This window comes from Emydura macquarii, unplaced genomic scaffold (genome assembly GCF_026122565.2).
Source record: "Emydura macquarii macquarii isolate MOO-44397 ecotype Brisbane River unplaced genomic scaffold, CSIRO-AGI_Emac_v2 contig_2362, whole genome shotgun sequence".
NCBI lineage: Eukaryota > Metazoa > Chordata > Testudines > Chelidae > Emydura > Emydura macquarii.
Window position 1 is genome coordinate 3,757,925 of NW_027132499.1, and position 136,197 is coordinate 3,894,121.

The 136,197-nt window shown below is 40.9% G+C and overlaps 2 protein-coding genes and 1 long non-coding RNA gene across 9 annotated transcripts; 2 read left to right on the forward strand and 1 right to left on the reverse strand.

Moving 5' to 3' along the window:
* Positions 1 to 5,276: 5,276 nt before the first annotated feature.
* On the forward strand, positions 5,277 to 15,369 carry LOC137161618 (paired immunoglobulin-like type 2 receptor alpha). 2 transcript variants are annotated; one of them, XM_067560993.1, is made up of 4 exons: positions 5,277 to 5,387; positions 8,945 to 9,304; positions 10,471 to 10,574; positions 13,905 to 15,369. In XM_067560993.1, the coding sequence occupies exons 1-4, from the start codon at positions 5,336 to 5,338 to the stop codon at positions 14,079 to 14,081; spliced, it is 693 nt and encodes a 230-aa protein (XP_067417094.1). In that variant the 5' UTR covers positions 5,277 to 5,335; the 3' UTR covers positions 14,082 to 15,369. The 2 variants fall into 2 exon arrangements, with proteins under 2 accessions (XP_067417094.1, XP_067417095.1); XM_067560994.1 differs by lacking the exon at positions 13,905 to 15,369 and adding an exon at positions 11,445 to 11,488.
* Positions 15,370 to 25,393: 10,024 nt separating this feature from the next.
* PNPLA4 (patatin like phospholipase domain containing 4) lies at positions 25,394 to 65,640 on the reverse strand. 6 transcript variants are annotated; one of them, XM_067561003.1, is made up of 10 exons: positions 65,219 to 65,640; positions 63,579 to 63,797; positions 61,857 to 62,202; positions 60,765 to 60,882; positions 51,149 to 51,333; positions 45,541 to 45,635; positions 45,230 to 45,365; positions 37,366 to 37,431; positions 32,489 to 32,641; positions 25,394 to 26,223 (listed from the first exon to the last, which is right to left on the reverse strand). In XM_067561003.1, the coding sequence occupies exons 3-10, from the start codon at positions 62,013 to 62,015 to the stop codon at positions 26,092 to 26,094; spliced, it is 1,044 nt and encodes a 347-aa protein (XP_067417104.1). In that variant the 5' UTR covers positions 62,016 to 62,202; positions 63,579 to 63,797; positions 65,219 to 65,640; the 3' UTR covers positions 25,394 to 26,091. The 6 variants fall into 6 exon arrangements, with proteins under 6 accessions (XP_067417104.1, XP_067417105.1, XP_067417107.1 ...); XM_067561004.1 differs by lacking the exon at positions 63,579 to 63,797; XM_067561006.1 differs by lacking the exon at positions 32,489 to 32,641.
* A 41,546-nt stretch (positions 65,641 to 107,186) lies between these two features.
* On the forward strand, positions 107,187 to 126,353 carry LOC137161620 (uncharacterized). Its single transcript, XR_010922142.1, has 3 exons — positions 107,187 to 107,261; positions 125,289 to 125,401; positions 126,053 to 126,353. It is a non-coding gene; the product is annotated as an uncharacterized lncRNA (long non-coding RNA).
* The last annotated feature ends 9,844 nt before the right edge of the window (positions 126,354 to 136,197 follow it).

Here is a 136,197-nt window from a genome sequence, read left to right on the forward strand (position 1 = left end):
AAAGGAGGAAAAAGTCTTTGACTTACAGGAAGCCTCAGGCAAATCAAGAAATATGGTTCTTTTTTTCAACTCCTGGAAATGCATTTAGGGATCTCCGACACATTGAAAAACCAGTTCTGATAACCCAGATTTTTACTGGGCAATTCAAAATTCAGAAGCAAAACAATATCAGAGTGACTATTATGACTCCATCTTTCATGATCAGTCATGAGTCCACATTCATTGACTCAGCCTCATTATTCCCGAAAGCTTTAGCTACTCATGGACAGAACAAATGAGTGTTTGCTTTAATCTCCTGAACCTAACCACCATGCTCTCTCCTTCTCTTTCAAACTCTCCCTAAAAACTCCTTTGAATTAGTTTTCTGCTTTTAATTGTCTGCTGCTGTGGATGCAAGGCAATTTCAAAGGTTATCAATGCTCATGGTCTGATTTTTTTAAAGACATGGATCATCTGCATTTCCCATTGACTTTAATGGGACTTATGGGTGCTCAACATCTTTGAAAATCAGGCCATCTGTCTTCTCCAATGGCCTGAAAACCAATAATTTTTACTGAAATCCAAGATAATATTTTAGCCCACAATCTGCACCTTAGACCCATTCCTCTTGGGCTTGTGGAAGAACTAGGTTCATTGTCGGTGAAGACCGTTAATACCTGGCTATATGGAGGGTGGTTTTTTGCTTCCATAAAAGAAGCAGTTGTTTGGACATGTCTCAATAATTAACACTTAGGTGCAGTCCACAGACAGCACCTGTTGTGTACATTTCCTTTTGGTAACAGATCAAGAAAATATTTGTATGCTCTTATTGTTGCATCGTTAGATACTTTGGATAGCATTGATCACAATCGATTGCTGACTTGGCCACAGACCCCAGGGCAGGTGGGGGGGAAATAAGTATGAAATCACACAAGAGCACCCCTATCTTGGGGAGGTCCCAAAAAGTAGTTTTAAGCAATTGCTCTTCAGCCTGAAGGATTGTCTCATGTAAGGTTCTGCAGCACATCTATTTGTCCAGCTTCTTGTTTGAAGTATATATCGGCTCACTAGGAGGGTTAGCTGCTTCAGTTATCCCTCAGCACTAGGGCCCAATTGCCTTTCCATATTTTCCACCACATGTGGTGCTTTTTGCTTGTTTCCCCAAACCAGGAATGATTAAACACCACACAAAGAATCTGTTCATACCTTTAGTAAGAACACCAATTATTTGGTTGCACTGGCAGTCTTTAGCAAATCCCAAAATAAAACAGTTTGGCATTAGAGATGAGTGGATTGTTTTCGGCAAATAGTAAATCCACTGAAAAAAAACATTTTTCAGGGCACCAATACTATTTGCAAATTTGGTGAGTAGTTTTGGCTGAAAAATTGCTGTTGAGATGAAATGTTTCAACTTTTTGGTTTGAAATGGTATTTTGTTTCCAAATTCAGTTAATAAAAAAAAGAGAGAGAAAAGACTCTCCTCCCCAAACTATAAAACCATTTCGGGTGAAACAAAACATCTTGTTCAACCCAAAATGATTGGTTTGTTTCAGTGAGAAAAAACAACAGAAACAATTCAGGTTTGGTTCAAAGCAATTTAATTTTATTTTTCAGTTCAGCTCACACCTGTTCTCAAAGAGACCAGCTCAGAACCAGGCTGGCTGGCCCAAGGTTCCCTCCCCCGATGGGGTAGACCACTCTGTTACAGTTTTGTCTAATTCTATTTCAAAGTAAAAGTACACTTTTATGCAATGCCATTTTAATGGTTCCTATAGTATGCTATAAATTAGTTCTTTTGTAATTAGTCATATTTGAGCTCTTCATTATTCTAGATCCTTCTTCATGCTTCTATGGCCAGAAGATTTATGCAGCCCTTGATTTAGCAATGTACTTAAGTATGTGTTAAATACAATTGGCTTCAATGGAACATAAAGTCATTTTTGAAGCGGTTGGCAGAATAGTAACAGACTTAAGCACATGGTTAACATTAAGCATGAACTTAAGTGCTTTGCTGAACTGAGGTCTTGAGACTGTGGCAGAATTTACCAACAGTGGAAAAACAACCCTTTCACCATTTTTTCAGAACTTCACCTGAGGTTCCTTTTGTCTCTATCAGTTCTGAGAGAGTTTAGACATTTTTTAACTGTCTTACTTATTAAAGACATATGATTTTCCTAACATACACATTTCCTAACATTTTAGTTGCTATACCAGTAGGGAACCTTTTCTGTTCTCTGATTGGTCTCTCAGCTATCTTAAGTCAATTCACTGCTTACAGCCTGCCCCACTACATCTCTTCACAAAAATTCCTAATGGGTGTTTACCATAGGCAGGAAAGCTTAAAAATGTTTTAAGTATCTGTTGATTAAAACAGGTAAAAGTCAAATTTACCCCAAACTCAGTATTTAACAGGGAGTATTTAATTAGGGAGTCAGATAAACTGCAATATAACTTTGTCCCTTTCTGTTAACTGGATCTTTTTGAAAAATTCTATTTTCTTTGCCATAATACTGAATTCTTACTGATGTGCCTGTGTGAATCCCCAAGCCAGCTACATTAAACTACTATTATCTCTTGACTTTAATCTGTGGTCTCTGAATCAGATGTTTCTTATTCAAATTTGCTTCTCCCAGGGCTTTTATCATGGCTGTTCGAAATGTTATAGATCAAAATGGAGCGTTATCTGGGGATTTAAGAGCTAGAAAGTTTAGCTTACAAATATTTTTTTCACTTCCTTTTCTTGTTTTTCTCTTTAAACTGATGATTATCAAATACAATTAGCAGCACTTTCATCCTGAATATATTCCAGTTCTAAAAAAATAAAACAAATCTGTTTTGTTGAGAATGAATTAGACTCTTTGAAACTGCGGCCTAACTATAATAACAAACCACCTTTCTATCTTCTCTCCCGTTTTCTCTCTATATATATCCTTAAAGAAACACTGAGATTCTCTCTTGCTCCTCTGTCTCCAACCTCATGAGTATTACTTCTTTAGTTCAAGTGGTAAGGGCTACTTCAGGTATGTCTAGCCTAGAGTTTTTGCCCATTTTAACTTGAGTTAATTGTTGCCTGTTAACTCAAGTTAGCCAACTGGCTTGTAAATGCTAGTCTAGGCGATCCACAAACATTTGTTCTGGGACATACATTTGAACTAAAGGAGAAACTGCATTAGCTGAAACCAGTGCTCATGATTGATCATTTCCTAGGCATTATCTTTCCAGCAAAGACAAATGAAGTCCCTTTGAAGCATTTCAGTGCCACTTTTTAATTGTCTAGTTGGACTAATATTGAACAGAACAAAGCACTTCTGTCATCAGGGACAGATGATATCGATGTCCACTGGCCCAGATAGTCAGACTGAGACCAGTGATTAAATTAAGTTGGCCTGCACTGCATTACAGGGGTAGTTCCATTTGTAGACCAGGCCATAGGCCAGGCCGAGAGCAATAGTTTGATAACTAAAATCTAAACCACTATCTGAGACCTTCACTATAAAAATGACCTAATACACTGAAATCTAACAAGAAAGAGCAACAGTGATAGCTTAACATCCTGATGTTTATTCTGCTGTCACTTAGACATCCTAGCATCCTGGGCTTCTAGGGCTGTAATTGTGTTTACAAATGCATGGGAAACATCCTGCTTTAATATTCTGTAACACCTTGGAGTGTTGTTCCTCAGCACTTATGTATAAGAGTTCCAGAGGGGTAGCCAAGTTAGTCTGTATACAGCAAAAACAATGAGAGTTCTGTAGCACTTTAAAGACTAACAAATTTAACTTCAGCAGGCATAAGCTTTCGTGGGCTTCAGCCCACTTCCTCAGATGCAGTTGGTAGAACTTATGTACGTTTGTTTGGGAACATCCTGAGGCCCTTTTGCTATAACATGTAAGCCTTTGATGCCTGTCAAGAATGCATTTGTTGTGTAAATCAAGAAACATCCATTGTAAATTGATCTCTGATAATAAATGGCAGTGGAACCCATATTGATGGTTAATGCTACCCTGGTATCTGTTTTCTTTCTAAGATCGTAGCATGTAGTATTTGGTGGGTATGTGATCCCAATTAGTGAATTTGAAAATGTTCTGTTAGAAGTAAAAAGTTAGTTTGTGTGATTGAGGAGTGAATGCAGTTTAAGTTTGTAGGAAATAAAGAGATGGAGGGGCAGCAACCCCATGGCAGCAGGAGGGACGGAAGGTGCTTCATTTAAAAAATCTTTTACAACCCAGATGGCTGTAGAATGCAAACCAAAATAACCCCAGAACACAAAGGAGTTAACACCCAAGGATAGGAACAAGACAAAATGTGAAACAGGAACGGAAGGATAACAGAAAGCTGTCATGTTTGCAACATCAAGAGTAATTGATAATCACATCAAACACAGAGACAGTGTGACATGGTGAAATCTATAGACCCAAAGGGGCATGGATTACTATAAAGATGTGGCGAAAAGATGAGGACTTTGGGTTCATCCTGCGAACTCCAAGAAGCATCATGTCGTGACCGACAGAGACCGGCTCCATCCTCGTGCCTGATCCACCTGGCCAGTGGTTTGGCTCGAGCAGCACAAAGGCTGGTAATTATATCCCTCCTGCAGTACTGTGTGTGTGTAGGCAATAGCTTTTTGGAATCTCTGTATTCACAATAAATGTGGTGTATTGCCTTACCCCTTTTTCCACTCCCCCCCTACCCTGAATAAGATCAGGCTGTTTATTTCATTTATAAGTGTAATACATTTGGTGGTGGTTTTTAGTGCTGCCTCAGATGTATTAGCCATGAAAATCTGCTCCCTCTCCTTAAGGATTCTATCTTTCATCTAGTCCATAGTTACTGGGACAGACTGGGGGACGAACAGAGGGATGGCATACTGCAATACCCATGTGAATCAGGAATAAAACTTTTCATTTTCCTGTTGAACTACCAACCAAAGAAAAATTCTGAGGGGAAAGAACCCCAGCCCTAAGGGAATATGATTCAGAGCAGTACAGTGAACAGATAACCTGTTACATAGATGAGAAAATACAGTAACAACATCCAGAGGCAGTGCTAGCCCACAGGGGGCTCTAAGCAGGAATATTTTTCCCCACCCATCACATAATAAAAAGCGAGTAAGTGGCCCCCTTGAGCTGATTGGGGTGCTAAGCAGTTGCTTAGTCTGCATATATGTTGCACCAGCTTTGACATCACAGGAAGGAAAAGGGTTAGAAGTAATGAACCACAAAATCTCCCTCCCAGAAAAATAGTAAACTCTCCTAAACATGTTGTTAATCTTTATTATCTCGCAAATTGCTGACAACTGCAGCATCAAGTGTTTCAAATGACATTTTAAGACAGCCACATTAAGAATCTGAAGAAAATGAAGTCACTTGTTATATTGGTTATGATTTCTTATTTTATTCAACTCACAGGTAAGAAATTTTTCTGAAGTCTTCATGCTGCAAATTGATTATTGCAGGAAGTGTTAATTCTTAAAGCAATAAAAATAACATGGAACTGTCAATTTTTGACTTTTAAATAAATATTTTTATTTAGCGTTATAGCTATCAAAGAATTGCTGTTTTATGGAGGAAAACACAACAAATTAAAAAACAGCTTAAAAAGGCACAGAACATAAAACTTAGAATTAATTTGATTAAACACATTAAAAATAAAGATTGTTTTTGTACTGTCCCTAATTTTATATTTTAGCTAATCTGCTACCATATCAATTTTTATTTTTATTTATAACTAAATCCAATTCAACAGCGCATCACCGAGTAACTTATGAGATGACTGATCCAAATTTAATATAGTCTTCAAACAACTGTTATATTTATCTTAATTTATTAGTGCACATTCAAAATGCCTTACAAGATTTTCCACACACGAACCATTTATTTTACTTTACTAACTGAATTAACCTGAAATGGATTAGTGATGATTTTAGAATATCCTTATCAATTGTATGTATTCATTTCTGAAGATAACTTATGCATTTCTTCTTTAAACAAGGGGAGGGGAAGATGGGGAGGCACCACATCTATTCTTCTGGATTTTTTTCCATTTTAAATATTTAATGCAAGTTTTACTACATTAGACTTCACGAAAGAGCACCAAGTCTCTTTCAAGTACAGCACAGCAGATGTTATCCCTTTCACAGATATATATTTCTTAAAATAAATGGGTGTATTCATGTGACAAATTCTCCAAATAAAACTGCCATCTGCAAATAGTCATTACCAGCTTTAAACATGTCAGCCATTTTCATTTGTTTTGTTACATTTTTAAAGCGTATTTCCATTGTGATTAGGAAAGATGGGATTTCTGCAGGTTTTCCTTATTTTTGGAGTCAATATATAAATGCAAGTCTAAAACTAAAGGATGAATCTTATTTAATTCTAAAACAATAAGATAGCAATATGCATGATGTGAATTTAGCAACATTTCCAGAGAGAGAACACTTACTTAGGGCCAGAACCTCTAATTCAGTTGAGCTCCAGTCAACATACCTGAGGTGGAGGAAGGAGACATAGGTGGCTGTCACTTGTCCCAATCCTGGAAGTTGTCAAGGATCCATTTGTCACTCAGAACAAGTCCTGAGGCAGTCTTACACTGACCAAGGATTGACTAAACACAGTACACTCCAGCTATGTCCCTTACAACATTTGACACACCCCGGCATTCTTCTTATGCTGAAGGAAAGCAATTGCAGGTGGTATAGTCTGCTATGTTGACTATGTTATCCAAGAATTCCCCTATGCAAGAAGAATCTCAATTACCCTGGTTAGGGTAGCTTTCTGGGTGGTTTGCATTGCTTGACAGCAAATAGCTATTTGAGATAGTAAGATATGTATGTGCTGTAACTTATACATAACAATCTTACTTTAATTCATATTTAAGTCTAGGCATTTTAGTTGTTTGAGACACAATATATAGGCATTTCAAATGTATTCACTCTGTATTTTACTACAGTATTGTTTGTTTATGCACAAGATAACTTAATGAAAGCAACCATTATCTGGCACCATCTGTGCACTTGTGTTGTGTGTGCACACACAACTCTAAGGAAGCACCCATACAATATAAGGCTTTATTACAGGCTGATTTAACAGGGTTAACAAAAAATTAAGACTGCTGGATGTGATATCATGAAGCACTGAAAATGAAAAATGGTAATGACTACTACCAACATTGTCTAGATGATAGCAATAAGAAGAGTTCATTACTTAACCAGAAAGTCTGCATTCCCATTTTAATTAATTTTATGAAAAAAATATAGAAAATGTTATTAGGAAAACACAGACCAGCACAAATACTACTGCAATTTGTAAGATAATTCTACAATAAATATTTATTGTGTACTATATCTAATCATGTGTTTCTTATTTTCCAGTAGCACTTTCTAAGAGAGAGGGTGGGAGATTCTGGCCCTCAACAAATAAGATCATTATGTTTTGATAATTGTGTATTAAGATAAACAATGGGTTTTTTGGTTTCACCCACCTCTTTTATGTCATCTTGGCTTTCTTTTTAACATATACAAACAGTCTGATTATAATTGGAATATTTCTTAAGTCTGAATCACATTCTCAGAGTGTGGAAAGTAGATTTTTCATACTGTTTTTCTCAATTGAATAAAATTATCAGTGACATGTCTGTCCCAAATTGCAAACCAAAATTACGATACCTTCAATGGCTACTTTGAGGTAAAATTATGTAATTAAAAACGATAGCTTATGAAATGTACATCTCAAGGTTGCACAGTGGTTTGCTTAAAGACATTCTCTTATTGTGTCAGGGCTTTTTCTCATTTTATCAGCAACTTAGTACTTTAATGTCATCCTTTATGCATTTTCATATAAATACTAACACAATTTAAATACTGGTGTCTATCAAACTGCTTTCAGCAGCTAATCCTCCAAATACTATTATATACTGTAGCTGACAAGCTTTTTACTTACATGTGAGTTAGAAATTCTTGCATATGTAGTGAAAAAACACCAGTTATATATAGTAATCACATATTTTGTGTGTGTGTGTGTATACGCATACATGAACACATGCTTTAGTAGTGCTGGGTGAAATTTTTAAACAATTTTTTGTTGGTGAAATATGTAGATTTGAGACAAACAAAACAGTTTGTGAATTTGTTTTAATTTCAGCAATTATTTTGGCAAAATAAAAAAAGCAAACCAATAAATAAACAAAATATATTTCAAATTTGTTTCAAAATACCTTTTGTTTAGAAATTATCTTTAATTTTATTTTAAAATATTCTTAAAAGGAAAAACCCTCGAAATAAAAAAAAAAACATTTTGTCTAAAAATGTTATTTATTTATTTATTAGAATTGCTAGTGAACCAAAAAAAAGCTATTATTTGCCCAGCTCCACAGTATAGTACTTTTTAAAAAATGATGTACTCAGAAATGGGTTCAGGTCATAAAAGCTTGGATCCGAACATCCCAAGGCTTGGCTATATCCTGATCTATACTTTTGTTCCAGACCATTATAGAGAATGGGGCCAGCTATGTAATTCTGATCTGGATCCAAACTTCATCCAGGTTTGAGAATGTTCAGTTTTTAAAGTTTTAGGTCAATTTCATCTCTACTTATTCCATGTAGTTACCATTCCTTGGACTTGATGTTCTTAGAAGTCCAAAGTCCTCAATGTAAGTACTATACACTGAAGAAATTTTCTGTATAGCTTGTAAGTTCTTCACTGATTTTGATCTGAACACTGTACATGAAAGTCTGGTCCCATTGAAGCCAAAGGCAAAATTCCCATCAATAGGGCTAGGATTTCACCCAGTATGTTCATGGCTGGAGCTTTTCTGTAACTGTAGGAGTCTATAATACACATTTGTTGAGCTGTCTGAGATTCTACTCTCACTTACATTTTTTAAAATAGTCCCAAAATGGTTTCTGTGTGTGCCCCTGTAAAGAGTATAACAACTCATATGCAAGCACTTTATTTCCATCTTACAGTTACCAATGGATCAGAACTTTCAGTTCTACAGTATCCCCAGGACATCAACGTGTCTCTTGATTCAACCATTTTGATACTGTGTGAATTTGACTATCCAGATAAAACCCCAGTTGACACAGAGGTGTACTGGAGGAAAGGCCCTACCTGTAATCAGCCTGGGCTCCAGCCAAGCACAAGTACCTCTCGTTTTCAAAAGTCACAGGTGACAATTAAAACAAACGGGTCCAAAAGATATTCAATCTTACGACTGGAGAACATTCAGCTGAAAGACACTGACATGTATTTCTGTGACGTAAGTCTAACTGAGCCACCGCCAGTGAGGCGCAAATGTGGAAGTGGCAGCAGACTGACAGTACAAGGTAAGGAACTTTTGCAAGTAACAGAAATAGATTTGATGTATACAGAGATGAGCTAAATTGACTCTCCGGTTATACTGCTTCCTCTCCCACAGTCCCAAAAAATTGTTGTTTTACTTGCATGTGATTCAAAATCAGGGGAAGAGTGGAAGAAGATGGCTGGAGTTCCATGTACATGTGTGGAACAATGACACAAATAGCAATGCATTCCAAGATTTACAATAGACTATTTGTTGGGGTTTTTTTTTGCCACCCTCCTGCCCTCACCCATAGACTCATAGATTTCAAGGCCAGAAGGAACCATTGTAATCATCTAATCTGACCTCCTGCACATTGCAGGCTACAGAACCTTGCCCACCCACTCCTGTAATAGACCCATAACCTCTGGCTGGGTTACTGAAGTCCTCAAATCATGGTTTAAAGACTTCAAGTCTCAGAGATTCCACCATTTAATCTAGTTTAAACCTGTAAGTGAGCCGCGACCCATGAACTCCTTACATTTCTTACTTACTTTTATAGTAAATATATATCAATGATAACCCAATATAATTTGTGTGTGTTTCAAGAGGTTGACTCTGCAGTGTCAAGGTGTGTGGGGAGTGAAAGTTTATTTGCTTTAGTTTGTAATAAAATTTTCAATGCTTTGTGACACCTGCCTGATTGACTTCCATGATCCTCCTAGGATCCACGATCCATCTGTTGAGAAATGCTGTCTTAGACAACAAGGATCCTTCACCACCTACATTCTCTAAGCAAATCTGATTGGAGAGTAGGTTAGCTGATGCAGGGACAACTGCCAAATACTTGATTCCCCACTATATTCAACAAACGATCCAATTGCATTTTGCTGAGGCCCCATCAGCTTTCAATGGCTACTGAAACTAATTTTCTTGAATAGCAGAGAACCATTAACCTATGATTTCTGTTTTAGAAAAGCAGATGTCTGAAATTAAAAGTAGCAATGGCCATGTAAGTGGGTTCTTTTCTTTATGATAGCTGTGTCCAGAAGAGGCTCAAACCCTTAGCCTGAAAAATTAGTGAAAGAAAATGTGATAAATATCAATAGTAAGACAACTGTGACCAAGCCCTTCTAATCTATCACATAAAAAGCTCATCTGAAAAGCAATTTTTGGTTTTTAGATACTTAAATTTCCCTTTCTTTATTTCAGAGTCCATATGCAGTAGCAATATCGGGCCTGATATAACTTGGTGGGTGTGGTTCTTTCTTCTTGGATGTAGTATCTGTGTCTCCAATATTATCATATCTTTCTGTGTAAGTAACCATTTAAAAATAAGTATTAGAACATTAAATATGATCCCGAGATATTTCTGATGGAAAGGGATGGTTGAGTATGTGACAAACTTGGACATAGACATGTATAACAGCACTCCTTAATTTTCAGCAGGTGAAGGGCTACAAGTAGAACTCAGATTCCTTGCCCACAACATGGGTGATTGGAGGAGGGACTTGAGCATGTCTCTAAAAATAATGGGGTGTTGTTACCACCTACCCTGTTACTTTGGATGTCTTTAGGCTGTGCAGCTTTGGCTCAAGCCTTGATACCAGTAGCATCCCCACAGCATAAAGGTCTCAACCTGAGCTTCCACCAACCCAGTTACTCCTTATAGGGTGATCCTAACAACCCTTCTGGCCCTGAGTCTCCCCAAAACTGTCTCATCTGCAGTGTCCAGTCTCTCTTACTGAACACACAAAGAGGTGACACCAAGTTCGCTGGCCCCACAGAGCCAGTACACACAACAGCTTGTTAGCTTGGCTGAGGTGATACACTTTACCTTACTACATAGCACTGAGATGGTAACAGTCAGAATGAGTTTATTAACAAAGAACATAGATTTAAATGATTTCAAGCAAGAGTGAAAAAGATATGAAAAGGTTATAAACAAAACTAACACACTTTCTAGTGCCTAAAACGTAATTCTAGCAAGATCTAGCATTCTCCAGCTAGATTACCCATCTTTCACACCTACAAAATACTGGCTTGCCCTGCTCCCTATCTGCAAGGAAGCAGCTTCTGCTCGGTGATTTTGGCCCTGACCCTTGTTCCTTGGAGAGCTCTGCAGCTGCTGGTCTCCCTGGTGAGACATGAAACTATTCATTTTAATTCTGCTTCTCTCTTCCCAGCTCATCCTGTTTGCAGTCACATGACCTCTCTAGACAATACCATTAACAGAATGCTGGTCCTTAAAGATGCAGAATGTGGAGCAGGGATGTACTGGACCTATACCTGCCCTAAAAGGGCCTACACAAGCAGTGATATTTCTTGACAGTACAGCATCTTTCTTTTCAAGGCTGGCTAAGGGTATACTAGTAGATGTTCAATGACTAAACTTTACAGCAAAAAGTCAAAAGAGCACCTTATACTTCCCAAACAACTCCCCTATCCCAAACACCCATGTGAAAAGAAGGCTTGTGTAACAATTTTGAAGGTCAACAAAAGCCATTCTGGACAACAAGGCAACAAGTTCAGAATTTTAGAGGCTGTTATGGACAACAGCCTCCCAGCAGCTCCCTCTCTTTTATATTGAGGGAACGCCAGCTTCAGCATCTCTACTCTCCTCAACTGTAGGAGTATTATGTGAAGAAAAAAGTCTCAAATAGGCAGGTCCCAATTTAAATGTTGGGGCCACTTTTATTCACAACAGCCCTATCTTTCACCTGTTCAATCTGTGCTGTTTGAAGAGAATCCAAGAGAGGTCCCTGACTCGGCAATGTTGCAACAAACCTGTTCTGCTGCTACCATTCATTGCTCAGCTGCATGAAATCCATAGTTACTGATATGGATCAGAAAGAGTGGCAGTCACAAGAGAAAAGCCATAGATTTTTATCTAATCCACCACCTAAACAGATTAGTTTTTAAAACACTTTTTATTGGTTGCTGTTACTATCAAACCACAATAACAGAATGTAACCAAAACAATTTTTAAATGTCACCCAGCTAACATCTGTGGCAGAAGAGATGTGTGTGCTCCATAGCATTAGGCAGGTACAAGCCACCAAAAGCAGCTTCACATTTGAATTTATAAAATAAATCAGCATAAACACTCCTAAATTCAGTGATGACATCACTGGCTGAAGCAAATCATTATATGAGTGTAAGGAGAGAAGAAAATAGTCAGCTGGAGAAGGTATTTACAACTTGTAAAAGTAATTTCTTTACCTGAATGGTAGGTTTCCTACGTCATGCCATGGAAATGTATGTCTATTGTGTCAGAATAAGAAAATAGGCTATTAAAAAGGATTAGTTTAGGGAAATGGATGACCCAAAGTTGGTAATAGAATAAGGTGCTTTTTTCCTTCCTGTCACTGTTGCAAATCTAACTCTAGCCCTGATCAGTAATGACCAGGTCATTTGGATAACTTCTATAGAATGAGTGGCCTGGGCTGGTTCTAGGGGTCAGTGACCAAGGCAGTCACCCTGGGCACCAATTTCCAGGGAGCATCATATCATCGTGCCACTCAATTTTGTTTCTTTCCTCCGCTGTGATTGGCTGGCTTTTTTCCTGTGCTGATTGGTCAGCTGTGTGTGGCATGCAGTTGGGTTTGTTTGTGGGTTATTTGGCTCAGCCACTTGGGGGGGGCAGGGCAGGGAAGGGGGTCCATTAACATTTTCCACCCTGGCCATTGGAATGGCAAGGAACAATCCTGGGGTTGGTGATTTGAGTAAACTTTTTTTCACAGCATAAAATTCATCATCACAACTGGCAAGCTTTACAGGCAGTCTCTCAGCAGAGGCCTAGAAATGAATGGCTATGGAGACTTGAATCACTCCAGATCAAGGCTGAGGCACAGTGGTGAGATGGTGTTAGGAAAGCTACACCATGCCTTTGCATCTTTCTGCGGATAAAAGCCTTTGGTTGTTAATGCAGCATCTTCCAGGAATCCTAAATCAATTCTCCCTACCCCTTCCAAATAGTTTTTTAAGTCCCTAAAAAAAAATAAAAAACAAACCTTACTTTTTAAAAATGATAATATATAAATACATTTTAAAATAATTGGGGGAGAAAAGTATTTAATAAGATCATAACCACACTCCAGAATATTAATTCAGTCACATCTCAGTTGTGCAGAAGGTACTATATGAGTGAACACTTTTCCTGCTGCCTGGAAATGCTTTGCATTTAGGATGTGCAGTATCTTGTTGTGTTATTGTAATGTATTTCATTGTAAAATTTTAAGGCAGAAGCAGTTTTTAGTAATATCCTGCTTTTCTTTCTGCACAAGATTTTTGAATAAAAAAGTATCCCTAAAACACCCAAAATCCCATCCACTCACTCCCCTTGTAGTGTCAGAAAAATTATATAAAGATTAGCCACAGTATGCTGGCCAGTATATCACTCTAAATTTATCATGATAATCTTAACATTCTGTCAGTTTTTAAAGGTTAAAATGACCCATTTCATAAAGGAACTGAGTATCTTTCATTATACTTGCGATGTGCCTGAGAGAACATTGCAAGTAGCGCAGAATCCAAACATAACTCTGGGGGAGCCATTCTTGTTAAGCAAGGCTGATGGTCTCGAAGGCAATGGCATATCTGATGACAATGTGTTATTTACTGCTTACTGATATGTTTTGCAACAGATTCTTCAGTGCTGCAAAAAGTACAGGAACAAATCAAGAAATACAGACGGCATCTCTACTTTGCCATGCAAATTGATTTATGACAAACCGTCCAGAGCTGTTAATAATGGATTTAATCAAGAATATGAAGATATGACACTAATGAGGACTTTCACTCTCAGTGGAAGTAAAATATGAGAAAGGTGGATGCATTCATAATTAAATGACATTACCACATGCAGTAAGTACTTTTCTACCCACACAAAAAACTTGGTTAATTTAGAGTTAGTGTTGCTGAAGTTAATTTCATAACAACACTATCACTAAAAACAAAGAAACCACCAGTTAAAACAACATGAACATCAAAGCTCATCTCACTGTATATGTGTTACCACCCAAAGGCACTCAGAATTCCTTATGTACAAATCCAATTCCTCTTAATCACAAGAATAAAGGTACAGCATGAGCTCACCTTGGGTAGATTAAAATGTATTCCCAATAAGCAAAAATGTAATGGCAAAATCTGCAATGTGTTATTCTTCCATTAAAAAGTATGATGTCAGATTTAGAATTGTGAGTTGGATTGTGTTTGTGAGGAATTCCCCATACCTATTTCCAGCCTACCATTTTGCCTCATCTCTATTTCCCTCTTTCGTGCACCTTGTTGCCTCATGTCCTTTCAACCACTCTCAGATATCCACTCTTATCACCTTGGATATATACACCTCCCCACAAAATGAAACAACAAAATGTAGCTTGTGAGGGAGGCGAAAAACCTATTTTAAAATTACTGGAAACATTTTGATGTGCTCGTAAGATACCTAAGTGAATTCATGAGCTCATTATTGTAACCCTGGTCCTGTCTTCCCTGATCCTCCTTACTTACTCATGTGTCATGTCTAAAATTAAGCTGTAAGGTTTTCTGGGAAGGGACAACGTCATTTATATTTTCTACAGTACCTAGCACTCTTGTAGAACCTGTATAAATAATTTAGCAAAGCTGCATAGAAATAGTTTACTTTCATTTGCATTACTTGAGGTAATCCTAAAACAGAATGGACACTTGTGTATAAATGACTTGGAGACAAAATCTACTCATATTGCCCTGAAAGGGCAATTTTTTTGCATAAGCTGATAAGCTGAGTCAATATTGTTTTGACTCAGTATTGATGAGCAGTTATCACACCAAGGAAAGTAACTATCTTGGGAGAAAGGAGGAGGCTGCTATAAATGAGTGGCAAAAGTTACCACAGACATTCTCTCTAGAATGTCTTCCTCTTAGCAGACTCTCAAAGTGGTGTGTTCTCTGACCAGGGTAAAAGACTAAACAAATTTCCACATGTTATAAATCCCAGTGATTTTGCAATATTTTGTAACGTTAAGTTGAATGACAGTCTAGTGAAGCTTTCTGTAGTACTTGTCTAGGCATTTAGGTGTTTATCTTTTATTTAACTGTGCTTTCTCTATTTGTAAATTTGCCAATAAAAACCACTTTGAGTTAAGCCAAAATAAACTGAGTACCTGACTGTTATTTGGGGAAGCTTCTGGCTGATATACTCAGAGGAAAATGAACTCTGACTTTGGGGAAAAAGAGAGAAAAATTAAAGAAACTTTGCCTAAGCATTGGGTCAAAAGGACGGAGAAGATTTATCTTCTCCAACGTGGTGCTGGGCAAGTCACATACAATCATATTTTCAAATGTGGGTGCCTAATATTAATCAGTTGGTCTTAAAAATATTCTTAATCACTTTCTTGAATAGATATGGACTGAAATACATGCTTAAGTGCCTTTTTGAATTGTATCTTGAGTGCACCACAAATAAGGCTCTTAGATTTCCAAAAGTCAGTAATTGCACCCACAATTGTGTGTGCAGAAAAAGGGAGGTCAATTATAGAAAATGAGTTTTCCCAGAGAGACGGGATTCTTCAGCTAAGTACTCCTGTACCACATAAAGTTTCCAGTTTTCTTCTAGAACTATTCCTAGTTCTTGGAATAGATTTTATTCTCTAGCAGCTTTGTGAGATCTCAGGCATTTATTCCCAAATCCAGCTGACTGACTATAGCTTGAGGGCATTAGTCATAGAGGAAAGTCATTTCTCAGATTTGCCTTATCTGCACTAATTTATGGAAGATAATTTTCTATTTCTCAGAACCTCTTCCACAAACCTAGATACATTGGATAGGGCATTAAGGCTGCTAAATGAAGTTGGCCCTTTAAAAAAAGTTTTGAGGAGCCTGACAGTGAGTTCAGGAACAATGGCAGCAGAAATGACTTACCATGCCACAACTTAGGAAGGCTTAACTTGGTCAAGAGCTACGGCCAAGACTCTTGAGTAACTTAGTACCTGTCACTAGGCCAAGAGGCATTAGATCTGTCTGACCCACATACACAGTTAGCTCCTGGCTCCTCACAGGCTGTGCAGAGCTCAGCATGTTACTTCCTTTTTTCTCAGCCATTTGCGTCTCCCACCCCCTAATCTGATACTGTTTGCTGAAATCTACTGAGTGAAATTCATCTTGTGCAAAGAGCACACAGACCTCAACCTACTCCTCTGTATAGAGGTGAATTTCACCCTTTGAGTGATGCAGAAAAACTGGCAACAGGATATTTCATGGAAGAAGAAACCAACAGAGGGTGCCAAATATCCCTTTTGTGAATTGATAGTTGCTGCCTTCTGACAGGTGATATAAAAAAATGCAACTATTTGTTCTAGAGCAGTGTATATTCTCTCCTTAGTTATGGACAAATCTCAACAAATAACTTACTTTTTGTGAGCACGATTCATGTAAGGTAGTATTATGTATAGACGTCATACACCTCATGTAAAATTCAGCATTTCATTTATGCATCTAATTTTGAGACAATGAATGTATCTACTAATGTTAAAGAACAATTTTATTTTAATGTAACTAGTTCAAGAGTACAGTGATGTTTAAGATGTATCTCTTAAATTTTAAAATGTGAGTTTCCAAACTTGAAATGTGAGGGATCTCAAAGTATTTTCATTTTGTTCACTTGGGTGATACCTTAGTGATATTATTTAATACTAGAACTATCTCAGGTTCAGTAAAACATAGTCGTTCAGGGCCAGATGGTGTCCCCATTACTCACATTGGTGAGCAGTTATTCACATGAATATTCCCATTGAAGTCAACAGGACTATGTAACTCACCAATGTAAGTAGGTCAAAATCTGTTAAACAAGAACAAGGTTAAGCAGTTGAGAATTTGTAATATCAATTCATAGGTGCACTCTGATTTATACCACAGAGAAATCAAATTCAGTCTCATCTGTTCCTAAGCTGACTTCTGACAGATTTTATGTACTCATTTTATACCTTTATTATTGATGGGCACTGTGATAAATAAATGCAGAATAAAGCCAGTCCACAAAAGTAGTTCTTCTGCTGGTTCTGCAGTTCTGACAGTTACAAATCTAACTCATTATTTACAACACATACATAGATAGATTTGAAATCTCTGTATTTGGGGGACACTGTATTCATCAGTCAAAAAAAAGTTTTGTTTGGGGGAGGGAGGTGGAATTCTTGGGTGTAGCTCAGATGTGAACATATTAATACTCTAATGCAATAAAAAGGGGCTAGAGACTCCATCTGATCTTATCTGAGTAACTGATTTGTTGACATAACCACCTACTCTCTGACCTCTCCTCTTGGAGGTTTTGCCTCAAACTCCATATGGCTAAACTGAACTCATCTACTTTCCTCCAAAATCCTCTCTTCTCCATTACCATCAGCAACTCACATATCCTTCCTGACCCAAAGGCTAGTAAAAATACAATTGTTTACTTCCTTCTCTGCCTGCTCACCAACAGGATCAGTAGATCAGACTATGCCTAAAATTTCAACCAATTCCCACACTAAAATCTTTGAACAGTACTTGATCATATTATAACTAGATGACTTGTTCTCGCCTCCAAACCCTTTACAAATCGGCTGTCCCTTTCCTCTCTAGTCCCATCTCTTTTCATTGACCCCCACTCCACACAAGCACTACAATTAACCATTAATCATTTCCTTCTTATATTTTTATGGCTTCTTCCCTGCAGCTGTCTATGCCCAGAAAACACCAGAAACCATCTCAGTCTGTAGATTAGGCACCATAATAAGATTTGTATAAATTCCCCTGATTATTAGCTTTCCTATTTCTATATTTCTTACTTCCATTGGTTAAATATTTATTTTCCAGTCCCATAGGCTGGAAACCATGAAATCAACTTGTATTTGAGTAAGGCTTTACAGTCAATTTACTTTGGTTTTGTATGATCTCGTCTTAACACAAAGAAAACAAAATGAGAAACATAAGAGACAGTCAAAGCTTTTGTGTGTGTGGAACTATGTTTGAAACATATTATAGAAAGACATGTAATGAGAAATCTGGATTTAAACATGACACAAACTACTTCTCAGTAAGAGCAGATCTTATCTGGAAACTATATTTAAATTTAACATCTAAAGAAAATTACTCACCTTTCTCTTAATGAAATCCTGGAAACTTCAGCATGGTTACCTGAAAAAACGAAACAAAAAACAAACCCCACTTCCAAAAAACAATGTATTCTAAGAATCTTCAGTTACATATAAAAGCCTAGCTCTAAATAATCTATTCTAAGTTTAATTCTTGATACAATGAAGAAATATTAATGGTGAGATATGGGGGCAGTTTTATATTTAAAGATATTAACAATTTTATTATCAAGATATCACTTTTTAGCACTTTAAACATGTTGGGTGAAGTCCTGGGCCCACTGAAGTCAATAGGAGTTTGGTCATTGATTTACAGATAGAAGAACTAAACGCACAGATATAATGCAATTATTATTATTATTTTAAACAGTCATATTGGTTGAGACAAACGTCTAAAACCTCAGAGATCCGAGTCCATTTCCAGTTGTACCATAAATTTTCTATGTGAATTTGGCCAGATAACATAACATCTATAGGCCTTGGTAAATTTATTGTAAACCATTGGACCAACCACAGGCCAGTATATCAACTAATACGAAGCTAAGTTACATGCTTCAGACCTGCCACTTGGGCTTCAGACAAGGCTCCCAAGTGAAAAACAGGCTCAAGTATCACACTGACATGTAAGCACAATATTTATATTCCAACTGATTTATTTTATAATTATATGCTAAAAATGAGAAAGTAAGCAATTTTCTAGTACTAGTGTGCTGTGACACTTTTGTATCTTTATATCTGATTTTCCGTATGCAACTTGTATGCAACTGTAGTCACCAGTCACAAACGATGGAGCACATCATACCTGAGTGTCCCCTTTGCTCTTTTGTCACGGGCCTGAAGGACATTCATCAGCTTACTGCTGTGACAGTGTGCTGGCTATCTAACCTAGACATAAATTTGTAATCACTGCTACCTACCCAAGCCATATGAAAGAAGACTGGAACATACAATGGTTCACTAACGACTGTTTCCCTGCCAAATTCTAATGTTCTGCCACACCCACTTCAATACTATGGCTCTTCACATAAAGGTCACCAAAATATTTTTGAATGGGAAAAGTACTTTGAAGGTGGAAGGCAGCTTGGATAACGGTGATCACGAAAACAAGGTTACTTTACCAGAAACTGATATTCTTTGAGATGTGTTGCTCATGTCCATTCCACTATAGGTGAGTGCACGCCACTGTGCACAGTTCCCGGAACTTTTTCCCCCTTAGCAGACCCCATAGGGCCGGCTCTGGTGCCCCCTGGAGTCCCACGCACATGCCGCGGTATATGAGGCACTGCTGGCCCTACGCCCCCTCAGTCCTTTCTTTCTGCCAACTCCAGCAGCGGGGACGGGGGGTGGGTTGTGGAATGGACATGAGCAACACATCTCGAAGAACATCAGTTACTGGTAAGTAACCTTGTTTTCTTCTTCGAGTGATTGCTCATGTCCATTCCACTATACGTGACTAATAAGCAATACCTTGGAGGTGGGTAGGAGTTACCAGTGAGTTGCCCTCAGCACGGCTCTGCTGAATCCCGTGTCCTCTCTCACCTGCTAGACAATGGTGTAGTGGGACGTGAAGGTATGCACTGACGATCAGGTGGCAGCTTTGCAGATGTCCTGCAGGGGCACTCTCTCCAGGAAGGCTGTAGACGAGGCTTGAGTGTGCTGTGATGGTTCTCGGAAGCGGCACCCTCACCTGTTCATAGCAGAACTTGAGGCACGATGTAATACATGAGGAGATGCACTGGGTGGAGACAGGTGAGCCTTTCATCCGGTCCACCACTGCAACGAAGAGCTGCGTAGATTTCCGGAACGGCTTTGTATGCTCAATGTAGAAGGTATGGGCTCATCTCACGTCCAGCGACTGCCATCTCCTCTCCTCCTCCGAACCGTGCGGTTTGGGAAAAAACACAGGGAGAAAAATATCTTGCTTACAATGAAATTGGGAAAACACCTGGGGCAGGAAGGCTCGGTGCGGCCTCAATTGCACCTTATCCTTATAGAATACTGTATCAGAGGGCTCCAAGGTCAAGGCCCTAATTGCAGAGACCCTCCTAGCTTAGGTAGTGGCCACCAGGAAGGCTACCTTCCATGAAAGCATGAGCAGAGGGCATGAACCCATGGGTTCAAAGGGGGGCCCCGTGAGTCTCGAGAGGACCAGGTTGAGATCCCAGGGAAGCACCAGGTCGCAGACCTGCAGATACAGCCTCTCCACTCCCTTGAGGAACCTGACGGACATGGGATGGGAGAACAGGGATCTCCCCCCCTCTAGCGGCTGATGGAAGGCCGAAATGGCCACCAAGTGAGCCTTCAACGAGGCCAGCGCCAGACTCTGGAGCTTTAGCTGGAGCAGGTACTCCAGGATCACCTGAACAGGCGAGAGGCTGGGCGGAATGCCCCGGGATTCTGCCCAAGAGGTAAACCGTTTCCACTTAGCCCGATACATGACCTGGGTAGAAGGTTTCCTGCTGCCCAGCAGGACTTGTTGGACCTGCATCAAGCAAGCTCTCTTTTCCTCCATCAGTCACAGAGCCTCCAGGCCGTGAGGTGTAGGGAGTCCTGGTCCGGGTCCAACAGGAGACCATGGTCCTGGGAGAGAAGGTTGTGCCGTCTTGGGAGCTCCAGGGATGGAGCGATCGAAAGGTCCAGCAGCATGCTGAACCAGTGCTGTCTCGGCCAGGCCAGAGCGATGAGTATGACGTCTGCTCTGTCCCTCTTTATTTTCAGTAGGACCTTGGGCAGGAGCTGAATGGGCAGGAACGCATACATGAAGGTCCCCGTCCAGTCGATGAGGAACGCATCGGAAATCAACTCGGTCTCGCAACCCTGGAGTGAGCAGAACTTCGGGCACCCCACTTTTGGAAGATCATAGTCACTACCTCCGGGTGCACTGACCAGTTATGGCGGGGTAGAAACGATCTGCTGAGGTGATTCGCCTTGTCATTCCTCACTGCCGGGAGATGAGAGGCAGTCAAGTGGAAGTTGTGCCTCACGGCAAAGTCCCACAAATGGATAGCTTCCTCACAGAGAGCCGAGGAGTGTGCCCCTCCCTGTCTGTTTATATAAAACATAGCTGTGGTGTTGTCAGTCAGCACCTGCACCACTCTGCCTGTCAGGAATCGGAGGAACACCCTGCATGCTAGGCAAATAGCCCTCAGCTCCTTCACGTTGATGTGCAGATGCCTCTCCTCCCCCGACTAGAGCCCCTGAGTGCCAGGGAGCCCAATAAGGCCAGTGTTGCAGCCATTGTCCCTGGGCCCAAACCGGAGCTGGTTGCACCACTTGCTGTGATGCCACGTGGGGGCGCCGGCTGTCCCGACTGTCCCCCCTGTGGAACCCCAAGCTACTAGACCGGCAGTGCTATGGCTGTCCTCGGTCCCGGATGCTGTGTCGTGCTGGGGACTGTCTTCTCGACACCTCCGACGTGGAGGATGACAAAGACCGCCTCCATCGCTGAGAGCGGTGCTGACGGATGGAGGCGCACTCCAAAGAGCTCTCGGTACCGGAATGCCATCTCAGTACCGAGGACTTGTGGTGCCGCTTGCCCCTTGGTGATCGGGACCGGCGCCGCTCCGAATTCTGGGGTGCCGAGTCTGAATAGCGACCGGGTTCCGCGTCAGGTACTGAGCGATGCGGGGTCTTCGTGTGGTGAGCGGGTTCTGCACCGCCTCTGTGCGGGCGAACCCTCAGTGCCAAGTCCTCCGAAGGTGACCGGGTTCTGTGCCGCCTTGGTGCGGGCGAACTCCTCGGTGCTGGGATGCGGAGCAGGAGTTGTCTGAGCGCCGCCTGGTGGACCTCAACTGGTGCCACCCCTTGGCCTGACTCCAGAGGGAGACTCCACAGCCCAAGTCAAAGCAGGCTGGCTCGAAGACACCAACGTAGAGCGACTGCTGGGGGAATGTCCTCACTCTACCCCCGGTGGCCGTCTGGCGGGAGATCTTCCTCCCTGTACCTTCAGGGGGGACCCAATGCGGGCTTGCCCCGGGATACTGGCCCCTTCTCCCTCGGCAGGGGGAGGGTGGGGAGGAGGTGGCATAGGCAAGGCCAACAAGGCTCTTGCCGCCTGAAAAGCCTCCGGTGTCGACGGCGTTGGCAGGGGCACTCTCCCACTTCCAGGAGTTGGGGGAGGCTCCCTGCTCGGAGATGCAGGCACCAGTGAGGATTTGATGGGCCATGGCCGGTGCATCTCCGCAATCGACCCTGCCCATACCGATGGCGCAGGGGAGTGTCCGTGTGCCGCATGCTGTCTATTCTTCTTCAGCACCGGGGATGTTGCTCGATGCTGAGTTGAGGCCAGTGCCAGCGGTGCACTCTGCACCGAGGAGACGCTTTGTGCTGTGGTGGAGCGGATGGTTCGGACGCTGGGCGGAGTGCTGCCTCCATTAGCAGGGCTTTTAACCGGATCTCTCGGTCCTTCTGAGTCCGCAGTTTAAAAGCCCTGCAGATCTTACATTTATCTTTCCTGTGCTCTTCCCACAGACACTTAAGGCACCAATCATGGGAGTCGCTGAGCGGGAAAGCCTTCCCACAGGAGGCACATGGCTTAAATTCAGGCGCCCGGGGCATGGCCTGGCTGCCCTATGTCCCTCAGGGACTTTTTATCTAACTACACTTAACACTACTTAACTCTACTTAACAACTATTTAAAACTAACTAAAGTACTTCGAATAACAAAGAGTTCAGACAAGGGGAATAGTACTTGCAGAGAGCAAGGCTAATTCCAGCAACCATCACGGGCAGAAAGAAGGAACTGAGGAGGCATAGGGCCGGCAGTGCCTCATATACCACGTTATGTGTGCAGGACTCCAGGGGGCACCAGAGCTGGCCCTACAGGGTCTGCTAAAGGAAAAAAAGTTCCGGGAACTGTGCACGGTGGCGTGCACTCACCTATAGTGGAATGGACATGAGCAAGCACTCGAAGAAGAAACGTTGGATATATCTCTAATAAGGCTTTTGATACTGTTTCACATGACCTTCTCACAAACAAACTAGGGAAATATAGCTAAAAACCTACTCTAAGATGGGTGTACAACTGGTTGCAAAACCATACTCAGAGCAGTTATCAATGGTTCACAATCAAGCTGGAAGGGCATATCGAGTGGGATCCCATCAGGTTCTGTCCTAGATAAGGTTCTATTCAAGGACAGGGTTAGACTTCAAAATTATCTTGGCAAACTGAAGTGGTGTCAAATAAATAGGATGACATCAAATAAGGACAAATGCAAAATATTACACTTAAGAAGGAATAATTACTGCTCAAATACAAAATGGCAAGTGACTACCTAGGAAGGAGTATTGCAGAAAAGGATATGGGGGCTATAATCACAAACTAAATGAGTCAACAACATAATACTCCTGAAAAAAAAGTGAGTATCATACTGGGTTGTATTAGAAGCGGTATTGTAAGGAAGAAGCGAGACATGATTCTCACACTTTATTCAGCACTGATAAAGCCTCAACTAGAGCATTTTGTGCTGTATTGGGCACCACACTTCAGGAAAGACGTGGACAAACTGGAGACGATACAGAAGACAGCAACAAGAATGACTCAAGGCCTAGAAAACATGACCTACAAGTCAATATGAAAAAAAAATGGGTTTCTTTAGTCTGGAAAAGACTGGGGGTGGGGGGACACAGAAAAACAGTCTTCAATTACATAAAAGGTTGTTATAGAAAGGAGGGTGATAAATTGTTCTCCTTAACCACTGAAGACAGCACAAGAAATAATGGCCTTAAATTGCTGCAAGGGAGATTTAGATTAGACTTCCTAACTGTAAGGATAGTTAAGTACAGGAACTAATTACTAGGGTGGTTTTGGAATCTCTGTCACTGGAGGTTTTTAAGAACAGGTTACAAAAATACCTGTTAGGGATGGTCTAGATAATACTTAGTCCTGCCACAGTGCAGGGGACTGGACTAGATAATCTATCAAGATCACTTCCAGTTCTACATTTTTATGAGGATGTGAAAACAACATGGAGCCACCATACCAGGGAATGAACATGAGGGATCATCCTGACTCTGGGAACAAAGAAATGAATTTGGAGGACATAAGGAGAAAAAAAGATACTTTGTTATCCTTCACTGAGGAAAAAAAAAAAGACAGTACTTTTTACATTCATTAAAGGGGCCAGCCATGTTGGTTGGAAACACTGGATGATTGCTTTAGGTGATATAAATGCTTTAGACAAATGTTTGTAGCCTGTTAAAGTTAAGTTTAGATTGTAAGATGCATGTTATACTTTTTGTTTTATATGTAACCATTTCTGTTTCCATCAATATCCTTATTCACTACCTCTTAACTTATAGCCTTTGATCAACTGTGATTGTTTTCACTACAAATACATCTCAGTGCTGTGATGTTGTATTGGCGCTGATACCCAAATGAACCCAACAAGTTGGCGTATGCACTTATTTCTTTGGGGACAGTTTAGCTGGTAATTTCTGTGGCTGTCCAATGGTTAAAGGATGGATACTGCAGGAGAACACTTTAAGGGAGCTTGGGATCCAGATAACCTGCAAGGCAAAATGAGGATTGGCAGAGCCCTGAAGAGATTGTTTGGGTAGCTAACATACTGGTAGGGTAAGGCAGCATAAGCAAGTCTCTTTCTTCCTGAGTCAGGATGATAACAAGACCTCAGCCCTGAGCACCCCAAGAAAGTGTCTCAGTACTCGTATTCCTAGTATATTGAGCCCAGATCCTGCACCACTCTAGTCAATGGGAGCTCTACCATTATCTTCAATGAGCATAGACTCAAGTCCTTCTTGGTGAAGGTACCTATAAGAACTTGGGGAAGATGAATCTGAGGGCTAAAGTAGAGTCAAGAGCAAATGTAGAGCTATTTTGAAGTTGGTATTATAGTTTCAATGTTGGAGTAGATTCTGTGGCCTAAAACTTGCCTTCCAAAAATATCGATCATTTGTCCAAAATATATCAGTGAAGTGCAACACCACAGTACTGAGAAATTTACAACAAAATAAATAGCTGAAAAAGTTCCAAACATAAATTAGTTTATTAAAATTTAGTAGACAAAAATACTGCATAAATAAAATTTAATATATCTAGTTCTCTCTTCTTTCTAACATATTTTACAGAAAAAAATTTCTTAAATTTTGAAACATATGTATTTCAGGATTTTAAAAGTAATGGAACTGATTTAAAGGACAAGAAGTTCTAAAGGTGAAAAAATACATGTATTATAATTAAAGAAATGCAATTAAATTGTTTTGTTTCTGATAGTCTCTTTGTAATTAGAGTCCATGCTTGGAGTATTACAACAGTCAATTCCTGTGCACAAAAATAGGATTAACAGAGAAAGTACGCAACTATTCAAAACTTAAGAGAACTAGATGCAGTGCACACTTTCAGGACACAACCTGAATGAATATCTCATATATGATTAATGTCAGCAATCTCATTTTCAGTATTTCATGAAGTAACACATTAGTCTGTACCATACATCCTAAATGAAGACCTTCTTTTAATTTTAATAGATTTTAGTATTACACCTATTTAAAACAACAGATTCTTTTACCATGTAAGTACAATTTTCCATTTTGACATGCTGACAAATTTCCGCCAAAGCACCTGTATATTTTTTGACAGATGCAATACCTCCAGCATTCGTATTTTAATAAACAAAAATCATGGCAGCAATCTCTTGGGTTTTGCATGACACATATACTTTGTTTTGACAGCCATCAGACGTTAATTTTCCATGCACATAATCTATTCAAACCAGTTTTCCTTTAGTAGAAAATGTACAGCATCATCAAATCCATTTTGGTACAATGATTCCATCTCTTTCTGGCTTGGTGGGAATAAAGCTTGATTAAGTCTTACCAGGTTGGCCACAGACAACTGCAATAGAGAAGTATTGTAAGTTAGGTAACTGGGAGGACAAACTATTATATTAGATTTTCTTGTTCTCTTTGTCTTTTCATCTCTCTGCCCCCCCACACCATCCAGCTTTAGGATAGGTAACTGATATTTCCAACAAGCTGAGGACTATTCAAGATCCCAGTTGATCATCCTGAACATGTAATGATTGTCTGGCTATAGATTTGCTCTCCTTCCTTACATTTGAGATAAACTTTCATTAAGACTTTTATTTGTAGGTAATTTAATCCAATGATAAATAAAACTAGATTTAATAAGTTATTGGGTATTTATTAGTTTAAACGATTAACTAATTTAATAAATATTGTTACACACTTCACAAATGGTGCATCATTATTATAGAATAATTACCTTTTATTTGAAATAAATAATTAACCAAATTTTGCAACCAGGGAATCACCAAGTCTCTGGAGCCCTGTTTGAATTGAATAGGGCAGTTCAAAACTCTCAGAACTATTTTTTCAGGCTGTCTGCAGACTCAGACACACATCACTGCATCAGTTTACTTGGTTAACATTTTCAAGATTGTCTCTCTAACTATAAGGACTGGAAACTGTTCAAAGAGACACCTTAGATTCTGGAGCACAACTGTGCAGCAAGAGGTGACTTCTGTGGCAAATTCCACGGATGCAGAATCACAGAAAGCACAGGACCCTGCAAATAAGCTCTTTAGCATGTGTGGATGAGGCACCAAACTTTATTTATAGTTACAACCAAGACTCAGCTAGATGACTCAGTTGGCCAATGTTAACTTATTTTCTATATGGGTACTTGGTGTAAATCATAGCTAAGTAATATGTAACAGATAGCATAGACATGTTATTTCCACCCACAAAATAATCTTTCCAAACCATTCCTACTGCTATAATCCCTATCCATATGCTAATCATCTTACTTTGAGTAATGCAACCTTCTGTCTGTCCTCAGCATTTCCCACCTCCATTAGTTCAAAATGCCTCTGCCAAAGTAATCTCTCTCTCACTTCATTCATGTCCCTGAATCCTTCCACTGGTTTACTGTATTTCAAGGTGATTCATTCTTGTACAGAACACTAGCACATCACTGAACTTTCTGTTAAAACCTATTTTAAGTGCTCAATTAGGACTTTAGTGATGCAAAGGCCTTGTGCTGGTCTTCTGCATAGGAATGAATTTGTGATACAGCATATGATTCAAGCCCCTAATTCTCATCACAGGTAAGAAGGCAGAACATACTGTAAGTGAACTGTTGGCTTCATGCCTGGTGTGAAGCTGACAGTTAAGATTTGTGGAACACTGAGCCACATTGCCCTGGGAGAGAGGACCAAACGAACAAGACAACCTGCATCTCACAAACAGGGAGCTAATCCTCCCAGCTGGAAAATAATTGAAAATAAGGGGAGGAGGCAAATGTAGTACAAACTCAAAACCAGTGCATCATGAATAAATTGAACTAATGTGACAAAAATATGATGGAATAACATTTTTCAACAGCTTGAATGGTAGGAGTCTGGGCAACAAGCAAGAGAAATTGGAAGCTTACATTGGTCAGAATAAATCTGATATAATTAGCTTTACTGAAACATGGTGGGAGGATTTGCATGACTGGAATGTTAGAATCACTGGCTATGACTGGTTTAGGAAGGACAGAGTGGGTGAAAGAATTGGGATATGACATTCTATATTAAAAACATATTACTTGTTTTAGAGTTATTGATAACTTAAAAGCACGGGATCTTGAACCTGTTACAGACCACTGAATCAAACCAGTGAGCAGGATCAGTTACTCCCTTAAGCACCTGTCTGTAGTGCGAGCAAGGAAAAATTATGTTGTGATGGGAGACTTTAACATCAGCGACATATACTGGAGATCTCATGCAACCAATATAGTAAAACATTTTCAGAGTGTCTAAAAATTATACAATCACATGTCAAGAAAACATGCATTTGCTGGGAGAAGAAGCAAGCATGGAATTCCTTTCATTAACAGACTTCATGTTTTCTTCCTCACAGCTTGAATGAGCTTTACTTTGGGGTGGTAATCCTCAGAAGAATCCATTTCTAGGCTCACTGGAGTATAAACCAGAACCAGAGAAGAGCAAAGAACCCCAAGATGACACCTAAGATGACAAAGGAACCAAGAACTATGAACTTTGTGGGAGATCCTCACCAGAGTGGTGGTCAGCCATCTTGCTGGAAGGTAGATTGATAAGGAAACTATCTTGAACAAAGGCTATAGTTTGTTGTGTACATAGCTTATCCATTAGAAAGCATTTTTCACTTTTTTTGCTTGTAACCATTTCTAACACTATCTTTTGTTCTTTAACACACACAAAATTCTATCTCCTTTTGTTAATAAACTTGTTTTACTTTGAATCTATACCAACCCAGTGCTGTATTTGAATCAAAGTTAACTCCTGTTAAAGTGATAAAGCTGTGCATTTTGTCTCTTTAGAGGAACAAACAAACCTTATTATTCCAGTGAATGGTCCAGGGAAGAACTGGACATTGCAGAACACATGCTTTTGGAAAAATCTGAGACTGGTGGGAAGTGTTGAGGTCATCTTGCAAGGTATAACCAGAACTGGTGTATACCAGACTGTGGCTGGGGTTTAACAAGCAGAGTGCTGGAATCAGAGTTGCTGGTTCAGAGCTGCTTATCACAGACACTCAGTGCATGCTTCTCTGTGGCTTGATGTCCACACTGAGCCACACCAGCAAAGCATTTAAGGTACCCAGGGTTAAGAGCAATTGACAACAAATTACTCAGTTGTCTGGTTTGCAGTATATTAGGAACAAAAGAAATCCTTGCAATGGTATACTTCCCCCTACTCCTTTGTTACCAGATGGAGATGGTAAAATTGTTAATCCTGATGCAGAAAAGTTCCATGAATATTTCTGTTCTGTACTTTGAAAGAAACAGGATGAAGTACTCATTTCACATGAGTATTATGTATTTTCCAGCACATTAGTAACAAAGGAAGTTAGTGAAACATTATGTATTAGGGATAAATATTTTTCAAGCAGCAGGCCCTGATAACTTGCACCCATGAGTCTTAAAGAGTTGGTTAAGGAGATCTTTTGCTGGCTGATGTCAATTTTTAATAAGTTTTGGAATAGTGAGAAAATTCTAGAAGACTGGCAGAGTGCTAATGTGCCAATATTCAAAAAGGGGCAAGTGGAGAGGTAACTATAGCTAGTTAGCTGGATATAAATCCCAGGCAAAATAATGGAAAAGCTGATATGAAATTCAATTGATAAAGAATTAAAGGACAAGAATATAATTAATGCCAGTCTACATGGTTTTATGGAAAGTATGTCTTGTCAAACAAACCTGATTTCATTCTCTGAGGACCTTACAAGTTTGGCTGGTAAAGTTAATTGCATAGATGTAATATATTTTTACTTGTAATGTGTTTTACTTAATACCGCTCCATTTTCTGATTAAAATATTAGCACCACAAACTATCAATAAAGCACACATTAAATGGATTTAGAACTGGCTAATTGACATATAACATAAAATAACTGTCAATGGGGAATTCACATTGAATGAGATGTTTCTAATGGAGTTCTGCAGGGATAAGTACTAGGTCAGACACTATTCAACATTTTCATTGATGATGTGGAAGTAAACAAAACCACTACCGATAAAATTTGCATATGACATAAAAATTGTCAGGGTGGTAAATAATGAGAATAGGGCAATTATATAGAAGAATCTGCATCTCTTGGTAACTGGACCCATTCAAACCAAATGTGTTTTAATACAGCCAAATGCAAGGTGATACATCTAGGAACAAACAACTGGGAAAAAGGCTATACCTACAGAATTGGGGACTGTATCCTGGAAATCAGTGACTCTGAAAAGGATATAAAGAACAAACAACTCAACATGAGCTCCTAGTGCCAAGCTGTGGCAAAAATGGATTATGTGATCCTTGGATATATAAACAGGCAGTAGCGAGTAGGGAAGTGAATTTACCTCTGTATACAGCACTGATGAAACAGATACCAAAATACTACATGCAGTTCTTATGTCCACATTTTAAAAAGGATGTTGAAATATTGGAGAGGATACAGAAAAGATCCACAAAAATTATGAGAGTTTAAGAAAATGCCTTAAAGTGAGAGACTAAACAAGATCAAACTGGCTAATTCATCAAAAATAAGATTGAGAGGTGACATCATTACAGTGTATAAATGTAGAGAGAAAATACTGGGTACTAAAGGGCTCTGCAATCTAGTGGAGAAAGGCACAATAAGAAGCAATGGTTAGAAGCTGAAGTCAGACAAATTCATTTTAGAAATTAGGCATACATTTTTTAACAATGAGGGTGATTAACCATTAGAATTAAATACTAAGGAAAGTGGTGGATTCTCATCTCTTGAGGTCTTCAAGTCAAGCTGGGATGCCTTTCTGGAAGATATGCATTTGCCAAAGACAATTTATTCTTTAATCAAACCAAATGACTGGGTTCTATACAAGAATAACGGCGTGAAATTTAATGGCCTGAGATACACAGGAGGTCAGACCAAAATGATCTAGTGATCTCTTCTGGCCTTAAACTCTATGAATCTATGACGAAGGCACTTAGGCCTCAAGTACACAGGGAAATTAACTAGCATATAAGGTTGCTACCTGTTCAGGTTTTCCCAGAATCATCCTTTTTTGAGGTGGCTGTTCTGAAAAAGTGTGCTTGTAACACGCTGTACTCCATGTACACCCTTATGGTGTGATTTGTGTATCATTCATGTTCACCCTTATAGTGTAACTGTGTATTGTTTAATGCAAAATATGTCATGTAAGGTGTTTTTGGAATTTTCATGATATACTGAACATTATGGTTATGATAGTATGCTTCTTGCAGTGTCACATGCGAGTTATGAAACTCTACTAGGCAATATTCCCAAATGTGTTTCTCAAATTTGTCTGGATTGAACAGATCCTGGCAAACACAAAGCAAAGTGAGGGTTCACACCTTGCAGAGGCATGCATACAGGAACAATGGACTGGTCTGAGCACCTGATAAGGCGATGCTCATTTGACTCAAGTGGAGGAAATCATGCCCATTGAAGGACCTGGCCCAATTACCTGACCCCAGGGGTAGGAAACATGTCAAAGGCAGAGGCATTTTTGTCTCTGGAGTCCTCCCTTGGAATCCATCTATGAAGCAACAACAAGCAACTGACAGACTGCCCAGGGGCAGGAGAGGGGTTGGCTGAGGGAGTCAGCCAGCCTGTGTGGTAAGATTAACCATCAAAGACTGTATAGCTACTGAATAATAAATTTAGTTTAGTATGCAATTTGTTTTATTTCTTCCTGATCAATCTTGGCTGTGTGTAGAGACTTCATTTAAAGAGACAGAGCTGGTGCATATCAATTTCTTTGATAAACTGACTAACCTAATGAGCTTGCAGAGTACAGTGGGAAGCACTGAATTCTGTACGATGGCAGTTCCTAGGTTGCATCTGGGACTGGGGATGTTGGCTGGGGGGGGGGTCACACCATTGCATAATCCCATGATTGACTGACCAGAAACACTCACTCACTAGAACAGGGGCTGTTTATCTGCAAGAGGCTTTGAGTAAACTGACCCAGGAGTGGGGGTTCACACAGCAGGGCAAGTGCAAAATGAACTCCAGGAGTGGGGGAATGGAGTGACAGTGATATATACCAGCCCAGATTGCAGAGAGGAATGTCACAGTGCTCAGTACATACTATCAGCTGTCCAGTTTTGTGGGCTCAGGATCATCATGGACGTCTTGAGTTTTTGTATCTCAGAGGTGGCAACCTTACATAGCTATTGCAGAATAGCTCTGGACACTATTCTGGAATAAGAATCACTTTATTTTGGAATAATTACTTCACTTTGGAAGTTGTAGGACATGATGTCTTTTCTTTCCCCAGGTCCTTTGCTAGAGGGATTGTATTAGGATAAAATAACTTTTTTATCTTCTTCTATTTTTTTTTAAATAAAACATTGCTCTAGTATGGAGTTTGTAAGCTTTAAAAAAAACTATACATATGACCATTGAGCAAATTTTATAAACTGAAAATCCAACACTTTATTTTTTTTTAAATGCACCTAAAGGAGTTAGGTACCCAATTCCCATAAAAAGTCAATGGGAGTTGGGTACCAAACTGCTTTAGCTGCTCTTGAAAGTCTCCATATAAAACTAAGCTAGCAAAAAGAATGATAATTATGCCATCATCAAAATTAGTTAAAAACAAGTCACTCACTCACCATTAGGTCTTGTTTTGCAACTTTAACATAGAGATCTACATATCCTTTGTCTTGTGGACAGATATCTAATCGACCACTGAAAGGAGAAACAGTGACTGTTCGTCCCACAGGCAGAATAGGGAGGCCGTTGGTAAGGCCACCATCAATCCATTTCTATTGGAAAATAAAGTCAGATTTTGATATGTGCTGACTAGAGCTGGGCACAATTTTTCATAGTGAATATTTTATTTGCTGAAAATGCAGTTTTGGGCAACCCAAAACTATTCATGAATTTGACATGAATTCACTGAATAGTTTTCTCCCTAAATTATATTTTTTCTGGGTAGAGCTTCCCTTATAACTGTCAGCCCAGTTATTTGATAGTTCACCTGGGATATGGGAGCCCCAGGTTTAATTCCCTCTCTGACTGATGTAGAGAAGGAATTTCAATTTGTTCTCCCTCATTGCAGGAATGATCCCTAATCACTGGATTCTGCGATACTCTGGGGCAGATCTCTCTCAGTCTCTCCCACTGTGTATAAATAATTAAGTAGTCACTGGAATAGGTTCTTCAATTTGGGCATCCCACATTGTAAATTCGTGCCCTAACCACTCATTCTCTCTGGTTCAATGACTATTCATTGTCATTCTGAATTTTTTAGTTAGATTAATATGAGCAACATATTAATATCAGTAAAATAAACACCTCAAAAGCTCCGATACAACAGAATTTCTCAGAGATGATACAGAATTTAGAATACTATTAATTTACAATTTTGCATTTTGATACAACGTGTCTCTCTATGTGCGTACATATATATAAACAATAGAAATGTACATGTTCATGCATACGTCTATATTTATATAACAATTCTAACATGGTATTATATAACAATTATTCAAAACCAAAAAAAATCACTTACACAAATTTGTAGCATAATAAAAATATGGACGCAAAGGAACTTTTTGCAGAAAGTTAAAAGCTACAACTGGAATTCCAATTTCAGTTGTAGAAGATGGACTTTCTACCCAATTATACGTATGATTGCTTTTCTTATTACAATTATTTATTATGCCCAAAACTAAGACAACTTGGATAACACAGCTCAATGGACAAAAGCACACAATTATGCAATTCTGACTATGAAAATCAATGACAGAATACTGACAGTAGATGAGTATCAAATCTTCAAAAAAGGTTAAAAAACTGTCACATGATGATGGTAACAGTAACATATTAAGTTTCCTGACCTAATTATAGCAATTTGTTTAATTACATTAACAGTGTTCTGAGTTAACCTTAAGTTAATGGTTGCTAATGCAGGCAACTGCTGTGGCAACAAGGACATTTTATAATTTTCTGACATTAACTAGCATTGTCCTGACTGGTTAAGCTTTTTATGGAAACAACAACCATTAATCCATTTCAATAAATTATTCATGTCTAAACTACTATAATATTTTAATATTAATTCAGAACATAAGATTGTCTTTGTTAATTTGACAGCTAGAATATGCCTCACCTTTCAATCTATACAAAAAAACATGGGTTTGCTAGACTAGATTGGATTTGTTGTTATATGCTTAGAGGGACATCTGAGTAAGGCTTTGACCTCCGAAGAAACAAATTTCATACTAGGCTGAAACAATTTTCAAATCTCTATAACTTTTAATTTTGCTAATCATAAACGATAATTCTACAAACAACACAAAAAAGGTATTAAGTCCTCATTGGAGGAATGAGCTGATCGCATGTGTGCAATTATCAAGTGCCCATTATCCAAGTGCAAAACAATGCAAATTTCTGTAAACTTTAGCTTTACAAGGGCAGTTGACCTTGGCCCAGCTCCCTTATCTGTGGCCAGACATATGATGCTGCAACTGGCCTTCTCTCTATAGCCAACTCGATTCCAGCAGACTGCTCCCTCTCATATGCCCACACACTGTGACTCTATGACAGTCTTCTTTTTGCCTGGTGCTGCAGAACAACTGGGTTGTCCCCAATAGCGTATTACCTACACTACTGTACTTCTCATAAAAATCTCACTTCCCACTTTCTTTAAGCTCCCATTTTCCTAATATCTCCACCTTAGTACTTTCACTTTTTTCTAATTCTGTTTATATTATATATTTTTATTTTCTCTTAAATTACTTTGATTTGTCTTTTTAAAACAGATCATAACACCTGCCATAGCAAGAGAAAAATAGCTGCTCTTTTCAATTTCGTTGTAGCTTCTATTTTTATTGAAGGATATCCTGTGTTTCAGATCTTTTCTTTTGAACTACATTTGGGAAGAACTGTCCCTCAGTCAAAAAATATCTTCCCATGTCCCCTGACATACATAATTAGAATACAAAAGTGAAAGAGCTCAAACAATCAGAATTCTCAGTAGAGGAGATATGACTTCCTCTTGGCCTCCTCATAATTCCGTTTCTAACATATTTTCCTCTTCTTTTTAGTCACCAGTACCCACGAATTAGCTTTGAATGAAGAGGCATTTTCTCAGTCTCCATTTGAGGCCCCTTAATATTTTCTTCCAGAAAAATTGCTATTACCAAATTATTTATCCACTGACCAGTTTCAGGAAATAAACGATGTAATAATAAGGTAAACATGCTAAGGTTTTTCAAAAAGTGTCGTCTCAGATGCAAGGAAAACCCATTTTGGATGCCACCGTAGTTTCCGATTCCAAAGTCCCCCTCCTCAAAACTGACTTCAACATCTGTGAGACCATATACACAACTTCTAAAAGGATCTGAATTACAAATCACTTGTCCCATAGGCTTAAGCACTGCAGTCCCTGCTTCAGGTACCTTCCATGCCATTGCACAGTATCTTTAGAGCTATGAACACTGATTGAAAATGCAAAAACTTCTGAATTATTATAAGTGGCTCAAAATGCAAAGATGAGGAAATTCTGAAATAGTGTGCAATGAAAACCAATCCAGAAACACAAATTGAGGATGTAAAGCATGAAGGCTGGGCCTAATGGAATCTACATCTACCAATAAATGCAATTCTCTGAATATATTGCATCTGCAGAGCCATTCTTTAAGAGTTACATGCTTTGCTTCATGAGGCACAGAACCATCACCAAGTAGTAAAATTTTTGCATGTCTTATCCAGTCTTTAAACATTCTGGAATAGAAGGTGAAAGGCTCCACACTCTCTAATTGCCGGTAAATTCCCCTCAACATTATATTCAATCATCACCAAAGAAGAGGGGAGAGATCAGTGTGGATATGCAGACCCAATACATTTGAATGGTTACATTTACTGTTAAGTAACCATTTTTCTCATCCTTAAGAAATTTCTCTGCAGCTTTCCACATTAAGAAATCAGCAAGTTTCAGGAGGAAGACTCAGTACTCCTAAACAATGGAAATACTACTTCCCCTGAATCATCCACAGATTTAGTTTCTGAACTGAGATAACAGAGCCACGTAATAGTCTGAATTGAGCACAAAGCAGTAGCTCTGCACATTTCAGTTTTGGCAGATATATAGGCAAGCAACAGTGGCTGCCCTTCGTCTAGGGAATGGGAATGGGATCCTCTTGGACAACACTGAGTCACATCAGGTTACCTTCGAATTGAAATGGCCTAGCCTTTCAACTTCTTGCCAAACACCAAAAAAACTGAGGTACACCCACACTGCAAACTTCTTACTGGAGTGTGTAGAGAACATACAGAGCTAGCTCCACTAGCAGGAGTACAAATAGCAGTGTACATGGTGAGGCACAGATTTGGCAAGTAAAGACACTGAAGCCTATATATATGTACCCAGGTATATACCTACACGAATCTCTACCTGCCCAAGCAGTGCCTCCCCATCTGCACTGCTATCTCCCCATTACTGGAGTCTTTCCACACTGCAGGAAAAGACTGGCAGCAGGGAAAGACTCTGCCAGCTCCCTGCTGCCAGTCTTTCCTTACTGCCGCTCCCCTTCCAGAGCCTTTCATTGACAGGTGTAACTATGTACCGCGGCATGGACACAGCCTGTTTTTCACTGTGGCATACAGCTGCACATACCCTACAAGCTGCCACAAGTGATGTGCAGTATAGATGTAGCCTTAAATTTACAAAAAGATTTTGTCCCATTCAAGTAATAGAGAGTGTCCTTCCGACATCCAATGTATGCACCTGCATTGTGCAAACAAGATCAACATCCAAATGACTTAATCTGGCAAGGAGTGAGGCTGTTACTGAATCTCTGGGGGACCTCTTATCTGACCCCTGTGACTTGGGTTATTGTCCAGGGCATTGTTCTTATGAGCCAGATATGTCGGTGGAGTTGAATTGTACAAGACGCTACTACATACATCATTTCCACAACCAGCCAGATTCTTGGCACAGGAAATGAACTCGAGCTTTCTCTTGGCAGCCGGATACTAAATTGCCAAAAATTAATGCATTTCAGTGATGTGCAAAATTATTTATTTCAACTTATTTTGGAAAAGATCTGATGGGAGAAAAACCACTAAATGTAACATTAACATTTTGGTACATCTCAGCTGAGTTCAACTACAATTTTTAGAAGGTAAAGAATACACTGGAGATTTTTGTGCTACAAACAATACTGTAATCATTAGCAGCCCATCAGACTAGATAAATGAATATTGTATTAACATTTTAAGAATGCTGCTTCCAGGTCTCTACCATTTCCAAATGTATAGTGTCTCTGGCATTCACTATAAATGTTTGTATAAGAATGGATTGGAATGACGTCCTCTAATAGCTGCTTTCATCTACAGTATTAAATAAACAGCAATCAATACGCAACAAAACAACAGACTTGTGATTCTCTCCCACCCCCGCAATCCATCTGAGATTTAGATACCACAGATGAAAAGTGCTTTTGTAATTAAATACCCAAGTCCTCAAAAAACACAATATTACCTCTCCTTTATATTCCACTGCTTTAATTCCTGCATACACTGGCACAAAACTGCTAGCTAGGAGGACCTAGAGAGGAGAAAAGAAAAAAGAAGGTGACAGTAAAAGGAATCTGAAAGTATTAATATTTTCTTTTGTGTATCATTTAATCTTTACAAGTTAATACGGTAATCATTAAACATGTTAATTCCATCTACTTCAAAGTAACAATTAAAAACATTAATCTCAATATTTGCTATGTACTGTATGTCAAAATGTGATTAAGAGTTCAGGACTTATTTTAGCTAAGCTACAAATGGCAATCTCAGAGACAGCACATGGTACGACTATTCTGTCATTGATTTAACAATGTTTGCTTTAGAAGAATCAGCACTAATTTTAGATTTACTTTTTTCCTTCATGTTGCTGCAAAAATCACTATTTCTTTTAGTATAAATTTAAATCTAAATATATGTAGATTGTACACAAACTGTGTGTTATGCATGGTTATATACTGAAAATTGAAGCTATAACTGGCCAAAAAAAACAAGTTAAAAGACAGGCATTTAGCAGATACTTCGGCATAATGTTTTTCTTTCTAATATATCAGTTTTTTCTGACTAATAATGCAGCATGGTAGGAATTGCAATTTTATAAATGATAACTTTAAACCTCATATATGTATACCATCCATATAAACGAGTACTTTTTCTTTTATCTTTGTGTGCTGAGCTATCGCAGAATAACAGCAACAAGTTACTAGTCGGACTTACATTAGGTTAGACAAAATAACCGACTGGATTTTGGCTCTTGTAAAAGTGATACACAAAGATTACACTCACACATGTGCATACAACTCAATGTATTTATGAAGTATATAAAAAAGCAGCCAAAAAGAATACCTTTGCATTCTACTAAGCAATTCTTTGTAATTACTGATGTTTTATTATTACAACCCTTTTCACTGCTAACAGTGGTTACAATCATCAGGGCCAATTGTTACGGTCACGTCAAGCATATAACTAGTCAACAATGACAAAAGCAGAGCAGTTCCCAAGGCAATAGTCTGTAGTTATCTAGCTTAGAGTAATACACTGCAATATAGCACGCACCTAGAGAATGGACTCTACACTTTTCAGCATTGGCAACTGTAACAGAGAACATGCATTCAATGCAGATTGCTGTTCAACTGTCTTCATTCCAAAACAAAGGACATACCTATTCTACATAAGTTTTTATATTGCATTCATCACTGCAATATCTGAATTCCTTTCAGCAGTGCATTACACAATGTGACTACGCATGGTGTTCGGTCTCACATCCTCTCTTTAGGGGTAGAAACAAGTGCAGTGGAGTGTTTTGTTTTGGTAGTTTTTTAAATAAATATATGTGTTACTATGTGTTTATATTAGAGAAGGCAAAAACAAAGAAATGTCCCTTGCACTTGGAGTAGAAAGTGGTGAAGTATGTGACGGTCCTTAGTCTTTATTCCACAGTCTAAGACTGCCACCCAGGCAAGTTTTGCCTCCTGCACAGACAAGCTTCACTCTTACTGTTGAGGGTTACATTGTGCCACAGGAACGGAGCTGTCAACCAGGATCTTTTTGATATCCCAGGCTATAGAGCACTTTGAAGACAGCAACTGAAACCTTGAACTTGACACAAAATTCTTTGGGAAGCCAGTGAAGAGACTAGAGGACAAGTCACTGTAGCCTGTGTTGCTCGGAAGATGCCCTGTACTGTTTTGTACTAGTTGGGGTTTCCTAAGAGCTGAAGACTTCAGACCCAAGTATATTGCATTGCTGTAGTCCAGCCGAGAGGTGATGAAGGCATGAATAACTGAGGCCAGCTGTTTGCCTGCTGGGATAATGGAGTCTCCTAGCCAATCAGAGATGGCAGAAAGCATTACTTGTGGCTGTTGGTATGTGAGAGCTCAGGGTCACTGAGGAATCCAAGAGTATTCCTGGACTACAGACTGAATTGACTAACTGGATATGAAACGCCAACCTAAGGAGATTGTATACTGGCAAAAAACCCTTCAAAATACCTTATTTTGCCACCTGTACCACCTCTTTCTTGCTCAGGTTCAGCTTCAGATAGCTGCAGTTCTCTGCTTCCTTCTTCAACAAAAATAGCCTACCAATTTTGAATATTGCCAGATTTAGCAGCCTACAATGCTCAAGATTTTCAAAACTGACACCTAAAAGATGGCCCTTTAAATTCATTATTTCAGAATCTAAACAAGTAAAGTGATTTTTTTAAGTGCTGAGCATCCAGCAGCTCCAATCCACTTCAATGGATGCTCAGGAAGACAATGAAAGAAGGAACCCGCCCACACATGCCACTGCTTGGTCCATCCCCCCACAGATTTTGAATAAAATCTTTCCAAATATAATTGCCTAAAATACAGAAGATTGCATCTAACATTTTAAGAGGTTCTGCAGAAGAACCCCTTCCCCACATACCCAAAGAAACCTCATTCCCATTTGTTGTCAGATCAGCACACATTCATAATCATGATGAAGTCTACATGGGGCATTTACAAGAAAATTTTGGGAAGCACCAGAGATGTGGCCCCTCCTAGCTAAACATACTGTACACATGCACATTTTTTTGGCTGCGTCTAGGCCTGTTTGAAGACAAGAACTTCCTTTAGATATATTCTTCTCTTGTCCCCTTCTCTTCTTCTTATAGAGAAAAAAAACAACTATGTTAACACAGAATTAAGGTTGCTTGGTGATATGTTGTCCCCTAGCATAATGCTGAGTTGAGCAAAACACAAACTTTGAAAAACAGGAAATGCAGTTAAAGTTGCCCAGGCAACTTTAAATCTGCTCTCTTTCAGCAGTGTCCTAATACATCCCATTAACACACATGCCTTTACTCTGCCAATCCCACAGGAACTCTTCACCTCCTTTTAAACCCATTCACTCTCACCTACAGGATTCCCTCTATCACTATTAAAGGAGTAAAAGGAAAAATAAAAGGTTGCCCACACCACTTTCCCTCTATCCTCTTTGAGCATTGCCTCAATATGCACATAACACATCCTCATACTGGCCCTTGGTACTATCAGATTCAGGAGATTCCAGATCCTGGAATATACTCACATACTTAGCCAACATCCCAGAAAGAATCCACACGTGTACAATTTACAATGCCTTTTAGCTTTTACAACTCATTTATACTTACTCACCATTTCAGGATATCATTTCAGCTTTCATTTTCATTTAACTATCATAATGGCATTAAAATACTCTCATATTCCATCCCACGGCTGACAATGTCTTTTATAATAAAAGCCCTATGCCCTGCTATGGACATAACCTACATAATTCTGTACAGAAATGAGACTTGCTGCATCCTGAAGGTACACAGGCACCTCTTCCCTTTTCTCACACACAAGAGGATACAAAACAGATCTTCTCATATCACAATCACAGCTGTCATCCACCTGAAAATAATTCACAGATCTCACACACACACTTCACTACTGCCTTTAGTGTTCAGTACAGCTACATCAAAAATAGACCCCACTCACTTCACCCAGAGTGCATGCAGATAATAAATGCTTAGACTGCTCTCGTATCCCAGCTTATCACTGACAACACCCTTTGTAGTAAGACCCGTGTCCTGCTAATTATATAATATAGACAATTCTGCACTGAAATGATGCACAGTGGATCCTGAACATACACATGCAACTCTCCTCTTTGCTCACAGCAGAGGGTGCAAAACATACATCTCCTCATACCATAATCATAGCAGTCACATATCTCAATCCACGTATGTCCTCATTTCTCACAAACATACATTTACCAAGCCGGCACAACTACTGCCTCCACCATTTAGAGTATGTATAACTAAAAAACTTACTGCACCTGGAGTGTATACAAATAATTTCCACTGGCTACTGCAAGCTGCAGGGGAGCAAAGAGAAGATGGTGTAGGTAACTTTTTTTGTCCTTTAATGCTAGAGGAAATCCTGTGGGTGACAGTAAATGGGTTGAGAAAGGAGGTGAAGAACTTGCACATTTCAGCTACTGTGGTGTTAGTAAAGCAAAAGTATGTGTATTGTATTAATTATCTGCCAATGAATTTCCTAGTTTTTCGAACAGGAAAAGATATACTTTGTTAGGAGTTAGCAGCCATTTAGGCAAATGTACATATCATGTCCTGCAATTTGCATACTGAGCCAGCCAGCCTGCCTATATTTCCCCAGGCTCCCCCAAACCCTGCTTCAGCATACCTCTCCAACCACTCCCATGACCTATTCACTACATTTCCGCTTCCAACCTGGCCTACTCCCCACTATAATCAGACCACTCATAAGCAGGGTACCCATCTCCCTGATGTATTCTCTCCATACAAACATTTCTATTGTAATTGCTCTCTCCCAATAACCCGATTCAAATGTCCAGCTGCAGGTTTTGCCACTACCCCACTACTATCCAAACTCAACCCTTAGACATATGCCTAGGAGCATACTGAAACTGAGCTGGTATGCTCACTTGAGGACATGGGTAAGAATCATAGAAGATTAGGGTTGGAGGGATCTCAGGAGGTCATCTAGTCCAAACCTCTGCTCAAAGCAGGACCAACCCCAACTAAATCATCCCAGCCAGGGCTTTGTCAAGCCGGGCCTTAAAAACCTCTAAGGATGGAGATTCCACCACCTCCCTAGGAAACCCATTCCAGTGCTTTACCACCCTCATAATGAAAAAGATTTTCCTAATATCCAACCTAGACCTTTCCCACTGCAATTTGAGACCATTGCTCCTAATTCTGTCATCTACTACCACGAGAACAGCCTAGCTCCATCCTCCCTGGAACTTCCTTTCAGGTAGTGAAAGGCTGTTATCAAATCCTCCCTCATTCTTCTCTTCTGTAGAGCCTAGTTCCCTCAGCCTCTCTTCATGTGTTCCACCCCCCTACGTGTCCTCATTTCCCCTCAACAGCAGCAGCAGCCCCTCTTCTGTCCTCCCACCCCAAAGTCCTCTGCACCTGGCTCCTCCTCACCTGACAAAACAAAAATTCTGATTAGACCAGCTGTTAATTATTTTGCCATGCTCACAATAAACCTCCCCATAAAATAAAAACATGTTATATTTTAACAGAAACAACATGTCATAATCAACATGAATTATTAAATCTTTGCTGCACAGACATGTCAGTGGCTAGGTCTTCACTAAGGGCAATTCATTGGCACATTCCTTGGAACTACCCAGGCATGCATAAAGTGGCTTCATAGAAACCTTCTAACGTTTTTTTTTCTTTATTGGTGCTTATGCACTGTAATCCTTCCAGACCGCACAAATGAATAAGGAAACATGTTCTTAAACATCATTCACAGGGGTCCCCCAAAAACCTAGTGGGTGCCATGTACCACCATGGGTAAAACTTGACTTGCTGCAGCCTGAAAACCCTCTACCTCTATTTACTCATTCCTCAACTCCCAGGAAGCATCCACATGTCTATTTTTCCCCCAAATACTTTGATTACTCAAAATAAAATCGCCATCCATGACTCACAAATTGTAGCAACCTCCAGCCACTCAGCTGAAAACTCCTTTTGTCTTAGGTGGAGGCTTGTGATTAGCTCATCCTTAAATATGTTAATTGAAGAGTGAGTTCAGAGCCATCAATCTCCACAAGGTCTGTGATTACTCCAATCATTGGTATCTCTCAGTTTAACAATACAAGTCAGCAGAAATAAACTACTTTTTTTATTTTGGGGAGGGGGGGAGGGGTGTCAGTGCAACGGGACCCCCTCTGGCCAAGTATAGCACAACTCCTGGACTCACCTAGCTGAGCGGGGCTGAAAGTCTAATACTAGTGCCTAGTAGTCTGAAAAGGCTTTCTTCAGTTCCAAGTCCACTATGCAGTTGCTACAGGAACCCAGGCCCGCCCACTCCACTGGGTACCAGCTCAGGGCCTTCAAGTTGGCTAAGCAAAATCAGGGTTCTTCAACTCACACAAGGCCCTGAGCTTCTTGCTACCTTCCCCTGGATCTCTTCAGGCTCTCCAGCCTGCTGATTATTCATCCCCTCCTAGGCTGTTGTTTCTGCAGCTCTTCAGTAGTTTGCTGGCTGGAGCTCCGTTCTTTAGCCTGCTCACTCCTTCGGTAGTCACCCTGCCCCACTGTGAGGCTTCCAATCAGCAGTGGACAGCAGTGCCTGTATTAACTCTTTGATTGCTGGATCAGCATAGGCTATATACACCCCCTGACAGGAGGGTTCTGTCACTCAGAAGCCCGTCAGTCAAATGACCCCAAATTTGGATCATAATGCTATCCTGACTCCCCATGAGGCACACCAAATTTCAAAGCAAATTGAGTAATCATTCAGATTTTAAAGACTTACAGTGTTGATAAGTGCAAAGTAATGCAGTTTCAAAAATAATCTAAACTATACATACAAAATGATGGGCTCTAAATTCGCTGTTAGTACTCAAGAAAGATCTTGGTAGTCACTGTGAATAGTGCTCCGAAAACATCCACTCAATGTGCAGCGGTAGTCAAAAAAGGTAACAGTGTTAGCAACCATTAGAAAAGGGGTAAATAATAAAACAGAAAAAGTAATACCACTATAAAAATCCATGGTAAGCCCGCACCTTGAATACTGAGTGCAATTCTGGTTGCCCCATCTCAAAAAAGACACATTAAAATTGGAAAAAGTACACAGACGGGTAACAAAAATGTTTAGGAATATGGAAAAGCTGCATATGAGAAATGTAGAAGACTGGAACTATTCAGCTTATAAAAGAGACGACTAAGGGATGATATAATTTATACCATAAAATCATTAATGGTATGAAGGAAGTGAATAGAGAAGTGTTATTTATACCTTCACATAACACACAAACTAGGGGTTACCTGTTGAAATTAACAGACAGCAAGTTTAAACAAACAAAAGGAAGTACTCGTTCCCACAATGCACAGTCAATCTGTAACCTGTGAAAGTCATTGCCATGGGTAGTTGAAAGACCAAAACTATAACTGGGTTCAAAAAAGAATTAGGTAAGTTCATAGAGGACAGGTCCCTTGATGGTTATTAGCAGAGATTGGCAAGGATGCAACCCCATGCTCTAGGTGTCCCTAAACCTCTGACTATCAGAAAATGGGACTAGATGTTGGAAGATGGATCACTCGATACATTGCCCTGTTCTGTTCATTCCCCCTGAAGCATCTGGAACTGGCCGCTGTCAGATACAGGACACTGAGTTAGATGGATCATTCACCTGACCCCTAGTATGCCCATTCTTATGTACAAGAGTTGAGCTTTGAAGTCCACAAAATGGCAGGAACGGAAATCCTGTAAGCGTTTTTTCTGTATTGTTGCATGAACTCTATAAATAATTTACATTTTCTTAAATACTGTTCTCATTTTGAGTCCCCCAAAGGTTTAAAGGGTGCTATGCACAACTTTGGGTAAAACTCAACAGATTGAGATCATTTTGATCTGCATCACAACAATAGCTTGGGCTTTTGCACTGTACAAAAACACACCACCTATAATCTTTTTGAAAAATGGCTAGTTTTTTCAGGTTTGTATCTCTGGAACTCCTAGCCCAAATCTGGGTCACTAACCTTAATCTGCACCACCATGAGGCACACCGAATTTCAGAGGAATCTGACTTAAAAGCGTTGACTTTTAAACAGAAGTTGTGACACAAACTTAACTACAGTGGTGCTGCTGTGCCACTATAATTTTGCTTACGTTATTTATCCAGGCAGTTTTACTTAAATAAATGGGATTACTCAAATTAGTAAAAGGAACAGGATTTAGCCCAATTAATTAAAAAAAAAAAAAAAAAAAAAAGAAGATAGTTCAGACCCCAGGACACAGGCATGCATTTTCATGTACAGACGTGATATGCAACTTTTTTACCTTAATGAGGTCCTCCCTGGAGGCAAAATTTGAAACCAAATAATTTTTTCCATTTTTAGTGTTGGTGATTGATACATAGAGACGATTCTCTGCTATCTCATGAGCATTAGAAGGAAGAAAAGACTCTATACCTCCCCTATAATAAAGAAAATGATTAACATTATTCACCATTAATTACAGAACAGCTTATAAATATTTTAGAAGAGGGAGAAAGCTGAGCTTTCCATAGTACAAATAGCCTTGTATATGCTCACTATTTTCATTTATTATGAGTTTTATATAGAATCACATTAAGACATTAAGATACTTACCTAAGTCTTGTCATGAAATCATAACCTGGTGTTACTGCACCAAAGTACAGTTTTCTAATTTCCTCTGCAAACTTATAGGTAAACGCCTCGCATTCCTGAAAATTAAAACATTTGGTATGAAAGGTTATGTAGTTATTAAAAACCATGTCCAACTGAATTACACTAAACATTAATTATAAATAATTGTAGTGTCATAAATGGTTTACACATAGCATATTAATTTATGGGAGTTTACTTTACCAAAAAGGAGTTACAAGATAACTGATGAAGACAATGTTTGCTCATGTCTCATTATAGACAAAGAAGACGTGGATAGGATTAATGAATTACTTCTCCATAGCACAGCATCTCACTTGTTGTGTCTACTACATGGGAAATAATGCAAGAGTAAATTATATATATAGTATATGTTTCCAAGTGAACCCCCAAAGGTATTCTGTTTATTTTCTATTAATACCACCCATTAGATGAGGAATCACTGGCATGTAACATTGCAGAAGTTAGCTTTTATATCAAGGATTTTCAATAGAAAGAGACTTCTTAAAATTCACTTAAATGATAAAAATACAGATGATGTACTTTAACACAGCTGTTTAAAAAGAAACACTAAAAAGGTATTTAAAGGTTCTTTCCTTACTTATGCAAAAGCATGTAACTTCAAAATTTCTGCAGTTACTGAGTGAAATTAACAAGTACTAGTGACATCTGAAAGTGGATAGGCAAAACTGACATATAAAAGACATTATGAAAACCAATCTGCAGCATATACCAGCAATTTACAGTGGAATAAAAGTCATATTGTATCTGACCCACATGGGATTTGATAAAACCTATCCTGCCTACAATCTAAGAACACAATTTTGATCCTGTAAAAACAACCCAATAATTTCTTTCCTATATGTAATTAAGGACCAGATCTCTGAAGCTGCTGAACACTATTACTTCATATACAATAAATGTATTTTGTGACAATATATGAAATTAATATTTAAACTTGCAAGTATTGAATATCTTGCCATCTCTCACCATTTTATTAAGAGTCTTGCAACATCTAGTGTTTTTCTTGAAGTCCCAGGTCTTGATGTCATGTTACAAACTTTGGAAAGAATATCAATTTTTTTTAAAAAGGAAGTTTCCAAACCTCATAGATGCAGATCAAAGCTTAGAAATGTGAACTCTTAAATGTCTGAAGTTCAACAGTCATAAGGCAAATAAAAAGAACCCAGTATTTATTTGCTTTTAAAATGATTTTCAGAGAGTCTGGACTTTTGATTTTGAATGCTTAAGATTAACAAAATTGTGTTTGTATGAATTTCAACACTATTTTGTGAAAAGAGCTGTTCCGATTCCGGTGTCTTGAAGCACATGCAATCCAGTTTACAAAACTGGTTTTCAAGAAACATAATTACAGTCTGTAAATAGTTTAGGGTTCTTTGGTTAATAGCTTCCTGCATGATGAAACGCTGAATTTGTTGCAAATAAATAAATAAATTGAAAATAAAGTCTTGGATCAATCATTTGGAGACATCTGGTTACAGGAATTTTTGTTTGTTTTTAGTTACATACTATAAAAATCAGTGCTCAGAAAAGGTAAAGATTGACAGCTCTGAAAACAGAAGGCATCCTATCCATAGAAGAGATATATACCACTGGCAGCAGTAAAACTTCCCCAATCTCTCGTGTGTCTTAAATCTGGTCCATGTAAGCAATCACCTAAGTGACAGAGAACAATTTAGTCTCCTTACCCGGGCTCTGCGTATGGATTGCCAACATGTGTGTGTCTTAATGCCAACTGTGATAGTTTTATACTGCAAACAAATCTTCACTTTAACATGTCTGAGACCAACTTATTTCTCATAGGTCAAACAGCTATCAGATAGCATCTACTGACAAACTGAATTTTAACTTGTGCTCTAAAAAATAAAGGCTCTATAAAGCATTACACATTCCAAATCATCTGTTCATTTTAAGCGAATAAGTTTGAACACACTAGGTGAATTCAATATTATGGGCTATTGTCTTGTATGACATGACCTATTTATAATAAGAATTATTCACTTTTGCCACCAGAAAGAACATCTTTTTTACAACTACTTGGAATTATGGTAATGAGATAGTAGTTACAATATTCAAAGCATCAGTGTGTTTAGGAGCCTAAGTTCCATTTTCAAAAGTGACTTAGTATTGAGGTGCCTAAAAATGCAGAAACTAGTAGAAATTAGGTTCCTAATCTACTTAGGCACTTTTGAAAATCCCATTAGGCACCTTGCACATCCTAGGTAAATGTCCTAACCTCTGGGCTAACTCTCACAAGGTAACTGACACTACTACCACTTCTTTAATTCATTATTCCCCAACCCTTAATTACAGCTGACTTCACTTTTAGACTCTGTCCACAGGTTCAGAAACCCATATAAGAGCTCTGAAAACACAGGAGGGAAAGAGTCCTAATTATGACTTGTCTAACTTAATCATATTTGAAAAAACCCTAACTTTTCTAACAAAGTATTTTTTATGGATATCAAATACTTCTATGTTGGAATGTTCTTTCTAACATTCTTTGTTCATATTTTGGCTCAGATGGAATTTTTTTTGCTAATGGTAAGAATACAGAATGACAGAAAAGTTGGATAGACATTTCAATAGAAATACAACATTTGAATGAAACACCTTCTATCCACAACACTGAACTTTGATTAACAACCACAGGAATTAAGAGATAGTATTTTGTCCACTGAAAGGCTCACATAATTTTTCATTAGTACAAGAGATACAGAACGATGAAAAAGTTAATTTTAAAAAATGAAAAGAAAGGCAGAGAGCTCAAATGATCTCTGTGAATGCAAGATTTGATGAAAATCACACAATGTAATATGTAATGTAATATGTGCTTTACTCCAACAAAAGAGAAAAAACAAAACTTTTCCCACATTTTAACCTATAATTAGGGCCAGGCTGGATAAAAATCCTATTGCCCAGACGCCCAGTATAAACAGAAATGCTATCTGGTAAGTAAGAGTGTCCACTATCGTGCCCACTGGACAAAGAGAAGAGAGACTGGAGTCAGGCTGTGTGACACCAAGCACTGCTGAAATTGATACGAGCCCTATCAGAAAGAGGGCAGGAAGAAGTGAGCAAAGCAATAGAACTTAAGTTCCCGTCACAGAAGAGGTAAATGGACCTAGCTGACCTCAACCCACTTATGCATCCTAATTTTCCACTTGCCCTTGGTCAGCAAATTTCTCAATCTCTGTTTAACAGGACCCTTAGCTTGTGCACCTTATTAACACAAGACAGGCAACCCTCTTTAAGGAGGAAGTAGCTATCCATTTTATTACCTCATCTATCTGATTTCTGCAGTCTATCAGTGCCATACTCCTCTTTCTTTTATTTGAACTTCAGCCAAATAGCCCTTATTCAGGCCCCAAACTTGGTAACAAAATAGGAAAGCCAAGAGATTGTGACACACTGAATTTATTTTCCATCTGATTCCTCAAATAAGATTTTCCTAATATCAAAATTGATGGTTTATCATTGCTTAATCCATTGATACTAAATGTTCAATCATTTGTGTTTAGCACAGTTTGATCTTCTGCAAAGCTTGTACAAAGTTATTTAACAAAGAGGGAAAGTATTTTTCCCAGAGAGGGAAAATACACTGCTAGAAGTTATGTATATGGAAAACTAAGCTCTTTTAGTTACGTCTATGCCGCAGTTTAACACCCCCAACTCGCTTGGGTTAGCTGACTTGGGCTTATGAGTCTTGGGCTGTGGGGCTGTAAAATCACTGTGTAGACATTTGGGCTAGGGCTGGTAGTCAATGGATGATAATTTAGTTTCATTTTTACATTATGGGTTGGATTCTCTGGTCTACTAAAGCCACTTTGGGCTGCATAAGAAGTGTAAAGTGCCGTTAAACCAGCCAAGGTAGCTGTGGAGAATTGCTGCTGCAGAGAACTCTCCACCAGACAACTCTGCTGCTTCCTTCCCCACCTGTCCCCTTCCCCACTTCCAACCTAAGGAGTGTTGCCTGATTTCTGGGTGTTTACTAATTTGAATGAGGTTATAGGCTTGCCAGTTGATCTGATCAGAAGATAATGAGGATCTAGTCCCAGAATCAGGCCCCAAAAGAGTTTTATAGGGACCCCCAGGGTGCACATCAGGAATGCTCATGCTGATAACCGAATCTGTATAATTTTATAAGCTTTTATTAAGATAGCATAAAAAGATAGATAAATGATGGATTAAAAGAAAATGAATAATCAAATGGATAATGGATAGGATTATAGTCTTATTCTAAAGACACACACACACACACACACACACTATGCTTTGGATTAATATACTCACACCTGAACAATATGGGTCCTCCTTCCAAGTCCAAACTTGGATTCTTCACCCCTGAATTATTAAGGTACACTTATTCTATAGGTTGGCAAGTTCGTGCGTATTATTGACATATCCATATCCTTTCCAAATGGTTCCAGACAGTTCACTTATCTCACCTTCGTTATTTCTGGCCCTTTTGTGGGTTTTGTGGTTTATCTGTGAAGTTTACTCAGGGCATAAACTAAGACTGTTTTGATGCCCCCTGACTTATCTAGGGTAAAAGTTATAATCATATATGTCTTATCCTTTAATGTATCATTACTTATCTGGGCCAAAGGTCCCAAACATATGTATGCTAACTGCCTTAGCTTTCATACAGGATGTGGCCTGTAAAGTACCTTGCATTACAGCTATAATACTTTAATATGAATCTATGGTGCTATTATAATAAAACAACAATACTTAAATCTATAAGAAAAGATATATATATGCAAGCAAGCAGGCTAGTCCTACAGGCTACAGGAGGAGGAGGTAAGGTCTGGGTGGGACAGGTAAGAGGAATGGCAGAGGAGATCTCAGCTATACATCATCCTCCACTAGCATTAATTCACAGGGACAGCCCCAAATTGTGCAGGGCCACATGGCCCTGAATCGGAAAGCCACACTGGCTTTGTGGAAACATGCCCCCTCCCACCCTTTGCTCCACCCAATCAGACCTTGGACAAAATGGAGAATCAAAGCCTATAACTGTATGTGTTGCTTTCTTACTTGATTGATATTATCTGTCTGTTCCTTGTATCTCCTTCCTTAACAGAACAGCAGTGCATGTTTATTGAACAGTAAGGTGCCAGCAGCTGGCTGAAACAGTCAGCGTAGGGCAGAAACCTTAAAAAATTAAAAGCATATCACTAGCACAAATCTCTCTCATCTCCTCCCTCCTCATAGTGTCTCCTAAACTACAAGGATACAAATAGTGAGTGCACATGTGTATGTATGAATTTATATACCTCAGTAAATCTTTATCCATATGACTTTATAATTATACAGCTAAAATATAATCTTATAATGTAAATTGAGCACATACTCCATTAGTTAATAAGTGTTTTTAAAAACTGTATGAGAATTATACACACACACAAATTTTCTTTGTTAGGGAAACTGCAAAAAAAAAAAATGTGTTGAATAAATAAAAATAATCCCAACCTAAAAATCTTACTTTAGGAATTTAAATCCTTTAAGTAATACTATATTCTAAATTAATTAGTTACTCTTCAATTACCTCTATGTTTTCTGGCATTGTTAATAGAACTGTGGCAACCAGTGATCCTGCAGAAGCTCCTGCAAAAGCCTTCACAACCTTCAATAACTTCTTACCATGCCTGTAAAGAGCAGATGCTGCCCCCAAGTGGTATATACCCAGAAACCCACAAGCTGCAAATGACAGATTGAGATGTTTCATTTTTGCTGTGGAAACAAAATTTTGCAGTCAGGAGATAGATCAGTTAAATGCTTTAACACACATTTATTTTTTGCTGTATAACATGCATAAACACAATATCTAAAAACAGCTAGCTTATTTTCAAAGGTGCTGAGCAACTTCAACCCCCAATTAATTCAACAGGCGTTGTAGGTTACTCAGCATTATTGAACTTCAGGGCAGTTGTATTCAAAATGCTGCTTAGCCAAATATTGCTCCATTTCTATTGTTCCAACTGGAAAATTATTTTTATCCATAGTAAAATATTAATAAAGGGTTTTTATAAATGTTGTTTTCCTTTATTAAATTAAAACATTTAACAGTGTATATTGAGTAGATATGTTTTCCCATATCTGACTACTCAGTAAAGACAACTTTAAAAAAAAAAAAAAAATGATTCTAGTCATTTTCCAGAATTGTTTGATGGATTGGTACAGTTTAAAACCCATTTTGCTGCTGGCTGAGATGGTTAAAATTGCTCAGAATTGTAGATAATTACATCTGGTCATCATATTCCCTTTAAATGTGCAGTACAGAATCTAAAATAGTCCTCTCAGAAAAACACTTTTTCCCCTTTCATTACTGGAATTAATTTACTTTAGAAATGCTACCATCAGCATCCAATAATGCACAGACAAATTTATATAAAGGGCATTTCTTATTCAGAGAAAGGAAAACACATTATAGTTGCAATTGTGAGAAAGCACAAAAGAGACAAATTATAGTTATAAAAAAGTAAAACAAAAACCACCACATACACCTTAAAGGAGTTCAGAGTCTAAGTTAAACTAACAAAATATAAAAAAGGAAATTTAAGTTGAAATTTAATTTTTAAAGTGCTCTGTTGTGCCCAGATATATTACTTTGGGTTTTTGCGGAAATAGTGGAGGTATGAGAAGCATGTGCCCTATATTCATTTATATGTCTTATAGGATTTAGAATTCACGTGGAATTGGGAGAAAGGAGGTTTTGGCGACTAATTGATTTAAATGGGACTACTTACAACAATAAAGTTAAGCATGTATGTAAGTATATAGGATTGAGGCCTTTGCCTACCTTAAGGAAAAATGGCTTAGCATGGCATCTAGAGCACTTAATATTAAATGTGGCATTAACTAGAGTTCAATTGCCCGAAGTGTAACAAAGGAATCTGAAATTTCTTACAGACCTGAATTTACTCTCAGATTTAGGGAGGACAAGTGTCCAAAGCAATGCTATTAGATCTCTTAAATTCAAAGTTGTACATACAGAGCTACCCCTGGCTCAACTGAACTAGCAACAATATTGGAGAAATTTTTTTTCTCTAAAATTATTTCATGTAGACAAAACCCAAAAGGTCTAACTTCTTATATACCTCCAGAAACCTGGAAAATTCTGCCACTGCGGATCATAAATTCCATATATTGTATAGGAGATTTTTTTTTATTGCTTATTCTAAGCTAAGTATGCACAGAAGGCCTAACTCTTATGATCTCAGACCTTCAGCAAAGGATTAAGAAGTGTGTGTTAAAAGCGTATGGAGAACAGAGCTAGACTATATTGTACGAGTTACTGTCTCAGCCTCAAGATACTATTAGCTCCTAAAACAAAGGTCTAGATGAATACCTAACATGAATAGATTTGTTACTCTAATTAAATATATCTTTGTGTTTTTCTTCATAAATTATCTTCTTACTAGCATTACCAAAACCCAGTAACTAGTTTATGTATTTTTTCTCTGTATAATTCAATTATTCCATGCAACTTCTTTTGTGTGTTTTGGACTGGACTTGTAAACCATGCAAAAATGTAAGCTATAATTAATTATCTTTGAATATATTGTATTTTAAAGGTAAATTTATCTGAGGGTGCTAATGCATGCCAATGGTACTACAATAGTAAGGTTGTTCAGGCTCAGTGTGCTTCTCAAACATATGTTCACATAAGGTCACACAGTCACTATGGACAGATTTGATTAATTCTCATTACCTGAAGGAATATTTGAACTCTGTTTTCTCAAATTTAGTTTGCATGCCTATAGCACACCCTATGTATACAGTACAGGTTTCAGGTGGGTTCATATGGTCCTGTGATGAATGACCAAAAAAATAAATCATTGTGAAAGAGAAGCCCATAACAGAAAGTTAATTTTTTTTTGTTTTCTTCATTTAGTAAAGATTAAAAGCAGGAAGGGTAGAAAGATTTCCGCTCTGTATACAGGTATAAAAACACCTAAAAAGCTCTTGTTGAAAGTCTATGAAAAAGTATCAATACACTTTCAAGAAATAATTTGATACATTTTATACACTGAAGTCTGTAATTTGTTTAAAACCACTGGTTCTCAACCTATTTACTGTTGTACACCACATATGCAGCTTTCTCTGTGTTATGTGGGCTGCATCAATGCAATATATACCACCCTGCCTGCTGTGGCTGCCTGGTCTGGCACATGTCCCTTGATGCCTGCTCCCAGACAGTCAGGAGCAAGGGTAATCTGATCCATCAAGCCATAGGTGACCCTAGCTGGGAAACCACCCTCGTGACAAATTTCCACCTCACACCAGATCTTCCTTCCCTCCTATTCCAGAGATGGGACTTACAGGGCAGCCTCCTGCTCTGGCTGTGATCTCCAGGTCTGGACATGGCCAGCAGCGGACAGGCAGCCGGGTGCTGGCTGCTGCAGGTAGGCCAAGGCGCGCCGCAGCCTGATCATCCCCCTCAGAGGCAGCACATAGCTGTGGCTAGTGGGGGGGCACGAGTCACATTTCTCCAGAGGCCTCTGGTGTGGATGCCCAGAAGCAAGGAAGCAGCACTCAGTCATCCCTGCCCCATTCCCTTTACTCTCTCCAGGCTCCTGCTCCTAATCCCACACGCCCCATCTCCTTCCTGCCTCACCCCATTTCAATTCCTCTCCACACTGTCCCATTTCACTCTCCCGTCCCCTTCTTTCCCGGCCCTAGCCCATGCTTCTTCCTGCCTTACTGACTCGGCGCTTGCAGAAATCAGGGTTGGGGGGCAATGGCCCCAAACTACACCCATGGCTGGTGTGGGTTGATGACCCAATCCCTCCCCCCGCCCATGGTAAGTGGACTTTTAGTGTCTGGCCACAGAGTACATAAATCAAAAGGGATACTTCTCAATGGTGTTGCAGGCCCTGGTGGATCACAAAGGATGCTTTACTGACATCAATGTGGGGTGGTCTGGAAAGGTGCGTGATGCATGCATTTTTAGGAACTCAGGTCTGTTAAAAAAGAATGCGAGCAGGAACTTTCTTCCCTGACCAAAAAATAAATATTGGTGATGTTGAAATGCCAATAGTGATGCCTGAAGATCCTGCTCCCCTGGCTGATCAAGCCGTACACCAGGCAACTGGATGGCGAGGACATATAGGTTCAGCAAGTGCAGAATGGTCATGGAATGTGCATTTGGACATGTAAAGGCTCGCTGGTGCACTCACTAGGCTAGACCTCAGTGAAAAGAACATCCCAGCAGTTATCTCTGCATGCTGTGTGCTCCATAATGTCTGTTTCCCGTTGGGCTGGGTCATCCAGGCAGATAGGCTAGCTGCCAATTTTGATCAGCCAGACAGCAGTGCAACACCGAGAGCCAACTGCAGAGCACTATGCCTCAGGGAAGCCTTGAAAAATTGGTTTTGCAGTGAGACAATGTTTCTGAAAAATCTGTGTTCTGTCTTCCCTTCCCATCCCCCAGCACCAAAACACTGTGCTAGACCCCCTCCCCTCAGAGGTAATCCCCACAGTCTCAATAAAGAAAGAGTAACCATCTTTAAAGCGGTAAATTTTTATTGTTGGTTATTACAATTACAGTGGTGGGAAAGGAAGTTATTTCAACACTTTGCATGCATTGTAATGGGGCTCTGAGGGGACACTGAGCAAAGTTTCACTGTGTAAACAGCAAACACATTCCCATTTCTTAAAGAGGCCGGCACCTCTTTCTGCTCCCCTCACCCGGCGGGGAGTGAGCATATACTGCACCCTCCTCAACCTCATTCTAGATCGCGTGGGGGTGAGGGGTAGGAAAGAGTGCATGATCTGAGAGTTTTGCAGGGGCTGCAGAGGGAGTCTATCTTCTTGAAGCTCAACCAAGCTCCTCAACATGTCCAACTAATCCCTCGTTATGTACAGCATCTCATCCTGCGTTGCATGCTCACATTCTTGGGCCGCCTTCCTGTTCTCCATGTCCATTTTATCCGATAATGAAATTCTCCAGGCTCTTAGTTCTGAATCAGCAGCTGCTGAGGCATTCATTATCTCAGTGAACATGTCATCCCGATTTTCTTTCCCCCCGCCTTCTAATCTGCAACAGGCAGTCACCAAGAGTAGTAGATGCTGAGCTGAAGGCAGCACTGTCCACTGAAAAGGAAGTAAAGCACAAGGTATCCATTAGCCGACCCCATGGATGCAAAGCAATGTTATTCTTACATTGTAACTCCTCTTTATATTCCCAAGGGAACGGCAGACCCACATATCAATCTGTACCTATTGCAGGGAGTTGTAGTGCCATTCCAGCCATGGTAAGTAAGGGGCTGGTGCATCCATTTCAGGGAAATCCCCATAGTGCATGTTAAGGTAAGTCCATAGTTCTCCAACCAGCAGGATTGTTGTGCCCCCAACCCGCCCAAAAATTGGTTTTTTTGAAAAAGCAGTACAGAGGGTGTGGGAAGGGTGTGAAATTCCCTCGGGAGAAACCATATGTGGGCACACATCTTGCAACCCCTAAAACCCATCACAACCACGTGTTGTCTTGTATCTTGTAGTTTACGTACCCTAAAAAACCTCCCATGGCAGAGGAAAAAAAACAATTGTATGGAGCAGTTATTGCAAATCTATGCCATCTTCCCTAGGTGACCATGAGTGATATTAGTCTCCTGAGGGTAATAGAGGAGGAAAAGGAGGATATACTGCAAGCACCTAGGTACAGGCCTGGCCCTTATGCTGCTATGCTGTGTTCCGTGATGATGTCTGCACAATTAATAAGAGAGTGGAAGGGGAAAATGTCCTATCGTGGTGGAAGAAATAAGGCTACTCTCCCCAGAAACCTTCTGCAAAAGGATCACAGTGTATCTAAATGAAAGTTTCCTGGAGATATCCACAGAGGAATCTCGGAGCATCCCTGTGCACATAAAAACATTCTTTTCCAGAGGGGAGCCCCTTGCTTAGGTGAACTAATAATGAGGAAGCTCATCCCTACCACCACACTCAGGTTTTTTCCCCGCTATGACAAGAAGTTGGACTGGGTAGATAACCATAGCAATGAGATTTGCAGTACATACTCACCAGATTTGCCTTCCACGGCATCTCGGTCACTCACACTGTCCTGCATCCGGCTGGGTTGTTCCAGAGTTACAAACAGCTCCTGGCTTTCAGGTAGAATGGATTTCTTAGTTGCCTGGCCCCTGTTCTCCTTCTCTTCATCCACAGAGTCCTCCTTGTTCATCCTGGATTCCCCTGAGGTATCCATGCTGCATGGTGGTACAGTGGTAGGATCACCACTGAGAATCGCATGCAGCTCCACATAAAAGCGGCATGTCTTTGCTGGCAAGCCAGAACGACTGTTCGCCTCCCAAGTTTTCTGATACACCTGCCTCAAAACTCTGATTTTAAAGTGGCACTGGCTGCATGTCCCCCTGTGCCCCTTTTTCCAACATGCCACGTGATCTCTTTTCGTAAATATCTAAATTCCTTTTGCTGGTTCGGAGCTGAGGCAGAACAGACTCTGCCCCACAGACCTCAGGTCGACTCCAAACTGGAGTGCATTTGGGGAATGCAGTCGCTATGATCAGTTCTGCTGGTAAGCTCTCTCCACGCTGACAAAACAGAAAATAGGAATTCAAAATTTCCCAGGGCTTGTGGGGAGGGGCTGTTTTTCCTCTGTACGTGGCCACAGTACAGCAGAGTGCAAAGGTGCAGAGCAGTCACAGCAGAGCATTGTGGGATAACTCACGGAGGCCAATCACATCGATTTACGCTGTGCTCCATCTACACTGCCACTCATTCGACCCAAACAATTTGATTACAGCACTACGCCACTTGCGGAGATGGTTTTATTAAGTGGAATTTTTCCACCATTTAAGATGATGGAACTGACCAGCCAGTGAAGACACATACATTATGTGGTCGACGGAAGCCGCATTCTGTTTACCTACTTTTGCAGTGCAGACCAGGCCTAAGAGTGTCCCTGCAGCTGTGTGCTAATTTGGCTGCAAGCGGCCCAGGGGTTTTAAACCAATGGTTCTAACCTTGTATGTTGAATCTTTTCCATTCAGACTGGATCAAATAGCATAGAAAGAATCCTTAATGTATGTGGATTTTTTTGGTTAAAAAAAAAAAAAAAAATCTTACAATTTAAAGTGTACCTTTTAGATGGTGTTAATTGGACTTCACTGAAAAACACTTCCTACCTCGTCTCTAACTTTTTTGTGAGGGAATATTATATATATATATATAAAAAAGAATCACTTAATCCACAATGGCTACAGCTGTGCAGCCCCCCGTCCACAGCTATTTAACAGCACACAGCAATATTACCCGAAATCCCCCACAGGCCTCAAAAATTCAGTTTAACTACTCTGATTGTTCTCATTTCCTATATGGAAACCATGAGTGAAATCCTGGATCCACTGAAGTTAATGGTAAAATTCCTATTAACTCTGGAGTAAGGATTTCTCCATTTGTCTACTGGCGCTGATTTTAGTGACAGGAAGAAATCAAGAAGACTGTGTGATAATTATCTGTATATTTAATATCTATTTTTCTATATAGAACTAACTTAGTTATAACTGTCATCTTTAATTCATAGAACTTTATTCCTTGGCAAAAGCACTAATGTGAAACTGTAATTTACAAAATAATAGTTGTCTATTTCAAGAAAGGTGAGGCATACTGTAAACCAATTAGCTGTATGAGAAGCAAATTAAGTGATACATGAGAAAAGTAACTGGAGAATATATATGACTATAAAGACAAAACAAATGCCACAGAAAGTGTATTTTAAGAAGGAAGATAACAGAAGTGTAAGAGGGAGCGAGCAAAATTAAGATGTGTATTCTGAAAAGATTTTTTTTTTGGTTACACCTACACATGTAAGAGAATCTAACCCTAGTGTGTACTGAAATGGTGATGCCTATGCTTTTTGAAGTGCAAGGATATAGAAAAGATATGAAAAGTGACACAGACTAACTAAAACCAAAAGCTGTGATCTGTTATGGAGCTCGTTGGGAGATCTGTTTTCCTCTATACTTCTCCATAACCTCAATGCCAATTTTCAGAGTCTTATTTTAGTTTCCAAGATAAAGTGTGTACATTTCACCTAACATTTTTTGTTTTCTCTTTAGTCTCCAAATTAACAAATACCTCTCCTGTTTAATCTACATTGAATTTGATGTTGACTGTGGTATCTGGGAACATCAGATATTTGTTGCTTGCTAGTTTTTCAAAGAACATAGTTGTGCACTTACGGGATGCAGAAAGAGGTAAACATGACTTAAGTGCAGATTCATCTCAGTGCTGTTGCAGGGACAGAAGGGAGACAGCTCCACCTCCCCTGTTCAGAGACTTCTAGGGGCTGGTTTGCCACATGGCACAGGCTAGGACAATCCTAAGGGCTGCCCTAATTGATGTTCCTGTTACACAGAATACCTTTGGGACATTGCAAAGCAAGAAGACAAGCTTGCCTTGGCTATGCACCCTCCCACCCCCAAATCAATCCTTCCTGCCTTTGGCTCACCCATGTCCCATGCATCAAAATCCTTCCTGCATCTTCAGTGAAGCAAGAACAGAGCAGACATAGCAAACTCTATGCCCTGAAGTAGGGGTCTTTCGTACAAAAGAGATTTCTTGAGACAGACTTACACCTGTGCTCCAGCTCCTTGCACCAAATTAGCTAATGAGAAAGGGTCCCTAGGCAATGGCAAAACTGACATTCTGAACAAGTGGGCAAGGGTACAGAAAATACTACAGGATGCCAATACTGGGTCACTGGGGTATAGCTCTGGGTAAAGGAGAGCCAAACAACCTAAGAGTATTATAGAGTATGTAAATAAAAGAGTATTATACCTAAGAGTATTTATATATCTGTAGCATTGGAGTATGGTAGTTAAAATGGAAAAAAACTCATATAACTAATCCTTTGTTTTGTTAAAGTTCTGTCCCCTTCCCTCTGCCTCAAAATATCTATGTATCAAACCAATTCAAATTTGGAATTAACTCTCTCCTGCCCCCCAAAAAACATTTAAAACTTCCTTTATTAGAACTGCAGTTATTTTACCAGGCCTTTGCTATTTAGGCCCTGATCCTGCAATGTAATACATGTGGGCGGATAAAGGGTATTTGCTCACTCACTGGTCTACACATATTGCAGGACTGGGACCTTACACTAAGCATTTGAGAGCAGGCCAGGTTTGTCTCTTACTATTTGTATATACTGCAGCTAGCACAATGTGGCCTCAATCTCTGTTCGGGCTTCTGAAATATGTTGTTACACAAATAGTAAAAAAATATTTAAAAAAAAAGAAACCCTGCAACCTAACATTTGCTATTGACTTATTTCACCAAGTTTTTTTTAACAAGAGGAAAAACTCCCAACAAGTGGGCCACTTTATACTGAATGAGAGCAATCAAGCACTTCAAATGAGATATAATAAATATTTGCATTAAATGAAAAGACAAAATATTACATTAGTAAATTGGATGGTTAGCTACAATGCATTGCTAGCTCAATAAACAAGCTTAAGCTATTGCTACAATTTATCTTTGACTTTATCTTGAGAAAATAAGCAAAGGCATGAAAGGAAGAGATGCAATGTATTTACAAATCTACACTCACACTGGGGCAGCTTTCCAGGGATTGTAAAATAACTATCAATTTAATAAGCAACAAGAAATTACTTAGGGATAAATACTTATGAGTGTCTGCTTTTAGTTTCTCTTCAAAACCAGAAAAAGCTCCAAGTTGGTGAGCTGCATCAAATCCAAAGGCTCTGATTCAAAATGGGCTTTGGATTTGGCCCAAAACACACACACATTCCATTGCCAAGTCACCTTGTGCTACCATACAAGCTAAAGTTGTCTAATAAAGAACTACAAAATACCAGATTGTGTCCTAGTCATTCAGTAGACTGTTCCACTTTCTTCTGACTCATCAATGAAGTATACAGAAAGACTAACAACTTCAACTTGATCGAACCAATAGTGTATTGGGTGAATGAAATTGGGATTTTGTTTTATTTGCAGCATGTACCCCAGTGAACCATATTATTTAGTGCACTTTGGAAAAAATACAAAATCCCTTTCTTACTGGCAATAAAAAATTCCTGTATATTCTTCCCCACCCCCTCAAAACACTTAAATCCATATTATACAGTAACTTTAGAATAAAAACAAGATATTTGGGGTTAAACTGAGAAAAAAGTATTAAACACCTTTCATCATGAGCTGTCTTCCATCATATGTTGCTTTGGGCCCTTTCCCACAGTCTGTTTTAACTTCCTCAGCATCAACAGCAGTTGCCATGTCCATTATCAGCCATTCATTCTGTACCTGGGACACCCATATTCAGACAATCAAAGGTTAATCTTTTCAAGGAAAGAATAAAAGAAACAAAGGAAATGGTTGCAGGAAAGCTTCAGCTTATTTTTTTTCTGTATTTAAAATAATGCTGTGAAAAATTACAATGTGTTCTTTAAAACAAGTTGGGCATGTTTTCCTTAGAAAGGTGAATTAAAGATCCATGTCATTTGCGTATTTGTAAAGGGCCTAACACACTATTGTAATATAACATGTTATATGCTATTATGCTATTCTTTATAATAAACATGCAACAATTTATACTTTCAACAATTAAACTAATCTAAGTAGAGGTCAAAAACTCGGCACAATAGGCTCTGCCACTTAGAGACAGCATGTCTAGAACATGATATGCAAACACCAAGATTAATTTTATATTTTAAATGATTTTATCCACTACTCCAATCATGCTTCCACAGCCTTGGGCTTTATTCTTTGCATACCTTCCATATTCATACTCAAGTTCTATGCTCTTATCCCATCTTACCAAATCTTTTACCACTTTTTCTGGTCTTTTTTATTCATCCACACACAAACAGGACTACAACCCTACTTCTGTCAATCAAATCACTTCAGTCCATGTCCTCCAGCAAAGCTCTCCTAAAAACTCATTTCTTTCAGCTAGTCTTTCACTAGTAATCATCTTCTTTTTCCTAGAACTACACAGAGGTTTTATTTTTATTTTATTTTTCTCTTAAATCTAGAACTGCAAGAAACCTATATAGCAAGTCAAATGCCTTCTGTTACTTCCCTACCTCCATCCCTTAGCCTGGTCATTTTTCTTTATTAGTATCCAAACCTGCAATCCTTTATGTGATTAGTCCCTTCAATCCATCAAACCCTAAGACAGTAAACTCTAAAAGAAGGGACCTGGTCTTGTTATTGAAAGAGCACCATGCATACCTATAACACTACAGAAAAAAAAATAAATATAAGTAGATACTTACATGATATGTAGATTTAACATGTGTGGCTCTTAGATTGCAGTAACCCATAACACCAGTCCAAAACTGCTGAATTTTTAAAAATATGCAACCATGCAGTCCATCCTCTTTCAACGGAGGCCATTGCCTTTGGGTGCTACACATGCGTTTAGTGGCCCACATTCCTCTGCAAAGTAGGCCCTGAATCCAGATGATGTAACAATAAATGGATGTGCTCAGAGCAGGATCATTTTATTGCCACAGACTTGTAATGAATTAGGTAGATACAACACCAACAGCTGAGTTTATTGCTGGACTTTACAAGGTTATGCAAGGGAGATGTGCCATCATCCAATAATCTTTAAAATACCTGGTGAAAACAAAGAAAGCCAAAACCGAGTGGTAAAAAAGCAGCTGTAGGTTAAGTCCCTGGCCCTGCAATGGGACCCCTGCATGTGGAGTCCCACTGACATGGTCAACCTTTAGAGCAGTGGTTCCCCATCTGTGACCCATGTAGGCTTTCAAAGTGGCCTGCAGCTCCCCTCCCTCCCACTGGCTACATAGGGAGCCGCTGCTTAAGGATCCAGGTGGAGCACGTTGCCGCACCACTTAAAGTCGGGTGCAGGCTCTTTGTTGCAGCCAAGGGGATGGGAGATCAGCACTCCCCTCCCCCTGGCTGTAGCAGGGAGCACACCAAAGCCTTTTGCCTGGATCCCTAAGCACTAGGGTCCCTACTAGAGCCAGAGGGAGGGGAGATAGCACTCCTCTCCCCAGGCTCCAGCAGACAGCATAGCACTTTGCTTGGGTCCCAAAGCACTGGGGTCCCTGCTGGAGGGAGAGGGAGCACTGATCTCCAGTCCCCCTGGCAATGGCTGCAGAAGGGTTACCGTCCAGGGACCCAGGTGGAGAACATGTGGCTACAAGATGCTAATCTCCCATCCCCCTGGCTGCAGCAGGGAAACCACAGAGAAGAGGAAGGCAGCCTCCTCACTGAACTCCTTCAGTCTGGCTGCGAGAGGGGGCTGCTGGCAGGTACTGGTGGCCCTTCAGGGTTTTAAAAATTATATCTGTGGCCCTCAAGCCAGAAAGGTTGGGAACCAGTGCTTTAGAGGATCATAACCTAAAATTGTAATGGTTTGAAATGAATTGAATAGTTGTATTTCTCCAGTAAATGGCACAGCAACAGATACATGCAACTGCAGAAGAGCTGTTTTGCTTGGTATATACTTATTTTAGGCCCCAATCCTGCAATGAGCTTTACACAGGCACATCTTTGTATCTTTGTGCAGTTTATTGCTCATCAAGCTGTTCGGCATAAGTAAATTTGTTACATTTAAAACAGACACTAAGTGATCAGGCCCCACGGACGAGTTCCACTCTCCAGCCCTGCCTGTTTTTTGTGAAGGAGGACCTCCCTTATAAGATACAGCCTAGTGGTTAGACTACTTATGTTGCCTGATTAAAAGAGATCTGAGCAGAGCTCTGCCACCTATCAGATGAATGCCTTAACCACTAAGTTATGGAATATTTTGATGTGGGCCTCCCTCAATTTCTCCTATTGAAATTGTTCCACTTTAATATTAATCGGGGCAGAGAGAGTTAGAATGACTCTTCTCTTCAAACCACTTCTCATCCAGCAGAAATGGACTTGACTGAAGGCCTTCCACATCCCACGTGAGTGCCCTAACTATCAGGCTAAAGGTTAGAAAAGCTTCTCTTCCACCCCATTATTTCATGTGAACTCACCTTAGGAGCCCAATAGGCAACCTCAGAGAATGCCCATTAGGTCAGGCCTTGCATGTTATTTAGGTGGCCAAATGCCTATCTTCTCTAGCTTGCTAGTTGCTCTGGTCTTAGGCACTTGAGGGCTGAGCGAGGCAGCAGCACACTGTGCCTAGAGGCACAAACACAGGCACTGAGAGGGTTTAAGCACCTTCTAGGTTAGGCAGCAGCTGAGCAGGAGTTCTGCAGATCATAGGGATGCATAAAAATTGGGCTTCAGTGTCAAGATCCTTTGTGGATCACACCCAACATTTACTATATTGAGTCCCTGCAATTTAGGTCCTGATCTGCAAACATTATGCATGTGCTAAACATCTATGCACACGAGTCTCATTAACTTCAACTGAATTATTCCCATGAGTGATGGTCACAGGATATAGGCTTCATCTGGGAAAGCCTACTTATAGGGCAAATTGGACACACAAATTTTCAGACCTACAAAATAGTCAGTAACACAGGTCCCACTTATGCAAACTGATGCATAAAGACTCTGCTTGCACTGATTAGCTTGCAGGATTGGGCCATATTTTGCAAGTGACAATACAATTCTAGAGACAAGGTGGGTGAGGTAACACCTTTTATTGGACCAACTTCTGTTGGTGAAAGAATCAAACTTTCAAACTGAAGAGCTTTGTCTCTGTAAGCTTGTCTCTTTCACCAACAGAAGTTGGTCCAATAAAATCAATTACCTCACCCACCCTGTCTAATATCCTGGGACCAACACAGCTGCATAACTATAAATACAAGCTCTAAGCAATTACACAGAAGAACTTCCCTGTCTGGAAGTTAATAAACGTTAAGTGTCTACGCAAGATAATCTAGGAGAGAAAGTTGCCTTGATTTCCACTTCAGATAAAACATTATGGGATCCTGATAATCCATGGCCATAAAGGGACACACAGTCAGCTAGAAATTTAATCAATTTCAAATGGGAATGAAAGGCAGCTCAAAGGGGAGTGGAAAAGTTACTACCCCTGCCCCTGGCCCTGCCTCTTCCAACGTATTTTGTGTTTTACAATCACTTTTTTCCCCTCACTTCCAGATTTTTCGGGTTTTTTTAATTGCATCCAACACCCACACTGACTAGCAGACAGAAAAAAGTATCTCCGACCACAAAAACGAGAGGGCGGGGAGAGATGAAACAATCCTCTCAGTCTGGAGAGTTCATCACAAACACTTTCAAAAAACGGCAGCTCTGGGAGAAGGGTGAGGGCAGCAGCAGCAGCAGCAGATTCCCGCCTGGCGCCTGCCTGGCCACGGCACCGCAGGCCCTGCCCCCCGTGGGGAGACGGAGGCGTATCATAGAAGCGTGGAGCTCGGGGGTCCATTCACCCGCCGCACGGGGCTGTTGAGAGGCGGGGCTGGCAAACGGGCCAGGAGAACGGATCGTAGCTCGGGGGGAGTTAATTTGGAACCAGGTACCCCACACAACCAACCGCCCGCCGAGCTGCCCCTCCCCCGTATCTATGCAGGGGGTGGGTGGGGCTGTCCTAGCACGCGCCGTACTGGACGGGCTCGGTCGGGTCGGGGCACGCGCATACACACACTAACGGCAGCACTTTGGGCCAAAGAAGGGCGCTCGGGAGTCTCACGTACCCACGCACCTCTTCTCCCTGCACGCGCCAAACAATGGCCGGCCTCTCACGTCACGTGACGCGAATATTCCACAGCGAGCACCGCCCACCCAAGCAAGTGACGCGGCCTCTCCTCCTAAAGCTAAGCACGCCGCGGCCGCTAGCGCCTCGCCTCGCCTCCTCCTGGTCCGAAGAACCTCGCGAGATCTCGCTTCCCGCCCGCCGAACCGGTAGGCGCGCGCTCGTGCACGCACGTCTAGAGGTAGCGTCGCACGCGCGGCGGCGTGACGCATCAAAGGGGCCGGGAAGAATGGAGAAGAGAGAGAGAGAGAGAGGGAGCTGGCAGTGGGCGGAGACGACGACCGACGCAATTAACGAGGGCGGGGGGAGGACGTCGCTGCTTGCGCATTCAGACCAGCTTCATTTCCGCCGCGGGTGTGGGCGTCTAGAGCGCATGCGCAGTGATGTGCTGGAATGAAGAGGCGGGCGTCCGCTCGCGCACGCGCATAGAGCTTCCGATTGAGGCATAGCAACGCGCTCTCTGATCAGCGCCCAATTTATGTTGTACTCTCTCTGCTGCGTAACGTGACGTAATGTGACGTAACGCAACGCAACGCGAAGGAACGTTTCACCTCCACCCTCACCTGCAGCCCTGCCCCAACGGACCGTTACAGAATTTAACCGAACAGTTAAAATGTCGTTTTTAATCATCGCCTGATAACAGACTGTAATTACATTTTAAATCGCTATCAACTCAAGTCCAACGTTTCAGGGAACCGATAGCAAAAGCCCTGACGATTTTTGAGAAAATCAGAAAACCGAAAGTGGGAAATGGAGGATTCGTGGCCATCTGTTCAGCGCCGCCAGCGCCTGAAGGCCTTCTGTCATTTAATTAAATTCTGTTATCGGGTGATGATAAAAACGACTTTTTTACGCGTTAAAGGCTACGTTAAGTGGAGGTAGGTAATGTTTTAGACAAGCCCCCACATTCACTCCTCGCTTATCAGGGCCCCCCATTTCACTCCTCATGCCACGGGCTGTGTGCATGTGCCCGTTGTATTCCTCCCATTTCCCCATAGCTCTCCGGGCCTCTTTATTTGACTTAGCTCCCAGATAACAGACACTCAGGAAAAATGAGCAGAAAGAAGATGAGGTATTGTTATGCTGGAAGCTGTTAATGGGTACCATCAACCAGTTGATTGGTAGATGTATAAACAATTACAGAAGGCCTTCAAGCGCTGGCTGTGCTAAACAGATGGCTATGAATCCTCCATTTCCCCCTTTTGGTTTTCCGATTTTCTCAAAAATCGTTAGGACTTTTGCTATTGGTTCCCTGAAATTTTGGAATTAATTTATAGCTATTTTAAAAGTTGCTGCATTATAGACAAACAAATGGCACAAATTGAATGTGTGGCTGTAGCAATCTTAGTCAATAATTATATTTTATTGAGAAGTAATGTTCTTATGGAAGATGCATATAGTTCTAGAGAGTCTACATTGGGTAGGTAAATCATTGCTAGGACGGTGAGAGTATGGAGATTTACTGCCAACATGCCACAGCCTCAGTCTTGTTAACTAGAACTGCTAATTAGTGTCAGGCATGATTTACTGTTTAACACAGGGTGGCCTTATTTGTGCCCCTTAGTAACTGGATTAAAATATCGGCTACAGTTCACTGTGCATGGACCACCATGGAAGCAATTCTACTGCCAGTTTTCAGCTGTTACTAGGGCTGTGTTTGAGCTAATAACATAGAGACAGAAAATTTCATAACTTACTGTCTAACATCAGCCTTCCTCTACAATGCTTGTCACCTACGGCTAGCTTGTGGCTAGACTTTACATAGGCAGGAGAGGAGCAAGGAATGCCTCTGTGTGTCGCTTGTATTCAGGCTGCCCATAATTGCAGTTCTACCCCTTGCTCCCTCCTGAGCATCATGCAAGAAAGAAAACCATCCTGCATGGCCTTGTGAGAGAAAGTATGCTGCACTCTTTAAAGGGCTGTATCGAGTTACTCTCTCCCAAGTTCTCTTGGGAAGCTCTGACTGGCAATTTGGTATACTACCTCTGACTCCTTCCTTCCCCCTTCTCTCCCTGGGCATTGTACCCCATGCTTGATCTTGCTGCAGATCAGTTTTCTGTTCTTTAAAATGGTTCTGTTCTTTATAACGATGCACACTGAGATCTATGGATGAAAAGTGCCATATAAATCCAAGTAGTATTACTTGCAGAAAAATACAGTGAATGATCACATGTATAGTCTCATGTTTTCTACAGCTCCCAAATGCATTCAAACTTTCTGTAAAATGCTCCCAGCATGTCTCATATTTGTGAAATGCTTAGCAACTCTTTAGATGTAAAAGTAAATTATCTTAAACATGATAGAAATGCTTAGGGATTGCTTGAATATTACATTTACCATACATTTGTTAAGCATGATTTTAAGCTGTCTAGAAAAATGTAAATTCTGTTTTGAGATAAATGCTAAAAGCTTCTTGAGAAATGTTATATATGGCATAATTTGACACAGTTTTCAACAACTCCAAATTGTTTTTCAAAGATGTATTTCCCATTTAAAGTATATGCCCCATTCATAGAACATAAGAATAGCCACACTGGGTCAGATCATTGGTCTATCTAGCCCAATATCCTTTCTTCTAACAGTGGCTGGTGCCAGGTGTTTTAGAGGAAATGAACAGAACAGGACAATTATTAAGTCATCCATCCCCTATTGTCCAGTCCTAGCTTAATCCAGTCAGAGGCTTAGGCACCACCCGAGCATAGGGTTGCATCCCTGACCAGTTTGGCTAATAGCCTTGATGGACCTATTTTCCATGAACTTCTCTAATTCTTTTTTGAACTCAGTTATACTTTTGACCTTCACAAAATCCCCTGACAAAGAGTTCCACAGGTTGACTGAGTTGTGTGAAGAAGTACTTTATTTTGTTTGGTTTAAATCCACTGCCTAATAATTTCATTGGTTCTTGTGTTATGTGAAGACGTAAATAACACTTCCTTATTCACTTTCTCCACACCATTGATGATTTTATACACCTCTATCATAATCCCCCTTAGTCATCTCGCTTCTAAAATGAACAATACCAGTCTTTAATCTCTCCAGATTTGGAAGATGTTCCATTCCCCTAATCATTTTTGTCACCCTTCTCTGTACTTTTTCTAGTCCTTGTATATTGTTTTTGAAATGGCCAACCAGAACTGCATGCAGTATTCAAGGTGTGGACATTCCATGGATTTATATAGTGATGCTATAATATTTGTCTTAGCTATCCCTTTCCTAATGGTTCCTAACATTCTTTCAGCTTTTTTGATTGCCACTGCACATTGAATAGATGTTTTCAGAGATAAGAAATGTATCTGCAATTGAACCTGGGCTGTGATTCAGGAAGGAGCAGAACTGCGGGCACTTCCAGTTGTGTTGTGTTGTGTAGCAAACAAGTCTATGTGGGGAACTCCTCAATGTTGGAAGATGCTGTTCACAATGTCAGGGCGAATAGACCACTTGTGGCTCGAGAAAGACCTGCTGAGGTGGTCCGCCAACTTGTTCTAAGATCCCAGAAAGTAAGATGCCTCGAGGTGTATCTAATGGGCTATGCAAAAGTCCCACAGTCTGAGGGCTTTCTGGCACAGGGGTGAGGAGCGTGTTCCACCCTGTCTGTTTAAATAGAACATCGCTGTTGTATTGTCTGTCATGACTGATACACATTTGCCTTCTAGGTGGGCTTAGAAGGTCTGACAGGCCAGGTGTACCACTCTCAACTTTCTACGCTGATATGTAGCAAGAGCTCCACTTGGGACTAGAGACCTTGAGTCCTGGGCCTTTCTAAATGGGCCCCCATACCTCATCATTGACGCATCCATGACTAGAGACGATGAGGCATGACGTTTGGAGAAGGGGAGTCGTGCGCAGACCGACTGTGGATTGAGCCACCAACAAAAAGTCTCGATAACCGAGGACGGGAGCAAAACTACTCTGTCCAAGGGGTCTTAGCTTGGGCAGTACACTGAAGGCTGCAGAGGCCTGAGCCGGAGTCTTGCAAGCTGAACGATATACATGCATGCGGCCATGTGTTCCATCAGCTTCAGGCAATTTCATTCTGTGGTGGTTGGGTATTGCCTGTGGCCCTCTATAATGGAGCAGATAGCTCAGAAATGGGATTCTGGGAGGAATGCCCTGGCTTGGGTCGATTTCAGCACTGCTCCTATGAATTCTATCCTTTGGGTGGGACTGAGAATTGACTTTTGTGTATTTACCAGCAGACCTAGCATGTTGAAGTTTGATCTTATCAAGTTCATATCTGCCTTGTCATGGAAAAAAATCATACAGCTTCTCATTTAGGGTCAGATCGAGCAGAGCTTTATTCTGACAGACACACAGAAAGCTATGGCCATAGGGGAGCCCTGGACAGCACAGGGTTTCTGTGCTGCTGTCAGGAGTCTCTGTACACGTTTGAATGCCTATGGCTTATATAGGATAGCTCTTCACATACTGATTGCATAGTGGAGTTTTCCATTGCAAAACAAGTCTAACGACTACTTCCTTATCTATTACACAAATCTAACGGCTACCCTCTTATCTGTTACAAGCATAGCTAGGAGTGATTACAAGAGCAGATAGTTTCGAAAACAGCTTACAGCGCAATAAACAGTTTTCAGTGAGTTTTTTCCATCTATAGTCATGCTAACTTACATTTCCATAATCATTTCAGTATAAGGCCTACCAGGCCTTGTTTTTGTGCTTCCACAGCCTCCACCTGCCCTCTGGTGCAGTCCTTGATCAACCAGTCGTTGAGGTACGCATAGACCCGTACTTTCTGTTTCCTCAGGAACGACGCAACGACCACCATGCATTTGATAAACACCCGATAGCCTGCTGACAGGCCAAACAGGAGGACCCTGAATTAGTAGTGGGTTTGGTTCACTACAAAGCGGAGGCATCTTCTGTGACTTGGGATAATAGAGACATGGAAGTACATGTCCTTCAAGTTCAGAGCAACATACCAATCTCCCAGATCCAGGGAGGGTATAATGGAGGCCAAAGAGACCATGCAGAATCTCAGCTTCATGAATCTGTTGAGGTTTTATAGGTCCAAGATAGGTCTGAGACAGCCTTTGGCTTTTGGAATTAGGAAATAGTGGGAGTACAAGCGGTTGCCCCATAGCTCCAAAGGAACCTCTTCCACATTTCCTAATTTTAGGAGCGACTGCACTTCTTGGATTAGAAGTTGCTTGTGAGAGGAGTCCCTGAAGAGGGACGTGGAGGGTGGGGAGGAGGGAAACAACAGAACTAAAGGGAGTATCCCAGTTCTATCATGCATAGCACCCAGTGATCTGAGGTAATCTGGGCTCGTGCATGGTAGAAATGGGATAGCTGGTCTGGAAAACATAGGGGTGAAGGATCCAGGTTCTGAATTGGTGCGCCACCTGATACAAGACTTTTTTAAGTCTATATAAGGAGATCTGTACCAGAGATAGCATTTAGCCAAAGCAGGCAGAGAGGGGGAGAAAACATTTTGGATTTTCTCTGTTCTGATTTAAATAACAAAAATGATAACAGAATCATAATGATTAGGCATGAATAGAAATATAGTTAGTTATAAGTTTAAGTCTTTTGATAAACAGTAAATAATTGTAGGTTAGAGCAAGTTTAGCTAGAAATCTAAAATGGTGGCTGATGAGGTCATCACTAAAAATAAATAAAATGGAGGTGTTAAGAAACTGATCAATAGCAGAAAAGTGGACTGGGGTGAAACAAAAATCACTCCTAATAGCTGCAGGTAGCAGTCAGGTAAGAGGGCAGATCCAAAGTTTGAAGTAAACAAGTAAAGCTAATTAGCATATGAGATAGCTGATTGGTTGAAAATGATATCCTCTTGAAGGAGGATCTGAAGGAGTGTTGGGTAAGGAACAGGGCCCCATAGCACTAAAGGTTCACAGGTTCTTTAAGTGGGTGTAATTTTCTGGATTAATAGTGACAATAAACTAGTACCTGTATTTGGGGACATGGATTGACTAGCCGTAATGGGTGTTACAGCTGTCATGGATCTTACCCTTTTTTTCCTCCTGCCACATTAGATGACACTGAGTCCCTTTTTCAAAGGCAAAGATCTCAGTGGGCCCTGAAACTCGTAATCTGGGAGTTGGCAGACCCATGCCAAAGAGGTATATGCTAGTTGTGGCATTGTTATATTTAGGCTTTGTCTCACAGAAATGCTCCCCCTTCTTAGGGAGTATCCTTCTATACATATTTGTATAAAAACAAAACATGATCGACAAACAGGCCGATAAGCGATTGAGAATATTCATCCTATAAGATAAACAAACAAATTAATTAAGTATGTATATACTGTTGTCAGTTGATGGCTGCGAGTGTGTTCTCCCAGCGTGTATACTGTCCCAGCTCTGCGCAGATAATTTGGACATCAAACCACAATTGATTTATCCAATAAGACCATAGATCCATTTCAGTTATGAAGGCACCAGGACAGGTTTATTGTCAATCGAGCACGGTAAAAAGTGCCCTATATGTGCTACAAGTACACTTAATAAATTATGTCCATTATAATGTACCAGCTCAGTAAACGGTGGGACTTTCCATTCCTCACTTGGCCAGATAATGACATTCTCTTTGAAACCCTCCTTTATATACTGATACAAAAAAGTTGCATATTGCACCTCTGATGTAGAAAGATACCACCCTCTGAAGTGGTAAGATACCACCTGTTACCTTGTACCAGATGGTTCAGCCAAAACATCTCTATCCATCATATTGTCATTCTGAGGGGTCAGTAAACCCTTGTTATCTTTGGTGTATTGGGATGTTCTGGTACTTCTCTGGAATGTGCTTGCATGAGTGTTCTGTACCTAGTGCTTCTTTAGGAATGTGTGTATCAGTTCTGTTCTTGCCAGTTACTGTGAGCGTGCCAGCATTCAAAGCATGAGTTTGCTTTATAGCAGCAGGGTTTGACCATTACTTTAGCTCAGGCCTCATACCTGGCCTGTTATAATAGGCCTCATGTCGCAGGCTCTTACTTTCTACTACTTTCGCCACTTTTTGTCTTTTTATGGGGAGGATGTTTACCCATCATCCCAGAAAAGCAAAATGCATGGACTTAAGGTGACCCAGTGGGCTAAACATTGTTATATGGCCACCTTTTATTACTATCCACACGTTCATGCCCCACCTGCCTCGTAGTTGCACATTTCCTCGTATGACTGATGGACAGTTTGTATGTGCCAATTATTGTTAGTCCCTTATGGTGGGCCTGCGAATGTTAGGCCTGAGACTATAATTGGGAAGTGGGGTTCAGAGTTATTCTTTAAGAACTCTACTATGGCTTTTATCAGGATCATAAGTGGCATTGCTGTTGTGCTGGTACTTTCTTCTTTCCTGTGGATGAATATATTTCTTTTGATATATGAACTACACGTGATATGAACTTTGAATATAAAGTTTGAATACAATATGCTTATAGTAAGTATGATATATAGATATGACATTAGACATAGTGTATGAATATAATGTATATAAACTTGATTGATAAATAATATTTTATAGTAATTAGTGATATATGACATACAAATATATATGTAAATGTGTATATAGATAAACATGTATGCATGTTTATATCCATAAATCTTTCCTATAAGTTATTATCAAACCCAAAGCACATTTCTTTGTGTTCAGTAACCATTCTCATTGAGGTGGGCATAAACATTCAATTTTAAAAACCTTAATAAGGTTTTTATATAATAATCCTTCATAATGATTATTCATACCTATTTAAAAACCTTAATAAATCTTTGATTATTCCTTATAATGATTATTTATAATTATGGCAGTGTTAATAGCTAAATCCAATCCTTTTCCAACCTGGTATTGGAGTTTTGCCTTTCAGGTTTGATAGCACATGTAGCAACACATTCCCAACAGAGCAATCACCGTGAAGCCTTTGTATTACCATTAATACTACATTGAGTGTTTTGATTGTTGGGTGCAGGGTAACATCCTCTGGGATTGCCACCAAAGTGTTTCTATCTCCCTTTATACACTTTCATTCTCCTCCATCTGTTGCTGAATGAGATTAGCTATGGGTATCATTGCTTCCTTACTTCTTGCACCAAATCATATACGTCTAGTTGCAGATGCTCTATTGGGGAAAACATTTCAATCAGTAGGGCTTGCATATCCCCAGGAGGGGCAACAATTTCATTGATGGTGTTCACACTATTGGTGGGCCAAAAAAGCATGAGTTCCAATTTGGACTGTGCTGGTTATTGGCACACAAAATCCTGTATTAATTCCAGGGCTCGGGTATCCATGCACGGTAAAGTTGGAGTACCCTAAGGCACATACCACATCATGTATTCCTACCACCTCATTGACCAATTCCTTTTGTATCAATCGAGCCCAACCCTTTTTTGTATGTTGGTATTGACTGTCCTATAACAGTTACACAGCCACTATCCATTGTGTTTCGTACAGCAAGCCTGGTTAATTTCCAAGCCAGCCTCAGTCATTAGTTGTACTGTGGGGTAATGTAGTACACAAGTATTATTTATTAGCGTTCCCACACTGTTGGCATAGTGCACCTTGACTGGAGCCTGTATTCTTTTTGGGATCATCATAATGGAAAGGTTTTTGCTATCGTCATGATCCAGAGTTGGTACTTTATCAAATTTGTCTAATTGTAGAAATATTGGATCGATGTGGCTTACCCCTGCTCCTGTATTTGTTTTAAAATGGCTGTGCGATTTAACAATCATGGCTAATCTTGCAATTTCAGTTGCAGTAAACTTTGTTTGACTATTTCAAGTACTTGATTTTCATAGCCCACACAGGCAACTGCAAGTGGTGCATCGTACTTGTCCATGCTGTTAATAATTGAAAGAATAGTAGCATTAAGATGGTTAAAACCTGGGGCAATCAGGTGTATGTTATCAATGGTGATGCTATGTTGATCTAGCAGTAGGCTACTAATATCTCCTATTTTAACTGCTTTTCCTATTTCATTAGCAATGCTATTTATTTTTAACTTAAGATTCTCAATATCTGCTGAATTCCATATGGACATGCCAAGACCTGAGCCTCCCAATATGGTTTCTGCAATCCCTCTTTTCTCTCTTTTTTGCTGCTCCAAAAAAGGATTTGTGAATCTTTCCAACATTACATGATAGGGCAAACTTTTCTCCTACTAATGTAGTTATGTGATGGTTGATTAATAAAGTTATGTGATGGATGGTTAATAAAACTCGTGGTTTGTCTCGTGTATTTTCTTGTTCCTGAATTGGTGTAGATTTGTTTTTAATGGGTGCCTCAATCTCGGATATGTCACTGGAATTGGTGCTAGAAGATACAAGAAGGACAATGATCTGATCACAATTAACAATATCATCCAACAACAAACATATTCACCCGTTTCTCTCCCTCTCTCTCTCTCTTTTTTTTTTTTTTTATAATTGCAGCATACAATTCATTATGCTTACTTTCCTGCCTCTAATTTGGGCTTTTTTGCAGCTCTTTCCTCTTTTTGATAGTTTGTATCTAATATGGCCAGAATAGATTGGTCAGTCAAGGGGTTAATAAAAAGAAATTTTTCAGTTGGGGGAATGCTGGGTCTTACATTTATTTATTCAGTTTTTGGGACCAGCACCCAAATAGGTTCTTTTCCCACTTTCTCCAGTTTCCATTCGGAGGTGTATTTGTCATTCCACCAAATGGTGATTTTATTTTCTATCTCCATGTAAATTGTTCTTGTGCACTTAATTGCCTCGTAGAGTAAGGTTTGCACACCTCAAACCTTCTCAGTTGATTCCATGCCACATTGATTAATATCAAGGATGTGGATGTGGCACAGAGATTTATGTTAAAAAAAATTTCATTGAATAGCCTTATCCACTTTTACAATACCTTTAGAAATTCTTTGGAAGTTGTTTTGGGCGGCGGGGAAGATCCATAGCTCTGATCAAAGCAGTTAGTTCATTAAACCACTAGCTCAGGGTTGGTGGGGTGTATAGTGACTATATTGGGGGATAATGTTTTCCCTTCTAGTACGAGCACTATGAGCCCATGGTTGTTTTAGATTTTCCTCTATTTTCTGAGTAGTGTCTGTGTCTCTCAGTATTTTCAATCCACTGTGAGTTATTTCTGGGGTGATTTTAAGGATGGTAAGGGGCTATTCTCAATGTCCAATTCTTGGCCCCCTCCTTTTCTTCACCCACTGCTCCCGTTCTCACCGGAACTGATCTAGTTTTTGTTTGGGCATTTCCAAAACATGGCTCTCATCATAAGGTGGTGGTTGCAGCACAGTGGCCCCTGTCCACAGGTTATCGGATGGTGGCTTACCTGAGGCATTCCACATGTCCCCAGTACAGCACCCATTCCAGTTATCCCATGTTCCATCTTGCAGTTTGGCTAGGACCACCAGTTTCCATTTCTGGCCCCATCCTTCCTGTTTAAAAGCACCCAAAGTTTGCTGCTGTATAACAGAGGACAACACCTCTTTATTTTGCAGGTTTTCCACAGCTGTTTCCAGCTTTTTATTCTCCTGTTTCATGTTCTTTTTCTTTGGGGTTGGGAGTACTTCCCTCTGTATTTCATGTAACTTTTTTGCCTTTTCATCTATATTATGCACAGGAGTAAAATCAGGATGGTCTGAGACCATTGCAGTTCTTAAAACTGGATTAAACCCAAGCACCAAGGCTCTTTTAAATTGCACTACATTATACACTACTCTATTTGGGTTTGTTAATCCAGAGTGTTTATATACTAGTTTCTTTCTAGCAATATAAGGCTCTGGTCTTTCTCCTTGTTGTTGTTTTTCCCTATGGAACCACACAACCGGATCTTCACCTGGGAAGAAGAATGCTAATACTTCTTCCTCTATAGTATTTCTATCTCTCAGTCCTCCACCCTGGATTTCATAGGAAAGTCCAGCAAAATCCTCTGCACGCATACATTCTTTTTTTAGGGCTGAGATCTCCTCCTACCAGCCCATACATTTGTATTGTTTTAGCTAACCACCGAATTAATGTATTTTTATTTAAAGGGCCCATAGACTTCCCTAAAGCTCTTGTTCTGTGGTATAGGATATTTCCTCTGTGAGCTTTTCTTGTCCTCCCTCATTACCAGCTGCAGTAGTTGTAGTAACTGTTGTAGTTATTACTGGTGCAATAGGGGGTGGTTTTTGAAATTCTTCTAACTCTTCCTTAATGGACAATAAGGTCCTGGGGAAATCTCTTTCGAATAATCCTCCTCATCTAATTCTATTTCCCCATTGTTCCAATGATTGCTATTGGACTTCATTGCTGGTATTATCCCTTTACTAGCTTTTAATTCCTCTTTTAATGCACATATTTGCTTTTTACATGCCATATGATTTATTTCCCCTTTTCCCCTTGCGTCTGAGAGCATTACTCTCACTGCAGTTTGCCTAGCCATTGCTTTCTGTTTCCATTCTTCAACTTCCTGAACTATATTTTTCTGTTTCCTTTTTCTCTCATTTAACTCATTTTGTGAAACAATTAATTAGGTAGTCTGGGTTAACATTGTTGCCCTTAATGCATCTGTTTCAGCTTTCATGCAATTTAATTCCTTATTATGTTTGTCCTTTTCTTCTTTTAATTCTTGTATTTCTGCTATTATCTTTCCTACTTCTAAATCCAAAATGCTTGCTGCTATATATAACCCTTGTAAAGCAATTCGCTTTTTTTCCTTCTTAGTGGGTTTTCCTGAGTAAATTCTTTTCCTCTCCAGTTGAACCCATTGTTCCCACTGCTTACACAATTGTTGGTAAGCACTAGGCCCAATGAACACATCTTCCTTCCAAGGACTGCATCCTGTTTTTTTCACAAAATTGCCTAGCTCATTTCTTAACATTGTTTCCAAAGTACTATAGTGTCTCAGTTTTCCTTTTGTTACCGGGAGAATTTTAGAGTATGGGGTTACCCTAAAAACTACCAGTCAGGTGTGGTGGTCCGCCTTATTGGAATTTCCAGGGAGACAACCTTCCCTCGAAAGGACACAGTTACAAGGTAGAACACACAAGCTATGATACTTCAAAAACAGATGTTAAGTTTATTTAGAAGTGATTGGTTACATTGAGTAGAGAGAGAGAGAAGTAAATATTATAATAATAATACTTCTATATTCTTAACACTTATAATACTTAACACTATATTTAGACAGCAAGCATTAGCTAGACAGTTGCTGAATGGGTACCTGAGGGAGAGGTCTTAATCCCACTTCAAACATTCCACTTCATTGACAGGCGTTTTTGAATGTATAATGGATTTAGAATTTACAAAGTCCTTGGTTATCCCGTTCTTCTGCTCTATCAACCACTAAGAGGTTACCTCGTGCTCAGAGGGTCTAAGTTAGCGCTCTGCCTACAGCCTGCGGTGTTCCCCTACTTAGCAGGGCTTTCTTGTCTTTATAAAGTTGCTCCTTATCCTATTGGCCTGTTCCTTCAGCTCTTTTCTTCTTCTCTGATACCTTCCTTCTTCTGTCTCTTTCTTCTTCTGGTACTAAAGCAGCCTGTCGGCTGTTGGCCTTATATACAGTTTGGCAGTTGGGAAGGGAGGGGTCACATAAGGAGGGAGTGAGAGAAGGGAGGGTATGAGGGAGCTATTTTCAACTGCCATTACCAGATTCACCATTGATTTTCTATCCTAAAAATTCTTTTCCTAAAACTTATTACTGTTTAATCATTACAAGAATGCCTAGACACTGATACCACTCTTTGTTTAATTAATTAATTTTCTTGTTCTCCATTTTCAAATTCCTTTTGAGGTTTTTCTGCAAACTTTTTCACCTGATCTTTTTAACAGATTCAGACAACTAAGACAGAAATCTTTCATTTTACATTTTTTTATTTCTATTTATTTTAACTAGATGGAAATTCAGGTAGCGACCTCAATTTCCTCTTTTCAATCTGCACACTGTGCTCTTTTCCTCAGACTGGAGATCCTATTACGAGGTTCCTACAATTTCTTCAGGATAAAGTCTGCCTCCCGAGGCTGCCTCGGTACCGACCCCAGAATCTGCCTTCCTCAGGTCTCCTTGCCTTTGGTGCTCAACTCTGTTTCCTGTGGGTCTCCTTGCCCTAACCACCCGGGTTTTCCAAATCAGAAACCCTGGCTACCTACACACCTGAGTCTCCCAAAATAACACTTAACTTAAAAGGCCTTGTCAAACTATGCTTACTGGTACTTATCTTGATCCTTGATCTCAGCAACAACTAAATAGGTTAACCTTAGCTATTCACTAGGGATAATGACCCCTGTATTTGTGCATGACAGCCGAAATTAATGAACAGCTTGCATTCAAAATGAGGTTTTAACAACTCCTGCGTTTGAGTATGATAACCCAAACAGCGAACAATCCTATATTCACCAGGGCACAATGACCCCACAATGGCCCCGTACCATCATCCTTGTCTCCAGATGAAGCTGTGGAAGGGACCCTCAGCGGCGCCAGTCCTGAATGACAGCTAATTAGCATATCAGCACCGCGGAGTCGATGCCGTTCGCGGTCAGCACCACGGCAACATCGGCGACACTGCTCCCACTCCCAAGGTCGGAAGCATCGTCGCAAGAGCTTGAGGCGGAGGAGGCGAGCGTCATCCAGCTCCTCCAGCAGCTCGTCCCCCCGGTGGCACCGTAGGCGTCGGCACTGACGGTCATCCTCATTGTCGTCGTCTCGGGGCTGTTCACCACCCATCAGCCGCAAATGCAGATCCAGTGGCTCTGGGTCCCGGGGCCGCCATCCAGAGGCGACCCAGCAGGCACCGATGCCTGCTTCAGCGTGGCCCCAAGGCCCCTGGCAGTGGCCGTACGGGGGGGTACCCAGGTGGGCCAGGGTACCACATCAGTCCACTCCTCGGTGGCCCAGCCAGTGCCCCCACCTCCAAGTCAGCCGGACCAGGGCCACCCCTCTGATGATGATTTCTGAGATCACCAGGATCTTCTTAAGAGGGTGGCGAGTAACCTCAATTTGCAGCTCAGAGAGATGTCCGAGGAGGAGGACCCCCTCTTCGGGGTATCTGGGTCAGCAGGGCCATCAAGAGTCACCCTGCTGGTGCATGAGAGGGTCATGAAATTAGCCAAGGCCCTCTGGCAAACCCTGTCCTTGGTGTCCCCACCTCCAAGGGCGCTGAGCGCAAGTACTATGTCCCCAAGGAGGGGTTTGACTTTTTATATACCCACCCTGCCCCGGGGACATTGGTAGTCGACGCCGCTAACCAGCAGGATTGGCCAGGGCAACACCCCTAAGGATAAAGACAGCAAGAAATTAGACCTCTTTGGCTGCAAGGTCTATTCTACTGCGGCCCTGCAGCTGAGGATCGCAAACCACCAGGCACTCAACCTGTGGTCCTCAACCTGTGGTCCTCGCTGCAGAGGTTTGCTCCAGTGTTGCCCCCAGACCAGGCAGCGGACTTCGCCACTGTTACCCAAGAGGGCGCCACAGTGGCGGCAGTGGCCTTACAGACTGCCAGTGATGCGGCGGACTCTGCCAGCAGGGCCATGGCTTCAGCCATTGTCATGCACTGCTACTCCTGGCTCCAGTTATCAGGGTTGTCCCAAGCCTCCATCATTATCACTCTAGATCCAGGGGACTGGTATGCTGCTCTCGACCTCAAGGACGCTTATTTTCACATTACTATCCTCCCCAGTCACAGAAGGTTCCTCAGGTTTGTGGTAGCTGGCTGCCACTACCAGTTCTCGGCCCTGCCCTTTGGCCTCTCGTCCGCCCCCAGGGTCTTTACAAAATGCATGGCGGTGGTAGATAAGAGCATTGTCCTCGGAGCCCCCCTACATGGTCTTCTATAAAGATAAGGTCCGACAGAGACCCCACCCGGCCTTCCTGCCTAAGGTGGTGTCCCAGTTTCACTATAACCAGGATATCTTCCTCACCGTGTTCTTTCCTAAACCACACGGTTTGGAGGAGGAGCGGAGATGGCATTCGCTGGACGTCAGACGAGCCTTGGCCTTCTACATCGAGCGGACCAGGCCGTTCCGGAAGTCATCTCAGCTGTTCATGGTTGTGGTGGACTGGATGAAAGGCTCACCCGTCTCCACCCAGCGCATCTCCATCTGGATCACTGCCTGCATCAGGACCTGCTACGAGCGGACGAAGGTGCCACTCCCAGGAGCTGTAACAGCGCACTCAACCAGAGCCCAGGCCTCATCCGCAGCCTTCCTGGAACGAGTGCCCCTGCAGGACATCTGCAGAGCAGCGAACTGGTCGTCGGTCCACATCTTCACGTCCCACTACGCCATCGTGCAGCAAGCGAGAGAGGATGCGGGCTTCAGCAGAGCCGTGGTGTTGAAAGCAGCTCGCCAGTAACTCCTACCCACCTCCAAGGTATGGCTATTTAATCACCTATATGGGAATGGATCTGAGCAATCACTTGCAGAGAGAAAACAGGGTTACTTACCAGTAACTGTTGTTCTTCGAGATGTGTTGCTCATATCCATTCCAAACCCACCCTCCGTCCCTGCTGTCGGAGTCAGCAGAAAGAAGGGACTGAGAGCCCGCAGGGTCTGTGGCGCCCTATGTACCGCGGTATGAGCGTGGTACTCCAGAGGGCGCCTGAGCCGACCCTACGGGGCTTGCTAAGGGGAAAAAAGTTCTGGGAATCTGTGCACGGGGCGTGCACACATCTATATGGGAATGAATATGAGCAACACATCTCGAAGAACAACAGTTACTGGTAAGTAATCCTGTTTTCCTCCACCAGAAGATCTGGCAGCAGGACAGTAGCGCAGACAGAGCAGAAGGACCTTAGATAAAGCAGAGGGATTAAATCCAGGAGTAACTATGATTTTTTTTTAATAATAAAGAATGTATAGGAATGACTAAATAAAGCTTGATGGCTGCAGCTTGAGTAATCACCTTACCGATTCTATGACTGCTTGATCAACACTCACAGAATGTTAGTTAGTTTATAGTAGTAGTAATAGTAGCAGTATTATTAAGAATATTATTGTAATGTTACTGTATGAATATGTATTATTTGCCACATTGTAATAAGGTCTTGGTATTGCAGTGTGCTAAGGATTTATATATATGTATGCAGAATTTAATTATGTTATATGATGTTACTTTGTAAGTTATGTCGCGTTGCAATTAAGAGTTCATAACATTGTAGCTTATGCTAAGGGAATACCATATTGTGTTATGAATGTTGTATTGCAAGTTTAGAATTTTATACTGTATCGTTTATAGTGTTCTATATTGTCTTAAGCAGCTTATTTCTATATTTTACTGTATTGATTTTCAATTTAAAAAACAATTGTATTAGAATTTGTAGTTAATAAAGAGACATTTGTTTTCGAAGAATTTGCTGCCTTAAGTGTCAATCCTTTGAGTGGAGGGCTGAATCCATGTCCTTTCATAGGTAAACCGAGGTAGGCAGGTCTGGGGAGTTTCACAGTGATTATAAACTCTATAAACTGGTAAACTTTTGTAAATCCCCTAGGGCAAACCACAGTAATTACCTGATTATAGAAGTAAGTCTGGAAGTGATATGGTTAGTATATCCAAGCCAGCGTAAGGCCTTGTGGGTCCTGGAGTTTTAGGGCAATAATTTGGCATCCCTGGGTGGACCTATAGTGCTATTCAATTTTATGGCTGTATTTGAGGCTGCCAGGAGCATATAGCATCCCCTGATGGATTAGAGGATGATTGACACTCAGCAGTAAAACTTTTTATTTTTGAGGTTTTAAATTGGAAATTATATTAAATAGTGTTGTAAGTTAATGGTGTTTTAATGAGTTCTTTGTTGGTTTGGGGCTGTTACACCCCATTGAAAATTAGGTCAAAAAATTCGTTGTTTAGCCATCTTACCCAAACGTGGGGTGTTATCCCCATTGAATACAAATATTCATTGTTTGGGCTACCAGCTAGTACGCCTGCCCCTAAATCCGGATCTGGTGAATACCATCTGGTCCTGGTGACTTATTACTATTTAATTTATTAATATCTTCCAAAACCACCTCTATTGATACCTCCATCTGAGACAGTTCCTCAGATTTGTCATCTAAAAAGAATGGCTCAGGCGTGGGACTCTCTCTGGCATCCTCTGCAGTGAAGACCAATGCAAAGAATTCATTTAGTGTCTCCGCAACAGCTTTGTTTTCCTTTAGCACCTCAATTGTCCAGTGGCCCCACTGATGGTTTGGCAGGTTTCCTGTTCCTGATATACTTACAGATTTTTTTGCTGTTAGTTTTTGTGTCTTTTGCTCATTTCAAATAAGTGAGATTTAAGTTCTGACAATTGCTTTTTAACAATATTTTATTTTTATTTAATTTGTACTTTTCCTGGGCTGGACAGTCAGCATCTTCGGATGCTGCTTTAAAGACACTTCATTAATTGTCAGTATAGTTTTGTCATGAAAAGATCCCAAGTTGCCTGCCACTTCACTCTTTGGGGCATTATACAATCAGATTCCCTTTAATAAAACACTTGTCATTTTTGGAGAGCAAAATATATTTTGCCTCCGTGTGACCTGTGCTATAGTTAAATGTTTTATACACAGTTATTAATTTTTTTTTGACAAAATCTTTTTGTAATCCCACTTCACCCTCAGTTGAACAACCTTTGATGTGGTAGATGTCAGAAAACCTCCAGATTTCAGTTTGAAACACATAGTAAGAGGGGACAATATGATCATCTGCTGTGTGCCCCAACTCTATTGCTGGGATGAAATTCACAAATGAATTCCAGCTCTTTTCTCTCTTTGTTTCAGCTTTCTACTATTTGGGACACAGATGCTCTCCTGAGTTGGGGGTAGAACTCTACACTGATCCTACTCACACTCTTTAGGACTACAATCCTAAAGGGGACTGAAAAGCACAAGTAATTGAGCTATGTGCAGGTAATTAAATGTGTTAAATGAGATGGATTTCTTACAATCTTTTGGTAAAGTGTGGGTTTGCAATGTAGCAGCTTCATGGTTCCTATTCTAGACCCTGAACCTGAATAGCAGCTGCTTCTCTGTGATTTGCATGTGAAGTTTAGGGCCACTGTAGTTGTGCTGATGGGCTGTAGAAGTGTGAGGGCAGAATCTGGCCTTGTAGTTGGAACCCTGGCTCAGTTCCACCATCTGTGTGATGTAGAGAAGGGATTTGTCCAGGGGTCTCCCACCTCTTAGGTAAGTGCCCTAACCACTGGATTATTGAGTCATTTTCACTCTGTTTCTAGTCCAATGCATATTTATGAATTTCATACACAACGGAGCAACTTGAAAGGGAGAGATTGAGAAAGACCCAGAATATCCACTCTTCTGAGAGGTGGAAAACCCATGTTCAAATCTCTTCTTTATATCATATAGAGGGGGTAACTGAACCAGTGTCTCCCATACAGATGTCCTAACCAGGAGGCTGAGTAATAAAGTGGCATTTGTGCAGTGTTGTAACCATGTGTAGGACCCAGGATATTAGAGAGGCATGGTGGATGGTACAGTGATGGAGACTTTCTCTTTTGGATTGTAGCGTGTTTTTTGATTGGGGGGGACTAAAACAAATTTTCGGGTGTCTATAGCCCCCACAAGCCCCCACCCACCACCATCCCTGCCTGTGTGGTGTACTCTGACTGTTAAATTATATTTTTTTTTACCAGTCTCAATGTTCTAATTGGTCTGCAGTTTAATGCAGCTCTTCAGCTGCTGAACAGTCAAGCCCCCTGATGTTGTCTCAGTCCCACGATTTTAGTCTCAACACAACAAAGCTGCACGCACGATACTATAATCCTCAAAATCCAATTTCCTTAAAGTGGTGATAATATAAATATATATTTTGTTTAGGAATAACGATCACTGCACTATACGTTTACAATACTTTTTAAAGTAAATATGCTACATTGCAATGGAAAGGTGTGTATAATTTTCTAGAACACTAGATTTAAATTAAATATTTTATAGCAATTGCTCTCTGTTTTGTGCATGTACTCACAATCTCCAGTTGGAGAACGCCTGCTATAGACCTTTTGTGAGTCCCAAATAGGAGGACTGCTCAGATGAGTAAGGACAGCAGGATCACATCCTCAAAGTAGCAGCCATCTGAAAACTGTCTGGTTACAGCATGTGAAATGAGTTGATGGTTTCTCTTCTGATCTTAATGTAGAGCTGTCTGTATCACAGAGCCACTAGCACTATTGACATGAACTGGCACCTTTGTTGGCAGCCTCATCAGAAGGACAAGTGACTGACTGGACGTGGAGGCTGAACTATCCTCTTGCTTGGAGTGATCATTGGTATGGAAGAGAGTTAATGAGTGTTGGCAAGCTAGTATAGGGAAAATCTTTGTGTTGCTCTATTTGACCTGTGTATAAATAGGAAACTTCAGTCTAAAAAGTTATTAATCTGCCAGGGTTCATGAGTGTAATTTTTCAAATATATTTAAAAAAAAATTATTCCTAATCTATTATTTTTAGAAATATTATTTGTGTTTCTTAATGCAAAACCTTTTTCTTAAACATTTTATAGGGTGGTGGAAATCATCCATTTTATTCTATTGTTCTTTGTATACCTGTCACGTTCTGGGATGCAGTGAGGGGTTGTGTCACCACCTGCTCCATAACCTTGGGTGCCTCACAATGCTTTGCTGTTGTAGTTCCTAATCTGGACTGATCACAACCAGCCTATCAGCATGCAGGTCACACCCTGAGTATCTGTGTTCTAGCCCTGGTTCTGCAGCTGTGACCTCAACAACCTATCTGCAGCCCTACTCTGGCTTCCACCAGCACTGGCTATTACTTGCAGGATGACCACAGAACAATCCCAGTCCCAGAGTTTCCCAAAAACGTATGTTCTGCAATGTCCAGCCCTCTCCTGGACAATTCAGATATTAAGGTTTGTTACCCCTGTGAGGAGGCAGTATTCAACAGTTTGTTACTTTAAGTGGAGTTATCAAACAATTCGGTTTAAACAGAGCACTGGACTGGTTTAGATTAAAAAATAAAAAAAATTATTAACAAAAGAAGATAAGATTTGAAGTGAATTCAAGAATAAGAGAGAAAGTTAGAAATGTTTACTAGCAAATAAAAGTGAAATCACGTATCTAAAACTCTAAAACTTAATCTAGCAAGTTTTGGTTCAATGCTTTGTTTGAGATGACCTTTCTCACCCACAGACTTCTAGCAAGATGGTGACTGACTCTCTCCTCTCACTTCAAAGGTTCACTAGACTATTTAAAAAAAAAGGTACAAAAGCCCTATGTTATGTCTTTTTCCCTAAGAGGCTCTTTCTTCCCCCCCACTTGTGTTTGCTAAAATACAAATTGTTGTGTTTCTTGCCATTTTGTTTCCCTTCTGTCTTAAAGATGCTGTTTGCTACTTATATGTAAATTGAAATAAACACACATTCCTGTGTTTAGGATAGACCTATTTATCAACTTTGGCCTTGTCAGGGCTGTCTGATTTAGAATATGTGCTAATAACTTCATATAATGGGAATTCATAACTTTACATATAATTTTGCTACATACATTTCATCATGATATTATTGGCCAGTGAGTTATTAGTTTTCAAATGATACCTCACAAGGCATATTTTGTACAAGATTATGTAGGGTGTTTATACAGGGGTGCTTTTGGTCACAATACCTTTGCCATTTCTTAAGAATAACACAAACTGTGAACTAGCATGAACTACACAGAAGTTCCTAGATGGCAAGTGGAAAATGAAGAGGGATATAAAGAGAGAAAATCAGTAGGGAAAGACTTAATTTGAAAGTCTTTTTTTTTTTTTTTTTTTACTGACAACTGGTAGGCATATTATTCAGAAGTGAATACATTTATATTCTGTCATCCACTGAGCATCTATTTTTTATGAGCTTTACATAGTAAATCTACAAGCAGGGGATATAATATACATGGTTTGGGATTTTAGTAAAGGATTAAATACAGTGTCTTGCAACATTAATTCACATTGGTTTGGATTAAAATACTGATACATAGATTGAAAAATGAAGGACCATAAAAGTGTATATGGATTTATGGTAATGTTTTAAGATGTGGATAGAGGATTAGCAGTGTATCACAAGGATCAGTGTTGATCCTGTGTTATTTAACACCTTAGTAAATCCTCAACAAGAGGAGATATAACACCAATGAAATTCACAGATGACACACATGTGAGTTGCCAACAACAGTGAGGTCAGAGGAATAATATAAAGGACTCTTGAAAAATTAGATAAAAGGAAAAAATAAAATGAGGCTCAATTTGGTAAAATGCAAGCTACGATCATTCAAACTTTCCTCCTGTAAATTAGGACTGATCTAACCTACATACTGTTCTTCTGAAGGGAAATAATATGGAAAACAGAATCATAGGGTATGTCTACACTGATTTTGCTGCCATCAAATCAATTTACCCAGATCGACTGAACAGAAGTGAAGACCCGCTCAATCGATCTGGAAGTCGATTTAATAAAACCACCTCCCCAAAAAGCATAGCGCTGCGTCAATGGGTATGCATTTCCCATCAGTGCAGAGCAGTGGAGATGGCATGCTAAACAGAAGTTACAAAGTCAAGCTTGCGTAACTCACATTGACTGCTGCTGAATTTTGCCAACAATGTAGGCCATAGAAAGCAGTAAATCAAAGAGATCTAGTGTGATAATAGAAATGAAATTAGCTACAAGTTTACAGTGCAATACAGCAGCAATACAACTCAATGAAATGTTGGATGTCATGCAAAGACATATTTTCACAGATCCAGATGATCATAGTCATTGTCTGTTTCTAGCTGTAGACCGATTGAATCTAGAGCATTGCATTCACTTTTGGGGTCTTCATTGCTGGAAAGAGAGAGACAAAATTGGAAATAAGATAAGAACAGGAAAATATATGAGGGAGGGAGGCTAGATGGATAGACTTGAAGCTAAAGGTTAAAAGAACTAAATGTATATTTACCTAAGGGATGGGAAGGTAGAAAAATGATGACAATCTACAAATATTTTAAGGATGTAAACACCAAGGAGGAAGAGGAAAATGGGTATAACTGGTACTTTACAGAAATAAAATTGTTTGTCAATGAAAGTGCAGGGATGTTGTATATTATTGATTCCTAACTTCAGTTTTCTATTATGCATTTCCCTTTAGGATGGTTAATTGTAGGTGTCCTGTACAGTATCTGAAACCCAGTAGTCTGATTAGCTGACAGCCATCATTATCAATTGAAGTGAAGTGTCTTACATAACTGAGTCAAAGTTTCCCTTATGCAGAGAGCTAGCATAAGGCTTCTGCATCATTTAAATGGTGTTTGGTCCTTATGGTGCCCTCTGCTCAGTAGTGAATTTCATCCTGTATAATTACCTAGTGTTACACGGACATCTTAATGGGATAACTGACAGTGTCCATGTTTCCACTGAATAATATCTTGGAATTAAGTAGATATTCATTATAAGCTACTAACTACAGAGGAAAATTTAAAAATGCCACTCAATTTTAACTTTTCCATTAGAGATGTCCAAAAGGTTATCAACTCTTATTATATTTCCCTAGTTCAGGAGCCCTTCTGAACTATAGTCTGGAAAGTTAGTAAACTGATAACGGGGGAGGGAGAGGGGAAGACTTGAAAATCTGAATATAGGTATAGGTTACCAGAATGTCATTTTAAGTAATTTTCAGATATATTAAGTTATTCCATGAGGCAGTTATGTATGTGGTCTCTGATCTAGAAAAATTAATGTGTTGGCTACCTGTTCTAGTCATTTGATTTTAGCCAAGAAAATCATCCAACTCCAGTGAGTGCACAGCTGGTGCCGAAATTTATAGCCACATACAACCAAAAGATGAAATTCAGCAGCGTCCCTATAACTGCACCATTATCATCAAAGGTGTTGTTTTTTTCCCAAGTTACTGCCTGATGTGGAATCAGGCATCTAACATGGTTCAGGGCATACTTTGAGCAGTGTTTAACCACTCGGGGCTGAGAAGGATTTTTAACCTCACTGCCAACTGACTCATGAGCCAGTGCTTATTTTGGGTTTTGTCTTATGTATCACATCTAGTAAATGTGCCTAGCAGTTAGCTAAAAGGGTACTCTAATGTATATTGATTTGATGTTTATAATATTCAAAACTATAGTCAGGATTCAAGTAATCATCTCAACTTTGCAGGAGTCCTCAGTGGTAATGAGGCATAATGTGGCTGTATCTTAAACACAAATACAGGATTGAGAATAAGTGGTAGGATCTGAATTTACTATTGCATACCATTATCAAGCCTCCATTAGAACCATTGGCAACGTGCTCCCTCATTCATATGTCCATGAAAATGTCATTCTTAGTGGCCATAACATCCGCCCCACGTGTAGGAAACATTGGGGCACTTGTGGCCTACCCACCCTACGTGGTTTTCTGTAGAGTTAAAGTCATGCTATGACCCCACCTGAAATTCTTACCAAAAATTAATTTTTCATTCCACATTAATCAACCAATTCATTTATCTACTTTCTACCCAGAGCTGCACAGTAAGGCACAAAATGCATTACTGCACGCATTAGATGTTAGACTTGCAATAGTGTTTTACCTAGACAGAATAAAATCATTCAGAAAGACGACAAAACTCTTCGTGTTTATAGCAGAACGATCCAAAGGAGCAGCCATATCTACCCAGAGACTGTCTAAATGGATAATGGGTTGCATTCACTCATGCTACAATTTGAAGAACATACAACCTCCTCAAGGAGTCAAGACACACTCCACAAGAGCAATGTCCACATCCACATCTTTCCTTAATAACGTTCCCAGAGCAGACATGAAGAGCAACTACCTGGGCCTCGGTACATACCTTCACCAAATATTACACAATGACCAGGCTTCTAGAACAGATGCTGCCATAGGTCTGACAGTACTGTAATCCATTGATCATAACTCCTAAGTCCCCTCCATCAAATGAGGGGTATTGCTTCAGAGTCACCTGAAGTAGAGCACCCACAGGGACACTACTTGAAGAAGAAGAGAAGATTACTCACCTTGTGCGGTAACAGGTTCTTCGAAATGTGTGTCCTGTGGGTGCTCCAATACCTCCTTCCTCCTCTCTGCTTCAGAGTATATCATTCTATCTTCGAGTGATTGCTCATATGCATTCCAATATAGGTGTGTGCGCGCCCAGTGCACAGATTCCCAGAACCTTTTTCCCTAGCAAGCCCCGCAGGGCCAGCTCAGGCGCCCCCTGGAGTGCTGCGCTCATATCGCGGTATAAAGGGCACTGCTGGCCCCGCGGGTCCCCAGTTCCTTCTTTCCGCCTGTGACAATTACTGGAACTATCGCCTCTTGCTGTGTGCAAGTAGCTCATTCCCTAGCTGCTGTTATTGTTCTTTAGAGTTTAGTGTTGAGTAGTTGTGTTAGTGTTAGATAGTTAATTAGTGATAAGTAAAACCCCGGACGGGGTTTTTTTCTTGGAGTCATGCCGGGCTCTTCAGGCTTTAAGAACTGTGACTTGTGTGCTAAAGCCTTCCCAGTCAGCGACCCACACGACCGTTGTCTCGGGTGCCTTGGTGAACAACACCGACGAGACAAGTGCCGGATTTGTAAGTCCTTTAAGCCTCGGACTCAAAAAGAAAGGGACGCGAGGCTGAAGGCGATTTTAATGGAGTCAGCGCTCCGACCAGCGTCCGAGCCTTCTCGGTCACCGTCGGCACCGAGCGTGTCGTCGGTGCGGAGCGCCCCCCCACCGGCACCGTCCTCGGCACCGGGGCAGGCTCCGAAGGGGCCGAAGAAGATGGCACGGCCCCTGGCCTCACCTAAAGACTCCCCCCGGCTACCGCAGAGCGGAGGGAGTAAGGAGACACCCCAGCCATGGGCCGTGGAGATCACTCCGGCCCCGGTGTCTCCATGCGGGTTGCCTCCCCTGACTCCTGGGGGTGGGGGAGTGCACCTGCAAGGGCCGTCGACGCCGGAGGCGTTTACCTCGGCATGAGCCCTCATGGCCATGCCTACGCCTCCGTCCCCCCCTCGGCCGAGGGACAAGGGACCTGCGTCTCGGGGCAAACCCGCGCTGGGTGGTCCCGGTGGTTGGAGACGCTCTCAATCCAGGTCTCCTTCCAGACGGTCACGGAGGGTGGAGAGCGTCGGCTCCCCTCCGAGCTCCGACTCTATGTCGTCGAGCGACTCGGCACCGCGGCACCGTGGGTGGTCCCGAGTCCATCGCCTGAGCCGCCGCCGGTCCTACTCCGACCCGGGCAGGGACCGTATTTCGGGCTCGCGAACTCCGGTACGGAGCCCGTCCCGGCACCGATCTAGGTCACTGTCCGTGGCTTCAAGGGACAGTAGCCCACACCCAGCGGCACCGGTAGCCCGAGAGTCCCCGTCCGTGCTGGTAGGCCCGGCACCGATGGGCCCGGCACCGATGACTGGGAGGATTGAGTCTCCTCAGCATCGCCATCGTCGGCACCGCTCACGCTCTCGAGGGGGTAAGCGGCACTGCAAGTCGTCTCGCCGCAGGGGCAGGTCCTCCACCTCGTCGTCGTCCCCGGTCTCCTCTTATCGCCGGCACCGCAGACGTCGGCACCGGTCTACATCATCCTCATCATCTGGCCGTTCTCCACGTCGACGGAGCAAGCGACGCATGGGAGGCTCGGGAGACAAAAGGGCCGCGAGACAGCAGCCGCCCCCCTTGCAAGCCCCTGGTTGGAACCAGGTGCCTTGGCAGTGGCCATATTGGGGACCCTGGAATGCCCCTATGCCCCAGGGTTCGATATCTACGCAATCAGCGGCGGCCCCTCCAATGCCCCCACTCCCTAAGACTCAAGGGCAGGTTTCGGAGGAGGACTCTGACCCAGGGGAGAGACCCTCCACAGGACCCTTACCCCTATCCTCCTCCTCATCACCTGATGAGGCGGCGGCCAGAGATCACAGGGCTCCCCTGTTTGATTTCCGTGCCCACCAGGACCTTTTGAAAAGGGCTGCTGAGAACTTGGGCATGGAGTTCAAACTCATGTCCGAGGAGGAGGACCCCCTCTTTGGGCCCTCGAGTTCTGTTGGGCCATCACGGGCAACCCTGCCGGTTCATGACAGGGTCATGAAGATTGCCAGGAATCTCTGGCAGACCCCTTCCTCTCTACCTTCCACATCCAAGGGGTGGAGAGGAAATACTATGTTCCCAAAGAACCCTTCGAGTTCCTCTATAACCACCCCGCGCCGAGCTCTTTGGTGGTCGATGCGGCCAATCAGAGGGACCGCCAGGGGAACCAGTGGAATACTCCCAAGGACAAGGAAGGCCGGAAGCTAGACTTGTTTGGGAGGAAGATCTACTCTACTGCAGCACTGCAGTTTAGAGTAGCAAACCACCAGGCCCTCTTGGGCAAGTATAACCAAAATTTATGGGGCTCTATGCAAAGGTTTGCAACCCGATTGCCTCCTGACCAAGCGGCGGATTTCGCCACGGTACTCCAGGAGGGGGACGCGGTAGCAACCGCTGCACTGCAGTCTGCTAGCGATGCGGCGGACACCGCTAGTAGAGCGATGGCCTCTGCGGTTGTTATGCACCGCTGCTCTTGGCTGCAGGCGTCTGGCCTATCCCAGGAGGTTCAACAGGCCATACAAGATTTGCCTTTCGATGGCTTAGGTCTTTTTTCAGAAAAGACAGATGAAAAGCTGCATGCTCTTAAGGACTCTCGGGCCACCCTGAAGTCCCTCGGGTTGTATACCCCCCAGGCCTCAAGACGGCAGTCCAGGCCACAAGCCCAGAGGCAACCGCCGCCCCCGCCTAGGCAGGCTCCTCGACCCGCCCAGCAGAGGAGAGGTCGCGAGCGCTACCGTGGTCCCGGCAGAGGAGGCCGGCAAGGGTCCTCTGCGGGGGGCCAACAAGGGCCGTCTAAAGGGGGTAATGTTAATAAACGTTTTTGACCCTGTGCAGGAGGGTAGTACTTTTCCTTCTCCCCGGGATCTTGACCGACCGTTTGCAGACAGGCTTCGCCCCTTCCTTACAGAATGGGAAGCCATTACTACGGACCGGTGAGTCCTAGAGGTGATTGCCAAAGGGTATACTCTCCAACTCACGGCCTTCCCCCCCGACGCCCCTCCTAGGATGTCCCCCATCGGGGACCCTGCCCATGTTCAACTCCTGGAGCAGGAGATTGACTCGCTCCTGACGTTGGGTGCGGTGGAGGAAGTCCCAGTGGCCGAGGAAGGTCGGGGATTTTACTCTAGATATTTTTTAATCCCCAAGGCGAAAGGAGGCCTTAGGCCCATTCTGGACCTACGTCGTCTGAATAAGTATATCAGACGTGTTAAGTTCCGTATGGTTTCCCTCACCACGATTATTCCGGTCCTGGACCCGGGGGATTGGTATGCTGCCCTAGACTTGAAGGACGCATACTTCCACATCTCCATATTGTCTGCCCATAGGAGGTTCTTACGGTTTATGGTAGCTGGGCGACACTACCAGTTTCGGTCCTTACCCTTTGGGCTCTCCTCAGCACCCAGAGTTTTTACTAAATGCATGGCTGTGGTGGTAGCCCACCTGCGCCGCAGCGGAGTTCAAATCTTCCCTTACTTAGATGATTGGCTAATCAGGGGGAAGTCGAGGACTCATGTGAGAAATAGTCTGCTCCTCACCCGCGAGATATGCACCAGACTTGGGTTGCTTATTAATGAGCAAAAGTCCACACTCACTCCGGTACAATGTATAGAGTTTATTGGAGCTACGTTGGATGCGGTACAGGCCAGAGCCTTCCTCCCTCAGACGAGGTTCGAGGCAATGGCGGCTATTATATCCAATCTCCACCGGTCCCCCACGACGACAGCCAGGCATTGCCTGCAGCTGTTGGGACATATGGCAGCTTCTACGTATGTAGTGAGGCTGGCCAGATTGAGGCTTAGACCTCTCCAGGCGTGGTTAGCTTCGGTGTATGTACCGAACAGGCATTCTCTAACTAGAGTGGTCATGGTTCCCCCACAGGTGCTGTCATCTCTCAGTTGGTGGAGGGACCCAAGGGAAGTGATGATGGGCATTCCCTTCAGAGAGTTTACCCCATCTGTGACGCTTATCACAGACGCATCCGATATGGGATGGGGAGCCCACATCAGTCGCACCGGGGCACCCAGGGGCTTTGGTCACCGGAGGAGAGAGCTCTGCACATCAATGTACGCGAGCTCAGAGCAGTCCGGTTGGCCTGCAAGGCCTTCCTTCAGTTCCTGAGGGGCAGGGTGGTCCAAGTCCTCATGGACAATACGGCAGCTATGTTCTACGTGAACAGGCGGGGGGGGGGGGGCATGTTCCTCGGCTCTCTGCCAGGAAGCTATTTGACTGTGGGATTTCGCGGTGAGGCACGATTTTCACTTATCTGCCTCTCACCTCCCTGGAGTCCGGAACAGCGAGGCGGACCGCCTCAGCAGATCATTCTCACCCCGCCACGAATGGTCCTTGCACCAGGACATAGTGACTTTAATCTTCCAAAGGTGGGGTGTTCCCCGTCTAGACCTGTTCGCTTCAGCCAGGAACAGGAAATGCCCGAGGTTTTGTTCGCTCAGGGGTCGCGAGCCGGGCTCGCTGTCCGATGCCTTCTTGATAGACTGGACAGGGGACCTGCTGTACGCATTCCCCCCCATTCCGCTCCTGCCCCAAGTCCTTCTCAAGATCAAGAGGGACAGGGCAAACATCATCCTGATCGCCCCAGCGTGGCCGAGACAGCATTGGTACAGCATGCTGCTCGATCTCTCCATCACCGAACCGATTCCGCTACCCAGACGATGCGACTTGATCTCCCAGGACCACGGGAGATTGTTGCACCCCGACCTGGACTCCCTCCACCTCACTGCCTGGAGACTCTGTGGCTGACGGAGGGAGAGAGGGCCTGTTCCATACAGGTTCAGCAGGTCCTTCTGGGCAGCAGGAAACCATCCACGCAAGTAACATATAGAGCTAAGTGGCGGAGGTTCTCGGGGTGGGCAGAATCGAGAGGGTTACATCCGAGCTTCTCACCCATACAGGCTATCTTAGAGTACCTGCTGCAGCTTAAACTGCAAGGCCTGGCCCTGGCTTCCCTCAAGGTACACCTAGCAGCCATTTCGGCTTTCCACCAGCCGATGGAAGGCCGGTCCCTGTTCTCTCACCCCATGTCGGTGAGGTTCCTTAAGGGGGTGGAGAGGACTTTCCTTCAGGTACGGGACCCAGTGCCACCCTGGGACCTCAACTTGGTCCTCAACAGGCTGATGGGTCACCCCTTTGAGCCCATGGCCACATGCTCCCTTCTCCTTTTATCTTGGAAGGTAGCCTTCCTGGTGGCCATCACCTCGGCCAGGAGGGTCTCCGAACTAAGGGCGTTGACCTCGGAGCCCACCTACACAGTTTTTTACAAGGATAAGGTCCGGCTGAGATCTCACCCGGCTTTTATGCCTAAGGTGGTATCTCAGTTCCACTGTAATCAGGACATTTTCCTTCCTGTGTTCTTTCCAAAACCCCACGGTTCGGAGGAGGAAAGGAGAGGGCATTCGCTGGATGTCAGGCGAGCCTTGGCCTACTATATCGAGCGGACCAAGCCCTTCCGGAAGTCGACACAGCTGTTCGTGGCTGTGGCAGACAGGATGAAAGGCTCTCCTGTCTCCACCCAGCGAATCTCCAACTGGATTACTGCCTGCATCAGAGCATGTTACGAGCAGGCAGGGGTGCCCCTTCCAGGTGCGGTAAGAGCACACTCTACTAGAGCCCAGGCCTCTTCCGCAGCCTTCCTGGAGCGGGTTCCCCTGCAGGACATCTGCAGAGCAGCGACCTGGTCGTCGGTCCATACGTTCACGTCGCACTACGCCATCGTGGAACAGGCTAGGGAGGATGCGGGGTTCGGCAGAGCCGTGCTGTCAAGAGCAGGTCACCGATAACTCCTACCCACCTCCAAGGTATGGCTAATTAATCACCTATATTGGAATGCATATGAGCAATCACTCGAAGATAGAAAACAAGGTTACTTACCAGTAATTGTTGTTCTTCGAGATGTGTTGCTCATATCCATTCCAAACCCACCCCCGTCCCCACTGTCGGAGTCGGCAGAAAGAAGGGACTGGGGACCCATGGGGCCAGCAGCGCCCTTTATACCGCGATATGAGCGCGGCACTCCAGGGGGCGCCTGAGCTGGCCCTGCGGGGCTTGCTAGGGAAAAAGGTTCCGGGAATCTGTGCACTGGGCGCGCACACCTATATTGGAATGGATATGAGCAACACATCTTGAAGAACAACAGTTACTGGTAAGTAACCTTGTTTTATTACTCTATGGGGATAAGGAACAGAGGAGCTCGGGTCGTGTGCGCAAGGCTCTAGGCGCTAATGGTGCTGCGAGACAAGCTGCGCACATGCAAGCCGGACGGGCACTGCTGACAGATCTCTGATCCAGGATGCAGGGACATGCCAAACACCTGAAATGGAGCACCCCTAGGGAGACACATCTCGAAGAACCTCAGTTACTGCACAAGGTGAGCAACTTTCTCTTCTGACCCTTCAAGAGTTTAGGTACTACTTTGTCCACCATTAGGAAACACTAATTACTCTACTCCTCCCCCCATAGTCCCTTGCTATGTTGTAAACTGTTTATTATGAGAGACTAAATAAATATTTTAAATTTGCTTGGCTTAACTTTGCTAGTTGAGTCTTTGACTTTTTTAAAATGATTTTACAGCCTTGAATTTGTATTTTATTTTTTTGTAAATTGCAGGTTGAGTAGATGACTCATTTAAGTTGCTTACATTTTCAAACTGCAGATTTTATTTTTATATTTATGCTTTGAATAAGGTGAGACAACTTTTTGGTCTGGGCTTTAAATTTTGCAGTATTTTAGCAAAGCAGTTAAGTCATATAGAAATCCCTATTTCTTTTGATAATTTTAATTAAATTGTTTATAAACAATTTAAATTAGTGGGTTTGGTTTTTTTTCCTTTCCATAACCAGTACAATAAATTATTTACAGACACATTTGGGAAGGGCCCTCTTAAAAATTTTTTTTAGAATGTCTAAAAAGGGTTTTTTTGAGTGGTGGGGTGGGGATGCCTAGTGGTAGTAGTTGTCACCACCTTACCTTTCTTTAGCATAATTTGTTTGACTGCTGAGGATTTCACCAGGCATGACTGCACTAAGTTATACTGCTATAACTGGGTTTTATTATTAAACTAATCATTTTTGGTCTTTTTTTCTTAAAACTAACTTTAAAAAAACTTTATTACTTGTGTTACCCATAACTATCTAGTTCTCTCTGAGCTCTACAGTATTAATTTATGCAAAGGTTCTTTTATCTGCACATCTTTCTAAAAAAAGAAAAATTTTTTTTTTTTTAGTTTTTAATTGTTTAATAAAACATTTAAAGACATTACTAGCTATTACATTTGGGGACTGTAACTTTTCTATTTTATGTTTTAGAATAACATTTTGAGCTGACTCTTTTGGCAGCTTTAAGATTTTTTTTTAAACTTAGTGCACTTTGCCTGCAAAGCTGCATTTACTAAATACAGTTCTTGAAGGGTGCCTGCTTTTTTATTATGGATTTGTACACATAAGTAACAAACATTTTTTTCCTTAACCTTTTAGGAGTTTTTTTATTTGTTTTTTTGTTTTGTTTGTTTTTAAAAACTTGATTGGCTTTTTATACTTTTAGCATTTACTTTTTAAGGTGGCACATTTGTAAGGTTTTTGCCATGAGAAATAATCCTTATAAAACTGCTGCTTTGATTTGGGCTTTTTTTGCCTCAGGATAAAAAAACCCTAGATACTATTTTTTTTCTTTTTATGGCTGCCAATGGGTCCTATTTTTAATGGCATTTAACAGATTTTTGCTGTGCTTTGCCAATAATTTATTTATTTATCACATTAACGGAACTTTACCTTGCTTTGCCAAGCATTTTTAAACATTTATTTATTTAATGCCACTCTCTGGAGTTCCTTTTTACCCAGTCCCAATCTCCCCTTAATACTTCTCTGGGGAGTCCATAGATTCAACTCACTTCTTAAGCATGGTACTAACTTCTTCCTATTTAAATTCTTAAATCATTTCAATGCCATTTCCCCTTAATGCTTGGTTGCAATGCTAACACTAACCGGTATATATGTCACTTGCTCCAGATGAGCAGATCATGGCACCACTATGCTGGGGTGCTCCAAGAACTCAGTTTGACTCTCATCCTGTTACTTAGGTTCCTTTATTTGGCATACACCAAGGCTACGCTGAATTGATTAGACTCAAGCATACGGCATGTGTATATGGCACACTACATATTCAAAGTTACACAGCAAACCATTTTTTTAAATATACATTTACACATATATTGTATTTACTATTGGAGCTGTCATATGGTTTAAAAATAATTAATCACAAGATTAAAAAATACAGTTGTGATTAATTGCAGTTTTAATTGCCCTGTTAAACAATAATAGAATACCAATTTAAATTATAAATATTTGTGGATGTTTTTCTACATTTTCAAAGGCATTGATTTCAATTACAACACAGAATACAAGGTGTACAGTGCTCACTTTATTTACCTCCCTAACCCTGACTTCCCAAAAATAAGGTCTCACCCATATCCAGTTGCTCATTTCAAGCCAGACCTACAAGTAAGTTGCTGGGGAGGTTCCTAAGTAGCCAGCATGACTCCCTATGGGAGCCCAGGTAGCCAACTTGTGCAGGGCTTGGTGAATCATTGATTGATGGGGCCAGGATGAAGGGCTAAAAGGCCCAGTATAGAAAGTAGCTCTAGGGACAAGTGAAGTAAGCTTGGAGAGGGAAGTGGGTGGCTACTTCACTTATTAAGGACTGTAGGGTTGCTGCTTAGGATAGAGGAAGAGTCTGGGCAACACTACATACTTATAGTGGCACTCAGAGAGCTGGTGCATTAACTCCTGCAATGAAGGGAAGTGGACTGATCAAGTCTGGAGCGGAACTGTCCAGAGCTCATAGAGGTGCCTGAGAAGACTACTGAGCCCAGGGGTAAAGCTAGTACCCAGCCAAGGGCTGAGTGGAAACTTTCCTATTGGCCTCTGTTGATCCTCAGATGGGAAAGGACTTGGAGGTTTGGCCATAGGGCAATACCCCAGATCATCCATTCACCAGGGGGAGACTATTAGAAGAGCCACTGGAAATTCACCTCCACAGGAGGGATTTTGAAGCAGTAGTTTTGACTCCAGGGAGTGGCGTGCTGTAGTTATATTGTTACCCCCAAAATCAGACTCAAGGCACCTTCTCACAATGGCCTGCCTATCTCAGTAATCTAATTGTCTATTTTGGTAGGGGAAAGGAGATGGCCTGCCCTAGAGGAATTGCCAGGGTTTTACCTGGGGTCTCCCTATATCCTTTAGGAAATTCCCCAGAACAGACTAACTCTGTTCACCTCTTCGGAGGACACAGATACAGCTCTCGGCTCAAAGGATTGACATTCAGGCAATAGTCTTTGAAAACAAAATGTTCTTTATTTAACGTACCAATATTCCTTTAATACAATAGATTCTAAAATCATACATTAAGAAACATAAACACAAATCCTATTAGCACAAGTATACACATTAAAATACCCAATACTTCAGTGTCATATGGTTGGTTATGTTCTATATGCAGCGATCACTGATAGCAGTTCTAATTAAACACTAAACTCCTATACATTATGACAAACATACATACACAGGCATCCGACTTTATTATCTCATGCATGCACATTCACACATCTTATTTCCTTCTTGTATTTTGGTCATTATGCTTACTTTCAACAGCCTTCTTTTCCCTCTGCTATGTCAAAAGGAGTCCTTCTGTTCTGTCTCAGCCGAGCTGCTGTTGTCGTTCTGCTCCGGCTGCTGCTGCTGCTTGTGGGGGTTTCTTGATTCACCGCAACAACCTAACCTTCTTCTTCCCTCTTCAGTGATTTTGCTTTGATTTTCCTGCTTCTTCTCACTTTTTCTGCTGATTACATCTTCCTTCTACTCACTCACTCACTCACACACACATAGTCCTACTACTAGTATCTCAAGCCTATCAGCTCTGTCTTATATACTGTTTTTTGGCCTATTCTGATTGGTTATTCCCTCAATCCTTATCATTAGTATACCTATCCTCCAATCATCTTTAACTCCTCTCTGATTGATCCATTCTTATAAACGAATCACAGTTGCTTGATCTGCCTGTCAATCAAAGCCGGACCTAGTTGTAAACTTGTGCATTGCCTGACCGACTCCTCCCATCAGGCTTTGGAGTGACCTTTATCTCACCATAGCCTGCCTGCTTGCCATAGGCCGAACTGCTCCATTTTAGCCATTTTAGTGGTTTTTCCCTGGCTGTGATTACCTGCAACCGCCATTTTATTATTCCTAACTATAACCTCTTAAAACTGTTTCTATACATTTTCTTTATGACTACAAACAATTATCTTATTTCCTTAATATGTTTTTATGTATTTTTAATGTTAAGATCTACTGCCACCACCCCATTGTGTGCCAATTTAATTACTTTTATTTCCATTTTTCCCTTATGTCAACTAATGATGGCAGAGCGCTGTCCTCAACGCTGTACTTTAATGAACAGAATAGAGCAGCTTAAAAATCTCTCATATCAATATCACCCCTTTTATGGATAGTACTATTTTCTTCCCCCATTCCCTATATTTCTCTCCATTTTATAATCCAAGACATTGCTAAAAATACCAAAAACTTATCATTTCACCCCTTCTCTTTCCCCAAACATCTCACTTTCTCCACTGTTGCTCTGTCTTCCCTCACAAAACTATCCCATCCCTATTCTTTCCCTTTCCCATTTCTTCCCCTTATTTCCTCCTAAAAATCTTTCATCTCTTTTCTTGTTTTTTTCTTCCATAAAATATAAATAACTGAAACTTATTATGTGGCTTAAGAGGAGCATGTTGGCAAATAGCAACAGTTCATTCATCTCCCTGGGTGGAAAGTCCTCCATTATTTCTTTACACATATCTAATCTTAATTTCCAGTTAATTATACTAGTCTGCTTTTCAATCCACATTATCCCTAATCTTTGGATTTTACCACTTTCCATATGTCACTAAGGTTCTACATGGTTTGTATGCCCATTTCCTTCTTTGAGTCTTCCTGCTGCTTCTCCCCTCAGCCAGTCATCACCATTTTCACTAAACTGATTTTCTCTGTGTTGATACAGCTGCTAAAAAAAAAAAAAAGTGTCTAAAGTCTTGTACTTACTGTTGACAACTTTCCAATATTGTGTTACCTGCAAATCACTATTTGAATGTGCAATTATCATAATTTTCTCTTTCACACACACCCACACCTGGCCATCCTTTTATCTCTTCTTTCCCTTTATCTTCCAGAGCAGGAAACTAATAGAAAATACATACATCAGAAGTCTTCTTGGGCATCCTTGCCTCAAACCTCTTTCTTATTTATAATTCTTCCCCATCCATCTATTGACTAAAACTCTACTATTACACTTTGCATACAGTGTCTTACATACTCCAAAACCCAAATTCCTCCAACATCCTCCATTTAAAAAAAAAAATCTCTGTACAATATCAAATGCTTTCTCTTGAGCAATACTGCAGATATAACCTTACTTTCCTATAAGAAAAATTTCCTTATTCTTTTCCCGTATGCTATCTGGTAAAAATTTCACTAGAACAGCACTTGCCAGTCCTGAACTAATTAGACAAATTGCCATTCTGTTCATTCTTTGCGATAGGATTTCTACTAATATTTTAATCTAAGTAACGATCAGATCCATTTCAAATGGTAATACATCAATGTGCACTAGGGAACTTTTAGTGCCTGCCAGCAGGGTCCACACAGGTCAGTTAGCGAGACATGCTGGTGCACACTAGAATTTACACCCCAACTGGTGTGCATTAGCGCATCTTGTAGACCAGTCCTTTGTAGTAACTATGTGTTGGATGACCTTGAGTTACTGTATTATGTATGCATGTATAAATATAATGTATTTGTTATTACAGCTGCTAATGCCAGAAATAAAATGTTTAAGAGAAGAAAGTTTTGGGGGCTTTACAGAGCCACCCATGTGCTCAGAATCTTGTGACTACCCTCCCTCTTCCAAGGGGAGTCTCCAATACTGAGAAATACTAGTCATGATTAGCTAGGAGAACTGTAACATTCAAGGGAATTCAGCCTCATTAAAAGAAAGGTAGGAGGAATCTTTGCTTAGTTAAGATGATTGAGGAAAAGTGAAAAAGAAATCTTTGTAATATCAGCAATTTCTAAAAGCTTGATTAAAAACAAATCTGAGGGGTTGAAAAACTGGGGGGAGGGGGAGGGAAGATAATCTGCAGCATTGTGGAAAATCCTGAAGAAGCATGACTGCTCTATCAGCCTTTTGTGGAACACCTCTTACCAGCACTGAATGCCCATGAGAGGCAGAGGTGAAGAGAGTGGGACTGTTCTGATAACATTAACTGCCAAGAGGAGGAGATTTTGTACTGACAAAGCAAGTACTAGGTGAAGGAGGAATAATCACTGCAATAATATTTTCTGCTTAACTTGATATAACTAGAACTATACAATCTACATTTGCTGGGATTTGAAGCTGTCAGACAGATTTTTAGAATGGTGACAACTGCAAATCTTGCTGACATGGAGAGTAAGAAAATTGAAGCATAAATCAATCTAAAGAAGACCTGAAGTGGTAGGCTCACTGTATTTTCAATTAACTTATGATTTTAAGGATAGTATTTGAAATATAATTCCAAAAAGCATATGTTCCTGTTCAAGCACACCACTCATCTTCCTTTTTGTTCCTTCCTTTCCAAATGAAATGTTAGTGAAAGTTTAATTTCTACATCAGTTATGCTTCAAATGCACAGAGAAGGATAATTATGTGGCAGTTCACATGGCCCAAATACACACTGAAATGTGCCTATATTTTGCCCTCTTTTCCCCTTTGAAAGTCTTTTAATACACACCTGCAAAGCTTGATGCTTTCTTTGTCTTGATAAGGCTCTACAGTTTAATAGTTGGCAAATGATGAATTTCAAAACGTTAGGCTAAGCCTTCAAATGTTTACTTTTTATGTGAATTTATTCCCACTATGGGACAGATCCTGAGTTGGCATATGTTACCATCACCCCATTCAAATCAATAGGGCTAAGACACTTTACATCAGCTGAGGATCTGACTCCTATTTATTTCTGTTCTTTTACCTGCAAAATCCTTCCCCTTTCCGCCTATCTTGCCCTATCAGATCACTGATAGTCTTCTCTATGGCAAATATCCACAGCCCAAGTCCTTCTCTTCCACATCCTCCCAACTTGGATCACCTCTTCAACTTTTAAACCATTATTGCAAACTCATCTTATTGCACCTTGTTCGCACCTGTCCCCTGGAGCCTGCACTCAGGCATTCTTGATACTCGTGTTCTTTCCTGGTGGACACACATGCCTTATAGCATCTTGTACTGAGGAAGAAACAAGGGGTCAGTGACATTGGAGTGCCAGCTAAATGGAGCAGCAAATAGCAAGAACAACAGCTAGGTCAAGAACTCAGTTCATGATTCTGATGATAATCCTTGAAAGTCCCAGCCTGAACGTTTGTGTATGCAGTGCTCTCACTTCTCACCACAACCTACTCTTCAACTGTGACAGCACTTGCCAGTGCTGGAGAACCTGCAGGAGATGACAGAATTATTGGAATAGCAGCAAATTTCATAGTTCAGGAGTCTGTACAGCCTCACAGAGGAAATTCAAACTAGAAATATTTCTCTCCTTGCAAACACACTTTAAAATGTTGCAATATTTCCAGTATTATTTACCATTTTATAGACATTTTTAAGTGCTGGAAATGATGCATGACTAGCTTTGGCAGGCTTTTGCTGTAAGTGCATGGTGTCTGAATAAGGCTTAATACTGTGATATTTGGCTGCCTCTAAGTTACTGGAAAGAACTCATTTTTCATAGTTGATGCTAACCTAATTCCCAAGTCATTACTTATGCCAAAAAATGCTAACTATGGAAACCACAACTGAAACACACCAGTATGATAACTCTAAAAGTGACCATATTTGCAGGAACTATATTTCACGGTACTAGGCAGTCATTTTAATCATGCAAAAACGAAATCCTCCTAAACATGGCCTTGTATTCTTTCTAGCAGCTACTTGAGCTGCAAGAAGAGATTATCTGGTTTTTAAATAGGACATTATACAGGCATCTGCTTAAAAAAGCCATGCTCATTATCCAGAGCTTTGACATTTGTGTTTTTTATAAAATGGAGGATTACCTTGACAGAATAGGTTTGTTGCTGCTGCTGCTACTGAAGAGATTTAAGCATTTAATATGCAATCAGTACAGATTAATCTAAGTGGAAATCATTCTCACCTGTTAGTTACAAACTGGTCAAGATCAAGAAAGCAGGCCCCTGGTTCAATTTGTGATGTACAAATGTTCCCGAAATTATTAATGACTTTATATTCAAGGCCTTAGTCTAAGTGCTGAGCACAGAACAGTTCTGTCTCACTTGGCTCATTGGACAGGATTGTAGTACTTTAACACCCTGGGAATAAATGGCTTTGTCTGTGTGTTTGTATAGTTCTATCTCAGGCTATGTTTGACAGTTCTGTCCAACTGATCTTTGCCTGCCTAATCTTCTGTGAATTAGAGTGGAAAATATTTCATCAGTATAGCAATACAGTATTTCATCATTAGTTAGCAAAAACTAACTAGTAAGCAAAACAGAATGGATTTAGATTCCATACACACCATTTATTTTTATTTCTATCAGTATAAAAACTACAATAAGGTTAACAAACTGACATAAGTCAGGTAATTCAGAGTTAGCTCTTTGTCTGCAACTGGTTTTGGTATGACACTCAGGCTAAAGTGACTTGTTTCTTCCACCATTCGTAGTTTTAGCTTACAGAGCTTTCAAAGCAGGGAGAAAAGCCATTTCACTTGCAAACCAAGAACTCTGTTTAGCTGAAATACTGAAAGTGGAGCTATCTGTGTTATGAGCTTTACCGGGGCTTTCAGCCTTCCCTGTTTTTATTTAAGGTGAACAGCATGTATGAACACATTATTAATAAAGTCTAAGAGAATCTCCTATCGTCTGTATATTTAATCAAGTCAGGCATGAAGCAGCTTTGAGGTATTGAATTTATTTTCAGAGACATCAGTCACAAAAAAGACAAATGACTTTGGATAAAATTCTAACAAACTATTGGTAATTTTCCAGGGATCTAATCTGAGAAGCCAGAAGACTCTTCCCAGAAACCAAGTACTATGCATTTTTTGCTGGAGACATTATGAAGTCAGTACCTTAGATAATAGAATGTATAGTTTCTCTTTCAGCTTATGGAACAGAACAGCCCTTTGTGCTGTTCTTAAATTGGAAATAAATGTAGATAGCTAAATATGAATATGTTTTAGCTGAAACCTCGTGCTGATTACACATTGGATAGGTGTAATACTGTAATTTATTGTACTATAATGTAATTTTGTTACATAGCCTTATCTACCATAACTTTCATTTTCATCTAGATGCCTGTTCAGCTTGTTATATGGCTCTGGAACATCCCCTAGATGACTAGTTTGGAGTCAGCATCTATAGCCAGATAAAGCAAGCTTTTACATAAAATGCAAATTTAGGGCTAGTTTATGGCTGACTTGCACTAGTGGGTAAAGAATGAGAGGGTATATTTCCTTTATGCACCTGCAGAGAGGCAACTACAGTCCCAGACCTTGCACGTTGGGGTCAGACGATGGAGGTCTGAGTTTAAAAATCAAGTCAAGACTATACCTCTGTGTGCTGCAGTTCTCCTATCTTTAAAACCATTAATTCTTACCCAGCATTGTAAAACAGTGGAGATCTATTGATGAAAAATTTGATTGAAGTGCTAATTATTTTTACTTACTATGCTACATTTTCATCCCTCATCAACTTTGTTATGGCTCTATAGTGTAAAAGAATTTAAGCCAAAATTATTCTACCAATGAATTGCAACATGAAAATTACACCTTCCAATTTAAGGCCAGATACTGCAAACACTTCAGTGTGAGGTAGTTTCACTGACCTCAAGTTTGAACAAAGAGATTCTGTGTGTCTGTATACATAGAATTTACATCCTTTCCCCAAATGATCTGAACAGAGTCCGTCCCCCACCCCCCACGCACACACTTAAAAATAGCTGCAGACTGAAACATGAAACTTAGTGTTTTGCAAATCTCAAAATCTAAGCAATGATTCATCTTAAGAAAACACCTGGGTCGAGTGTTCAAATAGAAAAATTCTACAGTGCATGTTCCAAAAATGTTCAATCGTTCTTTTTGAGTGATCTAAAAATTTAGTGACTTAGATCATTGGGGACACTGAGCTACTTTTGCTGAGAGGTGCCTTTAAGCTAAAAGTTGTCTCCATCTGGTAAATGGTCCTTACTTTCATCGCACGAGTCATTTGTTTCTATTAGCAATTTTTATGTCACAGTTTCTTTATTTTTTTGAACTGAACATGATGAAACAAGAGTATCTATTAAAGAACAAGATCAACACTGTCTAAAGTTGTCATAAATGAAGAGCTACTAGTGAAATAAAGGAATTCTTACATACAAAAGTATCATTTTATTATATTTCAAGTGCAACTTATAATTTCCATAATATGTTTTATTTCAAATTAGGTGAAGATGAATAGCAAAAACATTAAGAAAACAAAGAGTAACTTTTTTTATAATTAAGGTCAGATTAGATAATCAGTAGTGATAAAGTATGGCACACTGCCTTACATTAAAGTGTACGTATGAGTATGACATGATACAAAGTGTATTTGAAGGCTCAGAGCATATTACTTCTGAATTTCATTTCAGAGTTTGATTTCTCATCCTTACCATTGTTGTTGTTTTCATTTCTTTATTTTTGCATGGAATACAGTAATGATTAGAATCTTTCATATTTCAATTTTTTCCCCTGGAACAAGAGGTTGACTCTAACCCCAGTAGAAAACCCTGATAATATAGTAGGGTATATGGTGAGAAAGCTCACCAGGCTTGTGAAAGAAAGGCAAGGGTTTTTTAAAAAAATCATTAAAATAAATCTGCTAATTAGAGAGCTATTTTTTTTCTTCAAAAATAGAATAAATCAGAGTAGGACAGCTGTGTGTCTTGTGCCTGTGGACATACTTGGTGAACATTTTATAATTTAGCCTTTGCTTCCATGCTCTGCTCTGTCAGAAAGTGTCATTTGAAGGCCAAAGGGATAGCTGACTATGCATTTGCCTAAGACACCATATTACAGACACTATATTTAATGATGACAGCCAAATGAGTTGATCTGTAAATAGAAGGACATATTGACGAATAATCCCATATCCCTTGGCCAGAACTGTTGCTGCTACTGTTCCTTCCCTGATATCAGCTGGCATTTTAAAATGGAAGTTTCCTTTGATGTGATAGACACACAGGACCAAAACTAACTGGACAATGATCCCTCCAATATTCCTTCTACCTAGATTTAATTAGGAGAAGTGTTGACTTTAAAGTACTTCCTGCCTCTCCTCAAACTGTTGGCTTCCAATGCCTTATGAGGGAAGCAGGCTTCTACTCCCTGTAATGTTGTGAATTAGGCAAGCTGCCCCTGAGAGAGGCCAGTTATTGACTGACTGTTACATGTTACAGTCGGGGAAAAAAGCTATAACATTGCAAAGGCTCACAGAAATCTACAAACGGAGAATCTGAACATAGGACAAAATTACTATTATACAGATTTTTAACTTTTATAGTTTTTGTATTCTGCCTGTCAGATCTAAATCAGAATAAACTGTAAATGTGTTCCGTTTATTTTTATTTGTTTTTTTCCAAGAAATTTGAATTTGACTATGATTTGGGGGTGTGATATAGCGAGGGCAGAAGGCTGTAGGAAAGTGATTTACAGCAGATACGTAAGCCTCAGAATGCTCAGAGCTCTGTTCCCTGCAGATTAGCTGAGTCTCGTTAGGGGGCAATTAGGAGCAGCTGAGCCAATTAGGGACCAGCCCGGTGCTCCATAAAAGCCCTCTGCCCCCCCCCCCCCCCCCAACAGACAGGGTATGAGCTGGGAGGAGTAGGAGTGCTGTGCTGTGAGGAGGAACAGACCAAAGTGCAGAGATTCTGTGGAGGAACAGGCTGGAGAAAGGTACCAGGCTCAAGAAGCCAGAAGGAGGGGGAAAATTAGCCCAGGGGAAGAGAAGTGCAGTTGGGAACACGGTGCCAGCAGCACCTAGGTGCTTCTCATAGGGCCCCTGGGCTGGGACCCAGAGGAGTGGGTGGGCTGGGTCCCTACCCCTTCCTTGGGGAAGATGGGGTGACTAGAGATGCCCTGACCCACTACAAGCAACCAAAGCGTGAGACCCACTGGGGGAAGTCGGCTGCCTGCCACACGGACATAACTGCATGCCTTTAAAGACATTAAAAGCTGAAACCTAGCACAGATGCTGTGGATCCATGACAGAACCCTGACCTGGTTTTTTTTTAAACAGTCTCTTGGAGGAGCCCCTTCAGGGTGGCTGACCCCTGAAGGATCCCACTCTTCCTTCAGTGCAGGCCCTGCAGTCTCACTGCCTCTGAGACAGCCCCTGGGCTCCAGCACTCCTGCTTCACATGGTGATCTCTTCCAGTCTGTCCAATTGAGATAGACTCTTAGTCAGAGACTTTTACCCTCTTCAGGGACCAGTCCACCTCAGCAAGTATTTGTAGAGGCACCAAGCAGTGTTTTCAGAAGAGAGTCGGGGTTTAGTCTGCTGGAACACAGCATAGGAAGACCTTGGGGGTAGCATAGAGAAATAAAGGTGAAGACATAATTCATCTGACTAAGCCAGTGCATTTGGCCAGCCATGTTGCTATGGACTCCATTTCATGCTCTGTCTTTGTTCAAGGTGAGTGAAGCCCCACTTCTCCCAAAAGCCAACTCTTTATTCCCTGTCACCTCTCAGCCTTTGTTCTTGAGTTGGCCTCTGCTCAGCTTTCTTGTGTGTGTGTGTGTGTAGGAGAAATCTCCTCTTTCTTGGTCTCTGTCTGCTAGGTGTGAATGTTCTGATAATTGGGTATTTCCCATGGACTTTTTCGAATTCTGGAGTGCTAGGGATTGGTTTCAGTAGGTTCCAACCAGCTTCTTAACAACCCAGTCATTGCATTACAGGCAAGGTGACACACCCAGTGTCTCGTTTTACCCAAGAGCCGACTTAACCTTTTGTCTCCACTGAGTAGCAATGCAAAGTACAGAGGGAAATTGAGGCACACATAGCAGTTGTCAAAAATTACAAAAAGTCCCACTTCAGCGATTCACTTTCCCCAAGGTAGCCAGGACTATTTAAAAAAAAAAAAAGTGGCTGAGACAGCGTTGCAGTATTGTCCTAAAGTATTGCCATAGATGGCAGATGGGGCTCCATACTGGCATGAAATGTGCCCTCCGAACATAGAGATATCTAGGTAAGCTGGCGCAGTGTTACAATGATAGACTCAATCAGGCTGTATATTTTTGTTTTTTACTCCCGTCATGGGGAAGTTGAAAGATTATAGGGACTTTCCAATGTGTCTAATAGAGAGACAAATTAATAAAATGTGCATGTTCTGCATATAACAGGGAAGATGAAGGCCAGGACTGCATCAACCCCACGTGTACATTACCTCATCTCTTCTCTAACAAGTCATCTCTTTTCTTGTGAATTTCACAATACATGTTTAATCAGAGGGATGTTTGTAAGGATGACTGTGGTTAACAGAAGAATGGAAGAGCCCATTAATGTTGGCCCACTGTTACATAACAGTTCTTTCTTTGACCATATGTAGCCCTGAAACAAAGAAGCAAGAAGAAACCAAGTTAGGATTTTAATTTACAATGTTGAAAACTTAAAGGCCCCAAAACGGATTGTAGTCCAAGCCAACATTCTTTACATGGGTGTGGTGACCAGACACTATTTCTCTTGCACTCACATAATGCTCCAGTCCATTTCAAAGACTCTGCCTGAAGCAAAGTGAAATTCATGGTATGTTGTGTCTGGATAGAGTTGTTATACTCAGTGAGCCACTGTTCTATATTTTCCATTGTTCCCCAGGTGTTTATTCAAGACTGCTTCTTTTGTTTTCCTAGTTATTTCTTGACTTTTCTGAATTATTTCAGTAGATTCTTTATTGCTATACATTGAGACTTCATTGTAGTGTCATCTCTACTGTTCTCGTCTGAATATTTCTCTGGGTAGCAGTGTGTGCTGTCATTTCTTGCTCATGGACTGTGTCTGAATTTTATCACACATTCATGGATTAGTTATAAGCATTGTTTTTAGTTCAGTGGAATGTATGGTTTGTTTAGATGATTTATTTTCTCAGATATAATCCAGACCCAATTTCCTTAATTTCTTCCAGCTGTTCATTGGAGATTGTTCAATGATCTTCCCATCTATGGTAAAGTTCTGTGGTCTTTTGACTTAAGGTCCTATATGCTTCATTGTGCTTGTATCATATTCCTGTTACTCTGCATTTATCTACTTTCCGTTCTCCAGTTTCTTATCCTAGGAATTTTTTTTTTTTACTACAAAGTCTTGCCTCTTACTACCTTTAAAGATGTATTCTTTGTCATCTCATATCACCACAATGTGTTTGCTCATGTATTTTATATACCAAAGTTTAGACACTACTTTGTCTTAAAAAAAGAATCCCCCCCCTCCAAAAAAAAAAAAATCCAAACACTGCATCTTACAAGACATTGCCAAATGAAAGATTCTGTCAGATCATTTCTCATATTGCACTGGATGACCTCTTTAGCAGGTTGTCTTCAATTCTTTGGTCAGAATGAAGTCAGCCTTATTCTTGAAAGTTCTTTTTTAGAAGACAAATCTGAGGAACTGTGCCAGCTTGTGGTGGCAGTAGAGAAGGTTTTGGAACAAATTGATAAATTAAACAGTAATAAGTCACCAGGACCAGATAATATTCACCCAAGAGTGCTGAAGGAACTCATGTGTAACCTATCCCCTAAATTAGCTTCTCTACCAGAAGACTGGAGGATAACTAATGTAATGCCAATTTAAAAAAAAAAAAGGCTCCAGAGGTAATCCTGGCAATTACAGCTGGTAAAACTAACTCCAGTGCCAGGCAAATTAGTACTATAGTAAATAACAGAACTGTCAGGCACATAGATGAACACAGTATGTTGGGGAAGAGTCAACATAGCTTTTGTAAAGGGAAATCATGCCTCACCATTCTATAGGAATTCTTTGAAGGATTCAGCAAGGGTGATACAGCTGATATAGTGTACGTGAACTTTAAGAAAGCTTTTGACAAGGTCCCAAACCAAAGACTCATAGGCAAAGTAAGCAGTCATGGGATAAGGAGTAAGGTCCTCTCATACATCAGAAACTGGTTAAAAGATAGAAAACAAAGGTTAAGAATAAATGGTCAGTTTCACAATTGAAAGAAGTAAATAGAGAAGTCTCCCAATGATCAGTACTGGGACCGTTGCAGTTCAACCCATTCATAAACGATCTGTCTCTATCTAGTAAACAGTACTTACTTTCATCACATGAATCATTTGTTTCTATTAATTTTATGTCACAGTTTCGTGTTTTTTTTTTTTAAAGGGGGGTAAATAGGAGGTGGCAAAGCTTGTAGACAATACAAAATTTCTCAAGACTGTTTAGTCCAAAGCATACAGCTACAGAGAAATCTCACAAAACCACGTGACTGGGCAACAAAATGGAAGATGAAATTCAAAGTAATGCACATTGGAAAAAAATTCAGCTACACATAAAGAATGGTGGGTTCTCAATTAGCTGTTACCACTCTAGAAAGAGATCCTGCAATTACTGTGGATAGTGGTGATTTGATGAAAAATGAAGTGATAGTTTCAAAAAATCACCCTTTCCAGTGACTTTTTCCACTGGATTCTCATTTTTTAAGAAATCTGTTCCCTGTCCACATTGTTGCTCATGAGCTGGTTTCTGGAATACCAGTTATACAGCAGTAGCATTTGTCTATAGAATATTTCATAACTTTTTAGCCATAACAGAAAGTATGTACACCAAGATAAGCCCACCCACTTCTTCCTCATCTTTTAAATTGATTAGTGGAGTACTTTACACATGATGGCTGCAGGCTCAGAATCCAGGTCTTTAACATGGAAGCCCCCAATTTTATCCACTGTACAACATTGCCTTCAGAGTGACTAGACCACATTTGGTTATCCTATGCAACCACTGAATTCAGGTGATCCCTGATCACCAATAGTCATTGCTAACTACTAAATATTTTGGTAACATTCTGTGAAAGTCTGTCTAGTCCTCCTTCAGTGGCTGGTTCATAAAAGGGCTAGTAATTACTCTCGTGCTTAAAATAATAAATGCTTAAATTAGGGATGCAATGGATCAGGGATTCTGCTGCTGATCTATGTGGGTTGTGTGTGGTTTACACATTGAAATGGCTGACAGATTTTGTACCTAAACACTATGATTATCTGTAAATTGTGGCATGAACCACCAAAATGCGTGTGTTTCAGTCATTTATCACACTTTTTTTGTGTGTGAGATCATCTACAGGTCAGTGTGTTTTGATTTCTTCTGTGCCCAATACACAGAGGACATGAGTTTGTGACAAATTGCAGCTTGAGAGACTGGCTTTTTAGTGCACACTGTAAAGACTTACGCTTTTAGCTCTGCAGGTCATCAGTTCAGATGTCCTAGATGTTGGTTGTCATACTTGCAGGTATCCTGCATTGGTATGCCTGAAAGTTTCCAGTGAAGGGGGTGACCAACAGGCAGACTTGCTGGTATAATGTAGGCATATGCACCCTGCTGTTACGGCTGCTCCTGGTTATATCCAATTTACACAAGTCCATATGAAGCTCCAGAATGTTTTAAGTGATAGCACAGATTCCATCACAGAGGAACATTTCCACTGATAGCCTCCATGTTTGGATGTGTGACAGTATAACCTTTTTCTTGCTGTACTTACTTTTTTAGTAACTTTTAAATGAGGATAAAAATGTTAGACACAAAGAATTTAGAGTCATGTCACAGCATCTCACACTCTCCATCGGGGTCGACATAATCAGGAGCAACTTCAAAAGCACAGTTTCTCCCTCTGATTCCTAGGTAGGGGAGGCTCCCTTTTTCACTGACTCTGGGGAGCTAGCCACTGAGGAAGACCAAAGCTGTTCAAAACTTTCCAAGTGCATGGAATGTGTGACAATGCAATGTGCTGATCTACTGATATGAAAGCACATGAGGTCATTGGTACAGTTTTGCATTGGACACAAGTTTGATGAAGCTGGGGTATATGTTGATTTTTTGCACATCTCTTGGAGATGCGAGTGAAAGCATCATAGAACACTGGAGTATGCTGTCAGTGTTTTAGGTAGTATGAAGGCAGTAAGGAAAGGACAATTCTTTCCTCCTTAACTTATTTCCGTGCTCCTAAGGTTTTGGGAAGATAAGTGTGTTGTGCCCTCACCTTAACTGTCACTCTCAGACTTGCCCTCCGATGAGGAACAATAAGGATCTAGTTGGAGTGCTTAATTTTCTTGTTTAAGTTATTATGTTCCTCTTAAATTCCTTTTTAAGTACATTTAGATGTATATGATGCACCTATCATAGTCTATTAAATAAAGAGAAATATATGATTGCTAAACAAATACCACAGCCTAGTAAGAAAATACCTCCCAGATGTCTGGCTAGCGAAAATGCCTCTTGATTTAGCTTTCTATATTTACCAAATGATGGAAAGTTTTAGAATACAGTACCTGTTTTAAAAACATGCAATTTATGGATTTAATAGGGACATTTCACTAGCAAACACCAGAATATTTAACATATGAGAGATAAAATTAATTAGATGGACTGATCCCATATTGACAAATGAACTGTGATCAACTTCAATATTTGCCTGGCTATGATTTTATAAGGACTAAACCAATCATATGAAAAAAGAATTCATTACCAATGCACAATTTGATCCTGAGATACCTGATAATGTTGGTCACTGTAAGCTGGCGAATCCGCCCAGCAGGGGTACCGCAGCCCTTCCTCAGGCCCAGGCTTCTGAGGAAGTCCACAGCACCTGGCTCCAAGGGGAAAGTTAGCAGGTTGCAAGAGTCTATAGCCACTGGGCAGGGAAGAGTTGGAAAAGAGTCTGTAGCCCCAACACTTTGTATCCTCTGCAGCTGCAGGCCCAGAGGAGACAAGCACTCCCGGGGTGGCTAGGGAAGGGGGACGCAGGCTGAACGACACCACTGCGTCCCAGCCCAGTGCCCCACCAGTGGCAAGAGGTTCTGCCACTGGGTCAGCAGAGCTCCAGCCACAACACGCTGACACTGGTGTGAGTGTAAGCTCAGCCAGACTATAGTCAGCTGCCCGGGTGACTTCCTCCACCCTGAACCCGGGAACCTGGAACCAGGGGTCTTCCTCAGATTCTCCAGGGTAGGTGGCTAGAGAGTCCCATCAGTCCATCACCGGTGGCCGGCGGCAGGTCTGGAAACTCCTTAGGGCTGTCAGTGGTGGCAGCTCCTCCAGGTCACAGGGCCCTGGTGGGTCCTCCAGCACACAGGGCTCAGGCAGCTCTGGTGGGTCCCAGGCAATGGGCAGCTCCTCTAGGTCGTGGCTAGCCTTGGAGGTTCCCTCCCAGTCAGCGGTCTCCAGTACATCTTCCCAGTCACTAGGGCCTAGTAGCCCTGGCAGGCCCTTGAGGCTCCGGTCAGTGGAGGGTTCACGCTGCCCCTCTGCAGGGCCTGGGTCGGGCTCCAACCACAGCCTCAGGGAAGGAGCATCCTTCTGTAGCAGCAGCAGCTTCCCCCTGACTGAGCTCCTAGGCCAGCCTTTTCTACTTCCCCTTCCTATCTCGGCTCCACCCCTCTGCTCCTGGGGTCTGTGGCCTGCAGTGTCCTGATCCATCCAGCAGGGATGTCATGGCCCTTCTTCGGGCCCAGGCTCAGAGAAAGACCACAGCACCTTGCTACAGTTACATTTGGAAGGCACATGGACACATCCCTGTTTTGTACCTTTTGTAGAAATCAGATCAGTAACCAAATTCTTTGGTGAGATTGCTGAACATTCCTAAACTATTTCTAATACTAAAAATATTCTGCCAGGAAAAAAAGTGAATCTAATGTTACCACCTATCCATAAATGTGAAGTCAAGGCCAGGATGACCTTTTTTTATTCTAATGGCCAGGATGACACGGTTCATAAATTTTATATTGTCCAAGGTGCCAAGGGGTACATTAGTTTAAAAGCTATAGTCACTGCTTCCAGGCCTGTTGTTATTTATTAGTATTGTTTCTAAAGGATTTTAGTCATCTATCTTAGTCACTGATAAGTTCCACCAGCAGCCACAGTGCTGATTTAGCATGCCAGGAGCAGCAGCAGAGACTTTGCACTGTGGAGAGAATCAGCAGTGTCTGAAATAGCAATGTTACACATCGGTTGTTTCATCGTAACCTTTAGAGGTCTTTACATTTCTCTGGGCCCAGGGTTCCATACTCCTTAACCTGGCTCCACCCCTGCAAAATATTTTGAAAAGCTGACATATTAAAATGAGCTCTTCCCATGCCCTCCCCTCCCCTCCCTGCCCCCCCTTAAAATGTGATGTTAATCCTTGTCTCTACTGGGATTTGTTTCCTAAAAAACATATCCCACACTAGCACTTCCACAATTGCTACAACAGGTGGTGCTGAACCAGTGGTAGCAAGAAGGAAATCATCATAGTGTGGGCACAGCAATAGGTTTCAGCAGAAAAAGGCCTCCAAAACCCCACATCTCCCTTTCTATCACTTTACTGGAGTGTTCAAAACTAGCTCTTTGCTATCTAAGTTAGAGAAACAATAGCTTTATATCTTCCTCACTAATGGTCTGGGGGAGGTTGGCATTTAAAATCATTGGCTTTTCCTATTTGGCACCATTATCATAGCCTAACCAGAGTTTACAAAGTAAAAGCTGTTTGGTGGACTCAACTCATCCTCTAGTAGGCAGCAGACAAAGCAGCAAACTCTTCTAACATCTACTGTGGTGCATGGCCCCTTTTGTCTATCACAGATCAAGGCAACAGCACCTGTATTTCCCCTCAGTGATCCAGCAAGGGTACCCACTCTCAGGCTTCCAGCTCCTCCAGCTATCACCTCTCTGGAGAGGAGACACCCTGATCAGAAGGGAGAGAGAAATGTCTCTTCAGGGTGAACAGTTTCCTGTCTTCACTAGGTTATTTCCAGCAGAGGCAGGCTACCCAAGCAGGCCTGCTTACTTTCTCTTCAGAGATGATTAACGTATGACCGTTCACAGTTAGTTACCACATAGATCTTCTTATGCAAGCCTATTTTATTCTTAAGGTAAAAGTACTACGGAAAAAAATTAAAAACAATAAAAGGACATACACACTTGCTAATAAGCAAACCAGAGATCACCTCAACCGTAACATGGGCTCTGGCAGAAGCAGTTCTTCAACATCCCACCCAAGTGGTTTCCTTGTGATTTCAAGTTCATCACAGCTTCATGTCAGAACAAGCACTCAGTCTTATGGGGCCTAAGTAGGACCGCAGTGAGAGGTACAGTAGGATATTTTAAAAGCCTAAAACAAATCATGAAAAATATTCAAGGGATTGAGACATAAGAAAAGAGAGGAGGAAAAGGAACTAAAGATATGAAGGGAGAAGAGTGACCACAGTTTAAAGGTATGTGCTCACATAACTTTTCCCTCCTTTGACATCATAGGCCTTATTCTTCACTCACGCCAGTGTAAATGATAAGTAAATCTATCAAAGTCAACAGTATCTAATCAGCATAGCTGCTGTAAGGAAAGTAGAATCAGGCTCTGAGTTGCAACAGAGAATTCTTTCGCAGGTGTCTTTGTGCATTTCTTGCTACTGGTAAGGTTATGGAGAGGAAAGATTCACTCCATAATGATCTATAGTGTGCTGGAGTTATTCGGACTCTTTGCACTGGACATTAGTTGTCTTTGCACTAGGCCTTTGCTGAGCTAACCAGAATGTTTAATTTGTGAAGTAGCATCTGTTTAACATTTCAGCTTCTGTGGTAAACCAATCATTCTTTGTCAAGATTATTATATAGTTCAGAGAACAAATATTTGCTTTTCAATTACAGAGATGTCATTTTAGTGGGTTTTCCTTCCCAGTCACTGGATTTAATATTTAAGGAATTCAAAGGTAAAATTTCCCCAGGTCAGATTACAGAGACCCTAGGGGCTTTTTGCCTTCCTATGCAGCATGGGGCTGGGTCACTTGCAGGTTTAAACTAGTATACATGGTAGATTCTCTGTAAGTTGAAGTCTTTAAATCATGATTTGTGGAGTTCAATAACTCAGCCAGAGGTTAGGAGTGTGTGGGTGAGTTCTGTGGCTGCAATGTGCAGGAGGTCAGACTAGATGATCCTGATGGTCCCTTCTGACCTTAAAGTCTATGAATCTCTAAGGCCTGATTTACACTTACCCGGTGATTCAGCAGTAGTTGAGTGGAGTTATACAAGCTACTCAGAATAGCTTGCATAACTCCCGTCGACTGCGGTGCTTCCCTTTGCGCAGCATCTTCCCTGCACTGCACCAACAGGAATGCAGTTCCCGTTGACAAGTGCTATACCACTTGAGGGGGTGGATTACCAGCGTCGACTTCTGTATCGATTGAGCGGGTCTTCACTGACCGCTCAATAGATCCAGATAGGTCGATCTGATGGCACTTTTCATTGTGAAGGTAGACTAGAAAACAAGTACTAGCTCCCTCCTTTGATCTCTCAGAGCTGGGTGGATATTGCAAAATCTCCATTCTTACTTTGTAATAAACTGGCTTTGGACATACACATTCCCGTTTTGGACCAGTTTCACACCAGTGTAACTCCACTGACTTCAGATTTATTATAAAATCAAGCCTTTTGGGTTGGTTATCCAAAAACTTTTATGCAGTCAAATTTTACAAATTTTGTGAGCATTCAAAGACACTACATTTAAATTCACATGCTTGAGTGTGCTTGCATAAGCAACTAATGGGGAAAAGAAACAGTAATATGGAACTCATTAGACTAATCACAACTAATTAACCAGCTAGAATTGCTATTTTTAATACACGTATAAAAAAGGCACAGAGCTAAAAACATTCCTTTTTCACCCCCAAAATAATTGAATGTCTTTGAATAGCAAATTTAAGGTAATCATGATCTGCTCATAGACATTCTGCACTGAGAAAAAGTGTTGGATCAGTATTGGCTCAGCTCTAATATCCCTCATAATGATATATCTTCATGCAGCTGGATCACTGTACTCTGGATTCATCCCAGTAAAACCTTCTTCTGAAAGTTGCTTCTTACAGGACAATTTGTGGCATATAGCAACTGGCTGATTAAAAAGCAGTGCAGAGCTATCCTGCCCAATGAGTAGCTCAGAAAGGAACCAATTCCCTGCCTCTCCTCCACCCTCTTTGGGGCACTGTAGATCCATGAATTGCACTGAGGAAGCAGTCCGTGTGCTCTCTGATATGCAGGGACTTTGACTGTGTCAGGCCCTTGTGTAGGTTGCACAAGGATAGAGAAGGTGTTTTTTGCATCACCCTTTATTGCCCGCCAACATATTCTTGCCCAATCTGACCATATTTCAATTATGTCCCAGCACCCATCAAAAAGCACTTCTTGTGCCATTCTCACGGGTTATTGGGGGTGTGGGGCATGGAAGTGGCACTTCAACAAGTGCCTCCAAACATCTACCAGCACCAATCATAGATTGAAATGGCAGCTAGTTACTTCATTCCATTTCCCTCCATGCTTCCATCCTCACCCAACAACTAATCTGTGACCACTGTCTTTCCAAAAATCTTTGTTGACATAATTTTAGCCTTGAGATTAGGGATGGGCCAGTGAATTTGGATGAAATAAGAACTGAAGCAATGTCATTGCTATATAGTTGCTTCATGCCAAGATCCTGGTTTAGAGGTGGAGAGGGTCCTTCTCTCTCCCCACTATCCCTTTTAGATCCTCTGTGAAAAGCTCATTTATTAGGGCTTTTCAGAGGGGGCCAGCATTTGATCCTAAAATGTGTGTGGATGAGCTGAAACAGAATAATGACAATTTAATGACAATTGGTTGGCCAGATTCTCAGTGGTGTAAATCAGTGTAGCCCCAATGAATAGGGATATTTCAATTTATAACAGCTAAAGTTCTGACCCAACATTATCTATTTCACCACTTGTCAGTTGACAAGAAGCATCCAGCTAATTTGGGATTGTAGCCAGAAGTTTGGGATTGTAGGTGAATCTTGAGGACAGTACCACCACATTTTCCCCCCACAGTCTGAACCTCTAGAGACCTATTGAGTTAAGGGCGGGACACAAATTGTCATTAAATCATGCTATTGTGCCTTCTCTCTACTGTGGTGTGAGATCCAGGCAGACTACATCAGCTGTTTTTTTCTTTCGGTTTTCTGGTTTATGTGGGTTTGTCATAAATTTGAGATGATTCAAATATAATAATTTACAATTAACAGAATTCTTGGAAACATTGCTTTTCTTCACTGGATGAAATGCACTGTTCCAGGCTGCACTGTGAGAGCTCTAGTATGTTTGGAAACATGAGAATCAGTTTGTTCCTGCAGGGGGCATTGCACTACAATAAAAAAGAGCAGTCGAAGCAGACAAGGATTTTCATTTTTACCAATTTGTGTCTTAAACGTTTATGGCATTAGTCCATCAAGTCTTTTCTCTTTATTTTATTTTCACAACGTGGCATTGGATTTATATAAAACCTCTAATAAAATTTTTCTCCACTGTTCTTAATGCTGTAGTTAAACATAAATAAGACTTAAACTTCTCACTACTGATGAACAGTTTTCAGTACTCCTGCTTTTGCTGATATTGATGATGAGGATAGTGATTGTGTTTAAAATACAAAAAGGAGGAAGGGAAAGGGACATAAAACAATAAGATCACATTAGTATAACTTGGCAATAGTGCCTGTTGAATATTATTCACTGAATCAATTATTTGACAAATTTTGCTTTTTTTTTTTTTTTTTTTTTTTTTTTGGGGGGGTGAATCACTCTACTCTGTGTGCGTGCGTGCGTTCGTTCGTGCGTTCGTTCGTTCGTTCGTTCTGCAGGTGTTAATCAGCTCTATTAAACAAGAAGGTTCCTAATCTAATTCTATTTAATATGCATTTGGAAAAGAGCTGATAGAAAACATATTATTACTTATATAATTGGACAAAGAATTTTAACTTACCCTTCCTTTTCACTAAGGTCTTATCTATACTAGGATTTTACAGGCTCATAATGCCCAATGAGTGCAGCTCACTTGATGGAAGTAGTGTTGATTAGGGTCGGACTCAGACAGGTTATCACTGGTGGAGATGCATCCATTGGGAACCACAGATCCAAAAGTCCTAATGTAGACAAGGTCTAATTATGTGTATAAAATGGATACAGTGATCAGCTGGCTTAAGGATTTCACTGAATCATCAAAGGAAACCAGTTTCTTGGGTACAAGTCCATGGAGATTCTTTTTCCTTCATGTATCAGGCTTGAGGAGCTAGTGAGAGCAGGTGCAGCTGCTGGAAGAAGGAATAGATCTGGCTGCTGAGAGATGCCAATACTAAGTGAAGGAAGCACTCCAGAAGCCACCCTGTGGGAAAGTACAATTTCTGCTCCATAGGTAGGCCTGGTAGCCTTCAGTCCCTGCTTGCTCTACTGATGTTCAGTCCCTAAAATATTCATTTTATTTCCCCACACACACACACCATCATCAGTCAGACCCTGGCTGGCAGATGTCCTTGTGTCCCTCAAGCTACACTTCTTTGTTTCCACTCCTCCAATGCACATTATTGCCTTGTAGGGAAAAATGGGTTCTTGACTGTTTTGTCCTTCCAGAAAGGAAATATTTATATCCTATTATGTTTTTGTTGATTTATCAAAATGGTTATCAGTTTTTAGGAGAGCCAATTCAGACATCATAAAGTGGGCCAACATAGACCTAAGAGACATGTCAATTTAGCATGTCTGTAAGAGGACTAGTTAGTTGTGATTTACAGTAGCCACAGATAAAAGTTCCCAAATGGAGCCATATTTAGTCTGACTCATTTGAAAAATACTCTGGTTCTAATTACACCAGGGAAAACAGGATTCAGTGCAGCTTGCAGACCAAATAATCATGGATTAGATGCTTCATTCAAAAGAGGTAATTTTTATTTCCTGATTTTGAATTCATCCATGAAGTCCCTATAAACTGTATTGATCTGTTGACTGTATTTTTCAAATCTGAAGGCAGGAGGAGTTTGACAGTGTGCTTCTGAAACAATGCATTTTGTGATGATTTCTTGACAACAGAAACAATCAGCAGAGAACCGTTCACTGGAGAGTTGTCTAACTTGCCCTTGTGTTCTTCATACAAGAGTCCCTGTAGCCAGCTTTCTCAGGATTGTATAGAAGTCTGTCAGGAACTGTGGGACCAAGTTAATCCATATTTTCTATGGCCAGTAGGGTTAGATAAAAAGGTTCTTTTCTAGTCACTGCTTCAGTACCTTTGCCAACACTTGCTGGAGTACTGGAAAGGAGAAAACATATACAGAAATTAGGAGTAATAATAGTGGATATTATTACTGCTGCCTTCTATGAAACTATTCTGAGGTAAAAATCAGTCTTATTCTTCTGAAGTATGGTGTACTGATCTACTTTCAGATAACGCACTCTAAGAAAAATATATAGGGATTAGTTATGGGAGGCTTCTTCCAATAGGTCTTTGTCCCTTTTTAAGCCATTGGCTATCACCATATCAGTCTGTGACATGCACTGAATGGTTATATAACTTCCAGGTTTTTTACAGCCACAGTGTAGATCCTTTCTTACTAGTTTTCTCCCTGGTTTGGACAGGTAATACACTTCTGTACTGTTATCTAACACCATTCATATGAGGGTGCTCTGAAGCATTGGTAACCTGTTGAGTGCTTTCTAAATCAAAAACAGCTGTAATATGTTTATGCTGAACAGAGCAACTGTTAAGTTTCATAAAGTACTTATACTACAATGCTCAAAATAGGCTCCTGTGATTGTTTTTGAGACATCTATCTAGCATTTCTGGGGTCAGAAAGTCTATGAAGGAGTAAAGAGTCTGTTGGCATTAGGTCCCCTCCTCACCACAAGCATTCCAGCCAAGCAGCGAATAACAGGGAAATTCTTGCTTCCCAGTTGGTGAAAGATTTTTTTCCATATAACAAACATCTCTGGATGTTGCTGGAAGACTGATTAACCCTTGGAAGGGCCAAGGTATGCTGGTAGCCTTGCTAAATTCCTTTATATGACAGAAGGAAGAGTCATCACCTCTTGACACACATTTGTTATAGTTTTTCTCTTGGGCCAAGAAATGTCAAAGGTCAAAGCTGTGGCATTTAGGTTGAATCCAGGAAGTCTAAATTGAAGATTTGGTTTGGAATGAATTTTCCACATTTACCAAAAAAAAGTGAGGTCCTTAACAGATGTTTTGTGGCTGAGGTATGCAGCTTTATGAACAATTTAGATGCTGCTCCATTCAAGATATGGTTTTAAGATTAGCTTTTTTTTATTTCCAGAGCCTTGGGACATGAATGAAAGGTCACAATTATATAAATGTCTTTAGGACAATGTAGAGGCCAAAAATCATAGCCCACCATTCCTTCTCTGGAGAATCTTAGCAATTGTTGTATACTTTGGTGCATGGTAATGCTGAAAAGTTTTTCTTGCATCTTATCATTTTCTATAATCACTTTTAAGTTCATACACAAGACTTGGAGTCTACAGAAAAAATTTACTGTTTGAGTTGTAGAACTTTATGGTTAGTGGTCTTAGAATTGGGTGCTGAAAATACAGATCTTATCCACCTTCTTGGAATGTTTTCATTTTGTACCATTTCTGAGGCCTACAATTAAACTTCCCTCAATAGTAGTAGGTACTTCAATCAATAAAGGAATTAATAAATGAGGTTCTATGGCCTGTGTTTTGCAAAAGGTCAGACTAGATGATCATAATGGTCCTGACTGCTTTAAAATCTATGATCACTTCCTCTAGAGTCAAAGAAGTATCACCACCTCAAATTATTTGTGAAAGAGGGATCCCCAGCACCAGATTGAAAATTAAAATTCAGTTTTACCCTAACTTTAGCACAGACAGTAGTGGATTTAACTGTTCTGAGTAGTATACCTGACGTTGCTAGAGATTGAATTGGCATGATCAATAACTCTCTAATTTCAGAAGGGCTGAAAGTCTGTGAAGTGTTAAATCTTTTAGCTTGTAAGTCAGTGACCATAAACTACCTAGTTGTGCAAGCTCTCTGTGCTGTTGTGGTCATCCCATCTCAGTACACAGCAGGCAAGATAGAGAAGAGCCTCTCTGAAACTGGAAACATGTTTGGGAGTGACCATCCCTATCATTATTTCCAAAATGTCACCTTGAGTGTTTACCCTCATATTCCAATTTTGACCCAGGAACTGACAGATGGTCATGTTGAGGAAGTTTGAGTATATAAGGGAGAACTTTATCAACCACAGCAATCTGAAGTATCCAATCTTACTTGGTCCTAGTAATACTGCAATCTGTTCGATCCATCATTGACTGACAACCTTGCATGTGTTGTAAAAAATAATAATCTTCCATGCACTGGGAATTAAATGGGGATATAATTTTTATCTTTTTTCTTCTAGAAAAGTCTATGCAATCCATCCACCTCAGAAGGAACCCCATTTGCCTTCCACCTTCTATCTGCCAGTGTGCACCCAATTTCAAGTGGCTTCTTTGCCCCTCATTTTCTTTTTACAATGTTTTGGGTTGTAAATGATGGTGGCAGACATCTGAAGACTTCATTCACTAAACTCCCCTTCATATTGCACAGGAGCACAGTGTTTCAGTTGACGGGGGGGGGGGGGGGAATCTTCCTCAAAGGGGCAGTTGGACCATTCAAAGCATTGCATTGAAAGCTTTCCTCCTGTATTTGCAAACTGCTGGTATGAGAGATTAAAGCACTCACTCTGTGGGGGAAAAAAAGAATGCCAAAAAATTTGGATCCATAAAAAAGGAGGAAGATTTTTTTTCAATTGTGCCCTCTAGCTGAGGATAACATATTTTAAGGCCCAGGTAGGAAAAATGAAGTGATTTTGTTTAGAATACTCACTGGCCATTGTGGTTTAAATGAAGCTCTTTTTTGAATCAGTGAACACAAAGATGGATTATGTACACCCAGTAAGGTAGAAGAAACAATTGATCCCCCTTTATGGGTATAGGAGGGCTTTGATAAAGAAAGGGAAAGGCTTTTTGAAGAATTTAAATGTCTTAGGGTGACAAATGTTACAGTACATTATTTAGTAAAAATATCTGGGAAATGGGGTAGTATTAGAAGGCATTGTTACATTACCTGAAAGACATAGGGCAGAATGAGAAAATATAAACCATTAGGTATTTAAGAATTATACATGGTGTAAGATATAGATTATCCCGTGAAGTCTGCTTTGCCATTTAAAAAAAAAAAAAGAGGGACTGCAGGTAGAGAGTCTGCAATCACTCCCTGGGAATAGAGAGGTGGTGAGGAGGAAGACCCAGAAGAAGAAGAATCCTTGGGATCCTAGAGTGATTAGAGAAGGCTGGCAAACATCTGGGGAGTCATTAAATGGCCACTTGGATGAAGCAGACCCTAGTGAACACTCTGAAAGAAGGGCAGGATTTGGACTACTAGCAGGAGAGAACCTTTGGAGACATTCCGTGGAGGAACAGAGCAAGGAGAAAGTAAGAGGAAAGAGCAGCAAGGATTGGGATTGCACAGGTTATAGGGTCCCTGGGTTAAAACCTGGTGAAATGGGAGCCAATGACAGGGTAGCATGAGCCCAGAGAAGGGGATAATTATATTTGGAAAGACTTAAGGCAAGGATGTGACATCCAGGGGCCAAAGACCCTTTTTTGAGGACACTGGACTCTTTTATGTTGGGCTTTCTTTTACCTCAAAGGGATGGGCTAAATCGTGACCTGTTGAATTACAGGAAAAGAAGACCATTCCTGCAACCATCAGCAAGGGCTGCTAGACAGGTGCTGAAAGACAACATTTACGTTATGCCTGGCCCAAGGAGGACTTCCTGCCTTGAGCAAACCCCTTCACAGGTCTTTTCAGGTTCTTTGGGTCTCAAACATAGGCCTGCCAAACAAGATAGCCTTACCCTCTGCACAACCACACCAGATGATCAGATAAAGGTACTGCAGCTAATATCCCACCACGAGAGGCTTCATCCACTGACTCAGTTAGGTCAGGTGACCAGCAGCAGACTGCTGATTGGAAACCACTGGGCATAAAGCTTCCTGTTGCTGTCCTGCCCCTTGTCTGAGCAACTAGTTGTTAGACCTGCTGCTGACCACATGCCTTGAGACCAAATTCCTGCCTCCTTGCCTAGATCCCGCTTCTTGTTCCTGTTACCACACCTTGATCCTTGTTCATGCCTCCTTCCTGATGTTGTGCCTTGTTCGTGGTTTCTACTTCCTTGCCCTAAATCCAGTGACTGACTGCAGCCAGACATTTGGCATGATTTCTGTTTCCAATTCCAGCTTAATCCTTGGTGTGGCTACTGACTCTGACCCTGGCACTGACCTTTGGCATGGCACCTGCCTCTGGACTGATCCTTGGCGTGACTTTGGACTCTGAGTCTGGCTTTGACCTTTGGCATGACTTCCAACTGTGATCTTGACTCCACCCACTGGCTCTGACTGCTAAGTCAGACTGCCCTGTTATGGGCCCTAACAGATCTTTTATCATGGGCAGGAACAGATAGATAGTTCCCGGGAAGGAGTTTGATCAGATAACCAAGCAGTTGTGAAACTAGCAGGCTGGAACAGAATCAGGTGTGACCATAAAAAAGATCTTTTTAAGAAACTTCTTCAAGAAAACCTGAAAGTCACAAAGCCATTGAGTGGGAGACCACATTGCAAGGGAGCAGGCACTCCTTCATTCAGCCATATGAGCAACAATTGTACAATTTGGGACTGGAAATTTAGGACTTATATAATGCAAGGGATCTCAGATTTCAATGTGAGACAAGTAACCCTTACTAGATGTCCTCTTAAAGGTGTAAGTGGTTACTTAATGAAATAGTGAAACTTTTTTTCCTAATCGTCTCTTATTGGCTTTTACATGTTGCTACAGAAGCAAAAATAACTATGTTCAATTTTACAAATGACATGCTTAAAATTTCAGATATAAAATGGATATTATTTTTTCCTGGAGGCAAAGAATGGGGCCACACCCTGAACTAGTGTAAATTGGTGAAGATCTATTTTACACCATCTGAGGATCTTATCTTCGTATAGGTATATTTTGAATAATGTTGCTTGTCTAAGAATTGGCATATAACACACTGTTCTTGTACTTGAAATTATTAACCCTGGGACTGTTTTCTCAAATGGTGAGGGACATCTACAAAAGAATGCAGAGCTATAAACTTGGATTTGTGGTTATGAGCTATGGCTAGGGTTTCCAGAAAGATAGGATTTTCGACAGTTGCAGAATTGCATGTCTTGAACTTCAAATATTAATTGTCAGCAAGACAGGCTTCAGACAGAGTTAAAGTTTACTGATGACTGGAGACAGACATTTTGGCAGTCCCAATCCCCAGTCTGCATTTCCTGAGCATAAACACTAAAAATAATAGAATTAATCATATTTTACTGGCAATGGAAATGAAAATGATTTTTTTTTTTTGGATGATGCAGATTTTCCTATTATACATAATCTTTCATGTAAAGAAATTAGTTTGGACAAGTGGCCTTTCTTTAGTTACCAGCGCCAGTCCATTCAGTCTAGTGATCTGACCACCCTACTTTAATGTGGAACACAGGTGACTAATGAATGAGAGCAGGGGAAGAGAAGAAACATATTCATATGTAAAATGTGACAGTTTAACTTTTTTTAAAGAGAACATAAATGTAATATGAATAAAATATTTCTTCATTTGTCTGCAGTCATCTCTCCTCCCAGTTCATCTGCATGTTGTTATGGATATCCGTATCTTTTCACAGAAGATCTCTCAAGATTTGATCAACTCTATTTAAATGACCTTTGTTGAACTGATTGAAACTACAAAGTCTCAAATGTACTAAAGCCTGAAACCCTTTGCATCCAGTAAGCACTACCAAATAAGCAATTTTATATTTTACCTATATCAGAAGGGGTGTTTGGCTATCTTACCCTTAAGCAGCTATACTTGGATATAACCATCCTGATTTTAGTGGGATGAATGTGTGTAAATAAAAGTTACATTTAGCCTAAGGGTCAGATCATCTTTAATATGAGTGCTATCAATCAGGATGCTGAAGGCTTCTCTGGAAGATTTCATGTCTCCTATTTATAGTCTTCCTTGGTCTTCCTATTACCCAGGGAAGATGGGACAGCATTCTAAGACTACCACATTTTATAACACACTGTAAAACTACAAGCAAAACCCAAATTTTAATAGGCACAGGATCTAATTTAGTTTTTTACTCTGTTTGCTAAGTATATTTTACAAAGGAAAAAAAAATTGTTCTGTCCTGTGTGAAGCATGGGGATGATTCCACCTTTTTTTCACTGAGTCAAATCCTAACTTTCACCCCTTTGTGGGGTGAAGTTGAGAAAGTGGGCCTTGGTTTGGCCAAACTCTAAGTAAGCAGGATACAATTGGAATCCTTATGAGGAGCCACCGGTGGTCACCCACACTCTTCCCCTGAAAGCATAGTCTGGGATTCCATTCCCCACTGACGTATTTGGCAGTGAAGTTGTCCTATGTGGCAAGAATGAACACCTCATCTGCATGAGCTTCTGGTCTCTTCTAGGCCTTTGCACTTCTCAGATAAATAAGACTGATTGCCTTATCGATTTGTCACGCCAACATGGAACCCCTTCGTGTACTAGGGAGCCCGCACAACTCTAAGGATTTAGGCTGTTATTGTAAATATACACCTGCCTGCAAGGGCTTTTCAAGCAAATATATTGGTTTGTTACGAATTATCTTGTTGAGGATTGTTTTGCTTATCCCATTACCTTTGTTACTTACGAAGACATGACACAAACAGTTGACAAGTAAGCAAATGACAATGTTCCAAATAATATATTAGCAATAAACACATTATAATCCACTAGGTAAATATATACTTTCCACCCTGAAAGCAAAAGATTACTGAGCTGATGAACTATGTGATCCTAAATCCTGTTGCACTTATCCTTCAAACTTTCAGTTTTCAGGGATATATTCTCCACTGTCTGGAAACTGGGGTCTAAGCACCAAAGAGGGCTCGCTTAAAGAGATATTAGGCTCTCCAAAAGGAAAGTGATATTTTCCCTTAATTTTAAGGGAAATTAATAATATGCCAAGAAACCATTTCCCCTATGACACCTTCACTGAAGCAGGGGGTTATGGTCTTGGTAGCTGGTAATGCTCATGAGGCAGGCTGCTGCAATTTAAACGAGCTGAATCTTCCCTAATGTTGATGTGGTCATACCCTAGACTGGAGGTAACAAAGGAATGGTTCGCTCTGGCCTCGTCCATGTTTGGTAACAGAGAATACAGTCTGGCTATTCCGGCTATTCAAGAATGGAGTAAGCCATTCTTGTGAGTGTCTTAAGGATTGGAGAGTCCCTAAAGATTTGAATGTTCAGTTTAAAACTCCTAAAATGTTTGAATGCTTATCCAAACCTCTCTGAACCTTTGAATTTTATCTTGACCCTCACTCTCTCATCTCTAACTTCTCCTTTCTTCCACTAAGCCCAGCCATATCTGTCTCCTTTCCTGCACCCTAACGTTTCCTCTATGGGTGCCAGGTATGTAAGGCCAAGGAAGGCTAAGCCTTCCCTCACAGCCATACCCTGGAGGCGCGGTGGTACTCGGCGCTGGGGCAGGCCTGGTCGACACTCTGGCAGTGGTGGTGGGCCAGTGCTGGGGTGGGGCGGAGCTGGGGCGCGGCACAGTGCAGACCAGCAGCACTCCAGGGCCTAATGTGGACCGGCCAGCCCGGGTCTGGGTTGCTTTGGTGCTGGGGCAGGCCAGGCTGGCACTCTGGCATGGGGGGGAGTGGGCTGATGCTCGGGTGGGATGGCGCTAGGATGTGGGCCAGCCAGCACTGGTGCTGGGGCACTCCAGGACTAGGCCCACCCAACTGGCCTGGCTGGTGCTTGGGCCACCTGGGGCAGGGCTTTAATGGAAGAGGGGTGGAAGGGATGGGGCCATGGGCTAGCTTCCCTGAACAGGCAGTTCACGAGCTGCCCGTCTTTCACCTCCTTACCATTTCGGAAATAGTGATGTATCTATGTTGGAAATCTCACGTCTTCAGTAGCTCTGCAGGAATCTGCTCATTGCTCATTTATTCTCTTATTTGAGCTAAGGGTTCCTGCAGCCAGAAGTTCAAGATGCATTCTAATCTGGGATGTCAGGTTGATCATAGAAATTGTAGCATTATAAAAAGATGAAGAATATTTATTGAAATATGAAAAGAAAAAGTGTATGGTTTATTTTAGTGGAATAAAATTGGCCACCTTGGTTTTAATTCTCTGTTTATGAGGTATATGAAGTAAATATGTATTTCTCCTCTTAAACTTGGGATTTTTCTCCTAATTCTTCCTTTTTAAAATATTCAGTAACCCCAGGAGTGAGAACACTAATAATACAGTTCAATACACTAATAATGCAGATTCAGAGAGTCAGATAATTAAGGTCTCTGTGGTCAGCACAATATTGCCCTTAATTCAATTTCAATTTTCTTATTTTAAGATATCTATGACCTCTAATGCCTTTATGAAGTGTGAAAAAATGTCAGTTTTCACTTTTGTAAAATGTGACAAAACTCAGAACATTCTTGGAACTATCATGCAAAATTCTCTCTCATTTCTAAAAACCAAGTAAAATTTCTCACCAGCTCTAATCCTGTACAATAGACTAGTTAGGAGAAATTAAGCAAAAACTTTGATGTTTGCCCTGTTTGTGGTTTTGTGGGGCTGTACTGTCATCTGAACTTATCTTTGTTGCAATCGGCAGGCTTCCACTAAATGAAAAGTTAGGTGGCTTTTGCTTTTTGGGGGGAAAAAAAAACCTACAAAAGATAAATAATGCTGGTTTTCCTTGTATGCACAAATACTTTCTACTTGAGTTCTAATTAATTTCATTAAGGGCCCCTTTACTGTTCCTCACAGTTTCTGTTCCACCTTCAGAAATCCTATTTTAATAAAAAGGATTCTTTGATACCATTCTCATGATTTCCAGTGAGATTTTCTTTTTGAAGAAGGTTCCCATTTGTCTGCTTCTTTCCACTTTCTAATGGCTTCCATGTTAGTGATGCACCTGAAGACTTCAGAAGCACTTAGCTTTGATGTTTAGCAAGGCTATTGGTTTAATGCATCCAAAAAGTCTTCTTCGTTTGTTTATCTATTTATCTGTCTATATTCCCATCACCATAATATCTGAGCTCCTATTGTCCCAGAAATTAAAGACAGAAATCCGCTCTGTTCTGTTTCAGAGAACTTCAGCTTCTTTTTTCAGAATTTTTCAGATTAGTGTTGACTCTTGCTGATCACCCATTTTCAGAGCTATGGCAGTAAATGAATAGATTCAAAACCCGAGAGTAGAAAAATCCTTCTACTACACAAGATTCATTTTTATGGTTTGTTTGTTTGTTTTCTTAAGTTGTAAAAAGTTTGTGCAGATGATGTGGAACTTTTATTGCACATGCATCATGAAACATGATACATGTGTGTGCTCTGGAAGGCATGTTATGTATTTTGTGATGGTTGCCCGTTTTACGGAAATATTGTTCTGTGGTTACATTCTAGAATTAGCCAGACATGCATGTTGTTCTGTCTTATTTTTCAAAATTGTGGCATTTCTTGGTCAGCATGATTTGCTGAAAGTTTGCTGAAATCTTGACACTGCTGAAGACAGTACATGAGAAAGCAACATGAGGTGAGCTGGTTCCTAGGTAGAGTGGTGCCTGTGGGACGCTAGAGCTTTCTGAATTCTCACGACCTGGTGGCCTCTGGTCACTCATGCACCACAGCGGCTCTTGGGAATTCAGGGATATATACAGTAGAAGTGCTCTAGAGCTAGCTTGGTAATTCTGAATTCTCATGACCCACTGACCCTTGGTCATTCATGCACCATGACCACCCCTGGGAACTTGATAGACTGTTACCCTCACACAATATTGGGTCCAGAGGATCTCGCTTAGTGCTATTTAGCATTACAATGCACTCAGTGTTCAGGTATATGCCATTTGCCATTCAAAACAGAATTATGCAGAATCAAACATCGGTTTCATTGATCCTATACAGCATGTTGATTATATAAGAACTTCTTGGATAAGATAACTAGGTTTTTCAGATCCCATCATACGGCCAACGGATGATCAGACTCTAAAGCAGCATTGGCCAAAGAATAAGGACAATCCATGGAAATTCTAAAGACAAAAGATATGTAATTTCCAAAAGAAATGTGATTAGAAAATAGAATGAAAAAGGTGCTGGTCCAGGCCTGAATTAACAATCCAAATAAACAATGGTAGGAGAAAGTGAATTTTTATTTGGCCATGGTGAAACATTTTGTTTAAATTTGGGAAAGAACATTACTGACAATGATCACCCAGAGTATATCTCACTATTGAAGCTGATCATAAGAAGTAGTATTAGATGGCCTATTAGCATGACAAAAACTGTGAGGAAAGGGAAGGGTTTGTTTCAATTCCACACTGAGTTTATTGAAGATAAATTGTAGGACTGAGGCAAGTGGCAATGTTACACTTCCAAAAATCTTTTATATGTAAGTATTAATGCCTTTGAAATCTTTAAATCTCAGAATTCTAAAGAAATAACAAAACCTGTTTTCACACAAATCCTATGGAGAAGCACATTTCCATTGGCTGTATAGAAATCATTTGAAGATCTATACTTTTAAGCGACTATTTATACTGACTGCAAATCGTTTTCGGTTCAGTTCAACCTTCTCTCTTTCATTGCTTATTTTCACTTCTGTAGTAGTAACTATTGGCCACAATGTCTTCACAGTGAAACTCTAGGAAAGCAAAGGGGCCTTGTTCTGGATCATTGACCCTGAGATGTAGGCCTGCGCCTAATTATTCTCCCTGCCCCTTGGTAGTAGAAACAGTGTTTGATATTACCAATAGTTATATTTATTTAATCTAGTTATCATGGAATGTGTACATTTAAACTGGCCTTAATGCCCCATGTGGCTATCTCCCTTATCCAATCTAACGTAATTAGGGATAGGTATATTTTCATATTGCATGATGATCATTCCACCCTGTTTGGCAGTTGAACTCTGAGGGAATTTTGAAAGAAAATTCCCTGTATTGTAAAGAGTAGCAAAACTAGGACAAGGTTGAACTCTTCAGTGATACGGGTTTAGCTGACTCATACTTGTGGGGCTCTAAAATAGCAATGTTGATGTTTGGGTTCAGGCTGGACCCCATGCTTTGACACTATCCCATATGTGGGTTCTGATTGCTCAGGCTCCAGCCTGAGCCCAAATGTCTACACTGCAGTTTTATAGCCCCTCAGTCCAAGCCCCACAAGCCTGAGTCTGCTGACCTGGGCCAGCCATGGCTATGCCCTGGGTCTTTTATTGCACTGTAGACATACTCTCAGTGTGTAATCAGTGTCATAAAAAGATCCCCAAAATAAGAGAGACTTTCTTTCTTGGAATATTGACAAGATTATTGCATATGCATTGCCTGTTGCTACAGAAAGAATTCTGAACTTTTGAAACAAGATGGAAAAATATTGTATGGAACATTCTCATGATAGAAAAACAAGTCATAAAAACTTTTTTTCACCTGTTGTTCTACTCTAATTCTATTCCATTTCCATATGATGTTTTTCATCCAGTGTCAAAGGTCCAGTGTTCTTTCTGCAAGAGATAGCAATGTATACAAAGTAATCTTGTCAACATTGCAGGAAATGAAGTCTCAATGATTTCAGGAGCCTGAAGAGAATCATAAATCACAAATATGTGAAATTGGAATACCAGAAAAATAAGTAAATTCATCCTAATTTAGGACCTAATGCTGCTGCTGTTACTTTTGGGACCTGAGGATGCTCATTGATGAAGGATTTTATTCTGCATATTTGAAGTCAATGGGAGTTTGCCATTTCCTCCTATTGGGAACAGGAATGGACTCTGATAAAATATTTCTGGCAACATTATTATTATATTACACTGGTATTACATTTTTCTGTCTACTTTTGTCACACAACACATCATCAAATAATGTATAATTTACCCCATGAAACTCCAGGCTCATTACACATTTCACAAAACACAATTATTTATTAACTGTGTTGTTTTGTAAAACAGATTTTTTTGTCTCTACAGTACCTAGTTAGTACTTCAAAGATCTTTGTGCCACATTTGGGAAGGTGTGAAATATATACTGTTGTCTAGTTCCATCCAATTTTGTATACCTTTTTTGAAATGTCATTGACCACAAGCAACTTTAATTCTGGTACTTCCTAACATGTAAGTGATTGACTTTGGAACCTTAATAATGTTGTTTTAATGTAGGGGGGTGGGTGGGTGGGGGTGTGTGTGTGTGTGTGTGTGTGTGTGTGTAATTATACATATGGGGACCAGATCCACAGCTGGTAAAAATTGGCAAACTCCCATTGACTTCAATGGAGCTATGACTATTTACACCAATTGAGGATCATGGTCCATGAAACTAAGGCTATTTCTACACTTCAAAAAAAATTGTCGTCTTAACTCAAGTTAGCTATCCCACATTAGTTCACTTGAGTTAAAATAGCAGTGAAGACGTGGCAATTTGGCTTTTAACTTGGGTTAGCAGCTCAAGTTAAAGCTTATAAGGGAGCCTGGGGTGAACTTGAGCTGCTAACCAGAATTAAAAGCTAAGTTCTCATGTCTTCAGTGCTATTTTGATGCAAGTTAGCTAATGCAGAGCTAAAATAGAGTGTGCTGGAAGAAGGAATTCTAGGGAAAAAGGAAGTCAAAAGCACAACTTACAAATATATGCATATACACATATATATTCTGCATACCGATAGGCCAAACTTGACTATGCCCTTGAAGGTCCATTCTCAGCTATATATATTTTATCTATATCAACCATCTTGACATATGGTGGGGCAGTTCAGTTTTGTTTACCTGTTTTATCTTGTTAATACCTGCCAGACCATATTTTGAACCATTTGCTGTTTTTTGCAGTCACTTGAAGATTTTTAAAGAGTGATGCTGTTGCCCTAAGTTATTATTGGAGGAAGAACTCCTCAGATGTCAGCTAAAATGCATACTAAGTAAAGTTGAGCTTCTCTAATCTTCTAATTATACTCTCTATACTAACATGAAATACTTAGCCCAATAAAATGCAAGTTCTTTAAGTAACTGTTTCAATGATGTGTTAACAATCCATAGCTGCCCAGTGGGAGAACTATGTTAGCAATCAGACTTTGTGTCTCAGGCCTAATAAAGCTTCAAAGAATAACCACATTATTAAAGTGATGAGGTGTTTAGCCTTTAAAAGCTGATCTTATTCTCCATCAGCCAATCTAAGAGTGTTTTTTGGATTAGATTCTGGAGGGAGCTTTTTGCAAAAAAAGTTGTGTTGGTAGCCAAAATAAAAAAAGGTAATGAGGATAAGAGAGAATTGAACATACAAGTGATTGATCAGAAATATGTGGAATATAGTTTAATGTAGATGTGTTGGGAACTTGTGACTGTCTGTTATAATTCAAGTAAGATGAAAGTATGAAATATAAAGATTTGGCAATAGGTAGCAATCTTTTTTTCAATTTTGACAGATTCTTGGGGTACACCTCATGTATTGCTGCATTATCAGTAACTATTTTGGCAGCTCTCACCATAAAACAAATTTGTTAGAAGTTATGCCAGATAGTCTCTGACTCCTTATACAGATTTCTGAACAAGATGTATGAATTATATTTCATATGCAACTTTTCAGAGTGAAGCCCAAAATATGCAATTCTATAGCTACAACTAACTTAGATAGCAGGCATTTTCACTAGCTTATGAAAATACAGTAATGATGACCTAGTTAAAGTTGTAGGATATTTCCCTTCAAAGCCCTGTTTTAGCTGCCTATAACTTTTCCAAAACTTTGACTTGAAATTTCTCATGGCAAATATTAGCCCAAAGGGGAATATTATGCAATGTTTAAAGTAAATTTAAAAAAAAAAAAGCTGTTTGAGCTAGACAGTTTATTAAAAAAATATGCTTTTTTCTTTTCAAAAATTGTTTTCCACTGGCTTCTTGAAAACACATGGGTCTAAAAAAATGCAAATACGCAGTTCTAACTCATTCAAAATTCTGACTGCTGCATGTGGCATACAGTGTCTCACAGATATTCTAAGAGACATATCCAAAGGGTGCTAGAAATGAGGACTGGAAATGCTGCAAGTCATCTTTGCACACAATATAAGCTCCATAGAGAACTTCACAGTTGTTATAAAACTGTAGGACTATTGATAGACCTGCGACATTAATAATTGCTACAAATCTGTTTCATGGATACTACAGTGTCTAAAGTGGTTAGCAGCTATTAAGCAAATTTTAGTAAATAATCAATCAGGGACATCAAGTCAAAGGTTTGGTGGAGGATGGAAGGCTAAAAAGCTGAAGAGCATCATTAACACTTTGAAAGAATGCAAAATCACGTATCCTTCATGTCCTGTTTAGAAGGCATACATGACACCCTCCTTAACCACTGGAATATTCAGATACTGCAGTGATTGCCATAGTAGTATGCCTGATTTTTAGTCTCAGTCCTCTTCACCTTGTTCACCACTTTGCTTAGGCTATATCTACACTGCAGGTGGGAAGAGCAAGGAGACAGACAGACAGACACTAGGTCTGCTAAAACTAGCATGCTAAAAATTGCAGGGTAGCATGGGCAGCTGCTAGGGCTAGCTGCCTGAATATATGCTCAGGAGGTCGAGGGGTGTCGTGCTCAGGCAGCTGGTTCAAGCTGTGCTACGCTGCTATTTTAAGCATGCTAGCTCGAGCAGAGTTTAGCAATATCTGTGTACTTGCCCTAGCAAGTATGCTGCCATCAGCAGAATAGATGTGCCCTTGGGCATTATGTAGGCCACTGCTAGCCATTTGACCATGCAGACCTGGCACCTTATCAGACCACTGGGAAGAAATTGCATATCATCAGCACTTACCTTGTGCCTTCATGATGCTTTGCTTTAATTAAAACAATCATATTCTCTTAGCCTGCATGAAGTCTAAGTCAGCTACTATAAGGAGGAGCTCTGGCCTCCTCATTCCACTAGGAAAAGGTGATTTCTGTCACACCCGGAGTGATCCACAAGATTGGCTAAACTCACATTCACAGCTATTGATCTGAGACAGTGGTTCCCAACCTGTAGCCCGCAGGGGCTTTCAAAGTGACCTGCTGCTCCGCTCCGCTCCCCTCCCACTGGCTGCATAGGGAGTCGCTACCTCAGGACCCAAGCAGAGTATATTGCCTTGCGGCTAAAAGACAGGTGCAGGCTCTTTGCTGCAGCCAAGGGGTGGGAAATCAGCACTCCCCTCCCCCTGGTTCCAGCAGGGAGCATGGCAAAGCGCTTTACGTGGGAGCCTAAGTGCTGGGGTCACTGCTGGAGCCAGAAGGAGGGGAGCACTGATCTCCCATCCTGTTGGCTGCAGAAGGGAGCCACTGCCTAGGGACCCAGATGGAGCGCATAGGGCTATAGGACGGGTGCAGTTTCCCTGTTGCAGCCAGGCGGACAGGAAATCAGCAAGGAGGGAGGCAGCCTCCATGCTGAACTCCTTTCATCAGGCTGAAGTGTAGGGGGAGAGGGGGCAGCTGGCAGAGACTGGTGGCCCTGCAGGGTTGTAAAAATATCTGTGGGAAGCACTGATCTGACTACACAACTTTGCATATTTCAGCTAAATATATATTTGATTATCTTGTATTTGTATATCCTTGTGACAGGATGCTGGGAGATGAATCCCTGGTCAGCTCCCTGCCAAGCTAACTTAGCTAGCTCAGGGGCAGCAGAAGGGGTATCTGGGCTGGGGCTTGATTGCCTGAGGGGAGGCAGCTGTGTGTAGGCACAGGCTGAGCCGCCTCCCGGGGGGTTTGATTAG

Coding starts and splice junctions, on each gene's coding strand:
- LOC137161618 (XM_067560993.1), top strand. CDS start 5,336: ATGAAGTCACTTGTTATATTGGTTATGATTTCTTATTTTATTCAACTC. Junction 9,305..10,470: donor CAGCAGACTGACAGTACAAG/GTAAGGAACTTT, acceptor TCTTTATTTCAG/AGTCCATATGCAGTAGCAAT. Junction 10,575..13,904: donor ATATTATCATATCTTTCTGT/GTAAGTAACCAT, acceptor GTTTTGCAACAG/ATTCTTCAGTGCTGCAAAAA.
- PNPLA4 (XM_067561004.1), bottom strand. CDS start 62,015: ATGTGGGCCACTAAACGCATGTGTAGCACCCAAAGGCAATGGCCTCCG. Junction 45,636..51,148: donor CAATGCCAGAAAACATAGAG/GTAATTGAAGAG, acceptor TTTAATTTTCAG/GAATGCGAGGCGTTTACCTA. Junction 45,366..45,540: donor GATTTCATGACAAGACTTAG/GTAAGTATCTTA, acceptor TCTTTATTATAG/GGGAGGTATAGAGTCTTTTC.